Consider the following 121949-nt stretch of genomic DNA (forward strand, 5'->3'; position numbering starts at 1 on the left):
CCATAGCCCCCTGCCCCCCCCCCCCCATTGGGCCCTTCCGACCCAATGGGCCCCGGATGCAGTCGCACTGCCCGCGCACTCGAAAGCCACGCCAACTGAACTCAGATTTCACGTGGCCAGCTCACGGCCAACGTCAGTGGCTATTGGCATCTAAGACGGGTGCTCGCTAACAGCATTTGAATGAAAGACCTTCAAAGTATATACGCGGGATCTCTGTCTTGTGTGTGTGTGTACAATGTGTCCGTAGAGTTCACGAGGTATATTAATGTTGAGACATGGGAGGGAGGGAGGGAGACAGCTGCCATCCGCATCCTCACAAACATTGTGCACAGGTGTTGTCTGCGTGTATGTGCTTCGTGTGAGTTCGATTCCCGCTCGTGGCCAACACCAGTGACGATTATCTGAACCGGTCCTGGGTTTGCGTTTGGTCAACTCAGGCACAAATGAGTATTTGGCGCGGTGCATAAACATCGCCATTGGGGAGACAAAGGCGGTCGGGCGGAATTCCGGCCACCCAGCCCCTCGTGTGCCATGCCGGCTTTCATCGGTGCTGCTGGACAACAGCACTTGCCCCAACAGTCCCTTAAGGCTATACGGGGGGGGGGGGGGCTTTGTCTTTGTGCATCTGTCGCTTTCAACCCACGCACATCGGGTCCGCTGACGACGCGAGTTCCAGACCCACGCTCTGGTTGTGACTTCAAAGAAGATGCGTCTCGAATGCCCAAATGCGCCGTGGTCGAATGCCCAAATGCCCCGTGCCCCGGTGCCCCACAATGCCCCACAGTCTGTCAAACATCGACCCCCCCCGCCCCCCAGCGCCCCCTGTCACCCGGGCCCTGCCCATCAATCCTAGCCGCGCTCAATAATTCACGAGGCTCTCTCTCTCCCAATCAGCGCCCGGTCATTAGCAGATTACACAGGGCGAGTGCTTCCCACAAACCATCACTCCGCGTGACACCATCGCCAACACTCAGCGTGACATCACGGCACCATCACTCTCCACGTGACGTCACGAGCGCCATCACTTTGTGCCACCCCAACACCACTCGCGATAGTAGCAGCACCATCACCAATCACAACCATCGCAACCAACACCACCACTCACTGCATCACCAACGCTAATCACAACCATCGCTTTCGCCACAAACACCACCAACAACACCACCACTCACAGCATCACCACCACCAATCACAACCATCGCAACCAACACCACCACTCACTGCATCATCAACGCTAATCACAACCATCACTTTCGCCACCACCAACACCACCACCAACACCACCACTCACACAAACTCACACCAACTACAGCTGTCATCCTAATTCATTCGTGATGCTTTTTTGGGATCAGATCGTACAACGTGTGTCGTACACCCTCCTCCACCCGACCCAGTCGATTAAATAAAGTTCACACGCGATGAACAAAGCCACCGATGTATTGCGGCTTCAGCAGCACCCCCGGCACATCGGAGAGCGACCCACACGCATTTCACGGCGACGTGCCGACGCTCCGTCGGTATCAGCAACCAGCAGCAGCATCAATCAGGGAGTTGCCAGAATCGTGAACACGTGTCGGGTGGAGGAGGATGCACGACGCATATTCTACATTCGCATTCTGATCAAAGTTGAACTTCTTTAGCAACCGTGCTAATCGGAGGTGCGGTAGAAGAGGAGGTGAATCATAGCGGTCGGCACAATCCGACGTGTTCAAGTAAACGATCGTCATTCGCCACTATGACGTCACCACCGCGCTCGTGCCAGGCTAGGTGCACCTTGAGGCCACACCACCGGAGGAAACCCCGCGACTCGTCACTTGCTGGCGATGCCGCTGGGTCTGCGGGCCGCTAATTAAGTTAATGGGCTGGCGGAGTGAATTGGAGGCCGCGCGCGTCTCCGCGCCGTAAATTAGGCCCTGCCTTATGCACGCGGGGATTTATTCTCGCTCTCTCCTCGCCCGGAGCACCTCACCCCCTGCGTGCTCGCACGCTGCACACACAGAGACAAAGATGCCCCCGATAGCCTTGACAGACTGTTGGGGAAAGCGCTGTCAGCAACGAGCACCTATGAAGGCCGGAACGGCACACGAAGGGGGGGGGGGGGGGTGGTCAGCACCACGCCCGACCGCATTTGTTTTACCAGTGACGGTGTTTACACATCGCACCAGTTACTTATTTGAGGCTGAGTCGACCTAAGGGATGCCCAGGATCGATACAGATAATCGTCACCGGCGTTGGTCGTGAGCTGGAATCGAACCCGGGTCGTAGCACAGCGCGCTAACCACTGCACTTACCGCTACCCACACACAAACATACAGACACTCATACAAATACTCCGCTCATCCTATACACACAGCTTGACACGCATGGCATTGGCCAGACATCCCAATGGAGAGGGACCCTCAAGCCTCAAGACCCATTGGAGGCTTCCCCGGTTGAATAAAGGACAACCTCACCACCACCATCATCATTATGAATACTTTGCCTCGGTAATGAATGATGGCAAGTCTTATTTAATCTTGCAGCGTGGCTCTGTACAATTACGCGGCTTCCTAGCCGTGCGCGCCACGGCCATTACGAGCCGGCTGCTATTAAACGACAGCGGCGCGTAATGAGCGTGGTGTGGACGCCTCTGTGCTGCTGCTGCTGCTGCGTTGAGCGGTGGTCTCGTCAGAGTAACGGAGGGCCCGTGCCAATAGCATCTGGCAAACCTAGCAGAGTGTCATCTTCTTGGTTCTTTCGGTAAAGTCACGTAGAAGGGAAATAATAAAATAATAAAAAAAGCATAATCAAATAATTCTCACGATGTTTCGGCCACAACGCAAGCAGCCGTCCTCAGGTGAAGACCAGGTATGTCTCCCCGACAGACCTGGTCTTCTATTTTATTATTTTATTATTTCCCTTCTACGTGACATTACCGAAAGAACCAAGAAGATGAATCCCTGCAGTCACGAAAGCTTTAAATCGAAATCTAGCAGAGTGTTTTTTAAACAACCCTTGATCTCTGCCGATGAGACCCAGAAAATCGAAACTTGGTCCAAAGCTGATCAGCTGATGAACGTCGCTTGTTTAATTCATGTTTGGGGATAGCATTAACTTATGTTAGGATGATTAAACTCGACGCAGCAGCCGAACCACTCATCCAACTCCTCGCCTCACTCCGTCGCAGGCTGCCAATCCAGAACCGAACTGCACCAACCTGCTCGACCTCACCGCTCCCACTCGCACAACATCCTGGGCTATGGCCGGTGGGGTTGGTGGATCACACAGAGATCAGAGTATGACAGTACGCAATCGCTCCACTTGCCTGCCTAAATAATAATAATATTGATTGCCATTGTGATCATTATCGTGAGCCATGATCAACACACTGCGGCTTCCTGCGATGTAACGATCCATCCGGCACTTGCACGCGAGCTGATTCCATCGTTCCGTCTCCGCGATGGACTTGACTCTCTTTTTTTTTTTACCAATCAGAGGAAACAAGAAGATGTTCGGTGTAGTCTGCACTTTGCTTCGTTCATCATTTCGTTTTTTTTTATGCTTTGCTTTATGTGCCCCCACCCCCTTTTTAAATTAAAGATTTCACAAAAGACTTCACGCTCTGCTCTCCTCCTTCTTACCCCTTCCCTCTCTCTCTACCCCCTCTCTCTACCCCCTCTCTCTCTCTACCCCCTCTCTCCCTACTCCATGTCTATGTTCCCCCTGCTGTCGGGCGTTTGCCCTCCCTCCCTGCCCCCCTCCCTGCCTCTCCCTCCCTGCCTCTCCCTGCCATGGTCGCCACTCCGTCGTTAGTCTCGACCACGGCGATCGTCCCGTCTCGCTACGAGACGATGGGCTAAGGTCGAAAATGGATGAATAAATCAAGGTCCATTATTAACCACTCGGCAGCCTACACGCACCGCCCCCACCCCCTCTGACCCCCCCTCCCCCCGCCCCTTCCTGCAATTCTTGATCGGCTCCAGTTGCACGTGAAAAGAAAAAAACCGCCCCCCCCCCCACCCCCCCCCACTCCAGGATCCAGCGTCAAACGGCACGAGTCAAAATATTGACGAGCGCGGCACAGAGGAGGAGGAGGTCCGTAGACTCTGCATGTCCCTCCCCTCCCTTCCTCCCTCCTGCTCCCATCCCCGCCTCCCCCTCCCTTCTGTCCCCCCTAGAGACCGGCGCAGTCTGCCCCTCCTGTCTTCTGAAGAAGAAGGAGGCAACACGGCGTGCCCCTCTCCCCCCCACCCGCGTCCCCCTCGCTCCCCATGCCCCCTAAAGCCATTAGCGATGCCCCCTCTGTTCCCTACCCCCTCCCCCACTCCTCTGCCCCCCCCCCTCCCCAGTGCCCAGCCCCTCAGCAGACGCGTGCATCGGAGATGAGAATCATTGAGTGACGCGGCCACAGATGCAGCAGCAGCAACACACACACACGCATCATCATCAGCAGCAGCAACACACACACGCATCATCATCAGCAGCAGCAACAAATACACACACACACGCATTATCATCATGATCAGCAGCAGCAGCAACAACACACACACACATCATCATCATCAGCAGCAGCAGCAACAACACACACGCATCAGCATCAGCAGCAACAACACACACGCATCATCATCATCAGCAGCAACAACACACACACACGCATCATCTTCATTATCAGCAGCAGCAACACACACACGCATCATCATCATTGTCATCAGCAGCAGCAACAACACACACACGCATCATCATTATCAGCAGCAACAACACACACAAGCATCATCATCATCAGCAGCAACAACACACACAAGCATCATCATCATCAGCAGCAACAACACACACACACGCATCATCATCAGCAGCAGCAACAACACACACACACGCATCATCATCATCATCATCAGCAACAACACACACACACGCATCATCATCATCAGCAGCAACAACACACACACACGCATCATCATCATCAGCAGCAACACACACACGCATCATCATCATCGTTATCAGCAGCAGCAGCAACACACACACGCAACATCATCATCATCAGCAACACACACACGCATCATCATCATCATCATCGTTATCAGCAGCAGCAAGCAGCATGGCGCAGTGGTAACAACTCGTGCCACACAGCAAGAAGGGCCTGGGTTTGATGCCCGACTCGGGCGTCTCCCTGCGTGGAGTCTGTATGGTTCCCTCCCAGCCTTCCTCCCCATGAGTTTCCTCCGGGTTCTCCGGTTTCACGCGATAGTTTAGAACATTGTTTTTTTTAAAACTGGTATTGGCCAAAAAACATCCCATTGTTGAGAAATTGCCTGCAAATGTACTCAGCTGGGATCACGCACAGCATCAACATCGGCCCCCTGCCGCGAGCACGTGGCAGCACCCTCCTGAAGAAGAGTCTTGAGACTGAGTGTGACCTTCCTGGGTAAACAAACGGAATAGTAATAAACTATTTTAACTAGGAATAAAAAATAGTCAACAGCCACCATCATCATCGTTCACGACATTGTCAAACTCACCATCATCATCATTCACAACCACTACCATCATCATCGTTCACAACATCACCATCATAATCCCCACCATCATCACCATCATCATTAACAATCACTATCACCAGCACCATCATCATCGTTCACAACATCACCATCATAATCCTTGCCATCATCATCGTTCACGACATTGTCAAACTCACCATCATCACCATCATTAATAACAACCACTACCACCATCATCATCGTTCACAACATCAACATCATACTCCTCACCATCATCACCATCATCATTAACAACCACTACAACCAGCACCATCATCATCGTCTTCACCAAAACAACCACCTCGACCAGCACCTTCATTGACATCGACCTCACTCGCCTGCGCCGTTCTGAGGTCTTCTCTTTGTAGGTGCCACGGGACAACCACATTGGCAGTGGTGCACAAACATAAATAACGTTTCGGGCAATGACCCTTATTCATTGAGCATTAACTTCTGTGCCATGACTGGTAGCGTCACCTATTGTTGATTGCGTTTACTCTTTAGGCCACGGTGCTATTGACGAATGTATTGAGTTATTTATTTATGAGTACGCAGGCAAGCAGGTTGACAGGTGGGCGGGCAGGCAGCTGTCGCGTATTGCCAGATGAGACCCCATTGAGGCGCTCCCACCACCACTAATCGGCCAATTAACTAACGACCGCTTCAAATAATCGTCACTGATGTTTGGCCCTGAGCGGAAATCAAACTCGGGTCGCCGGGTTCGCAGCGCGTCAAGCGCTGCACCACCGCTCTCCACAAAGACAAAGACCCCCTGCATAGCCTTAACAAACTGTTTAGGCAAGTGCTGTTAGCGAGTATCACCTATGAAGGCCGGCACGGTACGCAAGGCCAACACCACGCTCGACCGCTTTTGTCTCCCCAGTGACGATGTTTATACACCGCACCAGGTACTTGTTTGAGGCTGAGTCGACCTAGGAGATAATATAATCGAAACTGGTGTTACCCGTGTGCGGGAATGTCAACTCGGGTGGCCAGGCTCGTAGAGCAGCGCGCTAACCGCAGCACCACCGCTCCCCACCACACAGACCAATACACACAACAAACACTGACACATTGAATGACTGCGTTCCTCTCTAAGCCTTTGAGCGCCCTCAATCCCTCGCTATTGATCAGGGCCAAATCCCGCCCGCAGCTGTCTCTATTCCTGGGAGCTGAGTTCGACACCGGGGTCACGGTGGGGCCCCCGAGGGTCAAACGCCGCCGCGGGGAAAGGGATTTAGTCCGCACGAGCGGCGAATCCCCGCAGCTTATAGGGTCAGAGTTGGGATGGGGTTAGGGTCAGGGTTATGGCCAAGTTGCTGCCACCTCTGTTGATCTCACTTGTGGCACCACGTGTGGATCTACAGTTGATAGAACGTGAGTCATTGTGGCTCCCACTAGTTTTAGGCTTAGAGCTATAGGGCTACAGTTCTTATAGGATCAGGGATAGGGTCAAGTGGCCAGTTCTGTGTTGGTCGCACACGTGGTCCCAAGCGTGGTTCAACGTGGTCCACAGTTGATCCAGCGCGCGTGCTCAGTGTGGGAGGTCCGAGCAGGTAGCCGGTCCCCCAGTTCGTGTGGAGGTGGTCACCTGTGCAGTGAGATCATTGGCGATTCGTGGCTCCAGGTGGAACACGCTGAGATTTTTTTTGTAATCGCTCCATCTCCGCGGGCGGTCGCCCTTTCTTGTGCGCGTTCCCTCCCGTGGTGATTCTCAACCCTTCCCCCGCCCCCCTCCCCCCTCCCCCCTCCCCCCACGCCGTCGTCCGGCACAGCGAGGTGTCCTGCCCACGCTCCACTTACCTGGGTGAAGCTCATCGGGCTCGGGTCACCGGGTTCATCGCGCAGTGAGCTAACCACTGTGCCGCCGCTCCGCCGCTGTTCCGTCATAGGGCAGTGATGGTGATGAAACAAACTCAACACGGTTCGTCAATATGACTGTGGCCTTCAAAGGGGAAAACAAATGCATATAATAGATGACGTTTCTGGCGATTGTCCTTCTTGATAGAACACAATGGGTGGGCCATATAATAGGTGACGTTTCAGGGAATGGCTCTTTTTGATAGCGCAATGAAGGCCATTGCCTGAAACGCCACCAAATATATATTTGTTTCCTTTTAAGGCCACAGAGTTGTTGACGAATGCGCTGAGTCGGTGTTGTTCGACGTTATTGTGCACCACTGCCAACGCAACAACAACAGCAACAGCAGAACCGAATCGTGTGACGGTGACGAAGGTGGTGCGTGTGGGATCCCAGTTCACAATCCGCCGGTGCCGGAGCGTGGTGATGGTGCCCTCTGGTGTCCTATCTTGGGATCTCCGCGTATCCTTGGTCTTCCCAGCGCTGATGTGAACACGCAGAATTTTTTTCAACTAGATCGTACGCATGTACGTTGAACTTCTTTCGCACCGTACGTAGCCGACCGTGCTAATCGGAGGTGCGGGGGAGGGACAACACACTAAACACTAAAATCTGTTTTAAAGAAAAGAGTTTTCAATCGAGATGATTTAAAGGTGCATCGCTCCAAGTCGCTTCCTGATATCGGAAGGAAGAGCGTTCCAGACGGCCGCAGAAACGCATCTGAAAGCGCGCGGTCGGCCTAGCGGAGAGGCCTAGGACTGGTTGAGATCTCACGCGCTGCTGATGTCCACCGTGGATGGGACTCGAACCCAGGTGGATGGGGTCATAGCGGAGCGCGTGCCACAGACACACAACCGCCTCGCGTTGTCAACAGCGGCGAAGAGATCGTAACCCCTCGCGACTGTGTGGATTGTCACGATTAAGGGGCGCGATTCGATTCAAGAATTAAGTATTTATTTTACACATTGTGGTGAATTTAGTGGCCTCTAGTGGCTGATGGGGTCACTTGATCTTACTGCGTTCAACTCGTAGGCTTTCGCGACCAACGAAACAGGTGGACTTCTCCACAAATCTGGCTGTCGCCTGATGAAGCCAGTTATAATTACTGGCGAAACGTCGTACTCGGATTGTAAATCTTGTGGCTTGGCTCTCCAACACAACCGGTTAGTGCTGTACTCGTGACGAATTGGCCACGTTCTGTTTAGGTGACAACCCTTACTAGTTGGCTGTGTCGGGTGGTGGCGGACTTAACGACGCATTTATATATTAATGCGATCTAACCCAAAAAACCTCTATTATGGATTCAACATACATTTAGAAAAATATAGATAACTAGCTTTACTACCCGGCTTCGCCCGGGACTTGGATTATTGTCTTGAATTCATTTCATATTACCTCATATTTCACTGGAAAACCCTGACCAAAAAATTGATGCTTGCAAGAAGGGAAAAATTCGAATCAGATCAAATTAACAAAATGGGATGTTTTTCACTGAAAGAAATTAAACCTTAACCCACTTATACGCAAGGTCGATGTAGGCAACTCGGTAAGGGAATGACGTGGCGAGCTGAAAATAGTCGCGTACCCTTAGAAATCCTAGACAGCGTCAGCTGTGCAAATTTCATGACGTCAGAGCTCAGCGTTCGAGAGTTTCTGCTGCTTCACACAAACAGATGAATCTTCTGCTTAAAATTGAAGAGCGAGCTGAAAACAGTCGCGTTGACTTAGGAAATCGAGACGGCTACGCCGCGCATTCGTGCGGGATACACGGGCTACGCGGAGGGTTTGGGGGGGGGGGGGTGCGTGACGTCAGCAGGCACACTGCGTGACGCTTCCGCATGTGGGTGACATCACAGATGTGACGTCACCTCTCACTTGCCGTGCAAAATATATGCAATATTGCGCCCCCCCCCCCCCCCCCAAAAAAGTACAAAAGTCTATTTTTATACTTTTTTCATTGTGTACAGTCTGGAAGCTACCCACATGCAAATTTCAAGTTTGTTGCATGTCGGGAAGTATGCTAAACATTTCGAACAGACACACATATTCACAAATTTCCCTTTTATGTATATAGATTATTATTATTACTTGCGAGTCAGCATCGGTCACGTGGCTCGGAAGTTAAACAGTGGTTGTACGATTGTTCTCCGCCATATGAATGTGGAGTTTCCACCACCGGCTCTGCAGGGCTGCGAGCAGGAGATGATCTGAGCCGGAAGTCGCTTCGACTTTCTGCATCGTGCCCATCGCTACAGCACACCACTCGGAACAGAACCACACGGACACGAACAGGAGTTTCATTTGTCCGCACTGACGTCCTTTAGCTCAAGGAGACAGAACAGAGACGCGACCGCGACATCTGCCTCAGGGAGAGACGCCGCGCCCAGCACCGCCACCGCGGCCCCGCGTCTCCCCGCTAACCACGGGGTCCAACACTTGCCCACACTTCGGAGGGCATGGGACCTGTGCTCGGGTTCGAACCGATCACCCCGCAGGTGTCGCTCGTCTGGGTTCCGTGCGGCCGCACGCGAATGTCCCGCAACACGCCACGCCGGACGGTCACCGACATCACCGTCGTCGTCATCATCACCACCGTCAGCCAAGGTCTATCCACTGCTGCATGAAGGCCTCTCCAAGTCACCCGCCATCCTCCACGGTCACCGCGAGGCAACGATTCCGCTCGGCGCACGCAACGCGCGAGCCGAGTTCATCGCCACCGCTCCGTCTCCGCTTTGGACGTGCCCTCTTGGGTCGCTGTCCCTCCCCTGGACTTGCACCGAGTGGCTCGTCTCGCCCACCGGCCACCGAGTCATCGAAGCCACGACGTGTGCTGCCCCAGCCCTGACCGGCACGTGATAGCAAACAGAATGTTCGACTCAGCACTCAAAGAGTCCTCGACATTTCTCGTGCAGGAGGAGGAGGGGGTTCTGCCCAAGGTGTAGTGGACGATTCATCAGCGAGTGTTCATTCGCGAGTCGTGGGCAGGCGCTCGGAAAATAAAAAAATCTTCCACACGAAAGAAAGAGGCCGCTCAGAGTTCCGCAACTGCAAGCCTTCGAGCAACCTACTTGCTGTACCGTCTCCCCCGTGCAGGCACCACCGCATCGGCCCGATACGTGCGGGCGAGTCTCCGTCTCTGCGAGATCCACCAACCCCCCCGCTCCACCCCCATTTTTGCCGAATTACGCCACCACCCCGTTTCGGCGGCGGAACCGATCGTCCTTCGAAGTAATCATACAACTCGTGGTCGAGCAGTCGTGGCCACGTCTCGTGGCTGTCTCGGTGACGACGGGGACGACAATGACGACGGTGACGATGATGACGATGAGGATGATGATGACGACGATGATGACGACGATGAGGATGCGGTGGCTTCAGTAACCGCCCAACCACTCGCCCGCCACCACGGCCGAGCGCGCGAACCACCGCCACCCTCGCCCATCCCCTCCGTGGTCAACCGCCGAGGCGCGGACGACTCATGGGAGAGAGAGAGAGGGCAGAGGAGAGAGAGGGGAGAGTTTCGTCGATCGGTCGATTGCGTTGGCTTCGCCGCTTCCCACCGACGCCAGCGGAGAGAATGTTCACGCGGCTCCCCGCGTGCACGCCACGGTTGTTGCGCGGTGGTGGTGTCGCTGTTGTTGTTGGTGTCGTTGTTGTTGTTGGTGTCGTTGTTGTTCTGTGAGTTGAGGAAGGCAGCTGGTGCTGAACGGAGAGCGTCGCACTCTCCTCCCCCAATTCTCCCCCTCCTTCGAATTGTTCTGCCCCTCTTCCTTATCATCCTCCCTCTTCGTCTTCCTCCTCCTCACTGCGTGAGGGATGGACGGGATGAGGAGGCAGCCCACGGCACCGATAAACAGCGGCAACTTAAAACTGCCCCTGCAAATTCACGGCAGCAAAATCCGACAGGTGGCAAGGGAGTTACACGCGTGCGTCGCAGGGTTACTGTCGCGCGCTGTGCCCTCGCCTGTTTGCCAGGGGCGTCCGTTCAGCACAACCGCGTCTCAAGGTGCCTCGTCTCACCATAGTGAAGGCGGGGGGGGGCTCACGGAGGCGCCCACTGACTCTGCCGACAGCTTAGAGAAGAGGCGAAGAGTCAGGTCTGGAGCCTCGTCGTGAACATTGTCGACCAATTTGCTTGGCTCGTTCTGGCTCTGATTTATCGGCCGATACCACACAGTGATTATTCTTTCTCGTGGAGGGGGGGGAGAGATGGAGGGGGTGGGTTGGGGGGGGGCACGGAGTGGGTTTGGGGATATAATCCCAGAATACACGGGGGGGGGGGGGGGGGGTGGGGAGAGACAGCAGAGCATGAGCGACCTCTACCGCAGAGCGAGCGAGAGAATCAAACGGCCGTCACCTCCAGCTGTTGAGTGTGATGACGCTGCGACGCCGCCGCCGCCGAGGAGGAGGAGGTGATGGAGGAGGTGAGGCGAGGCTCCTTGTCAAGGGCGGCCGTCTGTGGGTGCGCGTGGACGGGCAGCAGGTCGTAGTGGCCGGGTATGTGGCTGTTCTTGGGGAGGTCGTACAAGCCGTGCTCCATCTGCTGCTGCTGCTGCTGCTGCTGACGCCGTAGCAACTGAGCGTGGCGGTGGTGCTGCTGCTGCTGGTGGTGTTGGTGGTGGTGGCGGCGGTGGTGCAGCTGTGCCGGCGCGCTTGTGCCGCCCGCACCGCCGCCGCCGCCGTGCACCACGCTCACCGTGGGTTCTGCGGAGGAGAGACGCAGCGACGGCGCGGTTCGCATGATGGGGGGGGGGGGGGGCTGTGCAGTTGCACCGCCTGTACACTCGATAGCTACGTTGCCACTGCCCTTCTCATCCACAACTCTCCTCTCTTCTACGCACTCCCCAACATGCATCTCTCTCCAGCGAGCACTCCCCACTCTTATTTATTACAATAAACACAATTATTTATTTTATTATTCAGCAAAGCAACGGTGATTAATGAGGCCGAAACACTTGGAGAATCCCCACGCGTGAAATGGGGCAACCCTCTGTGGCGATGAGTATCGTTGCTGTACTGCCTTCTCCTGGCCAGCCAGGGCATGGCACCTCCTCTACGCCCACCCACGGCAAGGGGTCTTCATCGCCCGTCCGGGTGGTGATCCACCAACCCTCGCCGCTGCTGCCTCCTGCACAGTGGGCGGATTGCAGGCAGCCACGTGCAGCAGCGTAGCCACCGCAGCCGCCGCGGCTCGGCCCCTGCTGTCTCCCCGCCACCCGCACACTCATCACACCCGCGCAGTGCTTGCCGCAAATGAGCCACAATGCCTTGCTGATCTCGTCAAGGGGCACGAAACATCATCACGTGGACTCTCGCCACCCTCGCAGCAGCAGCAGCAGCGGCTTTTAGCTGCTCAGCCATCGAACAAAAACGGCGGTCACCGCTTCTACGGCCGTCTGGAACGCTCTTCCTTCCGACATACGAATGCCACTGGAGCTGTGCACTTTCAAATCATCATCTAGACGTAACACTCATTTCTCTAGCACCGATGTTTGTGTTCAGTTTGTTGTCCTTCCCCCGCACCTTAGATTAGCACGGGTTGGCGACGTACGGCGCGAAATAAGTTCAACACACCTCCTGTCCACACACACACACATACCACAAAAGATCCCCGGTATAGCCTTAACAGACTGTAGGGGCAAGTGCTGTTAGCGAGCACCTATGAAGGCCGCAACGGTACACGAGGGGGTGGGTGGCCAGCACCACGCCCGACCGCCTTTGTCTCCCCAGTGGCGATGTGTACACACCGTACCAGGTACTCATTTAAGGCTGAGTCGACCTAAGGGAGGCCCAGAACCGGTTCAGATAATTGTCACTGGTATTGGCCGTGAACGGGAATCGAGCCCGGGTCGTTGGGTTCACAGCGCAGCGTAGCGCTGACCGCTGCACCACCGCTCACCCCTCACCCATCTCGTAGACGTTCCTGGTGCTGCCGGTGGCGGCGTGGCCGGCGAGGCCGTGCGCCGGCGAGCAGACGATCTCCGCGTACGTCGACTCCCGCGGCCCCCCCGGCCCTCCCGGCCCCCCCGGCGCCTTCATCTCCACGTAGCCGGCCGCCTCGGAGCCCCGGGGGGGCGACACGGGCCCCCCCCCAGCCGGCGGGGGGGGCGACCTCGCGGGCGCGGGAGAAGCGGGGAGCGCGGGGGTCTCCCGGATCGTGGCGTAGGGGCTCTCGCTGCCCACCGAGCCAGAGCTGCCCCTGCTGCCCTTGCTGTACTCTGCACAGATGCATTCGAGGAGGCACGGGTTGAGAGAGACAGTGCCGCTGGGTGAATGTACGAGCTGGTGCCCGGCGCGACGCGCGCCGTTTTGTAACATTTTTAAATTTGCAGCACTTTGGCCAATCCAACGCTGGGATGAAGGTCGCCCCGTGTCACGATGGTCACGCGGCTTGACCATACTTCGCCACGCCGGTCAACGCAGGAACGGGTCACATATCAGTTGCCACTGATGTCAGCCGCGGCCGCCGATGGAAATCTCCAACTGAGGTCGGCGCGTTCGTAGCGCCGTGCGCCAACCACTGCGCCACCACTCCGCCCATGGTCGATTTCCACAACAGGCGGGAGGCGCACGGGACCTGTGCCGCAGGGCCACGAGCGATGGCGACGTGGGGAGGCATTCATCCAGCAGTGGATAGAGCACGGCTACTGCTGCTAATGATAACCATAACCGAACGTTAACTGCAGACTAATATAACGAACGAGATGAGTCAAACAGGACACAATTGTGCCACACGGTACAAACGGAACCAACACTATATGTCTTCTTGGTTCTTTCGGTAAAGTCACGTAGAAGGGAAATAATAAAATAATAAACCATAAAAAAATACAATTCTCACGACGTTTCGGCCACAACGCAAGCAGCCGTCCTCAGGTGAAGAACAGGTCTGTCGGAAAGACAGCGTCTGATTCAGACGCTGTCTTTCCGACAGACCTGTGAAGTTGGCGAGGTCATGGCTGCTTGACTTTACCGAAAGAACCAAGAAGATGAATCCCTGCAGTCACGAAAGCTTTAAATCTAAATTCAACACTATATGTTTATAATAATGTATCGATTCTTATGTTCATGTGATACGAAGAAGGGCCATTTCCCGAAACGTCGCAGATATATGAATCGTAATGCCACACGGTCTTTTTGACGAATGTGTTGAGTTGTTGTTGTCAATGTATTTGCTACCTGTGCTCGTGTACCACTTCCAGCATGACAGCAGCAGCAGCACGGAGCATGCCCGCCTCGCATGAGGAGCCGTGCCTCGCCAACTTCGCCTGTGCTCAGGCGAAGTTGGCGGTGTACAGAACGAGGTAAAAGATGCTGGAAGGTAACATTGACGGCTGCTCTGTGCTTCCAGTGTTCAGGGGCCTGCTTAAGGCGCGGCCCTGGCTGGAGCACGCATACCACACACATGTCGGTGATGTGCACGTCTTCTTCGAACGCTGGGGAGCCGGAAAAGCCCCTCTCTGTACCAGTGTGGACGGCACCCTCGTGTTCACCTTCTGAAGCGCTCGCTCGTCACCGTGGCGTGCGCGATGACCACCACCACCACATGACTTTTATTTCGTGTTGTGCGCGCTGCATTTAGCGCCACAGCGCGTGGATTCGTAGCGTTTGTTTTCATTTGTTTGCTGGTGACTTTGTGTATTTCATATCGGAATCGCCTCCAGTGCTGTTGCTGCTGCGGCAATAAAAGTTGTTTAAAAAGTCAAAACGTCTCTCTCGCTGTGCCCGGGTTTAAACCCGCGGCTTGCGAGTGAAGGGCGGCAATGCAGTTGTGGAGGGGGTGGGGGTGAGAAGGGAGGGGAGGGGGGTAGCCGCGTACCTTTGTGCGACTTGCAGGTGTTATAGGCTCTCTCCACGCCACTGGCGCCTGCGGAGGCACGGGACAGGCGGTCGGCCACTGAACCCAGGGACACACAGCGCTTCTCCTCGCCTGCTCCAATTTGGAACTCCCTCCCATCATCATATTCAGCCATAATCAACCCACTGCTGGAAGAAGGCCTGACCCCCCCCCCACCCCTCCCAAAGCTGTCGCCGTCTCTCACGATCCTCTCACGTACCCAGCTGGTAGGGGTTGGTGGATCTCTTCCAGAGCACGGGCAGAGTGGCACTGCCCTCCGCGCAGCGCGCTGCCAGCTTCTCCCGCTCCAGGTTCTTCATCGCGGGGACGCGGGCATTGTTGGGCTGGTACACAAAGACAAAGATCCCCCCTTGTGGCCTCAAACTGTCAGGGCAAGTGCTGTTGGCGAGTCGTACTTATGAAGGCCACAACGGCGCCCGAGGGCGTGGGTGGCCAACACCACGCCCAGCCGCGGCGTTTAACACACATTGCACCAGGCACTCATTTGAGGCCGAGTCGACCTAGAGGAGACCCAGGACCCGGTAAAAAAACCCCATCTCCCACTTGTATTGGCCGTGAGCGGGAATCGAACTCGGGTGACCGGGGTGGCAGTGCAGTGCTCGCCGCACCCTGCCTGTGCAGCGCAGCTCCAAGTTGTTGTTGGCGATGCCCTGCGCACTGTGGCCCTGGCTCAGGGTCTGGTAGCCTGGGTTCACGTACAGGCTGTGGCAGCCGCACTGCACCGGGTGTTCTGTCTCAGCACAAACAACAACAAACAACAACAAACAACAACAAACAGCAACAACAACACGGGTTATTCACGGGTGCAGGCGCACTCATATCGGCCAACCACTCTCTATGCGCCGTGCAGAGTTCGGGCGCCACTCAACATTCAAGTGTTTTATTAATGATCATTGTCACACGTCTCCCGGCTATATTCAGTTGCCCGTTAAACTGAAGGTCCCGTCGGTTTTTAAAATAATCCCTTGGAATTTACCGGGTGCTCAAAGGAGTTGAGACATACGTTACGGTGAATGCACGTAGAGTCGTGGTCGTGGAGGCATAGACGTTAAGAAGAAGAGGAGGGAGGGGTTGGTTCATGAGTTAGTAGGCGAGTGAGGAGGTGAGTGGGTGGTTAGGTGAGTAGGTGAGTGAGTGGGTGAGTGAGTGAGTAGGTGAGTAGGTGAGGAGTAGAGCGCCACTCACCTCCGATTAAAACAGTTGGTTACGTACGGTGCGAAAAAAAGTCACATAAACATAAAGTCGTAGAAGATGCAGAGACGCAGAGAGAGAGAGAAGAGGAGGGGTGGATATTGAGCCCCCAGAGAGGATAATGAGATCGAGGGGAGGGTGTCTTCCCAATAAACTGAGACTTCCCTTAACCGTGTGCATATTGAGTGGCACCCAAGTGAAGGTCCAAATCCAGAAACGTCGCCTATTATGTACTTATTTTCTGTTATTGACGAATGCGTTGAGTTTTGTTTGTTATTTTGTTATCTGTGCCTGTTGCACCGCTGCCAACGCAACGACAACAGAATCACGTCGTCCGGATATTAAAAACTCTACCACGAGAGGGAGCTCTCCGGCTTGGCGTGAACGCGACAGCGTCCGCGGCAAAAAAAATAAAATCGATTTCACCACTCGGGCGCGTGCGGTTAGAGGAGTCACCGTGCATCGGTTGACATTGATCGTCCCAGCTCACGGTACGTGCCATCGAACTGCGTGTGTTAGCCACAAACGTGCTCATTAGCACGTACGTACGTGCGTTTGTGCATGCGCGTAAAGATCCACCCATGAATGCACTGCCTGTGCGCGCCTGTATCTCTCCCTCTCTCCCTGTGTCCGCGCATGCACGTGTCTCTCCGCGCGTTCACGTGTCTCTCCGCGCGTGCACGTGTCTCTCCGCGCGTGCACGTGTCTCGGCGCGCGTGCACGTGCCTCGGCGCGCGTGCACGTGCCTCGGCGCGCGTGCACGTGCCTCGGCGCGCGTGCACATGTCTCGGCGCGCGTGCACGTGTCTCTGCGTATCTCCCTGCGCGTGCACATTTCGTGTATTCTTTCCTCTCTCGCTGCGCGTGCACGCATTCGTATCTCTGCCCACATATATCTGTCTGTATCTCTGTGCGCGCGCGCATGCACGTGCGTGTGTGCGTCTCTCTCGTTCTCTGCGCGCGCGTGTACGTGCGTGTGTGCGTCTCTCTCGTTCTCTGCGCGCGTGTGCACGTGCCTGCGTGCGCGCACTCCGACGCCACGGACCGCGCCGCGCCGGCGCTGAACGAGGCCGCGGCCGCCGCCGCCCCGGCTCCCGGTTCGCGCCGCCCACCGCGGGCGAGGCCGCGCAGCCGCCGCCGCCTCCGCCGGTAGAACACCGCGAGCAGCAGCAGCGCCAGTAGCAGCAAGAGCAGCAGCAGAAGCACCAACACCACCCCGACCACCGCGCCCAGCGACTCCCCGCCCGCTGCCTCCTCGGGCGGCCCGCCCGCCCCGGCCGATGGGGCCAAGGCCGGGGAGGGCGGAAGTCCCACGGGCACGAGAGGAACGAGGGCACCAAATCCCTCCACTCCCATCCCCATTCCCCCTGAAGCGCACCACCCCCAAGGGGAGTCGAGGAGAGACACACACACGCGCGCACGTGGAGAGAGAGAAGACAATGATTAAAGTGATTACAATCAGTCAAAGTCGAGGTTAAGTGTTGCATGAACATTATCACTGGTGCTTAGCCAATGGTGGGAATTCCACATTCCTATGGCGGGGACCAGTCTCTCCGCACGACGACCATTGTTGGGTGCCCAGGAAGTAATGATGATGATCATTTCATTGACACTGGTGGGGTGATGATGATGATGATGATCATGATGGTAATTTTGATAATGGTGATGATTGTTAATCACCTCATGGCCACTTGGTCATTATGATGATGATAATGAAGGCGATGATTGTGATTACGACGATGAATGCTGGTGGCTATGGTGATTGTGATGATGAAAATGCTGCTGCTGGTGGTGATGATGATGTTAGAGACTGGCTGGGTAACCTCACCCTGACCGGGACTTAAACTGGGACGTTCCCACTTGTGGGGTGAGCTCTGGGCTCACTGCCACGCACGTGGACACGAAACGCTCCGAAGCGGTCGCTGCTCGTCGTCTCATTGTGTGCAATTATCTTTTTGTTTTACATCGTGGAGCAAATGTATCGTGCTTTATTGGGCAGGGTGCAATTCGTGCCAATATAGTTTGCACATTAATTTAACTCGCATGTTTCCTTTTTTTGTTAAACCGCTCATCAAACTAAATGAGCCTGGTGAGCAGTGCAGCGTGGTGTGGTTGTGCTGTTGTGTGTGTGCGGTGTGTGCGTGTTGGTGTGGTTGTCTTTGTGTGGTGTGTTTGTGCGTGCGGTTGCGTGTGTGTCGGTACGACTGTGTGTGCCACGTGGCTTTGTGTGCACGGACACGCTTGTGGGTGTCGGTGCCGTTGTGCTGGTTGGCGTGGCAGTGCGTGCTCGCGAACGCCACTTGCCCCGACAGTCTGATGAGGCTACACGGGGGATCTTTGTCTGTGTTTCTGTGTGTGCGCGTGTCCACACGTGTCCACGCGTTTGGTATCGTAGCGTGAAGCAATGCCATCAATTAGCAATGCTGCGCTCCCATTGGTCCGCGCAGGAATGCAAGGCCATTTACTGTGCAGGCGAAATGCGTTCAAAAAGGCCCATTAGTGGTCGCATTTCTCTTAATTAAAGAGGCGCACTCGCCCCGACCGTTAATAAACCACCAGGATGGATGCAGACAGACGATCAGCACATTAACTCGTGGATTTTACGACGATAATGAGCCAAGAATGTCAGTGCGTCCCGCGCGTGATGTCACTCCACGTGGGCCAGCCCCCCTCATTAATATTCATGGTCAGGTGACGTCCCGATTTAAAGCTTTCGTAACTGCAGGGATTCATATTCTTTGGGTCTCCGTAACGCTATTGAGACAGAAGTAAAAAGGACGTCATGATGAACCATGGATTATAACCTTTAAATGAAATAGGTCTGTGTCACCGCGCCCTTACAAATTGCACACGAATTGATGCAATGAATATCACGTCGCGGTCTGCTTTTCGCTTGCAAGTTTCAGATTGACTGAAATGCACTCGTCCTTTGACGGGCAAAAGGCGAGTGCCTTCACTAATGTTCCAAACGCCGGTGACTCGTTGAATCCCAGTGAGCTCATGATCCGACAGCGCCTGCCACTCCAACCTCCCCTACCAACACTAATGCAAGACTGCCCCTCTCTCTCTGTGAAGAGCAGTATTTCCTGACGATGGCCAGTGGGCCGAATCGTTAATATATAAAAAAAAAACATTATCACTGCCAATTTTAATATATATAACAACTCTGTTGTTGGTTCTAATTAACCTGCAACCTCGTGTATATGTCTATAGATGTATGTGTGTAACTGTGTGTGTATGAGTGTTGCGAGGAGCGGTGGTGCAGCGGTTAGCGCATGCGCTACAAACTAGGCGACCTGAGTTTGAGTCCCGCACATGGCTCAACACCAATGACGATTATCTGAACCGGTTCCGGGCCTTTCTTCGGTTGACTTAGCCTCCAATGAGTACTTGATGCGGTGTGTAAACATCGCCACTAGGGAGACAAAGGCGGCCGGGCGTGGTCCTGTCCACTCACCCCCTTCGCGTACCGTGCCGCCCTTCGTAGGTTGCTGCTCGCTAACAGCACTTGCCCCAAAATCCTGCTCAGGCTATACGGGGGATCTTTGTCTTTGTATGTGCGTGTCCGTCTTTGTAAGTATATATGGGTTTGTATGTGTGAGTGGGGTGTCTGTATGGGTTTGTCGTGTGTATTTGCGCGTGTGTCTTTGTATGTGTAAGTACGTATTGTATGTTTGTATGCATGTGTGTGTGTAGCTGTGTATCTTACTGCTGACACAGCCCTGCACCGGGTGGCACATCTGATATGAGAAGCAATCACAGCGGAACTGGCACTGAGGACCATAGTGGCTGGGCTGACACGCTGATGTCAGGGAGGGAGCACGTGGTGTGTGAGTGAGTGTGTGAGAGGGTGAGTGAGTGAGTGAGAGGGTGAGTGAGTGGGTGAGTGAGTGTGTGTTTGAGAGGGTGAGTGAGTGGGTGAGAGGGTGTGTGAGAGGGTGAGTGAGAGGGTGAGTGAGTGTGTGAGAGTGTGAGTGAGTGTATGAAAGGGCGAGTGTGTGAGGGGGTGAATTTGCGAGAGGGTGAGTGAGTGGGTGAGTGGATGAGTCCATCAGAAAACACAATAACAAAAACACAAACACGCACACAAATTATGCTAAAATAATGAAAATGCAAATTCAACTAATTAGGGTGGCGAGATGTGCATGGACGCTTACATATTTACAGTTCACAGGCAAAAATAATATTAACAGCAAAAACATCAACAAAATCAACATTTCCAGGCTTCGAAAAAAAAAACGAGCAAAAATTAGACCGTGTCATTTTACACGCGCTACTGAAATAAGCTCGCAGATGGCGACTAAAGCGGGTAAATAAAGCAGAAATCACGACGGGACTGGCACAGGGAGACAACGAGACGGGGTCCATTCAGCACCGCGCGTGGCAATGTCCGCACAACAACAACAACACACTTCGTCTCACTCCACTCCCCTCCCCGCACTCTCCTGCCTCTCCCCTCTCGTCTCACTCTACTCCCCTCCACGCACTCTCCTGCCTCTCCCCTCTCGTCTCACTTCACTCCCCTCCACGCACTCTCCTGCCTCTCCCCTCTCGTCTCACTCTACTCCCCTCCACGACTCTCCTGCCCCCCCCCCTCGTCTCACTCTACTCCCCTCCACGCACTCTCCTGCCTCTCCCCTCTCGTCTCACTCTACTCCCCTCCACGCACTCTCCTGCCTCTCCCCTCTCGTCTCACTCCACTCCCCTCCACGCACGCTCTTACCTCTCTCCCTTGCCGTCTCATCCACCATTCACTTTTCACAAAGATGCGTTTTAAGTGCTTAACATTTAGACCGTATGTTATCCTGCCTTACATGGCAGGTGCCCACGTGAATTCCCATAACTCGTGTGCGTGAACCTCTGGAGAAGAAAACAAGTGAATGTGTCGATTGAGTCTCAACACATTTGTCGGTGTTGCAAATTCTCTCCGCTCCCGGCACATCACGTGAGCTTCTCCAGTTATGTAAGTGTTTGCATGAAAGTACTTTCACGTGTGCAAGGGGGGGGGGGGGCGTCTGGGGTGCCGATTGACACGCGCACGGCGAACGAACCGCTGATACGCGTGTAAAATCTACAGCCTGTGCAGAATCCACACGGTGAGCATCACACGCAGTCAAAGCGCGAACATAAATGCGCAAACACACGAATAATTAAGTGGCGTTCACCGAGCCGTTCACGGAGGATGTCCTCTCGAGCCGTGACGGGTTTGCAGACGCTGTTCGAGCGAGTTTTAATTGGGGATGTGACGAGTTGAGAGTTGTGCCGCGTGCGTTCCTGTGTCTGGGAGGTCGCCCTGCGTCTGCGTCTGTGCGGGTCTCCACTCGGTGGGGGGGGGGGGCAGTTACGGCTTTGGGGCCAGAGAGAGCGGAGTGGTCTTTGTTGTTGTGGTTGTTGAGGTTGTTGAGGTTGGCGTGAAACGATGTTTGTTGAGATAAGCTAAGGGAAGGGACCATGAACGAGATTTTTATTATTATTTAATTGTTTTAAATTAAAATTGCTATTTTACATTGCATATATGTCGCGTGTATCGTAATCGTGATTCTTAAATGTTATATAAGCACACAACTATGTCTATCTGTGATGAACGCTGCACTCTCCGTCATTATCATGCAGGGGGCGCTGCAAACCTACGCGCCCCCTGCATGAACGACGGAGGCGCAGGGACAGACGTTCGATCACGTTGGAATCGATCTGCAGACGGCGGTCTTCTCGCACGGCCAGCTTTGTGTCGCCTGATCTCGACCCCGCAATCCCAAACAGGTGAAAGTCCGCATCGAACCGAACCCCCAGCAAGGCCATCTACTTAACGACGAGAGAAAATTCACACGAAATGTCCTTTTAAATTAAGTCTTCCAGATGTAAAATGATATAGGCTTTTAATGAAGAAAACAAATTATCTAATTCAAAACATAATACAATTCAAAGATGTTTCCTTTTAAAACTTGAAAACGGAGCATCAGGTGCTTGCGTTCGCGTGCAATTTTTTTAAACAACTCTAGTTCTTAAATCTGTTCGTGTTCGTTGTAATGTTCGATGAGTAACAGTGAGTCTGTGCTGGGTGAAAAGCAGTGGAGCTCGGTTTTGCCCAATCTCGGCCCAGCTGGCTCCACCAACTTAATCAATAAAACAAATGGGTAGTTTGAATGTTTACATCGTGCAAGTCACTCAAGATGCACAGCAGAGCCAACCTGATACCAGATCCACGTGCCATCCGCGGGTCTCATATCGTCACTAATTGGTTGGGGAGGTGTGGGGTGACCTATCATCATTCCACTGCTTGTGTTTCCTTCTGTTCGCGATGTAAACGTGGCCCTGAACGCAATGAGCAGTGCAGAGCAGAGCGCGCGCGTTACCGGAGTCACAACTCATCCCCGTCCAGCCGCTGGCGCAGTAGCAGGCCCCGCTCACGGGGTCGCACGTGCTGTTGTTGGTGCAGCCACACGCCAGCTGGCATCGCAGGCCGTACGAGCCCTGGGGACACGCTGTGTGCACACAATGCACACGCAAATGCAAAGATACCCTCTCCCACATTCCGTGTAGCCTTGAGCATACTGTTGGGGCAAGTGATGTTAGCGAGCACCGGTTGAAGACTCGCACCGCACAACGAGGTAGTGGGGTCGTTAGAACCATGCCTTGCCGCCTTCGTTTCCGCACTGCCGATACTTTTTTTGACACAGCGCAGCTTGGCGTTCAGTTAAGGCAGAGTCGACCTAGGGGGGGCCCGGATACGGTGTTCTGATATTATTCGTCGCTGACGTTAACCATAGCGAGGAATCGAACCCGATCGCGGGTTCGTAGCGTGCCGCGTTAACCACTACCCACCGCTCCCCCGTACACACACAGCCGCACAAGGCCGAACACAGGACTCGTACAGACACCGTGGCTGACCGCCCCCCCCCCCGCCCCACGGTCCTGCGACAAATACGCGTCTCGCTCGTACGCCTCGCTCCTCCGTCTCGCTCCTCCGTCTCGCTCCTACGTCTCGCTCCTCCGTCTCGCTCCTCCGTCTCGCTCCTACGTCTCGCTCCTACGTCTCGCTCCTCCGTCTCGCTCCTCCGTCTCGCTCCTCCGTCTCGCTCCTCCGTCTCGCTCCTCCGTCTCGCTCCTCCGTCTCGCTCCTACGTCTCGCTCCTACGTCTCGCTCCTCCGTCTCGCTCCTCCGTCTCGCTCCTACGTCTCGCTCCTTCGTCTCGCTCCTCCGTCTCGCTCCTACGCCTCGCTCCTACGTCTCGCTCCTTCGTCTCGCTACTACGTCTCGCTCCTACGTCTCGCTCCTCCGTCTCGCTCATACGCCTCGCTCCAACGTCTCGCTCCTACGTCTCGCTCCTCCGTCTCGCTCCTACGTCTCGCTCCTCCGTCTCGCTCCTACGTCTCGCTCCTCCGTCTCGCTCTTGCGTCTCGCTCCTCCGTCTCGCTCCTCCGTCTCGCTCCTCCGTCTCGTTCCTCCGTCTCGCTCCTCCGTCTCGCTACTACGTCTCGCTCCTCCGTCTCGCTCTTGCGTCTCGCTCCTCCGTCTCGCTCCTACGTCTCGCTCCTGCGTCTCGCTCCTCCGTCTCGCTCCTCCGTCTCGCTACTATGTCTCGCTCCTCCGTCTCGCTACTACGTCTCGCTACTAAGCACGGGCGTCCTCATCCGCACGCTCTTTCGGCCGCCATTCCGTCACGGGTCTTCCTCGTAGGGGCGCGTCCTGCCCAAGACCACCGACGCCGCATCGCGGTCAACACCGACGCGTCGCCTGATTTGTTGTCGTTTCCTGATCCGTGTGCTCCTATTTATGTTTCTCAGAATAATTCAAAGCACGCGTCTCTACACGCTTCTCTGGGCACTTTTCAGCCTTTGTTCAATTTCCTTTGTGAGTGTCCCGCGTTTCTGATCCATGCGTCAGAGCAGAGCTGACAGTTTGCATTGATCGCAAACTTCTTCGGGCATATCAGCACGCCGCTTTTCGTTATCAAGTTTTAGTCGTTTGTAGATTTTTTTCTCTTTTCAAAACTTCTCCGTCTCGCTCTCGTTTGCCACGATTTCATCAGCGCCACACACATTCTGCAGACACTGCCCGCGGCCAATATTTTCTCAAGTAGTTTTCTTAGTTTTACGCAAGTAAACATCCCTACGTCGGGTCAACGTCTGCGTGTGGTTGGAACCGTTGAGCAAACTTTTCCCAACCAACGCTCCACGTTTTCCGGGTAAGACATTCAGTTGGAACATCTCGTTTGCTATGATGTCCAGGGTGTCAAGTCACACAACACACAGTCAGCAAAAAGCTGCGTCACTGCAACAGTTCATTTTGTTGAGCAACATTATTTCAAGCGATTTCATTGCCCTTATATTTTATATGGAGCCCGCAGACTTTTGGGACAAGTGCTGTTAGCGAGCTCCTATTAAGGTTACGACAGAGTGGTGAGGTCAGGACCATGCACGGGCAATGTTTGTCGAGCTTCTTTCGCACCGTACGTAGCCAACCGTACTCATCAGAGGTGCGGATGAAAGCTCCCCAACGCAGATATTTTCCTTACCGCACCGGCTACTCATTTATGGCCGAGTCGACCTAGGAGAATGGCTCTTAACCTGGAGGTGCACGCATCCCCTGGGAGTGCGAGATGCCCTTTCTAGTGGAGGAGGGGGTGCGATACATGGCCAGATCATTTAGAAGGTAAATAATCGAAACACCAATCAAGCACGGCCACTTTGTTTCCTCAAACCGATGTTTTGTATTCACGTGATAAGTTGTTGTGTTAAGACTGAGAACCAAAGCGGTGCAAGGCTGCAACGAAAGGCGAAGCAGCACTGACCTAGAGGAACCCCACAACCGGTTCACATCCACCGCTCGCCACTGACGTTCGGCCGCCGATGCCGAATCCCGGCGACGTGCTCGCCACGCCGCTCGACCCCGACACGCGGCGCCCCCCCCTGCCCCCCCCACTGCCCCCCTGCCCCCCCCCCCCCCGCTGCCCTCCCTGCCCCCCGCCGGCCTCAACAGGCGCCCGCGGACCGGCGCCACCTACCGAGTTGGCAGCGCGCGCCCGTGAAGCCCGCGGGGCACGAGCAGCGCCCCGTCGCGGACTCGCAGTCGGCGCCGTTCTCGCACGCGCAGCGCTCCGCGCAGCCAGCGCCGAAGAGGTCGACCGGGCAGCCTGGGCAGCGGGGGCAGTGGGAAGGGTGGGGGCGAGGATGATCCTTCTACGTATGTATGCACGTTGAATTTCTTTCGCACCGTACGTAGCCAACTGTGCTGATCGGTGGGCCACTCTGATAGATGACGATGATGATCGCGATGTGTGTGCAGGGCGGGCAGCGGTGCCCTGCATTGTGCACCGCGCGGCGAACCCCGCGAACCGAATTCAATTCGCGGGCGCGACTCGCGTCAGTGACGCGGGCCGTGATATTTGAACCGTTCCCGGGGTCTCCTTTAGGTCAACCTCTGCGGGAGGTTGGACAGGGTGAAATCGTTACACCTTTAATGAACAGCGGCGCGTCCGTGTCATGCAATGCGCTGTGAACCCCATGTCCCGAGTTCGATTCCAACTCACAAACAACACCTGGGGTGATGTCTAAACCCATCAGCACTCGGGCAGACAAAGGCGGCCGGGTGTGGTGTACGGTCACACCACCCCTTTGTGTGTACCGTGCCGGCATTCATATAAGTTGCTACAGTACTCGCCAACAGCACTTGCCCGAAGCAGTCTGTGAGGCTATACGGGAGATATTTATCTATGTGTGTACGTGTGTGTGTACGTGTGTGTGTGTACGTGTGTGTACGTGTGTGTGTGTACGTGTGTGTACGTGTGTGTGTCTATGTGTGTGTGTACGTGTGTGTGTACGTGCGTGTACGTGTGCGTGTGTACGTGTGTGTGTGTACGTGTGTGTGCGTGTGTGTGCGTGTGTGCGTGTGTGTGCGTGTGTGTGTGTGTACGTGTGTGTGTGTACGTGTGTGTGCGTGTGTGTGCGTGTGTGCGTGTGTGTGTGTGTACGTGTGTACGTGTGTCTGAGCGCGCGGTCCGTACGCCGCGTGCAGTGCGCTCCCATCCACCCGGCTGAGCACGTGCAGCCCCCGTCGCGCGCGCTGCACCCCGCGCCGTTGTGGCAGCTGCACGTGTGCAGGCAGTTGGCCCCCCACAGGCCCGGCGGGCAGGCTGCACGCACACAAAGACAAAGGGCCCCCGTATAGCATTAACAGGCTGTTGGGGCAAGTCCTATGAAGGCTGGCACGGCCGCGCGAGGGTAAACGTTGCAGTTAGAACCACGCCCCGCCGCCTTTGTCTCCCCCAGCGCTGACGTTTACCACACAACGCCAGGTCGTCGTTTAAGGTCGAGTCAACCTCGAGGATGTTTAAATATTCGCCCCCTGGTATTGGTCGTGAGCGGAAATCGGACTCGGGTTTGTCGTGCAGTGCGCTGACCACTGCACTACCGCTCCCACAACAGGCCGCACGGATACACGCACACACACACACGCATGTGCATGGGGGTGGAGCGGTGGGACAGCGGTTAGCGCGCACTGCACTAGGCACCCAGCGTCGCGTGACCGCTGCGTGGCGACAGGACGCCTCCTCCTCCTCACCCTGCGAGCAGTCCCTGCCGAGCCACCCCGGCGTGCAGTGACACGTGCCGTCCACGTGGCTGCAGGAGCTGTTGTTGGCACACGCACACACCTCCCGACACCCGCGCCCGTACCTGCCTGGGGGGCACGCTGGGGGGTCGAGAGGGGCGGGGGGGTTAATCCAGGGGTAGGCAACACGCGGCTCTTTGAAGACCTTGAAATATTTAGGTTTTGTTTGACCGAATTCGAATGATAAATGGCTTTCATCTTCTTGGTTCTTTCGGTAAAGTCACGTAGAAGGGAAATAATAAAATAATAAAAATAAATGGCTTTCTTTGTTATTTTGGGTTGGTGGCCCCTGGGTTAATAAAACGATTAAGCTCAACAAAATCAGGCCCTAAAAGGATGAAATATATAATGGGCAACGTTTCAGGAAATGGACCTTTTGCATAGCAGTCTAAATGTATTTGTTTAACCGGCTGAGAAGGCGAGCGACCAGGGCGTCGTTAGTAGGATTTCACGAGCAATATGATGATTCTAAATGAGGGAAGTCTCGTTTGCAAGCGTGACCTGGGTTACCAACATGGTGAAGGATGCTATCGTAATAACATTAATAATGTGTCGTTTTATTCGTATTTAACGGCGTCGTTCATGCAAATTGCATCTTAAAATGCTGCAGAACATGCAACGCGCACAGCTTTTGCACAGAGGCTCGGGGAAAAGCAGAGCCACGATGCGGAAGCCGCCAGAACCGGCGCCAACGATTGCCAAAGCTCTGTGGTCCTTTATTTGGATGTTTAGCCAATTCCATTCACGAGTGGTTTACGCAAGTGGCAGGCTATCGGGAGGACCCCGAGACAACCCACGAGGCTCAAAGCCGAGGGCGGGTTAACCTCTTTCCTTACCGAGAGCCTGTGCGATGGAAACACAAACACGATGATCTATTCGGTTAATGGACGAGTAATCGACGAGTTTGTGCGTTGGGCGCACCCTGGTCGCAGAGCTGCCCCGTGAACCCGGGCAGGCAGCGGCACTCCCCCCGTCACGTGGTGGCACGGCCCGTTGCCGTGTAGACACTGGGGGCACGCCTGGGCACAGCCGAGGCCGAAGGTGCCTGGAGGGCACACTGTGGGGGGGGGGGGGGTCCGGGGTAGGCACGATGATGAGGATGATGATCAGTCATTACAATGATGATTATGATCGTGATGATAAGATGGTCATGATTCGGAACGACAGTCAATAATTGATGATCGTTATTTGCTGTCCTTCCCATCGTACCTCCCGGTTAGCGCGGTTGGCGAAGTACGGTGCGAAATAAGTTCAACGTGCCTACATAGTGATGAATGTGATAATCAAAATAGGCTTAATACATATTTGTAAATCACAGGTATACCTACTTGCCCTCTCGTCTGATTACATGGCATTACCTACCGAGTCTCATGCCTACCTGCCTGACTACCTGGGTACCTAACTACGGTGGGGGCGGGGTGGTGCGAGGGGCGGGGGCAGGGGGGAGGAGTGGCTCATCCAGCAGTGGAGTGGCCAAATATATCTAAATATGCGTGGCTGTGTTATAAGAGCTGCTCTGAGTGGGGATTGTTTTGGACTGCAAGACGAGGGCAACGTCATTCCACGTGGCCCCGTGTAGTAATGTCCCGTAATCCATCACAGACTTCACTTGATATTAATGCAGTGCGGGCCGATTGCTCATGTAATGATAATAGCATTTACGCGAGCTTTAGTGGAAAACAAAACAACATTAATCCTATGCAGGTTATTAAAATCCATCTCGCCCGTGTGCGTACGGCACGCACTCGATGCCGCGGTGCATGCGCGCGTGCGCGTCTGTGACGAGGGGCTGCGGACGTGTGCGTTCCATATATCCGGTGATGACATTTGATGATATGTTAATGATCAACAACGGCAACGATAACAATTCACAGCCCCCTTGTCAACCCAATGATGGATGAACGCCTTCTTCCAACGCTATATCACTTACGGGGGGGAAGGGGGGTTGTTTGACCATACTTCACCACGCTGGTCAGTACGGGTTGGCGAAGGGCTCGCCACTGATGATGATAGTCGTGGTTCGGGAATCGAACTCAGATGACCGGGTTCGTGGCTTGATGCGTTAACTAACTATCGAACTATTTTTATTTCACCAGGTAAGGCCCACGGAGCTTTGAAGCTCTTTTTCAGAAGCGACCTTGCCACAAATGATCGCTCAACCAAGTGGCTTATCAACGTGGACATTTATTGCAGCTAAATTCTATCAACGCGGGTTTTGAGTATTGCAGCGTTAACCGCTGCACAACCGCTCCCCATTTTTTTAAATCATAAAACGTAAATTTATAATTTCAGATATTAATGATGAATTAAAATGTCTCATTTTAAAACATAATGAACGCAAAGTGTTACCATTTTGTGTGTGCAACTTGTTTAAGTTGAAATATGAAATATTTTAAAGATATGTGCGTCTGATTCAAACTCCAATACAGTAATTTCAAAGTCCATGTAATTTATAAAAATGCAATTTACGATACGAGGTTATGTTTAAGCGTATTGGTCTGCCGAGTGAATTAACGCAGCGTGTCTAATTTTCAACAAATATAATTAAACCAAAAATGCATTTGCTGAGTCGGCGAAGGATGCGGAACACATCGATAACGCAATCTCACACTTAACAGCGGAGAAATTAATTCATTGAGAGGCAGCGGCCACAACCGCATCAACCGCCCTCCGTGGTGAGCGACGCGGGGTGCTATGCGGGTTTGGTGTTACTGACGTGGCGCGTGGAGTGGCATGGGGTCGCGTCGTATGACGTTGCATGGGCGCCGTGGTCTGGCGGCGTGCGTGGCGTCGTGTCGCCGTGCAGTGTCGTGGTGTGCCGTGGTGTGTCGTGGTGTGTCGTGGTGTGTCGTGGTGTGTCGTGGTGTGCCGTGGTGTGTCGTGGTGTGCCGTGGTGTGTCGTGCTGTGCCGTGCTGTGCCGTGCTGTGTCGTGGTGTGCCGTGGTGTGTCGTGGTGTGCCGTGCTGTGCCGTGCTGTGCCGTGGTGTGCCGAGCTGTGCCGTGGTGTGTCGTGGTGTGCCGTGCAGTGACGTGTTGTGCCGTGCTGTGACGCGGCGCAGCGTTTTCTCGGCCACCTCTCTGGCAGGTCGTGCCCCTGTATCCCGCCGCACACTCGCACGCGCCGTCCGCGGGGCGGCAGGAGGCGCCGTTGTGGCATCCGCACGTGCGCGAGCAGTTGGGCCCCCAGCGGCCCGGGGCGCAGGCGCTGTCACAGCGCACTCCTACCGGAGGGCAAGGGCGCACACCGCACACACAAAGCAAAGATGCCCCATATAGCGTCAACAGACTGCTGAGACAAGTGCTGTTAGCGAGCACCTGTCTCCCGAGTGGCGTCGTTTAAACACCGCACCGGGTGCTCATTTGACGCTGAGTCGACCTAGAGAAGGCCCAGGACCGGTTCAGACATTTGTCACCGATGTTGGTCGTGAGCGGGAATCGAACTCGGTTCGCCGGGTTCGTAGCGCGGCGCGTTAGCTGCTACACCACAGCACAGAGACACACACACACAGCGCATCAACAAAACAAGAAAGACATGCCCCGTTTTGCCGCATTGAATTATGCAACGCGCAGAGCACCAAGCCGCCAGTTAAGAGGTTGACCTTTCCAGATGCTCAACTCCCAGCGACAGAGCCAAATCCAAAAAAGCCAGACTACCTCCACCACAGAGCTCAACGCGGGTAAATCGCATTGACCAGCGTGGTGAAGTATGGTCACACGAGCACTCATGCTTGACACGGCGTCGGTTAAGAAGATCTCGATTACTAAAAAAACTGTTATATCATTCAAATACTAACAATACTAATCTCATCATAAGCAGCCTTGATCTGTTATTGTTTAAACACACGGACAACAAAATCTGCCCTTTTGCAGGAGTGCCCGATGGAATGTTGCAGAACTGTGAGAGATGGCGACAGCTTGGAGATTAATGTTATCCAGCAGTGGATAATACACGGCTGATCCTGATTATGACGATTTAGATCCACCAGGCCTCCGTGCGAAACCAGCGGTAATAATAATAATGATGACAACCCAACGCCAACAAGTGGGGCGCCTTGCTCATGGCGGGCTGAGAAAATACGAGCGTGGGTTGAATCAATCCGCCGCCTCCTCCCTCCCCTCCTCCACCACCCCCCAGAGCTCTCCTCCTCTTCTTCCTCCTCCTCCTCCTCCAACTGCCGTCACCCCCCCCCCATCTCTCTGGGGGCTCCACTACCCCCTGACCGCGACAAAAAATTCCGACTTAACAATCCAACTCTTCCTGTAACCTGGCAACTTTACACCGCGACCGCGGGCTGGTCAGTCAGCCATCATCACCCGTGGGCATGGAGAGGCGATTAGTATTCTGAGATTCAAGCGCCTCCAGGTTTTAAGAGTGCACAGAGGGAGGAACTTTCATTTTGTGCGTGCGCGTTTGTAGGAGGATGAACACAGCCGATTAAAAAAAAAACTCATCGCAGTCTGTGCCGAGTGCATCTCCCAACAGTTATTTTCTGGTTGTGCCGTGGGCTGGTTCGCGGCCACGATGTACCGACGTTTCTGGCGCTGCGAGCTTCTACGGGAACTGAAGTCAAGCGGCATCTTCGCAATGCACGACAAATGACACCGTGAAGCGTCGTCGTGGAGAATGGTAATGACAAAATAACTGTCGCTCACCCCACCCACCCCTATCGGTCTGTCCATGCACACACAAAGCATTCAAAGGATATTTTCTGTACGGTTTTGTGTTGAACGAGGAACCATTTACCTTCAGGACGGGAAATCGCCCATAAACGTCGGGCAGTTCAACAGAATTGATTTAAGCAAGCCTGGCCCTGCTGATGAAAGATACTGAAGATTGGAAACGGTCTCAGAGTTGTGCTTATATTGAGCCGCTGCTGCTGATGAGATTGCTCTCCAAGACGGTCCCCACGACGCGGATGAACACGTGGTACAACACGAGAACGCACATCCCGTGTAGGTACAGGGCATGGGACACTCTAACTTTGATCTTGATGCTTGATTCATGAAAAAAAACCCAACATTTAAAAGTTATCTTCGCGCATGCCATTATAGCGCTGTAATGATGATGTAGTCATCATCATCCTCCGTGGTCACTCCACTGCTGGATGAAGGCCTCCCCTAGCGGTCGCCAAACCGCACGGTCACGAGTTGCACTGAACGCAGTGGTAACCCTCGGCACTGAACAATTGCTTCTGCGGTTGTCAGGACTTACGTGAGATTGTTCGAGTCGTGTATGTGCCTGTTACGAGTCGTATCTCCTCGTGAACGCGGCGTGGAACACGAGTAAAGAGAGCATGGGGTGCATGGGGGGCATGGGGGGCATGGCTATTTTCCTCCAGGGAGTTGTCGACCTCGCTCTCTCCGGCGGAGCGACGGGGTTTGGTGAGGAGCGACGCGGGCTGACGGGGTCGGCGTGTGACAGGGGGAGATAATTAGAGACGCGGCGAGACGCGTGTCGCTTCTGCTGCCACTTGGACGAGAGGAACAAAAAATAAAAAATAAAACGCGGGCGGCGGAGCGAGACAGAGTGGACGCCGAAGCAGAGGGGGGGGGGGGGGGGGGGGGCGACGCGGCGGGTCGTGGGTGGACGGACGGACGGCGATGCAGGTGGGAGAGACGGAGGAGGGATGGGACAAAGAGATTTAACATGAGGATGGACGTAGCTCTGGGCAGAAGAGCAGACGGCTCGATAGATGGATGGACAGGTGGACGAAAAGATAAGTGGACAAATGGACAGAGATGAAGGCTGGACAGAGCGTAAGGGCGGACAGATGAGACAAATGAGTGAAAGTATAAATGGACGAGTGTAACGGTAGATGGGTACGTGGAGTGACAGACAGAGGATAGGGTGAACGGACGGACGAAAAAGAGAAAGAGAGGGGGAGAGAGAGGGAGAGCACATGAAGCAAAACAATGAAAAAAAACCCCGAAATGATGAACGAAGCAAAGTGCCGACTAAACCGGGCATCTTCTTGTTTCCTCTGATCGTAAAAAAAAGAACGGACGGACATGCGGACGGCACGAACCGGTCCATCCGTTGTGGCAGAGGCAGCGCCCCGTGACGCGGTCGCACTGCTCCGCGTGGCCGCAGTCGCAGAGCTCTCGGCAGCCGCGTCCGAACGAGCCGGGCTGCTCGCAGCAAACCCACACACACACAAAAAGAGACAAAGATCCCCCGTATAGCCTCAACTTGACTGCTGGGGGCAAGTGCTTTGATGAAGGCCGGCACGGCACACGAGGGGGTGGGTGGCCAACACCGCACCTTGCGGCCCCAGTGCTGATGTTTACGCATTTCAGGCTGAGTCGACCTAGGGTAGGCATAGGACCGGTTCAGATAATCGTCACTGGTGTTGATCACCGGGTTCGTAGCGCAGAGCGCTAACCGATACACTATCGCTCCCCAAAGACAAAGATCCCCCGTTTAGCCTCAACAAACTGTTGGGGCAAGTGTTGTTAGCCGCTAATCTATCCCCCGCCTCCACGCACATATTACATATCACCCTTATACATTAACATATATACACACTCCCTCTCTAACACACGTGCATGCGCTCTCTCTCTCACTCTCTCCACCTCTCTCTCGCCCTCACCTGACACGCGAGCTCGCACGCCTCCCCCCTCCACCCTGGGGGGCACGCGCAGTCCCCGGACGCGGGGTCGCAGCCCGCGGGGGGGCGGCAGCGGCACGAGCGGTTACAGTCGAGGCCCCAGCTGCCCTGGGCGCACGGCAGCGAGCAGTCGGGGCCGTGCCATCCTGAGCACCACCAACAGCGGGGAAGACTCCAATCACACGGACGTCCGGTGCTCACGACTCGGGCTGCCCGAGCCTTGACCCGGACAGTCACGGGGAGTGGCATCTTTGTGTTCGCGGGTGGCAGGAATTGATCTGTACCGACCTCCGTGATGAACGGGATCGCAGAACACTGCACGGTTTTGATAGCCTCGTCTAAAGTGGACAAGGCGGCTATCCTACCCCCCACGGGAGTAGGATAGCCAATTAGCACGGTTGGCTACGTACGGTGCGAAAGAAGTTCAACGTACAGTGACATACACGGCCCGGCTGTCCATGATTACGGGAAGTTGGAAGCGTACTCTTTGGGTTTTTCGGTAAAGTCACGTAGGTAAAAAATCAATAAAATAAAATAAATGAAAACAACTAAATTAAATCACGACGTTTAGGAGGCAACACAAGCTTCCTTCATCAGGTGTAAAAAAGGGCACAGCAAAATAACAAAATAACAGAGCTACAGTTATTTTGCTGTGCCCTTTTTTATGAAGGAAGCTTGTGTTGCCTCCGAAACGTCGTGATTTAATTTAGTTGTTTTCATTTATTTTATTTTATTGATTGTTTTACCTCCGTGACTTTACCGAAAAAACCGAAGAGAATGAATCCTTGCAGTCACGAAATCTTCAAATCTAGAATTAAGTGGGAAGCGGTTGGGCAGTGGTTAGCGCACTGCGCTACAAACCCGGCGACCCAAGTTCCATTCCCACTCACGATCAATAACAGTGGCATAATTATTGAACTGCTCCCGCATCTCCCATAGATCTACTCAGCCTAAAATGACGACCGGGTGCCATGTGAAAACATCATCGCTGTGAAGTCAAAAGCGGCAGGTTCCCCCAGGTGCTGCTCGCTAACAGCACCTGGCCCAGCAATCCGTGAAGGCCATACGGGGGGTCTTTGTCTTTGCTTTGTATCGACAGCGGTTCCGAGTGCGCCTGCACTGAATCGCAACGCTGCTGAGATTGTGCGCTCCCATAAGGCCATGGGGCCGATGGGGTTGTGTAAAAAAAAGTACTTTTGTCGAGGTAGCGGCTCGCGGGGGAGATGCATTGTCTGCTTATCCGTGTTGATATCTCCCAAAGTTCACCGAATTCGTCGCTAATTAAAGTCGAAACTTTGAACCCGGTACTTTTTTTTATTCCCACAACCGATGTGTCCGCCTCCGTCTGGACCGTCCCCCACCCTAACCCAACCCCGCGTCGCTTTCAAAACTCAAACTAAAAAACACTTTTCATGATAACAACAACAACGATAATGACGCGACAAGAACGCTTTCATGGACCTTAATTAAATCTACACACACGCGCACGGCGATAACATCGGCAAAGAGCATGTGTCCAACACCTCTCTCCGTGCCAAATCAACGACCCTTCGCACTTCACGATTCGTCAGCGGGCCTCGCCACTTCACCGTTTCGACAAAACACAAAAATCGCCGCAGCTGGAAGTCGTCTCACGCCGCACAATTAGGCGAATTCCGCGCCGCGCGAGAAACGTAAACAAAGAAGCGTGGTGCTTTTGTTTGCGTTCTCCATCTCACAAAGGGGACTTCTGCATTACAAAAACAGAGAACAGGCTGCTCCATCGGACCGGCCTTACACGGGGAGGTGAGCATGCGTCTGTGTGTCTGTGCGGGGAGCACCTGGGTCTGTCCCGTGACCTCCTGCCAGCGGGCGTTCGACGTTTCACGTGGCCTCAACGTGCACATAGCCTGGCACAAGTGCCGTGGTGACGTCACCACCACTTAGTGGCGAAAGGCGGTTGTTGTTGTTGCGGGGAGCGGTGGCGCAGCGGTTAACGCGCTGCGCTACGGACACGGCCACCCGAGTTCAATTTTCGCCCATGTCCATCACCAGTGACAATTTATCTCAACCGGTCGTGGGCTTCCCCTAGATATACTCAGCCTCAAATTAGTGCCTGATGCAGTGTGTAAACATCAACACTGGCTCTGCCCCCCCCCCAATCGTGTCCCGTGCTGGCTTTCATAGGGTGCTCGCGAAACGCACTTGCACCCCAACATTCTGTTCAGCCTACACAGGGGAGCTTGGCCGATGTCACGCGAGAACGTCTACACCGGGGCAGACAAAGGGCGGTCCGGATCACGCGCCTGTGGTGGAGGCGGCCACTCCAAGCACCCCCATCCATCACCCGTGCCGCCCGTGCCGGCCTCCATGCCGCCGCGCGCTCGCTCGCTGCCTCGCAACGCGTTTTGAGCGCTGAGCGCGCGGTGTCTTCCAGGCTACACGGGAAGGAGAGAGATCTTGGGAAAATGTGCGTTGCGAGCTTAGGGTGGTTTTGTGTTTTTTTTTTTTAATAAGGAACGAGACGTTACAGTTCATTGTCGAACCGTTTGCTTATACATCGCTGTTATTATTAGTATTACTACTACTCCTACTACTACTTGAGGAGGTGAGGTCAGGACACGGAGCAAAGGACTTAAAGATGTGGAACCAATTAAGGTGGGACTCTTTCTCGCACTCGGTCAAACCGGCCGGGGGTAAAGGCGGCTGCTGAGCGGGGCGTTTCATTAGAGGAGGAGGAGGCGAGATAAAGAAAACGCGGAACAGAAAGCCAGCCCGGTGGCGGAGGGAGAGGAGAGGGGGGGAGGGGAAATAATGACGGCGCTATTTATTTATTTATTTACGCATTTAATTCACCTGCCCGGTGACCGTGGGCCGGCACGGCGGAATCAGCGTGCGAGACGGGTGGCGACAGGTCGCGTGCGCTCTCGATAATAAACTGGGGGCCCGGGTCATTACCCCGCGTCGCTCCGCGCCAGCGCCGACCTCGGCGTTATTAAACGGGCGACCTTTTAGCGGCGACGGGAAATCATAATAATAATGTATTAGGCTGGCATTACAGGTAGCGCGCGTGGCTTGTGTACTTGTGTCAGCTCGCGGAGGGGTTTGTTTGTCCGCGTTGGGGACGCAATTACACGCAGCAACAACAATAACAACAACAAAACTCGAGGTAGCGAGTTCGTGGTTTCAGTCCGGTCACCAATGACTTACTTAGAGACCCATACACTCAATCAGAAGCCTACCTACATTCTCACACAGAGACCCATACACTCATACAGAAGCCTACCTACATACTCACACAAAGACCCACAGACTCATATACAGATCTACATACCCACACAGAGACCCACAGACTGGTATAGAAGCCTACATACTCACATAGAGACCCATAAACTCCTATACAGATCTACATACGTACAGAGAGACCCACAGACTCATATAGACTGAATTGTGAATGCTGTAACTTAGTTCATGGTCTCAGCCTGGTTACTCATTGCGCAAAAATCACTTTGAGTTTGATTCTGCTCTGAAGTCGTCTGAATTCCAGCTCTGGGAATGTAAACGTCGAGATTGACTGTCACGTGCGCTTCTGTGACAGCACGAGTGGCAAAGTGCTGCCCCCCACTGTGTGGATCAGAGGGCACTTGAAGGATCTCAGAGGGAGCTCCGTGATATCCGCTTCCGCGGGCCCTTCTCGACGAGAGAGTTCCACACGGACGCCGATATCGCGCTCGCGATGCAATTGGGGGGGAAATATTTTCTTTGAAAATGTAGGTGACTTCAGAGGTATAGTCAGTGCATCGTTCCTCGACGCAACGTGTTGCTCGATAATTACGATGACAACGGCGATGATGACGAAGACAATGATGATGATGGTGATGACGAGAATGGCAACGATGGCAGCGAAGATGAACATCTTGATGTCACGGGATGGGAATTTCTCGTCTTATGACATCGGTAATGTGGATGTGACAGCACGATCTGAGCGAAGTGCTGCTGTGATGTGTATACATGTGTTTAACAAGTTAAATCCTCTTGCAAAACTTGCGATGGGAAATTGTTAAAGTCGAGTGGCAGATAGGAGGAAGGAGAGGCGACGCGTATCTGGGGGTAAAGAAGCAGACTCAATGTAATCATCTGTCACTGCAACCCGTGTAGACACTGCTGTAAAACTGTTAGCGTTTTAATAATGAGGGGAGCGGGGCTGGTCGTGGTGGTGGAGGGTGGTGGTGGTGGGGGTGGTGGTGGTGGTGGTGGGGGTGGTGGTGGTGGGGGTGGTGGTGGTGGTGGGGGTGGTGGTGGTGGTGTGGGTGGTGGTGGTGTGGGTGGTGGTGGTGGGGGTGGTGGTGGTGGTGGGGGTGGTGGTGGTGTGGGTGGCAGTGGTGGTGTTGGTGGTAGTGGTGGTGTGGGTGGTAGTGGTGGTGTGGGTGGTGGTGTGGGTGGTGTGGATGGTGGTAGTGGGGGTGGTGGTGGGGGTGGTGGGGGGGTGGCGGTGGAGGCGGTGGTGGGGGCGGTGGTGGTAATGGTGGTGGGGGTGGTGGTGGTGTGGGTGGTGGTGGGGGTGGTGGTGGGGGTGGTGGTGTTTATTCGATTTAACGAACAACGTCATCGGATTAAATGGAGAACTTTGCTCGGTGAAGAGCGATTCAGGGGAAATGAAACAAACTGGGGGCTATTTGGGTTCCCTTTCTAAATCGTGATTTTTTTCATTCGCTCCATTCTAAAATCACTCCCTGGTTGTTGTTTTGTTTGTGCGTGTGTCTGATTGTTTGTGTGTGTGTCTGATTATTTGTGTGTGTGTCTGATAAAGGCTCGCATATTCAGCTTCAGCTGCCTCTAATCACTCATCATCATGTGGATGAATCCTAACGCGTTCGGATGCTGCCAAATTGGGTTATTGTGGCTGAGCCGCGAGTCCCGTTCTGCCGCGAATGATTACGAACAGCGACCGAATGTGGGAGCAAGAAGTGCGAAATGGATGAGGGATGATTGGGAAGGGGCAGAGAAGCTGGGAGGTGGAGTGGGGATTACATGGGCGAGGAGGGGAACCGGGGGGTGGTGAGTGGGGAGCGGAAAAGATTGAATAGGTCCGGATTGGGAGAGAAGTTGACCTGATGGTCGAGTTTCAGGGCAGGTGGGATTAGAGGGGAATGGATGAGGGGACAATGGGAGGAGAGAGGAATAGAAAGGAGTGGAGCGGTGAGCAGGGAGGGGAGGAGATGGCGAGGTAACGGGAGAGAGAGTCCAGGAGAAGAGGGGAGACGAGGGGAGGGAAGACGGTGGCGAGCAGCAGTAAGAGCACGGCACAGGAGAGGGTGCAAGATGATGGAGGAGGTGGGATGGGAGGAGAGGGGAGAGCACGCAGAGAAATGAGAGGTCACTGAGACGGGGGAGAGGGGACGCGAGGAAGGAAGGCGAGGGAGTGGGGAGTTGGGGGAGGGGGTGGGTGTGTGGGGGGGGGGGAGGGGGGGTGGGGGGAGAGGGGAGGGGCTGCCCGTACCCGCCAGGCACGAGCAGCTCCCGTCCAGGGGGCTGCAGCTGGCGCCGTTGAGGCAGGCGCAGGGGGCCGAGCAGTTCGTGCCGAACGTGCCGAGTGGACACGGCGTGGAGCAGTCGGGGCCCTGCCCACACACGGGGAGGGGGGGGGGGCGAGTGAGACCCCCACCATAAACACGACCAGAAACAACAACAACAGCAAACACCGCCACGAAATCCACGACCAAGGTCACCCAAGGCACCATCACCACTGACTAACAACGACCAGGATAACCACCATCGACAAGCATTGTTATCACAATGCCTACAGCGATAACCATTACAAGCACCGACACAGCAACCACTCAGACCAACAAGAACAACCTCCATCACCACCACGATCACGCCAACCAACATTAACCACCATCAGAACCACGACTATCGCCACCACCACCGCAATGACAACCATCATGCACCATCACCACCACCACGCTAACCTACTCAACAATTTGGTGATCTCCCCCCCCCCCCCCACGAGAGAAACTCACGGCGAGCCCCGGCGGGCAGGAGCAGGCGCCGGTCTCGTGGTGGCAGCGCGCGGCCACGTGGCACGCGCACGGCTGCGCGCAGCCCTCGCCGAAGAGCGGCGCGGCGCAGGCGGCGTCGCAGCGCGCGCCCCTCCAGCCACGCAGGCACGCGCACTCGCCCGACACGGGGTGGCAACTGGGGGGGGGGGGGGGGCAGGGGGAATCAGCATCGTCATTATCGTCACCGTTGTCATCAAAGTCGTCATCGTCGTCAAGGTCGTCATCAAAGTCAACATCGTCGTCGTCAACGTCGTCGTCATCATCGTTATAGTCATCATTAATGTCATCATCATCGTCATCATCATCGTCAACATTGTCATCATCGTTATAGTCATCATCAGTGTCGTCATCGTCATCATTATCGTCGTCACCGTCGTCATCATCATAGTCATGATCATCATCATCAGTGTCATCATCATCGTCATCATCAGTGTCATCGTCATCATCGTCATCACCGTCGTCATCATCATCATCATCAGTGTCATCATCATCAGTGTCATCATCATAGTTATCATCATCAGTGTCATCATCATCAGTGTCATCATCATAGTCATCATCATCAGTGTCATCATCAGTGTCATCATCATAGTCATCATCGTCGTCACCGTCGTCATTATCGTCATAGTCATCATCATCGTCAGGAGTGGTAGATCTTGACCATCATTATTGTGATCATCACTGTCAAGCGAAGTCAACATCAGTTTGTGTAACCAGGGTCGCCCTGGTGGCGAGATGTTAACTACATCGCCTGGCATACAGGAGGTCGTGGGTTCGATCCCGACCGTGACGCCTTGTTGTATATTTGGAATTTCCATGATCTCGTGGATATTTCTGCTGGTCCTCTGCTTTTCCTTCCATATTTTGAATCAACGTGCGTTTAGAGTATTTGTCTGCAATACATGTCCTCGTGATAAGCCATTTCATTGGGCTATCATTGGGAGTCAGGTCGCTTCTGCAAAATATATACAGATATAGCTCAGTGGGCATTACCTGGTAAAAAATAAAAAACATAGTTTAATCGTTTTAGTTTATAGATAACTCAAGAGAAGAGGATAGAATATAATTTGCAAGCGTGACCTGGGTCACTTTTGTGACGAAATTAAATACAATATCACATGCAAAACAGCTGCATTGCACGAGGATTTGGAAATATTGCACAAACATAAATCAACGTGAAGTCACAGCGAAATATTAAATTCCCTGCAGCGCGAATTGGCTCGGGGCAGATTAACCTCCAGATTGAACACAGCACAAATTACGGAACTAAAGCGACAGAAACATTAAACATTCAGCAGATATCGGGGGCGACTACTGTACTAATATTAACTAACAGGGATATGAGTGAAGTGCAATTACAAGTGAAGCTATCATCAATCAGTGTCATGATCTTATATGACCTCATTATCATTGCCATCGCCATGACCATAATCGTTCACGCCATCGCCATCATCGCCGTCATCATCATCATCATAACCATTGTTATCATAATCAACGTGATTGTCAGAATTGATATCATCATCATTGCCATCATGGTTATCATCATCACTATCATCATTGTCATGAATGTCATCGTCTTCAACATCACCCGAGTCATTATCATCGTTGTAGTCTTGATCACCATCGCATCATGAGCATCAAACGTTGCTTTGTTTGTGACGAATTCATAAAACCTGGATAAAACATCCCCACACCGCGGCGTACCCCTCAACCACCGCTGTTCACGGCGGTGGTGGTGGAAATGATGGCAGTGATGGTGGTGGTGATGCTGGTAATGGTAGATGGGAGTGTAGGGTGGTGGTAATTCTGGTGAGATTGATAGTCGTGGTGATTGTCGGTGAGGGTGTGCCGTGCCGGCTTTCATGGGTGCTCGCTCACAGCACTTGCCCCAACAGCCTGGTAAGGCTACACGGGGTATCTTTGTACTTTGGTGGTGGGGTGATAGTGGTCCTGGTTGTGGCGCTAATGACGGTGATGGTTCTGTTGGTGGCCATGGCGGCGAATGTGGTCGTCAGTGGTGATGGTGGCGATGCTAATGATGATTGCGTTCACCACGGCGATGGTCGTGGCGATGGCGGTGATGGCAACCGATGGGCTAGGACTGCGCGGAGGCACAGAGAGGATAATGTGGATGTAGCGCCGGATTACGGGGGATCAGTAGCAATGGTGGAGGGGGGGGGGGAGTAGTTTGAGAGGAAATAGTGTAGAGATGATGGGCGACCCTGGCTGGGAGAGGAAGGATCGACAGGGGTTAGGCCACCGTGAGAAGATAATGAGAGGGAGAAGCCACTCTGACAACTGCACATGTCACGCGACCTTCGCCATATCCCCGCAAAGCCGCCCCCCGCGATGTGCGAGGGAGGTGGGGGAGCAAATACGGATCCAATTTTATTAAAAAACATCCGTGCGATGTTCTCCCTTGACAAACTCGCTAAATGGCAAGAGAAGACAAATCACCGTTCAAGGACTCCCCAGTGTCCAATTGAACAATTGGTAGCGTTGGACCACCTTTTATTATAATTGTGCGTGGAAATTCCACGTTCGTGTGACGTGGACGGTCCATCCGTAGGCCATCACGAAGAGGGGCTGTTAAGCTGGTCTGTCACACAGTCGTGCTGCTGACTCACCGGGCTGATGATGACAAGGACGATCACGATGATTAAGATAATTGAACTTACCCGATTATAAAGACATACTGGCTAATATATATACCTACCCAACTCATTCCTATGCTGCTCCCGTTGTCTGGAACTCCCTTCCCCCAGCCATCGGTGCTGTGGAGGCCCTGCCCCGTGTCAAGTCCAGTCTGCCTAGGACAGACCGCCTCCCTCTTTAGAGTCACTAGATGACTAGAGTCACAATTACACGCGATATACATCCACATTGTAGATGCTCTTGTGCCTAACCACCCTCGTACCGCCTACCTATACAGCGCCTACTCGGCAATGAAACACGGCGATGAATTGTGCTGATGACGGTGGTTGGCGCTATGCACTCTGGAGCCGGCAACCCGAGTTCGATTCCCGGCCACGGCTGTCATCAGTGGCGAGTGATATCTGAAATGCTTCTAGCACCCCCAAACATTCACCAACCCGCACTGACCAGCCTGGGGAAGTATGGTCACACCATTCACCCACGACCGACACGGCGTGCGGATGCCTTCATCCAGCAGTGGATTCACAAAGCACTATCAAGGGTTTTAATGATGACGGCGATGATGGCGGTGATGGCGGTGATCGTGGTGGTAAGAAATGACGAGGACGTGAATTCCTGAGCCTCCACAATCTCAAGGATGATACATTCCGGCGAAGAAAAATTGTAATTAACAAACCGCCCATCTCATTTCCACCCAAGCGTGAAAATCGGCATCGTCCCCCATCACCCCCGCCCCCTCTCCAACACGCACATCCGCCCCCTCTTTGTCTCTCCTCCCCCTCCCCGTACATCCACCGCCACCCCCAACTTCGTGCACGCACGGGCTCATGTCTCTCACCCTCTCAACCTTCTGCCCCTCCCCTCCCGCACCCCCCACAACCGACTTTGCCCTTGCCCCCCCCCCCCATCCCCATCCCACACTCCCAGGATGGCGGCTCCCATCGCTATCTCTCATTACGCAGCAAAAAATATCAAATCCCACCAATTAATGTGCTAATAGCGAGGCTTATCCACCGGTCTCACTCTCCCCCCCCCCTCGGCTACCCCCCCCCCCCCCCGTCAAAGCGTTGAGCCGGGGGAGGGTGAGAAGGGGGTGGGGGAGTGTCAGGTGATGAGTCATTCACATTCACGCGCCGCTTCATTCCTTCATCCTTCTTCTCCATCCATCAATTTGTTTCGCTAATTTATTCATCTGCGAACTTCGATCCTTCATGCCTTCATTCGTCCGCTAATGAACGAATGAATGCGTTCATCATTCGTAAGGCGCCTTTCCGGCTGGCGTTGGCCGAGGCGGTGCAAGGGACGTTGCCACGACAGGTTCCACCTCGTGGAGACGGAGCAAAGAGATCGGTTCGCGAGTGAGAAGATGGAACGTCGCAGCGCTGCACCGTGACGGATGAGGTTGCGTCATCCAGCGGTGGGTAGATCACAGCTGAAGACCACGATTCACAATTTACAGACCTTTGTTAATCCCCTGCTGGATGAAGCCCGCCTCCACCACACCGGGATGTTTGACCATACTTCACCACTCTGGTCAGTGCGGGTTGGTGGGGACGCTGCGGGATAGGGGGGCAGGCTGGGTTCAGATATCTCGCGCCACTGATGCGAGCCGTGACCCGAATGAAGTTCATTCGCTCCAGCAGGCAAGAGACCCGGATGAGTCTCCGCAGCAGGATGGACTTGGGACGGCGGTCTGCTGCTAATGCAGGTCACGGGGTTCATGGCGCAGTGCGCTAACCACTGCGCCACCACTCCCCCCCCCACCCAATATGCTGTAATACGAATGTAAAATTATAGTCCCACTCAGGAATCCCGTCTGTAGACGTGGGAACATTTGTAAAATATTCATTAACCTGGCGCTCTTTTACAAAACGCGACTTTGATCGAAACCTTTATGGATGTTTCCTTCTGCTCAATGGCAGGATAACCTCCTCCCCCCCCCCGCCGCCGCCACTCCGCCACGTGACGGAGCCTAATTAATCCGCTGGCCACGGTGAAATGCCCAGCATCTGCACGGCCACGCGGCGACTCGTTCTTATTTAATATTCAGCAGCGCGTCGAGAATTACCTGCCGCCACCGCCTCCAGCCTCGCGAGCCGAGGGGGAGATGAGTAGGAGAAACAAACCCCAAAGCTGACCGTGAGAAAATCACCCAACAATTTGCACAGCTCACGACAGCTGCGGTGGCTTGGGTCGTGTTTCCAAACGTGAGCCTCAACTCAAAAATTGCTCTAACCCCACACAGTCTAAAGATTCGAAACCATAGTTCTGACACTAACCTTGGAGGTTTCCACCCTACCTCCAGCCCTCACACGAACCCCTACACCCCACCTCCAGCCCTAACACGAACCCCTAAACCCCACCTCCAACCCTCACACGAACCCCTACCTCTAGTGGTAGTCTAGTGGTGAGCGCACTGCACGCTGCCCAGCGACCCGAATCCCGATTCCCTCTCAACAACCACCATCAGTGACGAATATCCCAAAGCGGTCAGCCTTAAATGAGTACCTGCTGCGGTGTGTAAACATCTGCATTGGGGAGACAAAGGCGAACGGGCGTGAGTGGTAGTGGCCGTATTATCGTCCCCTCCCGCCCTCCCCCCGTGCCGGTTTTTCAAAGGTTCTTCGCTATGTGCACTTGCCCCGACTGCCGGCGTAAGCTACACGGGCATCTGTATTCGTGCGTGCGTAATGTGGGAGGCAGGGAGGGGGGGGGTGAAGTTAGAATATTTTTTTTTCTTCCCAGCGCCACGAGCAAAGTAAATTAAACCCACATCAACTTTACAGCCACGAGCTTTTACGAGGAATTACAGCTGCTAACGGTGACAGCAGTGAGACACACGCACACACACTCACTCACTCTCACACACACACACGACAAAGAGGAGGGGGAGACGGGAAGAGGAATCGAAGATGTATTATACTTATGCCAGACGGCAGGAAATTCCGCTAACGGGACGTTTCGAAATTCCACAAACATTAATTTCTTCCCCTTTTCTGGTGCCGGGGGCGGGGAAGGGAGCTCTGGAAAATGAAGTTGTCATATTTCACATGAGAAGCCATTCCGTGTCAATTACATTGATAAATATTCACACGCAGCCAGCCCTGCTCGGAGCAGGGCACGGCGCCCCACTCGTCACCATCAGCCATGATCAATCCGCTGCTGGATGGAGGCCTCCATGAACCGCTGCCACGTCCTGCGGTCCAGCGGCGCAGCGAGGCACGGACTAGCACCTGGCCCCCATGCACACAAGCCGATGATGAAGATGATGATGATGCCGATGATGCTGATCAAGATTGCGTTGTAATCGCTGAATATTTCCTCCCTAAGCCACCGCCGCATCTCGCGATCCTGCGACGCAACAATCCACCTCGCACCTGCACGCGAACACGCGTCCATTGCTCCGTCTACAGATGCGGACTCGGTTAACTCAGCGACTGCCGCTCCGTTAGTATTCTGTCGACTCCGTGGGTGGGGGGGGGGTGTGGGCAGGCGGGCTGGGGGCGGGGTGGTTTATGTTGGGCGGGCAGCGCAACGCCTCACACCTCTATCATCTCCGTGCGGGACCAGATGTTTTATTCATTAAGAGCGAAAACTATCGTGACCTATCTGTGCGGCGACGCTCATCCCCAGCCGGAATACTGTCCGCATGAATGTGCGAATCCATATTCCACGCGCCGAGTTCGCCCACGACATTACATTTTCAGCGCAGAGACTCGGTGCGCGTGCGTGCGCGTGCGTGCGTGCGTGCGCGTGCGTGCGTGTGCGTGCGCGTGCGTGCGCGTGCGTGCGTGTGCGTGCGTGCGCGCATCGGCGTTCGTGTGAATGATGATTGGCAACCCGAGTTCATTTGCACATTCACGGCCAATAATGGCGGCGAATATTTGGACCGATCCTGGGCCTACCATAGGTCGACTCCGACCTTGCAATTGAGTAATCCCGCTGCGGAGTGTAAACGTCAGCACGAGGGAGACAAAGGCGGCCGGTGGTTATGCTGGTCACCCACCCGCTCGTGCACCGTGCCGGATTCCATAGGTGCTCGCCAGCAGCACTTGCCCCAACTGCCTGTTAAGGTTATACGGGCAATATTTGTCTTTGTGCACGTGTGCTGTGCTCGTGCATGCTTGTGCGCGTACGTGTGTGTGTGTGCCCACGTGTGTATGCAATATTAAATTGATGGGTTTTTTTTTTTTGAACACATTAACCCGGAATTATTTGGAACCTCCGCCGCTCTTAACACAGTGTATTATGGTAATAATGCTAAGAGCGCGGCCAGGAAGATTTAGCGCCTCGCAGCCAAGGCCCTTAAAGCACCCGGGTTCTGCCCGCGCACACGCACGCACGCGTGCGTTTCCTGGCGAGCTAATAATCTCTCTGGCTGAAAATAATCATCGCACGACGACTATTACATTTTCGTTTGAAGATATGCCTCGAGTTTCCTGGCTGGCTGCTTGCTGGGCTCCTGTCAACCTTTTTGTTCGCTGGCTGCGGGCCGTGACTACCGAGCCTCAACGGAATTTTCCGTGTAACAAATAAACAATGAATTGTTCCGAAGACGTAATACTAATAACAATATATACAGCGGCATCGGAGAGGTGGGATAACGAACACAAAAAGACTGACCAATTTGTGCTCCTATCAAGGCAACTCTTCCGCCATACACTTATTTAAGCATTATAAAAATATAAACATGATAATCTAATTTTATAAGTACCCCTCGGTAGAGGGGTCCTCCTAGGGCTCCCCCCAAACGTGGTGGTGGAGGCCTTGCTGCCAGCAGTGTCTTGAGCGAGCAACTGCAGGCCTGCGCCTTTATCTTTGCTTCTGCAATTAAATAACAATAACAGTGATGATGATGATCGTGTAAAGCTATTATTCAAAGCAAGACTCGAGGCAATCACAGTCACACGCACATTGTGTGAATGAGTCAAATACCCCCGGCGGGGACAAACCCCCCCCCCCCCGCGTCCTCCCCCAACCCACAGAACAGAGGGGGTAGCGGGAGGTGAACGAGGAAGAGGGGGGGGGAGAGTCGGGATAAAGGGGGTACGGGAGGGCAAGTGATAGTCCCAGTTTGTATCCCTGGAGCGCGTGACCTGATTAAGAGCCATTGCTGTGGGGCAGTGGGGGGGGGGGGGAATGACGCGCGGCGTCACGCGGGGACAATCGCGTGGCCATTCAATCATCGCGCTCGAGTCTATCCCTACTCCTAACGCTAATCCACTCATCCACAACTCGAACAATGCGCCGCTCAATTCGGCTGAGAGCTCGCTCACTTCTGCCGGGACTCAGCAAAAGGGTGGGAGGGGACGCGGTGTGGTCACGAGGTGGCCAGAGACAGCGAGTGGCTCTGTTGTGGTAGTGGTGATGCTGGTGTTGACAGTGGTGGTGGTGGTTGTGGTGTTGGTGGTGGTGGATTATTTCGCGATGAGGATGAGTTGAGATCCGAGTGTTTTACCAGAAATTTTCAGTGCAACACAATGTCCTGATATGGGCGATGGGAATAGAATTACACGATTCACTCCCTGCTAGTGAATACGCAGGTGAGTAGATAGATGAGTGCACCGGTGAGTCCATGCGTGAGTGACTAATGTAACGTTGGCGAGGTGTTAACTACTAATATACAGGAGGCGTGGGTTCGATCCCCGACCCTGACGCCTGTATATGTGGAGTTTGCGTGTCTCTCCCTCCCCGTAGTCGTGTGGATTTTTCTCCGGGTCCTCCGGTTTTTCCCTCCACATTTAAAATCAACATCCCGCGTTTAGAGTATTTGGCTGCTATACATTTCCACGTGACAAGCCACTTCGTTGAGCAATCATGTTGTGGCCAGGTCGCTTCTGAAAAAAAGCTACATAACTCAATGGTCCTTACCTGGTAAAATATTTTTTTTAAAATTGTTTAGTTTAGTAACTGCACAGGTGGATGCATAAGCGAGTGCACAGGTGTACCCGCCCCACCTTCCCCCACGTCCCCTACCCCCATGCCCCCACCACTCACCTGGCTGTGTGGTCGGGGTCGCAGGGACACGGCTGCTCGCAGTTGGGGCCGTAGAGCCCTGGGGGGCAGAGGCGGTGCTCACAGCGGGCCCCGCCGAAGCCCGACTCGCAGAGACACGCGCCGCTCACGTGGAAGCAGCGTGCGCCGTTGTCGCAGTCGCACGGCAAGGCACAGTCCTGGCCATGCCTGCCCAGGGGGCACGCGTCCTGGCACCTTGGTGGTGGTGTGGGGGGGCAAGGCGGGAGAGTGGGGAGGGGGGCGTAGGCATCATAATCATCATCATCATCATCGCTTTCATGGAACGATCTCCCAGACTCACAGAATATGCAGTCAGGTCACTGTTGCAAATTAGACCTCTAATCCTGGCCCCTTGAGCTCTGTGTACACGAGACAAAACGTTGAAACAATCAAGCACGACGTTTGCTTCAGCCGGAGCTGTCCGGGGCTGAGAAGAGGAGCGAGCAGCTGTCTCCCTTGCTGGGATTGTCCCCAGGATAGGTGAGGTTTCAAATATCTGCCATCATCTTCAATCATCAACCGTGATCAATCCACTGCTGGAGGATGGCCTCACCAAAACCGTCGCCATCTCTCGCGGTCATGCGGGGGACTTCCCCTCCCCCTCCCCCACCCGGTGCGTCCCCTCCTCCAACTCGCGACGTCCATCTCGACCGGGAGCCACCAACCCCTCCTCCTCCTCCCAGCGAAGGCGACAAGTGACACCGTGGTCGAGACGACGGAGTTCGCGCGAACTCCGCTGAATGTCCGAGTGTTGGGAATTTAAACAAACTGACGATCGTCAGTGGCTGGACGTGACTCGAATCCCTCGCCTCCCTTGCCCTCCATCCCCCCGCCAATGCCACCACCCCCACACCCCCCACACACGCGCACCACTCCCCCCCCCGCCCCCTTCCCAACGCCTCCCAAATTAAAAGGCAAAAAACACGAACGTGAAATGACTGCTACTGTTGCAGATGCGGATTAGAAGAACGGTATTTATTCCGATCATTATCCTAAATTGTTTTTTTTTAAATACACAAAGAAGGGTGTGAAAATGACTCACTAATATCGAAAGTGCAATTAAAAATGTACGCATTTTATTTTATAGATATAAATAAATGCAGACCCCCCCCCCCCCCCCATGCTCAATCAGCATACCATGTGGAGCAGCAATAAGTTCCAAATTCCGGTCGAGAATTTGACTCATCAACATCATTTAAATGGGGAACCACGTAACTCAGTCGACCTCGGGGGTCCTCCCCCAGGTCGACTCAGGACCAGTTCAAATATTTGCCACCGTTATTGGTCGTGAGCGAAGAATCGAACGCGGGTGGACGGGTTCGCAGCGCAGTGCGTCTAACCGCTGCGCCACCACTCCCCACACATTAACACACGCAAAGACAAAATCAAAGATCCCCAGTATATCCTCAACAGACTTTTTCTTTGGCTAAGTGCTGTTAGCGATCATATTTAACAGCCGGCAGGACACACGAGGAGGTGGGTGGCCGGCACTACAAAAGACAAAGATCCCCCGTATAGCATTAACACACTGTTGGGGCAAGTGCTGTTAGAGAGCAGCGCCTATGAGGGCCGAAATGGCACACGAGTGGGTGGGTGGCCAGCACCACGCGCAACCGCCTTTGTCTCCCCAGTGGCGATGTTTACTGCACACCGCACCAGGTATTCACTTGAGGCTAGACAAGCACACGCTCGCACATTGTCTACGCACTCACGTGATCTCTGAACGCAATTAATAAGCGAGTGCGCATGTGCGCTCTGCTCACGCGGCGAGCAGAGGAAGGTCAATGTGGCCTGAATACCAAACAACACCACGAGGTCCGCCACACGTGCGAGCAGTGAGGCTCACGCGCGCGTGCACGCACAACGACACAGATCACCCACATAGCCTTCACAGACTGTTGGGGCAAGGGCTGCTGGCGAGCCCCGGATAAGGCCGGCACGGCACACGAGGGGGTGGATTTAGAAGGAGGGGTGGGGGGGTCAGCACAACGCTCGGCCCCGCATTTTGTCTCCCCATTGCGAATGAACTCGAGTCGCCGGGTTTGTAGCGCAGTGCGCTCACCACTGCACCACCGCTCCAAATATTTACAGATACACACACGCACGCCGCTCATACACACACGCACACGCACGCCGATCACACACACACGCACGCTGCTCACACACACACACGCACGCTGCTCATACACACACGCACACCGCTCATACACACACGCACACCGCTCATACACACACGCACACTTACGCTGCTCATACACACACAGCCAACATCTGGGTGCCCCGACCTGATGGGCGGTCGACTTTGCACGAAAGCGACTGTTCGATTTCAACGAAAGGCGCCCTCCAACACCCCCCCCGCCCCCCCACGTGTAATTAAATCGCCCACCCCCATCTCGTCACTTGCGCGTCTCTGTCTCAGACAAAATGCCAAGTAAAACATAAAACATTCTCTCACGCCACCTGAAGAGCAAATTAATTAATGGCATCTGCCCTTCGCTCGTCACGTGGTGCGGCAGTGAGGGCATCACGGCACGACGGGCCTCGTGTGGTTGATGAAAGGACGCAAATTGACCTCAAACGCACAGGCACACACAGCTACACTCATACCCCTACACACACACACACCTACTCACACGTGGAGCACACACGAGACAAACAATACCGTCCTATCGCCTTCAACAGACTTTTGGGGAAAGTGCTGTTTGCGAGCACCTATGAAGACCGGCTCTATGTAGACATCACGCCAGGTACCCATTTGAGGCTGAGTCGACCTAGAGGATCGCCTAGGACTGGTTCAGATAATCGCCACCGGTTTCGCGCGTGAGCGGGAATCGAACTTTGTTCGGCGGATCCGTGGCCCAGCGCGCTAACCGCTGTGCCACCGCTCCCCGTACTCACACGCGCTCGGTGACGCGCGCGCACGGCCTCGAGAGAGCGTGGCGAGAGATGGCGGGGGGGGGGGCTGTGGGGGGAGCGGGGGGAGGATCTGGGTGGGGGGTGGCTTAGAGGGGAGGGAGAAGGGAGGGTGGCCTTGCCAGATACAGCAGATGGTGGTGGTGGTGCTGCTGGTGGGGTGGTTGTGGTCGTGGTCGTGTTTGTTGTTGTGATGCGGTGGAGGAGCGGGGTTCGCGCTCGATGCTCCGAACCCGGCGACCTGAGTTCAATTGCTGGTCATGCACAGCACAGAGCAATCGCCACTCGATCAGCGAGGAAGTTATTTACGAACGTACGCGGACCTTTGTACGAGTACCGTACTCTGTGCAATGCGAAAAAGAAAACATCAACGGGGAGACAAAGGCGGTCGGGCGTGTTTCTGGCCCCACCACCCCTCCAGCACTTCCCACAACAGCCTGGTTGGACGCCGCACCGGGGCTGTCTTTGTGCGCGTGCGAGTGAGTACCTTGAGCTGGTGTACCCTGGCGGGCACGTGCACTTCCCCGTCACGTGGTCGCACTGCGCGCCGTTGTGACAGCGGCACCGCTCGGCGCAGCTGTCCCCGAAGCGGCCCGGGGGACACGGAACGGCGCACGCGGCCCCCTGGAGGGGGCGGGGGGCACGGGGGGGGGGGTCACCGGGGAGAAAAGGGGGATTGTAGTGACCGAAAGGGAATCAGGAAATCGGAAAGAGATCGGGGGGCTATGAGATTCGGAGTCAAGGTGATCAGATAAGGAGATCAGGAAACTAGGATTCAACATTCCCTTTGGGATCAGAAGATGAAGAGACGATGGGACCCGGATAGACCAGGAGAAAACGAGGAGATCGAATCAGGAGATCAGAAGATAAGGAGACCAGATCAGGAGGCCAGACCATGAGGTGATCGGAAGACCGAACTATCGGGGTGGCCAGTAGAGACGATATTCGGGAGATCAGAAGCTGTGTGAAGAAGACCGTGAGATAAGCGAATGAGAACAGGTAGGTCAGGAGATCAGAGACCGTGTCCGCCTCCTCGACTCGCTTTGCTCCCCTTGACAACAACTTGGAAGTGACACCAATCAATACAAAAATATTTTTACAAAAAAATCTGATTTGATGAAAAAAAATTAACTTTAAACAAGATAACCGAAATTTTTGTCTGATCGGCTGAAAAGTGAGAGAGAGAGACGCATCCTGGTGAAGGGCAAGAGGAGAGAGACAGTGAGGAGGAGGAGGAGGAGGCGGCGGGAGGAGATATACATTTAGAGAGGGGTCGAGAGTTGAGAGAGGAGCGAACGAGAGAAAGGAGAGGCAAAAACGAGAGACGCAGGGGGGAGAGAGGGGGGGGGAGATATACAAGTGGAGAGAGGAAGAGATGCGAAGAGGTGGAAATCGAGGGCAGGAGAGAGATGAAGAGTCGACGCAGGAGCGAGACGGAGAGAGAGCGGAGAGGAAAAAGAAGGAGACACGCAGAGAGACGAGGAGAGACACAACGGAGAGAGAATGAGATGGATGGATGGAGAGTTGAGAGGAAATAAAATGGGAGAGACGGAGAGAGAAGGAGATCGAGAGACGCGACACGGAGATCACAATGCAGGGTCGCTCACGCGCACGCGATCCATCACGGCCTCTCAATCAATCACGCGCGCGCATCCTCTCGCTCCTCTCCCGCGCCGCGTCAACAGTTTATGAGTTTTATTTTCTAGAGGCCTCACCATAAGAGGGTGGGGGGTGGCACATTTCTCTGCATTAAACGCAACTGTCCCCTTTATTTGAAAGAGTAAACGTTTTTGCTTGACTCTTTCCCGAGGCGGGGAAGGATATTTTCATCATTCTCCCCAGCGGAGCATGGCTGAGGGTACAGAGGGAGAGAGAGACAGGGGAGAAGGCGCTTGTACCGAAATGAGATCGTGGCCGCTGTGTGGGGGGGGGGGGGGCAGCAGACGCCACGTGCGGATGCAGCTGCTGGCTGCGTTTGCTGCGACTCATGATCGGATGCTACCTTCATCCAGAAGTGGATTGAACAGGACCGCATCTGCTGCGGCTGATGATGATGATGATGGTGATCGGCAAAGAGTTGCATGGAATTGCTCACCAGAGTGATACAACTGGGTTCCCGACCGTAACTCTAAAATGTATAGTTGTTATCATTAACAGGCACTCAAGCTCATGTATGTACGTTGAACTTCTTTCACACCGTACGTAGCTAGCCGCGCTAGACGGAGGACACCAAACTGAACACAAAATGCGGTTCTGAAGAAATTCGTTTTCAAAAGAAGCCACGGGACACACGCCCCTGCACGTGTAGCTACAAGAGAAGAGCTGGTTCTAGTGTTGGGGTTAGATCTTTTTCGCCAGTGAATTCTGCTCCACACGTGTCATTGACAAAACCACGAGTGTCTATGACGACTGCCTTGTTGATGCAAATTCGACACGCGGATGGAGTCGAGGTGACACGCGAGGTGTAGAGATGATGGTGATGTCTGGTGGAGGTGTGCAAATGGTGGTGATGATGTCTGCTAGACATATACACATGATATCGAGATGATCGATGATGATATATGGTGGAGCTGTAGATATCATGGTCCAATGATGGTGTGGAGATGATGACTTCTGGTGGTACTGTAGAAATGATGATGATGTTTGGTGGACGTACAGAGCTGACACAGAGATGGCGATGGATGGTGATGACGAGATCTGATGGAGATGATTTGTAAGTCTGGTGGATTGTAGAGCTGACGGCGCGGGTGGATGTATCCGGTGGAGGTCTCGCGGTGATGGCGATGTTGAGTGAAGGTATCACGATTACCCTCATGTCCAGTGAGTATCTAGAGTGAGTGGTGATATCTGGTAGACGTATCGAGTTCGTCATGATGACGACGATGATGATGGCACCTGCTGGTGCCGTGTGAGTGATGGGTGGCTATGATGATGGTGTCTGCTGGTGCCGTATGAGTGATCGGTGGCGATGATGATGGTGCCTGCTGGTGCCGTATGGATGATGGGTGGCGATGATGATGTTGCTGCTGCTGTTGCTGTCCCGTGGAGGATGTGAACGAGCCACGGGGGCGTCCTCACCGTCCACCCCGGCGCACAGACGCACGGTCCCGCCGCGCCATGAGGGCACGAGCCTCCGTTTTGGCAGGGGCACCGCGCCTCCTCCACGCAGACGCCCCCTGTGCATCGCTCGTCGCAGCTGCACGCGCCACGGGCCAGCCACGGGGAGGTGGGGGGGGCAGAGAGAGTTGAGGGAGAGGTGGGGGGGGGGGATGGAACATGATGTGAGGAATGGGGAAGTGAGGTTTTAATTCTAGATTTGAAGCTTTCGTGACTGCAAGTATTCATATTCTTAGGTTTTTTCGGTAAAGTCACGTAGGTAAAAAAAATCAAAATTAATAAAATTAAATAAAAATAAAATAAAAATCACGACGTTTCGGAGGCAACACAAGCTTCCGTCTTCAGGTGGAACCGTCACAGCACGCTTGCTGTAATTATTTTATTTTTATTTTACTTTTATTAATTTAGATTTTTTACCTACGTGACTTTACCGAAAAAACCTAAGAATAAAAAAGTGAGGTTTTATTTTCGCGTATGATGCCAGCAACTTGGTTCAAGGTGTCGATGCCAATGTCGAGGTCATGCTGCTGCTGCGGACCTCGACGAGAGGGCTTCAGCAGAGAGAGAGAGAGAGTTCGTGTCCTTTTGATTTTCCTCCTCCCTTGAAAGTTCACAGACTACTACAGTAGGTTTACTCTACGGTCCATGGGAGTCTCATTTGCAAGAGTGACCTTGGGCATTCGTCTGTCAGTAGGTGGGCGATCATTGCTGCTGCTGCTGCTGCTGTGTGTGAGTATCATCCCATTTGAGTAATTTGCGGGTAATTTTGGAATGTTATAGGGGTCGGTGTACCCACACTTTACCCCACCAAGCACGACCCTGCCCATGGACGAACTGTGGTGGGGTAGTAGCGGGGAGAGGGTGGAGGGCAGAAATTGAATAAACTTGCCCACTGTTTCAACTGCCGCGCCGGGAAATCGAACCGGCGACCAGATGATGATGGTGGCCGTTATTTACGTCTCCACGTGGAAGGCATTTAACCAATCACGCTCGCCTCGGGGCGCCGCGCTATCGCCTGCGGGTGGCAGGCAGGGCGGTCCATAGGGGGGATGCAGGGCCCTGGGCAATTCACACCGGAAGTATAACATCTGACGTACCGTCCAAACGCCCCCCCCCCCCCTGAGCGCGGGGCCCGGGGCAATCTCCCCGATTCGTCGTACCCTAGGGACGGCTCTGGTGGCGGAGTGGCGCTTTCCCTGAATCCTTCAAAGCCACCCCGCTCCAATTTGATATCGGATCAACGCCCACCCATCCGCCTCATGCTCGCGGGGGGTCTCCCATCCGCTCCCAAGAGATGGGAAACGCCGCGAGGCTTAAAGCGACCCCCACCCCACGTCCCGTCGCGAGCTATGGACGGTGAAAGCAAGGAGCTGACAGCAGCGAGAGAGGCAGAGAGAGGCAGAGAGAAGGGTCGCGTGACGGCCCAGCCGCCATTCCTGCCGTCACGGCATCCATATCGACATAGACCTGACCCAGCGATTCCAAAACTCCGGTCCTAAACAAGCATGTCTACGTTATGAGCCAATTCCAACTAAGACTGAGATTTCAGTGTGCGCGCGCGCGTTCACGTTTTCCGCGTGACGCAGACAGCGTCAATTGCATTGCGCGTCACGCGGGCTGTGTTTACCAATCATGGGGCGCGTGGAGCGTGGAAAGCGTTAATTCGTTCTAGAATGGGAAGGGAATTGGTAAACGATGAGAGGCGCAGCGTGATGGTGGGTGGCGAGGACTGTGGTTTGCGAAACCGTGACCCAACTTGGATAATTGCAGCTCTGAGATGAACAGAGAAGCAGATAAGCAAACGACGCGTTACTCCACGTGGTCAATATATCAAGGTACGTCTTACACATTTCATCAGCCGCACGGCCTTCTGGGAGTGCACCATTTCAGCAGAATTCATTCAAAAGCAACGAGCGAAACCCTGGACCGGTTTCGGCATGCAGTGTCTCATCAGCAAAGTGAGGTGTAATTGAACCAACGACCTGCCGATCTGCATCTGGCTGTCGCCTGATGAAGCTAGTTGTAATTACTGGCGAAACGTCGTACTCAGATTGTAAATGGTGTGGCTTGGCTCTCCAACACACCGGTGTGCTGTCCTAATGACGAATTGGCCACGTTCTGTTTACGTGACAACCCTTACTAGTTGGCTGTGTCGGGTGGTGGCGGGTTTTAACGACACATTTATATATTTACGCGATCTAACCCAAAAAACCTCTGTTATGGAGGAATTAAGCAGGTGATCGTGCGAAGAGCGACAGTTCTCTCTTACGGCAGGGCGTGCGGGAATGTGATGGCATCATAACGTGGTCCCACGGATGGCATCTCAGATGGCATCATCAAGACGGCATCACAAAGTGGCCACTCAGATGGCTTCTCAAAAGAATGACAACGACGATGGTAAACCATAGCCGTTCTTCATCCACCGATGGGATGATGAACATGATGGCACAATTGGGAAGAGCAACCGTGCGAAGAAGAGACGGCAAACATAAAAATAAACGAACGAACGATTGATTCATGTTCCACCGTCGAGTCAATTGTAAGCGACGATTCCTCACAGCGGCGCGGTGAACCCAGGCTGGCACACGCATTGGCCCGTGGCAGGGTGGCACGTGGCCTCGTTGTGACAGCGGCACGGCACGAGGCAGCCCGGTCCGTACGTCCCGGGGGGGCACGGCTCCCCGCACTGGGCTCCCCGGAAGCCGGGGGCGCAGTCGCAGACCCCCGTCAAGGGGTTACACCGAGCCCCGTTCAGACACTGACAGCGGTGGGTGCAGTGGGGACCCCAGCGGTCGCTGGGGCAGCCTGGGGGGGGAGGGGGGGGGGGAAAGCAGGGCGTGATCCGGCTCACGGCCAACACCAGCGACGATTATCTGAACCGGTCCTGGGCCTCCCCTAGGTCGACTCAGCCTCAAATGAGTCGTCGATACGGTTGCGTGAACATCGCCACTGGGGAGACAAAGGCGGCCCGGGCGTGGTGACGGCCACCCACCCCCTCGTGTGCCGTGCTGGCCTTCATAGGTGCTGCTCGCTAACAGCACTTGCCCTAACAGTCTGCTGAGGCTATACGGGGGATCTTTATCTTTGTCTCTATGCATGCACGTACCGTATGTCCAAAAACTAAGTGGGGATGGGTGGAGGGAGGGAAGAAGGGGGGGGGGAGATGGTTCTGTGGAATGGGGGTCAAGGTGAGTTTGCGACGGCGGGGGGGGGGGGCAGGAGGTGGGGGAACGAGGGAGAGGGGGGGGCGGTTCTTTGAAATGGGGGTCGAAAGGGGGGTCAAGGTGGGTGGCGGTGGCGTTGGAGAAGGAGAGGTGGGTGGGGGGCTGTGAATAAGAGGGGGGGGGGGTGATGGGGGGGGGAATCAGGGACACGGGGCGGCGAGCTCATCACGTGCCCGTCACGTGGCGGTTAATCCGCACGGGGGACACCGGCTCAGTCTGCGGGGTCATGAGGTCAAATCTCAGTCGGGGATGAACTCAGTCCATCATAATCATCATCATTCTTCATCACCCAACATGATTCCCATCATCATCGTCATCGTCGCCATCAACATATTACCCTTTGTCACCATAATCAACATCATCATCACCGTCTCTGCCATCATCGTCGTCATCCACAACGTTATCAGGATCACTATCAACACCATCACCACCGTCAAACAATCAGTGATGCTTTCCTGAATGAATAACCTCGCAATATAATGTGAAGTTAATTATTAATGATCGTATTAATGCATTAATATTAAATTGCCGAGACATGTCAATGCCGATCAGGATCAAGGCGGCATTGTGGCCAAAGCCGTTGATGCTTCCACCACGACAACAAACACCACCACCACTCCACCACCACCACCACTCCACCACCACAGACACCACCACCAGACACCACCACCACTCCACCACCACCAGACACCACCACCACTCCACCACCACCAGACACCACCACCACTCCACCATACGAGACACCACCACAACTCCACCACCACCAGACACCAACATCAGACACGACCACCACTCCACCACCACCAGACACCACCACCACTCCACCACCACCAGACACCACCACCACTCCACCACCACCAGACACCACCACCACTCCACCACCACCAGACACCACCACCACTCCACCACCACCAGACACCACCACCACTCCACCATACGAGACACCACCACAACTCCACCACCACCAGACACCAACATCAGACACGATCACCACTCCACCACCACCAGACACCACCACCAGACACCACCACCACTCCACCACCAGACACCACCACCACTCCACCACCACCAGACACCACCACCACCCCCACTCCACCATACGAGAAACCACCACAACTCCACCACCACCAGACACCACCACCACCACTCCACCACCTCCAGACACCACCACCACTCCACCACCACAACTCGCTGCTACCACCACCACTACACCACCACACACCACCACCACACCCTCGCTGCTGCTGCGTTCTTCCCTCCCCCAGGCTCCGTGAGCAGCGGCTGCAAATGAACGACCTCCAAGGTCCTCTTGTAAACTAACCCAGAGACTCGTGTGTGTGTGTGTGCGTTCTGGATACAATAGAGCATGCGGTGGCGCTAATAAGAGCGACAAGTGAGCACTCGCGTGGTCCCTGCATGCCAGGCTAGGTACATGCATGATGACGTCGGCGGCAAGAAGACCCTGAGCAATCGGCGGAGCAACCAAATCGCTCTCGAAATCATCGCGCGCGCAACTCACTCGCCTGCAAATGCTTTGGCCACATCGGAGCGAACAAAGTGGAAATGCAATGCTGCATTCATAATTGTGACGGCCAATCACAGCTGCGCAAACGGGCAAGCACGTGGCGATGGAGGCCGCCGCTACAAATCGTCGAGCAGATCAATTATTGAAAGTCGAGTCGGTTGTCTCTGACCGTGAGCAGCAACCGATTGCGCAACTCCTCGCAACTGGTTGCAAGAAACGTCCACGTATACGCGATCCAGGTGCAGACAGCCAATGCGTGCAACCGGATCGCTGGAGTATGGACCCGGCTTCATGGCGGGCGTCTGCGGGTTTCAGTTCGTTGTGCAGTCCAAGCCCTGAGCAAAAATGGAGGCTCACTTAAGAGCATGGTTTTACATCTCGTTGTGCTTGTTGTTATTCTGGTTAATGGCGATGTGCCAATATAGTTTATCCACTGGGATCCAGCGAGAGGGCTCTTCCGTCTCGAGGCATTCTCAGCATCGCATCGCTTTGTAGCGACAGCCCACTGAGCCTATAAATTACCCGGGCACTATTATTTATTTTACATCTTCCTTTGACAGCCGCTTTAGGTGGGATCAACGTTGGGAGGGAGGAGAGGGGGTGGGTAAAGAGGGGGTTGGAGGGAGTGAAAGGGGTTGGGAGGAGGGGAGGATAGATGGGGGGCGTGGGGGAGATCTCTGGCGGACGATATTCAGGGACGAGCCCTCTATTCTCTCAGAGACCCCTCTCTCTCCTCCCTTCCTCCCCCTGCTCCCAGCTAATGCGTCGGTGTCTCTGCGTCGGTGTCTCTGCATCGGTGTCTCTGCGGAGGGGAGAGATGGTGAACCGCCCTGGCGAATCCGTACAGCCGAGTTCGACTCGCGGCCATGGCTAACACCGTGCGCGGCGGAGTGGTTTCAAACCCCGGGTCCTTTGCCTCCCCCCCTAGGTCGACTCAGCCTTAACGTGATTACAGTACTGGGGAGACAAAGGCGGGCGTGTGTGCGTGCAAGTTGAGCACGCACCGCTGGAGCAGTCGCCCCCTCCCCAGCCGGGCTCGCACAGGCACGAGTCCGGCGCCACGCATGTCCCGTGCACGCACTCGCCTCGGCACAGCGCTGCGGGGGGGCGGGGGGTACAGGGGGAGTCAGTGGGAGGGTGGACGCGGGGGAGGAGGGTGGGTGGAGTGTATGTGGCAAGGCGTGAAGGTGTGTGTCCGAGTGTGTGGCAGTTGTGTAGAGTGAGGTGTGTGTGTGTGAAGGTGTAGTAAGTGCAAGTAAGTGATCTTGTTTGTTTGGGGGGTTGCCATGTTGGTGATGTGGTGTGTGCGGGGGGGGGGCAGAACGCACAACGCGGTTCATCACGCGAAAAGGCAACATAACAACAACAACCATCGTTTGTCTCGTGCCTACACACAACGCGTACACGCAGCGCATGCACGAGGTTTCTGGATCGTTCATTACAAAAATTTTAACAGTCGTAATGTTTTTGCAAACTAAATATCCACGTTTCTTTTTCCATCCATGCCAGGTAGGTAACGTTCCATGGACATGGTCCAGGCTCAAGGACGACCCGGCAAGCCCACAGCATCGGTCAAGGAGCCATCCTACTGCCACGACTAAGCGCGTGCCGCTGTCTTCAGCCCTGCTGGCAGGCGGCAGGTCGGCAGGGTAGGCGTGGCAGGTAGGATTGTGAGGGTCTAGGTATGGTGGGTGGGTAGTAAGTGGCATTTGCCCAGATTGTGCTCTAGGCATCATGTCACGAGACGGCTAATCTTTTCGGGAATATCACCGTGAGTAGTCCCGTACGTCTCAGCATTTGACATATATCGTTGTATAATATTGAAGACCATCACGATGCTTATTATGACAATGGTTATCAGGATGATGATGATGGCTTTGATGACAATGATCAGGATTATGAAGATGATGAAGACGATGATGGCAATGATTACCGTGACGATGACTGATAACACTGGTCTGCAGCCAAAATGCTTCCGAAATAAATGTCGTCCAACTTTACTCATTCTGGGTCACTGAATGATTGGCTATAGTTTTCAAGATATGTTACGGGGTCAGTATATCCGACCCAGTAACATATCTACGACCCTTGACTTGGGAATGGCGGAGGATAAGTGAGTTATAAAGGGAAGGGATCTCAATTTAAACTAGAAATGACCAAAATACATTTTTGACTGGATCTATGAATAAATCTAGGACTGGTTTGGACAGCACTTGCTTTTTGAGCAAAACAATGAATGATAGAATCTGAACCTGGTATTGCGTCATACATGATATGATTTGCATCATGCTATTCCAAGAAGACATGGATGATGCAATCATAAAGAGGCTTACATCCTTCTGTTGAACAAATGGCCCTATATATCAGCTCTAGAAACCATACAGCGTCGTGCTCTCTTATTCGTCAGTGTTTGATTTTGCCAAAGTGATCAGAAATGCCTTGTACTTGTCTGAACAAAGCAGTTAACTTTTGCTATGTTTGTAGTGAAGTGACTTTTGCATCACAAACGCGCAGTATAACCACTTTGGTTAAGCAAGCCTATCACCTTTATTTCGGCTGCAGAATTGGAGATCAGGACAAGATGTGGGCCCCACACATATGCTGCAACACTTGTGCAACAAATCTTCGCCAGTGGTTGAACAGGAAAAGGAAATCGATGCCTTTGCAGTGCCAATGATTTGGAGAGAGCCAACAGATCATATTAGCAATTGTTACTTCTGCATGGCGCCTCCAGTTGGGAGAGGTGTGTCAAAGAATAAACAGTGGACTGTGCATTATCCAAACATCCATCAGCTATTCGCCCAGTACCACAGTGAGAAGGACTGCCGGTTCCTGATGCACCAGAATCATTCTCACTTGAGTCAGACGAGGAAGAGGATGAAACTTCTGGTCCTGAACCATCAAGGTCACATGACCCAAATTTTGTCCCATCTTTCTCCTCTGAACCACACCTCATAACACAAGGTGACCTGAAAGACCTTGTCAGGGATTTGGAACTACCCAAGAGTAAGGCAGAGCTGTTGGGCTCCAGACTGCAGCAGTGGCATCTCCGAGCAGGTGATGTGAGGGTTTCCATGTTCCGTGACCGTCAAAAGGATATTGTCCCATTCTTCTTCATGGAAGGTGATCTTGTAGCCTGCAACAACATCGATGGTATGATGGCAGCCCTCAACATCGTTCATGATCCAGATGAGTGTAAACTGTTCATTGATTCATCGAAGATGAGTCTTAAAGCTGATTGCTGCATAATAGCAATGTTTTGCCATCAATTAAATTTGGTCATGCAGTCCATATGAAGGAAACCTATGGTAACATTAAACATCTTTTGAGGTGCATAAACTATGACCAACATCAATGACAGCTTTGTGGCGACTTGAAGGTTGTTGCTCTCTTGCTTGTTTTGCAGACTGGATACAAAAAGTACTGCTGCTGTTTTCTCTTGGAATGGGATAATCGTGCGAGAGATTCCCACTACATCAAGATAGATTGTCCACTCCGACAGTCATTGGAGCCTGGGAGGAAAAGTGTTCAGCATCCACCACTTGTTGAATCAAGGAAGATTTTGTTACCACCCTTACACATCAAGCTGGGTCTGATGAAGAACTTTGTCAAAGCCATGGACAAACACAAGCAGCTTTCAAGTACCTCCGTGGAAATGTTCCAAGGTTAAGTGAAGCTAAGAATAAGGATGGTGTCTTTGTTGGTCCTCAGATTCGGGAACTTCTTCGAGATGATGCATTTGTAGTGACATTAGGGATGTCACTGTATGGTGCCGGCCCGGGAGGGCCTTGGTGTGCGATGTTCTGACGTCGCGGACAGCACCGTGTGGGTTGCTGTGTGATGCCGGCTCTAGCATAGAACGGCGTGCGATGCACCGTCATCGCGTACACCCCATAGGTGGGCGGAGTACCATCCCTAGCGGGGCTTCGTGAGTGCTGGGATAGCGCGGGCACCACGCGTGGCGTGTAGTGCGAGCTCCCACAAGCGTGAGTGGGAGAGTGTCAGCCCAGGGGCAGGGTTGCCCCGGGCCATGGCACTCTGGTTGACCCCTTAGACACGTGATCTGGAGTGTCCACAGAGAGGGCCCCAGGTGGGGGGGCTAGGAGGTGATCACGTGTCCGCGGAGAGCTCTCGAGGGGGATCGAGAGGGGCTTAGAACGCTCGAGAAGGTGGGCGAGGCTGAGGGCAGAGTGGCCCCGACCCTGGAGGATATAAGGTGGGTCCCTGAGAGGGACCGGGGTCGCTGCATTCTACAAGCTGGAAGCTCCACGTCCTACAAGCTGGAAGCTCCACGTCCTACAAGCTGGAAGCTCCACGTCCTACAAGCTGGAAGCTCCACGTCCTACAAGCTGGAAGCTCTACGTCCTACAAGCTGGAAGCTCCACGTCCTACAAGCTGGAAGCTCCACGTCCTACAAGCTGGAAGCTCCACGTCCTACAAGCTGGAAGCTCCACGTCCTACAAGCTGGAAGCTCCACATCTACAAGCTGGAAGCTCTACGTCCTACAAGCTGGAAGCTCTACGTCCTACAAGCTGGAAGCTCCACATCTACAAGCTGGAAGCTCTACGTCCTACAAGCTGGAAGCTCCACGCCTACAAGCTGGAAGCTCTACGTCCTACAAGCTGGAAGCTCCACATCTACAAGCTGGAAGCTCTACGTCCTACAAGCTGGAAGCTCCACATCTACAAGCTGGAAGCTCTACGTCCTACAAGCTGGAAGCTCCACGTCCTACAAGCTGGAAGCTCTACGTCCTACAAGCTGGAAGCTCTACGTCCTACAAGCTGGAAGCTCCACATCTACAAGCTGGAAGCTCTACGTCCTACAAGCTGGAAGCTCCACATCTACAAGCTGGAAGCTCTACGTCCTACAAGCTGGAAGCTCCACATCTACAAGCTGGAAGCTCTACGTCCTACAAGCTGGAAGCTCCACGTCCTACAAGCTGGAAGCTCCACGTCCTACAAGCTGGAAGCTCTACGTCCTACAAGCTGGAAGCTCCGCGTCCTACACGCTGGAAGCTCCACGTCCTACAAGCTGGAAGCTCCACGTCCTACAAGCTGGAAGCTCCACGTCCTACAAGCTGGAAGCTCTACGTCCTACAAGCTGGAAGCTCCGCGTCCTACAAGCTGGAAGCTCCACGTCCTACAAGCTGGAAGCTCCACGTCCTACAAGCTGGAAGCTCCACGTCCTACAAGCTGGAAGCTCTACGTCCTACAAGCTGGAAGCTCTACGTCCCACGAGGCATCAACACGTGGCCGGGGACCCGAGTGATGGTCCGACCCTTCGTAGCTGTAACTCCTACGTATAGTGTAGTTAGCTGGGTGGTCACTACCCCAGGCTGTATCTGGTAAAGGGGCAGTTACCCCTTTGTATGCACGTGTTACAATACATGTGTTGCCTCTGAAGAATAACGTCTGCGACACAGTTGGACTCACTACACATTTGACAGTACACTGTGTGGCAAGGAAAGACTTCCAGCTGGTGACAAAACATTTTCTAGGAAACAACAAGGCAGACAACTACAGGGAGTTGGTGGAAAACCTCAAGGCAAACAAAAGCCTTGGTTGCAACATGTCACTAAAGATACATTTTTTTGCACTCTCATCTAGATTTTTTCCCACAGAACTGCGGTGCAGTGAGCGAAGAGCATAGCGAGTGATTTCACCAGGACATTGCAACAATGGGAAAACGCTATCAGGGCAAATGGAGCCCATCAATGCTTGCAGACTATTGCTGGACAGTGACAAGAGATGCTCCATTTAATGAACACAAGAGACAAGCCAAGAAGCGCAAAGTAGACACTGAATATGGACTAAACTATTTACTGAAAAAAACATAATAGTTTTTTGCCTTTTGCTTCATAATACATTTTACTTATATAACCTTTTTGATGATTTTAAAGTGTTACATGAACAGGACAGGTAACATGTTATCGTGTAAAGCAACCATAAACACATGAAAAACCTAGGTTTACAATTTATGAGTAAAACTATCTACACAATATACATAGACGTAAAATGTAAGAAATTCAATATCTTTGGAACAGTAACCAATCGGTTGTTTTAATTGTCATATTTGAATTCAGCACATCGCAATCCATAGTAAACAGGACATTTCATCTCTGAAGCAGACGACGTCTAAACAAATTGTAGACCAGTGTGATTAAGTCGAGGATAATTACGACAAATGATCACTTGCAATCGCTTTTGACATTATTATCTGTTTACATATTGGTATGATAGTCACCCTACGTTTGTTTGATGTCTCCGTAACTCGCAATTGTGCTACGATCCGTCTAAAAAAGAATCTGCCCCGAGTCGATGCACGCTGCAGGGAATTTAAGATGCATCTTAAATCTAACGTTGATTTATGTTCTATTTCTCATGTCGACGGGCTTGTTTCGCGTGTGAGTGCTGATTTGTCACGTGCCTCATTGCTGTCCCTTATTTTATTGGGTTTTCTTTTGCTTTGTGCCACATTGGTGACCCGGGTCACTGGTGCACAAACGAGAACCGGCCTCGCTCTCCTGAGTTCTCGCGTCGTTGCGCGAAATCGACTTGAACCTTGAACTCCGCGTGTCAGAGAACGACTGCGGCAGAGATTCTTCTCAGAAATGTCCCCGTCCCCCCAACGAAATAAAAATTCAAACAACCTTCATGATTGACACAGTAGGGGGCGCACTTACCCACACACTGCTATGAGATTGGCACATGACAGTCAGTCTGACATTTGCTAGGTACAAATGCAATATGAATACGATGGTTCCCAGCCCGATGGTTAACTGGGCTGGTACCATTAACTTGCAACTCTTGAGAGCCACATTAAAATCGTGGACCACGGAGAAAACGCGCCACGCATACGAGGAGGTTAACGTTCTACACATTTGCACAGACGGGTTCACGAACCCACTCTGCTGCGCCGCCTTCTCCCCAATTGTACTCCACGTGGCATTCGCAGGCAGCCTTCACATGAGTGCGGCTCAACAACCTCAACACCTGCTGAGCTTCTGAGCGAGATCGGACGCGGGGTCGGTGTCTCAGCACGCGAACGAGCGGTCACGCGGCACCCGACTCAAACCCCGGCGACGAGGACTCAAACTCGGGAGTGTTTGGCTCTGCGGTTGTGGCAACGTAAGGGCAGCTTCACCCCCCTGCTCCCTCACTCCCTCGCCCTCCTAGCACCATCACCAGCAGCCAAAACCCACGCTGATCCCTTCCTCAGTCGCGTCTCTCAATATTAACTCTCTCCACACAGCCTCATTAATATTGTAATTACAGCGGTCATTACCACGCGGGGAGCTGCCACGGGCTGCTGACCTTGCGAGAGACTCTGTGCGTGGTCACTAGGGGAGGGGAGGGGGGCACTCACGTGCCGAAATGCTCCGCATTCACTCGCACCTCGGCGGATTCAGCAAAATCGCGATTCACGCAGTCACGGGTTCCACACCGCTCGCGATGCGTGGTGCGTCGCGGAGGCCCGCGGGCATATGTCCTGTGACGATGATCGTGGTGCTCATTTGAGACTGAGTCGACCTAGGGGAGGCCCAGCTATTCGTCAGCGGTGTTGGGTGGCCGTGAGCGGGAATTAAATTCGGGTCGCGGGGTTCGTAGCGCAGCGCGCCAATCACAACGCCGCCGTTCCGCACACAACAACAACAACAACCGCCATTCGCCACAAAGTAGCGGTGACGTCACCACGACGCTTGTGCCAGGCCAAGTGCACATTGAGGCCACGTGAAGTGTCGAACGCCCGCTGGCAGGAGGTCACGGGGCAGACCCAGGTGCCGCACACACACACCCTGACACACACACACCCTAACACACCCTGACACACACACACCCTGACACACACATGCTCACTAACACACCCTGACACACACACACAAACCTTGACACACACACCCCTGACACACACCCTAACACACCCTGACACACACACCCTAACACACCCTGACACACACACACAACACACCCTGACACACACACACACCCTGACACACACATACCCTAACACACCCTGACACACACACACCCTGACACACACACACGCACCCTGACACACCCTGACACATACACACCCTAACACACCCTGACACACACACATGCACCCTAACACACCCTGACACACACACACACACCCTAACACGCGCGCCGTCGTGTGACACCTCGAGGCAAATGAGCCCCGCGCCTTCTGAAACGCTTCCCGAGATGAACCCTCACGAGTGCAGCAGCAGCGGCAGTAGCAGCGGCAGCAGCAACATCAGCAGCAGCAGCGGCATCAGCAGCAGCAACATCAGCAGCAACATCAGCAGCGGCAGCAGCAGCAACATCAGCAGCAGCGGCGGCAGCAGCAGCAACATCGGCGGCAGCAGCAGCAGCGGCGGCGGCGGCAGCCTCGACTCGCGACAGAAACCACAGCACCCCCCCCCCCCACGATTCTGCCAAACTGCCCCCCCCCCTACTCTACCCCCCCCCCCCCTACTCTACCCCCCCCCCCCCGCCACCACCGACTCCACACCCCCCCTCCGCTCCAAACAAAAGCAACCTTCTGCTTCAGCTGGCACCATCACACAAATAAACAACACCCCCTACCCCAATATCACACCCCATCACCGCCGCCGCTCTGCTTGTTTCCCTGGCAACAGACAATACTTGGTGTCTCGGGATGACCCGAGGTTCTGGGCTGAGCAGTGAACCACCGGGGGGCTCGCAACCTGCACCCGGGAACAATGGGAGACGAAGCAGCCAGAGCAGCGGCGGCGGCGGCAGCGGCGACATTGCTGGGAGACAAAGGCGGCGCACGTGGGATGCGTGGAGATGAGGAGGAGGAGGGGGGGGGGTCACGTTTGCCGCGATGTTGGTCATTGATCCCTCTGCTATGATGGAGGAGGGTCATGACCCAAAATGTCATCAAAAGTTACGATATTGTTCATTTGCGGTCATAAATGGTCGTGTGTTAACTGTGCGCGTGGAGCGTTGATCATGGTGTGTGCGTGTGTGTGTGCGCGCGTGTGTGTGTGTGCTTTTGATGCTGACACCGCTGATCACGCTCCGGATATGAATACGACTGATGCTGATGAGGTGCTGATGATGCGCATGATCACGATGTCGATGGCATTGCATGCGAGAGTATTATTGATATGAACATAATGATCAAAGTGACACTCGAATCGCTCACATTACAAAGGCTCGTGCTAACGAGTTGCTGACGGTTTGAACAATCACTGCGATCCATGATGACAATGAGGGTGCCTGGTTTTTTTTCCCCCCGGAGACAAGAATATTCCAAGTTGACTCCGTCGTGAGCATCAGCGCGCCGATTGCATTTGAGTGGTATTGTTCCCATCGGCGGCACGGTGAGTCACTCGCATACCCAGCAAGCAAACGCAGTCGCCAGAGAGAAGGAGAGAGAGAGAGAGAAGGAGAGAGCCCGTCCGAGAGTAATTGAGCAAAATGTGCAAATACATCACCCCCCACGGCGGCCACTTAGCCCGCATCAACTATCAAGACGTCCTGTTAGCGAGCACCTGTTCGGTGCGCCCCAATGCACAAGTGGCTCGTGTGTGACTGTGTGTGTGACTCTGTGTGAGAGTGTGTGTGACTGTGTGTGTGACTGTGTGTGTGTGACTGTGTGTGTGACTGTGTGTGTGACTGTGTGTGACTGTGTGTGTGTGTATGACTGTGACTGTGTGTGCCTGTGAGTGTGTGTGACTGTGTGTGGCTATGTGACTGTGTGTGGCTGTGTGACTGTGTGTGACTGTGTGTGAGTGTGTGTGACTGTGTTGTGTCTGTGTGTGAGTGTGTGTGTGACTGTGTGTTGTGACTGTGTGAGTGACTGTGTGTTGTGACTGTGTGTGACTGTGTGTGACTGTGTGGGGGAGCGGTGGCACAGCGGGTTCGTGCACGACGCTACGAACCCAGCCACCCGAGTTCGATTCCCGCTCACGGCCAATACCAGTGACAGTAACCTGAAGCGGTCCTGGGCCTCTTTTAGGTCGACTCGGCCTCAAATTAATACTTGGTGCCAAGTGTAATCATCGCGACTAGGGAGACAAAGGCGGCCGTGCGTGGTGCTGGTCACCCACCCCCTAGTTTGCCGTGCCGACTTTCATAGGTGCTCGCTAACAGCACTTGCCCCAACAGCAGCCAGCTATGGCTGCACGGGGGGAGCTTTGTCTTTTGTGCGAGTGTGCTGTTTGTGTTGTTGTTGTTGTTTGTGTTGTTGTTGCGTGTCCCTGCTGAGCCTTACGGACGCATCCGTCGGCGCTCTCGTCGTGTCCGGGGCAGCACTGCGCGCGCCTGCGGTACATGGTGCGCACTCCGCGGCGGTAGGCGGTGCGGTAGCTGACCCTGACGCAGCAAACGCACGAACGCACACACACACACGTACACACACGTACACACACACGTACACACACACACGTACACACACACACGTACACACACACACACACACGTGTACACACACACAAGTACACACACGTACACACACACATGTACACACACACACGTACACACACACACACGTACACACACACACATGTACACACAGACACGTACACACGTACACACACACATGTACACACACACACGTACACACACACACACATGTACACACACACGTACACACACACACATGTACACACACACGTACACACACACACACATGTACACACACGTACACACAGACACGTACACACACACACGCACACACACACACGTACACACACACACGTACACACACACATGAACACACAGACACATACACACACTCGTACACACACGAACACACAGACACATACACACACACACGTACACACAGACACGTACACACACACACACGTACACACACACACAGACACACACACAAATTCAAGGATCACTTAAGTTGTCATACAATGTTTGTCCGAGTGCTCTTAATGCAGCCCCTATTTTAATTTCAGCCCACACACGGTGGGGGGGGGGGAGTAGCAAGCAAAGTGCTGGTGTGTAAAATCCACGCCAGCCACTCGATCTAGAGGCACTGCCACCACTGCTGCTGAAACGTGGTTACGCAACACAATACACCAGAGGTGGGACAAAGTCATTGTTATGCAAGTCCAAGTCGAGTCGCAAGTCATCAAATTCATGACTCGAGTCTGACTCGAGTCCAAGTCACATGACTCGAGTCCACATCTCATAGGTGGGACAAAGTCATTGTTATGCAAGTCCAAGTCGAGTCGCAAGTCATCAAATTCATGACTCGAGTCTGACTCGAGTCCAAGTCACATGACTCGAGTCCACACCTCTGCAATACACACATCGACAGTGCAGCCCACATCGTGTTAGAACACACACACATGCGAATGAACACACACACATATGCGAATGAACACACACACAAAAACTACAGCTCACGGCAGAACTCTCCGCGACTCACAACCACGCCCGACCGCCTTTGTCTCCCTATTGACGATGTTTACACACCGCATCAGCTACTAATTTGAGGCTGAGTCGACCTAGGAGAGGCCCGGGACCTGTTCAGATAATCGTCACTGGTGCTGGTGGCCTTGAACGGGAATCGAAATCGGCTCGCCGAGTTCGTAGCGCAGCGTAGCGCCAACCGCTGCGCCACCGCTCCCCACACACGCGGGCTCACACGCACAGAGACACACGTGGGCTCACGCCGCGAGCCACGGGCGCGCAGAGCATGGGCAGCAGGAGCTGTGATGGGCGCGATTGGCGAGTGTCACGGCGTGGCTGCCCCCCCACCCACTGTGTGACTCTCACTGCACACGAACGCGCGCGTGAACACAGGCAGGAGGGCACGCAGCAACACGGAGGTGTGTCTGCGAAGGCACGGACAAAGGAAGACCTTTACGCGGACACACACACAAAGACAAAGATCCCCCGTGTAGGCTTAACAGATTGTTGGAGGCAAGTGCTGTTAGCGAGCACCTATGAAGACCGCAACGGCACACGAGGAGGTGGGTGGACAGCACCACGCCAGGCCGCCTTTGTCTTCCCTGTGGCGAGGTTTTACACACCGCACCAGGTACTCATTTAAGGCTGAGTCGACCTAGGGGAGGTCGCTCAGAACCCGCGCGCAGCCGCTCAGAACAGAGGGGCGATCCTCTGAGCAGATGACCCCCGCACACGACACGGATCAGCCCCCCCGGCCGCCCCTCTTCGCTGCAATTCCCAAGCGAGCTCGGACCGCGTGGATGAGCGCAGGAAACATCCCGAGGAGAGGCAGAACCCCCCCCCCCCACTCAAGCGTGGAGCTATCGCCGCTCCAAAGTCCACACACAGCGGTCAGAACCCCCTCCACTCACTCGGTGTGTCCTGCCAATCATCTGACTAGGGTCTCGCAGCCCGCGGGGGCTTGTGAGTTTGAGCACAGACGATGGTGTCACCAACATGAACATCACCATCAACGTTATGCAACCCAGACCACAAACCCATTGAGACTAAACGTTTTTTAGGCGATATCTGTGGAGACAAATACGGTAAAGGGGCATTATTTATTCTATTCTTGGCATTCTCTACAATGATGCGTTATGATTATTCTGCGTCACGTGCTGTTTAGTCGTGCGTCGAACGAGGAGCCACACCGAACAGAGAGGGCCCTTGCCTACGAACATCTGGGCAATTCACCAGCATTGACTCAAGCAAAGCCCGACTCTGCTGCTGATGAGGTCTGAATGTCGAACCGGCGCCGAGTTTGCTCTTATGAAACCAATGCTGCTGATACAGATGCCCTCCCGACGGATGCGATGTCCTATGTGGAGTGACGAATGCGGGCAGGAGGAGTTATTTTACTCACTAACATCTACGCAGCGACGCTCAACGATTGTTCCGCGTTGCGTGCGTTTGGTTTCAAAGGGGACCTGACATTCACTGGGTACATTCACAACGACTCATTCGTCCCGGAAAGCCACCGGGATAAAACCCACGCGCGCGAGGGGACAATCCTCTATCCCCGTCGAGATGGAAAGAAAAAGGCGACGCGTCAACTTGCTGTGCCTACTTCTCCTGGCGAGCCCAGGGTTTGATGGCGCCTCTTCGGCAGTCTCACAACATCCGTGTGTGATCGACAAACCCTCGTTTCTGCCTCCATAGCAGTGGATTGAGTGCGGGCAAGCCGCGTATCATCGCATGCACAATGGACCCGGAATCATCCACCTCGTAATAAAACCAAACATCCCCACGACTAATAATACATAGACGAGAAAATTAAACGCGAAACTACAATTCCAATTATATAAAATTATCGCGGCGGCACTGGGTGTAATTTAAAAGCATTTACGTTTCACGGGGATCAAACAAAGTCGTCGAAACGTTCCCTCTCATACCAAGCCAGGAGACTCAATTCCTATAGGCTTTTCGTTCATTGCAGGAATTTGAATGTGGAGTTAATAAAGCGGAGCCTCTACTCGCCAAAGCCTCAAATTCAAACGCCGGACGAGCGGATCTCTCCATCGTCGTCATCATCATCATCGCTGCGTTCAGCCAGGGTCGATCCATTGCTGGATGAAGGCCTCCCTCCCCAAGCCGCCACCACAAGTCATGATCCCTGCGATGCAACAACAATCGATCCGCCCAGCACGTGCACACAATCGAATTTCATCGCTCCATCTCCACCATGGACGATTTTTTCTCGGACGACGATAATAGTACATGGGTAAAAAGTATTGTTGATCAAAGTTAATTGATCATTATAATGTATATAATAACGTAGCACATTAATGGGCAGTCGCCTGGTTGGGGAATAACAAAATAATATAAAATCTCTACGAGATCCTTTTGACTATCTCAATATCCGCATTCTTGTCGGAAAGTGGAAAGCCTGTATATATATATATATTTTAACGAATATTACATAATTAAGATGACGATTATGTACATCCCTGGGTGGTCCGCCAACCCCCTTTACTACAAAGGCGTGGGCTCGTTATGGCTCGCGAAGCGTGGTTTAACAGCGGCGGCTGTAAATATAATGAATGTGGTGGCGCTCCGCGCTCGGGAGAGGCGCTAATTTGGCCCCGCAATTGCGCGATAATCAATGCCCATTGTGAACACTCGCGGAGGCGGCACGAGACACGGCATCGACTCCTCCAGCATCGACGACTCTTCCCACCACCACCCCCACCACCACCCAATCGCCCGTGTTGTTCCATCGATTGTGAATGTGTGGAGCGTGCTTGCGGGCGTGTGACGGACAGAGGTGTGTGTGTGTGTGTGTTGGAGTGTTTTATTTTGTTTGTGTGTGAGATAGAGAAAGGGGAGCGATGGCGTGTAGTGGTTCTGTCACTGCGCTACGAACCCGGCGACCCGAGTTCAATGCAGGCTCGCGACCAACAACAATCGCGAGTATTTTAACTCGTCCAGGGCCTCCATTAGGTCGACTCAGCCTTAAACGAATACCTGGTACGGTGTGTGAAACATACGCATTGGGGAGACGAAGACTACCCAACCCCCTGGTGTGCCGTGCGGGCCTTCATAGGTGCACGCTCACAGCACTTGCCCCAACAATCTGTTCGAGGCTATATATGGGGGAGATATAGATATTGATGCATAGGCTGTATTTTATATGCGGGGGGGGGGCACACCGACGTTAAATGGGGCAGGAGCTAGCCCCCCAGCCCCCACCCCCCACGGGGTCACGTGGGCGCACACACCTGTGTCTCGTGCACTTGAACCAGTTGAGGATGTCTGTGCAGCGCGTGTAGTACACCTGGTCGTAGGGGTGTGCGTACGACTCCTGCACAGTCAGGGCGTAGCTGCAACAACAACAACAAACAACATCCACAACAACAATAATTTGAGCAATAGCACGAACATTGGCGTCATTATCTTCAAACACAATAACATCATCATCATCATCATCAACTGATCCATCATTACCCTTGACAGTATCAACAACAACGACAGCCACCACCAACGTCAGCTACAGCGAGAGAGTGGGGAGAGAGAGCGAGAGAGTGAACGTGCGAGGGAGAGTTGTGGAGAGAGCGGGAGAGAGAGAGAGAGGCAGCCCCCCCCCCCCCCCGTGATCCGAGCCCAGGAATCGAGGGGGCCTCTGCTGGTGACGCGAGGAGCTCCGGGCGGCGAGGAGGGGAACAAAAGAGGAGAAGCGATTTCGCCCTCCCATAAATTTTAGCGCAATTAATTAGCCGTGGCTTCTTCTCTGGCGGCGAGTTCGTCAATCGGTCTCGTCAATTACCGAGGCACTTGCCCCACAACCCACCCCCCCACACACAGCGCTGATTGCCCCTCCCCCACATCCACCACCGTCCATTCACCACACGCCCCCGCACTCCCCCTTATTTCGACAACCACGTGCTCTCGCCCACTGACGTCACCCTCCAGTCAACCCCCCCCCCACCCCCCAAAGACAAAGTTCCCCCGTATAGCCTGAGCATTCTGTAGGGGCAAGTGCTGTTAGCGAGTAGCACCCATGAAGGCCGGCACGGCACAAGAGGGGGTTGGTGGTGAGCATCACGCTCGGCCGCCGTTGTCTCCCGAGTGGTTATGTTTACACACCGCACTGGGTGCTCATTTGAGGCTGAGTCGACCTAGGGGAGCTCCAGGACCGGCTGACATAATCGTCACTGGTATTGACCGTGAGCGAGAATCGAACTCGGGTCGCCGGGCTCGTAGCGCAGCGTAGCGCTAACCGCTGCACCACCGCTCTCCATTTATCTCACATCGCCTACCTCTTATTCCCCCATTAATACCTCTTCATATCATCATCCTCCTCCTACACCACACCAGCCTCTTCCTCCTCCTAACCACCCCCCCCCATTCGAACCTCTCCGATCGGCGAGGTGGGTTCAGCGGTGGAAGTTATCGGCTCGCAGCAATCGGGAGGCTGCGAGTTCAGATCCTGGTCGGAGGGGGTTCACTCAGTCCATCATCCCTCTGGGGGCCGAACAGATGAGAAGCATTCTGCGAGAGAGCCAACTTTGCTGGCTCGCGGCTGCACTCGAAGAAGACGGCATTCTCGATGCTCATTAGAGCAGGAGATTGCCTGGACGTCGTGCTTCCCTCTACCGCCCTCATCTTTACACCACCACCTCTCTCCTCTTTACACCACCACCTCTCTCCTCTCTCCTCTTCCCTCATCCTGCTTCTCCGGCTCCTTTCACCGCCACTCTCCCCTCTCTTCATCCCTCCTCCTCCTCCCCTTCTCCGGCTCGTTACACCGCTAACCCTCATCCGCCCCCACCTCATCCTCCTTACACCACCGCCACCCTCCCCTCTCCCTGCTCCTTACACCTACTCTGTCTCATCCTCCTCCTCCGCGTCTCTGACATGAGTGTTCTCGAGAGGACGCGATGTGATTCTCGGCAGGGAGATCGCGGTCACGACTGTCGATACTTTTCATTTATTTACTGCCTGCCGGTCGCGCCCTTCGCTCGCTGCCAATCAGCTTGGAGGGTTTTGTGTTTCGTGACTTTTGATCGATGCACGTTGGGGGAGGCGTTCGTCCAGCAGTGGATTTCCCCAAAGGTGCTGTCTGTGCATCTGCATGCAGCCGCGTGTACGCCCAATATTATCACTGCCAGACTTCAGCTTTTCTCGCCCCCTCTTGAACATTCGCTAACATTTGCATAATTCACCCATGACCGGCCCCAATTCATTAGACACGACGGCGCATATGCGCATTAGAATATTTAGAGCGCGTGTGAACCCATTTACAAACATTTTATCCAACACCGCCCTCGTGTTCTCACGGCACTGGAAGTTAGTTTGCACGTTTCGCGATTACATCCCCTTAACAAAACAAAATCAGCGGTGGGACTTAGACATTTCTCTCGGAGCTGTTTCACGCAACTTGGCTGCTTGCAGCTGAAGCCAAGAAGCTGGTAATTTCTTTCTACATTACAAACAGTCGGCGCACTGGCAAAACGAGCATTGGCTCCGGTATTTTTGGTGGAGCAATTTAAGCGTGAACGTTTGCACGTTGAACTTCGTTTGCACCGCACGTAGCCAACCGCGCGAGTCGGGAGGTTCGCGGGGTAATGTCTTCGAGTGGCGTTCGGGACTATCGACTGAGTGAGTGGCAGCCAGGGAACCCGGGAAGTTGCGCGCGTGGCCGGACGTGCATCGCGGAGATGGAGTGTTGAATTCGCGGGATCGTGAGAGATGGTGACGGTTTATAGGGAGGCCTTCGTCCAGCGGTGAATAGATCGTGGCTGCTGACAGCGATGACTTGCGGGTTTTCCCACCAACACAACTCACCAGAGCCAAGGCGTTTTGCACCACGCCTTTGGTGGAACAATGCACACCCATTTGTCTTCCCACCAACAAATTGTTGGAAGCTGTCTTGGGTGGGGGGAACCACAACCCCCCACACCGCCCCCCCTCTATATATTATCAACAGAAATAACTCGCTGTAAACCATCATTACTGTCCACACGAGGATGTGACACAAGATTAAACATTGCAGCACCGCAGAGAAGTTCACATTGCATGTGGCGCGATACCCTTTCCGGAGAGCCCATTCCATCCGAATAGATGTTTATGTTTTGCTGCAGCTGGCATTATTACTAAACATTACTTTTTTAATAATTCACATTTTGCAAACCTGCTCCACTCTCCCACCGCCTCGCTCTTCCCCGTATCCCCAGGACCCTCCCCGCCGGTTTCCCCCTTCCCGCTCCCTCCCTACACCCCAACCAGCCTCTTTGAGGAGGTAAACAGTGAAGCATAAATAAAGTCAAGTGAATAAAAGACTGCGGACGGAGGGACCAGACTTCAAATGAGAATTTTAGGCTCCGGCAATAAAATCTGGCCCCGTGAACACGGGGTGAGATGAAAAGTCACTGCTCACACTCAGCCAGCACCCCACCCCTCAACCCCGAGCGAGCGTCACCTCGAGCCCCGTGCGGGGATCTCGGTCTATTACCATAATTTGCTCAAACAACAGCGGTGTTGGCGATAGAGCGACACTCTCCCTCCCCTCTCTCTCTCTGCCGTCTCGCCGCTGCAGCCTCTCCGTGGACCGAGGGGGCCGGCGTCCAAACAAGGCAAGCTGAGCACTACGGTCAAGCAAGGGAGCCTCCGCGCCGACGCCGCTTTTGTGGTTTACAACGAATTGAATGACCTCGAATTGTGGTCGTATGCTGACGCGTCACTCCGCACCCCCCTCCCGTTAGCAGCTCCGTTTTTTGTAAATCCTCTGACATTTCTCTGGCAGAAATGACGGACGAGGCTAACGCCGGAGTGGCGGCCAAAGGATGGAACGCGCTCGAGTTCGCCGTGGTCCAATGGGCAGGCTGGACGACCAGGCCTGCTGGCGTGCGGGAGCTACAGTGATTGTTCAATCGCCGGACCGCAGAGATATGGTGACGACTTAAGGGGCAAGGACTTTCATCCAGCAGTGGAGAGATCATTGCGTATGATGACAATGATGGTGATAGTTATTGAAGTAATACAAGAGTAATGCTATTCGTTGGCTGTGGTTCAGAAAAAAAAATCGAATAAATAAACGGAGGACGGCGGGGGGGCAGAATCCTTGGAGGATTTGGCAGTCGGTGCGGGTGATCCTGAAGTTGATCTAGGGTTGAAGAAGGATTCCGTAAAGGATTGGGTCACAGGCAGAGGAGAGGATCAGGCGCTTCAGCCTGGACTTGAACATGGACTGGACTTAGGGACAGGAGTCTGTGAACGCAGCAGCCACAGCGGTGTCAGATCTACGTGTCGATCTGACAGCCGACTCTACCCACGAGTCTCTATACTCGTGATCGGGAGGATCCTGCCACGTTGGGATGTTTGTCGGATTCCATTCTCGAGCGTTTTTCTTTTTGCCTTCATCTGGGAGGGAAGTGAATAACCCGGAGAAAATCCCACGGCCCATACGCGGGTTCGGCTGATCAATGCTCAAAGCTCCGCACAGATAGATTCAAGAATCAAGCTTCGATACGGACTCCCATCATCTGGCCACATCGCAGCCCCAGCCTATAACACCTAGCATTCTCAGGTAGCCCCCCCCCCCCCCGATCCAAGCACCAGCATGCAAAGATCCGCACGGACGGGTTCACGAACCCACTCGCCGTCAACGGCCGCCATCCCTCCCCAGGCCACTCGCGGGCCCGCGAGAACGAGTGCGAGGGGCGCACTGATCTCGTAGCCCGTCCACCGACCCGCGCCTCCGCGACCCGCCGGAATCTTCTGTCCGCCCACGAAGTCGAGCGACGCCGGGGCCCCCGGGCACGCGGTCGTAAACTCGCCGCGATTCATTCGGTGAAAGCGACGCCGCCCGCGAGAAGGGGCCGTTAAGAACGGAATTAATTCCCCATAAACTAATTAAGCCATCAATGTGCAAATGCGGCGCGTGGGCTGCGTGCGTGTGTGCACTACACACATACTGCGTGTGTGTACTACACACATACTGCGTGTGTGTGCTACACACATACTGCGTGCGTGTAGTGCACACACGCACGCCAGGCCCTGGCTCGCCAAGTGGACTAATCGCCATCGGTTTCCCATCCGTACGGGGCCTGAGTGTGCGGCTTGTCCCCAATGCAAGCCGCACTGCTCCGGTTTTCCTGCCACGTGTGTAGCAGTGCTAATAAACACTCACCACGGATCTGCCGTGTAAAATAGTGGGGCAGCTGGCTAAACGGGTCCATCATCCGTGTAACAAATCAAATGAACTCATGAATTGGCTGAACACACGTCTTAACTAAAACGTCTTAACGCAGTAGGAGGACCCGTCTAAAAGGAGCCCTACGACTCGGTGTGGCTCTCCTGGATACATAAATAAAGGTTCGTGAATTTCGAACGGTGTGGTGGGGGGGGGGGAAGTGGGGGGGAGGAAGTGGGGGGGGGGGGAGGTGGGGGGGGGGGGAGGTGGGGGGGGAGGTGGGGGGGAGAGGTGGTGGGGGGGAAGTGGGGGAGGAAGTGGGGGGAGCGTGACCATGGTCAGAACCCCACCACCCCCGCTCGCCCTCGCTCGTGGTCTAACCGCAGCTTCGGTGAGCCGCAGTGATCGGAGTGTGTCCGGGTGTTTTGAAAAAAAAAAAACTGTCGTTATCATCATTACCATCAATCGCAGCCAATCATCAACATCTATATATGTTAGTTACAATCATCATCACCATCGTCGCTTTACAGAAACGGGTGGGAAACTGGGGAGAGAAAGAGACGCAGGCAGAGGAGAAGAGGTGGCTTCTTGAGCCTGGATATTGATCAGGGCCAGGGGGTCGGCAGCACGGTGGGCTGGAGGGGGTGGAGCTCCAGACACTGAGCGGGCAGCAGAGGGGGGTGAGCGGCGTGAGTGGCAGCCGGGCCAAGGAAACAGCAGATGCGGGAAATGTCGCGCAGGCGGAGGAGGTGTGGAGTCCTGCAGAGCTGAGATGCGTGGGGAGAAAACGAAGTCTTAAGAGGGCTCACTGAGAAAAGGTCTTACCAACTTTTCACAAAGCGCACTGCACTCCGCGATTAATTCATCAATTTAGCAAAAAAATATCCAGTCGCGATTGATATTCCTGTTAAACCTGGACCGGACATTTTACCCACACCACCAACCGAGACCCCCCCCACCCACCCCCTGCGCCCCGCCCCCACTTCCCGCGCGTTCTGACCTCTCCCAGTGGCTGCACACGTTGGGGTCTTCAGGATCCAGGCTCCACGTGGTTCGCGCGAGGCTCACGATGCCGAGCAGCAGCAGCGGCAGCAGCGGCGGTGGCGGCTGCAGGAAGCGGAGACGCGGCATGGCGAGCTGGCAACGAGACAGAGAGAGACAGAGAGAGACAGAGAGTGAGACAGAGAGTGAGCTCGAGTTGCAGGGTCACGTCGCGTAATTAGGAGAGCCGGGGTAGAGTCGTATTTGAGTGACCTCACAACGCTCTGGGGTCAATGCGCGACCTTACGGGGTTACCCACACATGTTACCTGGCGATATTCGTTACCATGCAGGGACATTCACGACACGCTGTCTAACGCGACCTTCCGCGAACGTACATGACCTTCGAGGAAGAGTCATGATCTTGCAGAAACGTACAAAGATCCCCCGTATAGCCTGAAAGAGACGGTTGGAGCAAGTGCTGTTAGCAAGCACCTCTGAAGGTCGGCACGGCACACGACGGGGTGGGTGGCTAAAACCTCGCCAGGCCGCTTTTGTCTTCCCAGTGGTGAGAACCCCTTCTCCCCGCTCTCCCCATCCCCCTCTCTAAACAGCGAGGGGGGATCTCGTGCTTACCTTGAATTTGGTTGTCATAACTGACCCAGAGCGTGTTGGTGACCACCACATGAACAACCACCCTACCACCCCTCCCCCACTGTGGTGACCACCACATGAACACCCACTCTACCCCCCCCCCCCTGTGGTGACCACCACATGAACACCCACTCTACCCCGCCCCCTGTGGTGACCACCACATGAACACCCACTCTACCCCCCCCCCTGTAGTGACCACCACATGAACACCCACTCTACCCCCCCCTGTGGTGACCTCCACATGAACACCCACTCTACCCCCCCTGGTGACCTCCACATGAACACCCACTCTACCCCCCCCCTGTAGTGACCACCACATGAACACCCACTCTACCCCCCCCTGTGGTGACCACCACATGAACACCCACTCTACCCCCCCCCTGTAGTGACCACCACATGAACAACCACTCTACCCCGCCCCTGTAGTGACCACCACATGAACACCCACTCTACCCCCCCCCCTGTGGTGACCACCACATGAACAACCACTCTACCCCCCCCCCCTGTGGTGACCACCACATGAACACCCATTCTACCCCCCCCCTTGGTAACCACCACGTGAACAACCACTCTACCCCCCCCTGTGGTGACCACCACATGAACAACCACTCTACCCCCCCCCGTGGTGACCACCACATGAACACCCATTTCTACCCCCCCCCCTTGGTAACCACCACGTGAACAACCACTCTACCCCCCCCTGTGGTGACCACCACATGAACAACCACTCTACCCCCCCCCGTGGTGACCACCACATGAACACCCACTCTACCCCGCCCCCTGTGGTGACCACCACATGAACAACCACTCTACCCCTCCCCTGTAGTGACCACCACATGAACAACCACTCTACCCCGCCCCCTGTGGTGACCACCACATGAACAACCACTCTACCCCTACCCTGTAGTGACCACCACATGAACAACCACTCTACCCCCCCCCTGTGGTGACCACCACATGAACAACCACTCTACCCCCCCCCGTGGTGACCACCACATGAACAACCACTCTACCCCCCCCCTGTGGTGACCACCACATGAACAACCACTCTACCCCCCCCCCCCCCGTGGTGACCACCACATGAACAACCACTCTACCCCCTCCCCCGTGGTGACCACCACATGAACACCCACTCTACCCCCCCCCTGTGGTGACCACCACATGAACAACCACTCTACCCCCCCCCCCGTGGTGACCACCACATGAACAACCACTCTACCCCCCCCTGTGGTGACCACCACATGAACACCCACTCTACCCCGCCCTGTGGTGACCACCACATGAACAACCACTCTACCCCCCCCCCCTGTAGTGACCACCACATGAACACCCACTCTACCCCCCCCTGTGGTGACCACCACATGAACAACCACTCTACCCCCCCCCCCCCGTGGTGACCACCACATGAACAACCACTCTACCCCCCCCCCCCCCGTGGTGACCACCACATGAACAACCACTCTACCCCCCCCCCCGTGGTGACCACCACATGAACAACCACTCTACCCCCTCCCCCGTGGTGACCACCACATGAACACCCACTCTACCCCCCCCCCTGTGGTGACCACCACATGAACAACCACTCTACCCCCCCCCCCGTGGTGACCACCACATGAACAACCACTCTACCCCCCCCCCCTGTAGTGACCACCACATGAACACCCACTCTACCCCCCCCTGTGGTGACCACCACATGAACAACCACTCTACCCCCCCCCCCTGTAGTGACCACCACATGAACACCCACTCTACCCCCCCCCCGTGGTGACCACCACATGAACACCCACTCTACCCCGCCCCCTGTGGTGACCACCACATGAACAACCACTCTACCCCTCCCCTGTAGTGACCACCACATGAACAACCACTCTACCCCGCCCCCTGTGGTGACCACCACATGAACAACCACTCTACCCCTCCCCTGTAGTGACCACCACATGAACAACCACTCTACCCCCCCCCTGTGGTGACCACCACATGAACAACCACTCTACCCCCCCCCGTGGTGACCACCACATGAACAACCACTCTACCCCCCCCCTGTGGTGACCACCACATGAACAACCACTCTACCCCCCCCCCCCCCGTGGTGACCACCACATGAACAACCACTCTACCCCCTCCCCCGTGGTGACCACCACATGAACACCCACTCTACCCCCCCCCCCTGTGGTGACCACCACATGAACAACCACTCTACCCCCCCCCCCGTGGTGACCACCACATGAACAACCACTCTACCCCCCCCCCTGTAGTGACCACCACATGAACACCCACTCTACCCCCCCCTGTGGTGACCACCACATGAACACCCACTCTACCCCGCCCTGTGGTGACCACCACATGAACAACCACTCTACCCCCCCCCCCTGTAGTGACCACCACATGAACACCCACTCTACCCCCCCCTGTGGTGACCACCACATGAACAACCACTCTACCCCCCCCCCCCCCGTGGTGACCACCACATGAACAACCACTCTACCCCCCCCCCCCCCGTGGTGACCACCACATGAACAACCACTCTACCCCCCCCCCGTGGTGACCACCACATGAACAACCACTCTACCCCCTCCCCCGTGGTGACCACCACATGAACACCCACTCTACCCCCCCCCCCTGTGGTGACCACCACATGAACAACCACTCTACCCCCCCCCCCCGTGGTGACCACCACATGAACAACCACTCTACCCCCCCCCCCTGTAGTGACCACCACATGAACACCCACTCTACCCCCCCCTGTGGTGACCACCACATGAACAACCACTCTACCCCCCCCCTGTAGTGACCACCACATGAACACCCACTCTACCCCCCCCTGTGGTGACCACCACATGAACACCCACTCTACCCCGCCCTGTGGTGACCACCACATGAACAACCACTCTACCCCCCCCCCTGTAGTGACCACCACATGAACACCCACTCTACCCCCCCCCTGTGGTGACCACCACATGAACAACCACTCTACCCCCCCCCCCGTGGTGACCACCACATGAACAACCACTCTACCCCCCCCCCGTGGTGACCACCACATGAACAACCACTCTACCCCCCCCCCCCCGTGGTGACCACCACATGAACAACCACTCTACCCCTTCCCCCGTGGTGACCACCACATGAACACCCACTCTACCCCCCCCCTGTGGTGACCACCACATGAACAACCACTCTACCCCCCCCCCGTGGTGACCACCACATGAACAACCACTCTACCCCCCCCCCCCTGTAGTGACCACCACATGAACACCCACTCTACCCCCCCCTGTGGTGACCACCACATGAACACCCACTCTACCCCCCCCCTGTGGTGACCACCACATGAACACCCACTCTACCCCCCCCTGTGGTGACCACCACATGAACACCCACTCTACCCCCCCCCTGTGGTGACCACCACATGAACACCCACTCTACCCCCCCCCCTGTGAGCAGCATCCCTCCCTACAGCCCCCTCTATCCTCACCTGCCAAATTCAACAATAAACCAATTGAATAATTAATCCCACATCTTCCCCTTTCTCCCCAATGCTCATGACTTAATTCCCCACCTTACCTGCACCCTCCCCCACATCCTCCCTCCCTTGTGTGTGCGTATGTTAAACCTCTTTCACACTGCACGTAGCCAACCGTGCCAAACGCAGGTCCCTTCTAACCTCCGAACCCACCATCTGCTCCCCCAAATAATTGCGTCTCGTCTCCTAGCTCGTCGGTGCCCCCCTCCTGCCCCCCTCCCTCTCCCGTCGCGGCTAATGACCCCTGCGCGAGTTATCTCTCCACTCGAGTCGGATAAGCGCCCGCCGCGCGTCGCACCCGTCACACTGAAGGCGAATTAAACGGCGTGGCTGTGTGAAGCTGCCAGAGAATGATGAGGAGATGGTCAATGAACGCACACAGACCCCCCCCACCCCGCTCCCACACCAGCCTCGCCACAACCCATGGGCGAATATGGACCCTTGGGGCAATGCTCGTCTTGCACAATGATGGCAGCAGCAGCAACAATGTGTTCTTCGGGAACTCCGTGCCAATGTCGAGGTCTGCTGCTGCTCGCCAGAGGGCTTCAGTGCGAGAGAGAGAGAGTTCGTGTAATGTTGCTGTTCCGTTGAAATAGCGCAGACTACAGCGGCCCGTACTTTGTGTTGCATGGCCACCCTCCCCCGACTGTGGCTTGTCTGGTGTCTGTATGCGCATCTGCGAGTCTCTCTCGAGCTCTACGTTGTCTCTATGGGGTTACGATATGCTCCATAGTTTGGGTTTCAGGACCACAAGCTCACCAACCGTGGGTTGTCTTTAATCTCCCATTCATGAAGTTGGAGCAATTACTCAAGCATAGTGAAACGAAGACCCCCTTGCATAGCCTGAGAAGACTTTTGGGGAAAGTGCTGCTAGCGAGCAGCACTTATGAGGACCTGCACCGCACACAAGAGCGTTGATGGTCAGCACCACGCCCGGCCGTTTTTGTCTTCCGAGTGGCGATGGTCACACATCGCACCAGGCACTCATTTGAGGCTGCGTTGACCTAGGGGAGGTCCCGAGAACCGGTTCAGATAATCGTCACTGGTGTTGGCCGTGAGCGCGGATCAAACGCTGGTCCGCTGCGCTCCCCGACACACACACACGCACGCAATCACTCACACGACCTCATGAATACAATCCCTTGAATGACATTATATAACCATGTGTAACAAAACAATATTATTATTTTATTCCTGGGTAGTAAGTCTTATTTCTTCATTGCTTATGCCCTAAAAGTACAGAAAGTGGTTATTATTCCCCACAAACTTTGCTTTTGTGACCAGGACAGTGATATTTTGAAATTGACCTATTTTCAAAGATAAAACGTAGTGTGCATTTGTGTCATTCCTTCTGGTCACAAAAGCAAAGTTTGTGGGGAATAATAGCCATTTTCTCTACTTTTAAGGCATAAGCAATTAGAAAATAACACTTACTACCCAGGAACAAAAATCGTGTTACATCGTGAATTATTATTAAGTATTATAATTGACGATCGACAATCTTTCATCCAGCAGTGGATTGACCACGAGTGACGATGATGGTGGAGATGAGCAACACTCCACCCCGTCCCCTCCGACCCCCCCCATTATTGGCTGGGGGGGAGGGGTCCGGGGGAGTTAAGTGGAGGTGGGGGGCAGGGTGGGGGGCAGGGTGGGGTGGTGGAGGGGAGGGGGCGGGGGAGGTTCGGCCTTCTTTCGAACAGCAAAGATTCAACATTTCAAGGCTAATTGCGTTGCTCAAGTCAGAGAGAGAGAGACGTCCAAATGAGTGGTCTCAAATCTCACAACAGCGGCGCAATTAGATCATTATGTTGTGTACGTAGACGCGCGCGCGCACATATACACATGAAATAAAGATTTCTGATTCTGAATTAGAGGGGTGCGTGCGTTCTTACACCACACAAACATCGCGTAATCACCACACACACTCAATTATAGAGCGAGTGTGTGTGTGCGTGCTTAAACACACACACACACGCTCATATTTAATTATCGCGTGTGTAAATTTAAACAATCACACGCACACACATTTATATACGCACACGTAAATATATAGTGCATTAGCTTACACACATTCAACACACGTATGTAACCTATTATCTGGATTATAAGACACTGCATAGAGTAAGACGCTCCTCCTAAACGTGTGTACGGTTGTCGATAAGTTATGAAAATGTTGTTTTATATACAGCAATAAAAAACAAAGATCCCCGTATAGCTTTACCAGACTGTTGGGGCAAGTGCTGTTAGAGAGCACCTATGAAGATCGATACGGCACACGAGGGGGTGGGTGGCCAGCACCACGCCCGGCCGCCTTTGTCTCCCCCAGTGGCGATGTTTTATGCACCGCAACAGGTACTAATTTGAGGCTGAGTCGACCTAGGGGAGGCCAAGGACCGGTTCAGATAACCGTCACTGATGTTGGCCGCGAGCGGGAATCGAACTCGTGTCGCCAGGTTCGTAGTGAAGCGCTCTAACCGCGACACTACTGCTCACCATTTATATCCAGCACACACACACACCCCAGAGTAATAGACACATCACAATCTTCGCTTTGACATGCCGGGGGAGAGAGTGCCTCTCATATGCAGAGAATGCGGTAATAAGCATACGCACAATTCTGTAGGGTATACACACAGTAATGCTTAACATGCATGCACATACAATGCTTAAATGCACAGACTCACACGTCAATAACTACGTGTGCGGAGAGCGGTGGCTTAGTGGTTAGCGCACTGCGTTACGAACCAACAGAAGTAGCGAAACATTTTAAACCGCTTCTGGGTCTCCCTTACGTCGACTCAGCCTTAAATGAGTATGTGGTGTGGGTGTGTAAACATGAGCACTAGGGAGACAAAGGCGGCCGGGCGTGGTGTTGACAATCACAGTACATTGTGCGCCGTGCCGGCCTTCATTGGGTGGCTCGCTAACAGCACTTGCCCCAACAGAGTATTAAAGGCTATACGGGAGATATTTGTCTTTGTACTTAAAACACCGCTGATCAGCTTTGGGATTGGTGAAGAGGGGAAGCCCGGAAATGACTCGCCACTGGTGTTAGCCGTGGCCGAAAACGAAGTCAAGTTGCCAGGGTTCATTGCGCAGTGCGCTAACTGCTGCACCACCGCTCCACCACACATGACCTTTACACACACACAGAGACGTGTGTGTCCTTTACTTATACGCGCGTGAGAGCCTATTATGGCAAGAGGCTCGCGTGCAGGGATGAGGCTGGACGCGCACGTGTTGTGAGTTGTGGTGGTTGTTGTTGTTGTTGTTGGGGTGATGCTGCGTGTGTGTGTGTGAGTTGTTGTGGTAATAGTGGCGGTGGTGACTTTTCCCGGATGCCCGCAGTTATCTTTGGGCAGCAGAAACCCGGGGCGTCTGGAGGCGGATATTGAGTGAGGGACGGTGGGGGCTAGAGGAGGGGGGGGGTGTAGGGAGAACAGAGGGGGGGATCGCTCAGAGCAAAATCCGCCATGATAAAATCGCGATGTGAGCCGCATGCCGAGGACGCGAGGGGGAGAGACTCGGACGGCGAGAGTGAGAGTCAGGGAGAGATAAGGAGAGCGGGAGAGAGGCGCAGACGAATGAAGAGAGGGGGGAGTGGGCGGGTGGGTGGGCGGAGAGCCGCTGGCTTCTGTGCGGAAGATCGCGTGGGGGAGGGGGGGTCAAAGGAAGAAGAGAAAGGTGGTGGGGGTGGTGAAGGGGAGGGAGGGTGATAGAGTGACGGGCGAGATGGTGGAAGAAGCGAGAGGCAGCTGTTGGTGACGCGGGGAGAGATGAAAGGGGGAGAGCGGTGAGTGAGGGGAGATGAACGCAGCGAGATAGTTGGCAATGCAGGAGAGAGATAAGCGAGTGCACGGGGGAGAGTGGTGAGTGCGTGATGACCCGGGTGAGCGAAGCGAGATGGTGGCAGAGAAAACGATCGGTGGTAGTGATTGGGAGAGAGGTGATGGACTTGGCAGAGGCGGAGAGAGAGAGAGAGTTAACGAAGTGAGTAGGAGAGGCGAGCGTGGTGGAGAGGAGGGTAGATGTAGAGAGAGAGAGAGAAAGTTGGACTCGCACTGCGCGGGTAACCCCCGCGGAGAGGAACGGCCACGGCTGCGAGAGGGTGCCGCGTGCCTCTGATGCCCACGATCCCTCGGGGGGCATCACCTGACCACGATAGACATCAACCACGATGCCGTCACCCATCACCACCGTCACCACCGTCACCACCACCACCTACCCAGCATTCCCAGCCTCTCACATAGAACACCACCACCACCAGCAGCAATACCTCGACACCCATCACCAACGTGACAACGCCAACAAAGTCACACAGCGAACATCACCATCACCGCACCAACACCATCGCTCTCCGAATCAAAAACATCGCCAACAGCATCATCGCCGCCGCCACAATCACCTCCGCTCAAACGCTTGGTCCAAAGCTCCACATTTTCCAGGACCTTCCTGAACAATGTCAGAGGCTTCTCTGACAGAATGCGTGCAACACATCACGTGACCGGCACGCTCACCACATCCAGTAGACATTTCGCTGTGGCAGGCCGTGCCTGCGAGCCATCACGTGCCCCCCCCCTATCTCCAGTTCTATACCAGTGACCCGGAAAGCATTTAGAGAGAAATTAAATCCGCGAGGCAAAAGCAGATCGTGTTTATTTCTAATAGAAAAAAAAACTAAATAGTTAATGTGTGTGTGTTTAAGCCTTCTTCATTGACAGTTTAAACCCACCCACCGTTGCCCCCACCACCCCACCCGCCCGTGCTGGCCATCTCGCACCCAAACTCCCACTTCTCCTCCGTAGTGGAGACGCGCCGAGGAGACGGCGGAGACTAACGGCGCTTCTCCCGTCACCACGGAGGACCGGGTCAGATTAACCCCGACGTGGCGGAACACGCGGGCTGACACCGCGTGAATTATGCACGGCGCTCGTTCAATATTTCAGGCGTTGCCTCGGGGCGCGACGACGACTTCTGCGAATGTCGGAGCGGAGACGTTCGCGACCTCGACTCGGCTATCGCCACCCTCGCCCGCTTGCTCACTACCCCGCTCGCTCGCTCGCTCGCTTCGTCGCTTTGTCACGCAGTCACTTGCTCGCTCACTCACTCACTCGCTCGCCCGCCCCGCTCGCGATTTCGCTCGATTGTTCACTCACTCGCCGACTCACTCCGTCACTCACTCACTCATTCGCTCACTCATTCTCTCGTTCGCTCGCTCACTCATTCGCTCGTTCGCTCGCTCACGGCGCTCGCCTCAATACCCGTGAGCCGCACGCGCAAAGTTCATCTCGCAAAGTGAAATCAGCAGACTGCACAGAATTCCCGTGAGGATCCACGCGGTCCTGGCGGCGCTGAGGGTGCGGGTGTTGAATGTTTCTCCCCACGGCCTATCAGCCTGATTTTGTGGGCGAAATTGTGACCGCGTCACCATCATCGTTACCATCATCATCGCCAAGAAGGGAACGAATGAAATAGCCAAGGTGATAACGATGATGATGTAGATCAGTGGTTCGTCTTCTTCTCCACCTGGGGTGCACGCACGCACTGGGGGTGCGAGATGCCCTTTCTGGCGGTGCGAGGCAATGTCAGATTTGTTTAAGAAAGTAAATAATCGAAAGACAAATTAAGCACGGGCTCGTAAGTACAACTACTTTGTTTAATGAAACCGATGTATTTTTTAACATCATATGTCGTTACGATTTAGAACCAAAGGGGATGCAAGGCTGTCGTCAAGGTTAAGAACCACTGATGAAGATGATGATCTTTCGATTATGATGTTGTGTTTTAAAGTTGATTATTGAGTATGTAAATATCTGATGACGACGACGACAATGATGACGATGAAGTGTTTCAATAGGAACATAAATCGCAATCATCACTCCCTAGCGGGGACACGTGGCAGGACCCTCATGAGACTCATTGAGCCATTCCTTGGTCAACAGACAACATAAATACAGACTAAAATAATTAATGAAGTGTCCTGTTTCGATTATGCTGATGTCGTGCTGTGCTATGATGTCGTTGTGTTTTGATGATGGTGATGTTTCGATGATGATGATGACGACGATGAAGTGTTGTGTTTAAAACAACAACAACATCAACAACATCAACAACATCAGCACGTAGAACAATAACACCACTGTCCTTTACCCAGGAAAGACTCGGTCTCAAGACGATGTGTTCACGAGGCTCATACTTCAGATGTTTACCTCTTTACCGATCACTGTTCACCATGAATATCAATCTTGTAACACCAACATTAATTATAATGCCATTTCATCTTCCATGTCAATGTCGCCGTTACATTGCAGGAGGGTGATAGATATCAGCGGCTTGCGGAGGGCTTTATCAGAAGCGGAGAGATCACGGCGCATGATGATCATGATGATGTTACTGATCCACTAAATCTCAATTCGCATCTTCAGGAGGGTCCTGCATCGGTAGGCGAGGTCAATGCACTATTAATACTATGGTCATTGTTTGTCATCATATTACTGTTTCAACAACAACAACAACAGTATTGATTGCACCGTAATTCATTCAGGAAAGCATCACTCGCTCTCGAGAAGGAATATCGTGGCTGTCATGCATTGGGGATGTTTGGCTATTACCCATCACTGGACGTCACGTTCTGAATAATAACGATGATTACCACCACCACCACCACTACCACCACCACTACCACCACCACTACCACCACCACCACCACTACCACCACTACCACCACCACCAACAACAACAACAGCAGCAGCCGCCACTCGCCACTCAGTGGCGGCGACATCACCACGGCGCTCGTGCCAGGCCAGGTGCATGTTGAGGCCACGTGAAGTGACGAAGGGCTCGCTGACAGGAGGTCACGGGACAGATCCAGCTGCCATGGGTTGACTGACTGAGATGACTGGCAGATGCGCCACCTATGCCCCCTGCTGTGCCCCCTGCTGTGCCACCACAACCACCACTGCAACCACCACTGCAACCACCACTGCAACCACTGCAACCTCACGCTAACGCGCAAGTATTATCACACGCAAAGACAAAGACCCCTGAATAGCCTTAACTGACTGTCGGGCAAGTGCTGTTAGCGAGCACCTATGAAGGCCGGCACGGCACACGACGGGGGTGGGTGGCCAGCACCACGCTCGGCCGCCTTTGCCTCCACAGTGGCGATGTTTACACACCGCGCCAGGTACTCAGTTGAGACTGAGTCGACCTAGGGGATGCCCAGGACCAGTTCGGATAATCATTACTGGTGTTGGCCGTGAGCGGGAATCGAACTTGGGTCGCCGGGTTCGTAGCACAGCGCGCTAGCCGCTACACCCCCCCCCCCACACACACATCCACACCTGTTGTTGTTGCTGTTGTTGTGGAATCAAGTGAAGAATCCCTGTGGACCCCCTGTGGCTCTCACTCCGTGAGCTGTGGAGGGGGGGGGCAAGGGAGGAGGTCTCCAGTCATCGACGCGGCGTCTCAACTGCTTTTGTCTGTGATGCTGGCGCGGAGCTCCGCAGGACAAATTGAAACATTTTCTCGGAAAATGATGCGGTGGAGTTCTTGTGCAGAGACCCCCCGCCCCCCCTCCCCCCCCCCCGTTCGTTTTGTTTGTTGTGTTGAGTTTCGTTGTTTTTTTTTCTAAATATTTCCCATCGTGTTGTTTCACAAAGCGTGCGTTTCACTCCGTAAACGGATGGGGATAATCGCATTACAGCTGTCGTGTTTGATGCGTTCCAGCAACGCGCGCCTAACCTCTGGCGCCGTACCGTAAAGCGTTGCAAATCAACCGCCATCCAATATACCAGCAGCAGCAGCGGCAGCAGCAGCAGCGCACACGTGTGGTGCGTTCTCCGTGACCGTGCCGGTCCCTCACAGAACACGTGCGCGTGTGTGCGTGCGCGTGTGTGCTTGTGCGTGCGTGTGTGCGTGCGCGTGTGTGCTTGTGCGTGCGTGTGTGTTTGTGCGTGCGCCTGTGTGTGTGCAAAAGAGTACCTGGTGCGGTGTGTAAACATCGCCACTGGGGAGACAAAGGCCGGCGGGCGTGGTGTTGGCCACACACCACCTCGTTTGCCGTGCCAGCCTTCACAGGTGCTGCTCGTTAACAGCACTTTCTCCAACAGTCTGGTAAGGCTACACGGGGGGTCTTTGTCTTTGTGTGTGCAAACGCCGTATTCATTATATAAACGCTCATATGTGTGTCTACGCGTTTGTTGTAGTGGGGAGCGGTGGTGTAGTGGTTAGCGCGCTGTGCTACGAACCCGGCGAACCGAGTTCGATTGCCACGCACACACGCACACGCGCGCACACACACACGCACACACGTACACACACGCACACACACACACACACACGCGCACACACACACACGCGCACACACACGCACACACACACACGCGCACACACACACGCACACACGTACACACACACGCACACAAACGCACACACACACGCGCGCGCACACACACGCACGCGCGCACACACACACACACGCACACACGCACACACACACGCGCGCACACACACACGCACGCGCGCACACACACACACCCACACACGTACACACACACGCGCGCACACACGCACACACGCGCACGCACGCACACACACACGCACACGCGCACACACCCACACACACCCACACGCACACACACGCACACACCCACACGCACACACGCACACACACACGCACACACACGCACACACACGCGCACACACGCACACACACAACAACAACCGCCATTCGCCACTAAGTGGCGGTGAAGTCACCACGACGCTTGTGCCAGGCCATGTGCACCTTGAGGCCACGTGAAGTGTCGAACGCCCGCTGGCAAGAGGTCACGGGGCAGACCCAGGTGCCACGGGTCGACTGACCGAGATGACCGAGATGACTGGCTGATGCACCACCTGTGCCCCCTACTGTACCAACTTGCTGTGCTTTTGCCACCCGGCGCTCCGCTCGTTGTTGTGAGCGTCGCTCCTCCGCCCTCCGTTGTTGTTGGAGGGCGACTGCCTCCAACTGCCCAGTAGCGTCCTTCACGAGCCTCCTCCACAGAGGCCGATCTTGACACCGCTGGTACCAGTCATCGGCAAATCCACTCAGCTCCACATCCTCCTGTACCACATCACTCCATCTCTTCTCTAGCCCGTGCCGCGTCCGTTTAGCACCCTCGATCCGGCCGAACAAAAGCTGTTTAGGCATGCGGTGGCTGGGCATGCGGGCTACATGACCCAGCCAACGCAGCCTTGCCTGCCGGAGGTGCTCACTGATGGGACTTTGCCCAGATCTTTCAAGGACTTGTGAGCTCCTCACACAATCCAGCCTGGTTAAACCCAGGATGGATCGTAGGCAGGCCAGCCTAAATGTTTCCAACCGGCGAAGATGCTCCACTAGGAGGGTCCACGTTTCGCAAGCGTAGAGAAGGGAGGGAATGACCGTGGCCGAAAAGACCTGAAGCTTCGTGCGGAGCGACAGACCAGGTAGCTTCCACACAGCGTTACGCAACCGATGAAAAGATATTGCCGCTCGACTGATTCGGAGTGAGACCTCTGCTGATAAACTGGAGCCGGTCATAAGCACACTGCCCAGGTATGGGAAACTCTCCACTCTCTCCACAACTGCCCCATCACCAATTGGGAGTTGTGGGGGTGGAGTGTCCGATGGTACAAAATACCCAGGCAGGTGCTTAGTTTTGGTGGGGCTGATGGTAAGGCCCCACCTCTTAGTGGCACGCTCCAGTCTCAGCAGCAGTGTCTCCAACTCCTCTTCTGAATGAGCAGCTATTACCAAATCATCGGCATACATAACGTGGTTGACCAATAGGGAGCCATCCCTTGATCGCACCCGGGCGTCGATCAGCCTCCCATTATATCTGTACCAAATGGAAATTCCCCCGGTACAGCTATTGAAGGCTTCACGAACTACGCAGTCGAAATAGATGTTAAATAATGTGGGAGCCAGAGGACATCCCTGTCGCACCCCAAGGTGTACAGGGAAAGGCTCCGACTCCCGGCCACGTAGTTTTACCCGAGCCCGCTCACCATCATGAAGGTCCTTAATGATCGTGAGCATAGGGTCAGGGACTCCGAAAGCACGAAGAACAACCCAGAGCCCAGTCCTACTGATGGTATCATAGGCCTTGACCAGGTCAATAAAGCAGAGATGTAGGTCTTTTTGGAATTCCCTACACCTCTGCTGTAGCAGACAGACAGAAAATATGGCATCTGTGCAGGACCGCCCTTTCCTGAAACCGCATTGGGGCTCCGCAAGCCTCTCCTCAGCGTGCCTAGCAAGGCGATGTTGAATAATCCTTGCCAGGACCTTACCCGGCACACTGAGGAGTGAGATGCCCCTGTAGTTGTTACAGTCAGTACGGTCCCCCTTCTTAAAGAGGGGGACCACCAGGGCATCCTTCCAGTCCTGCGGAACCCGTCCAGTGGTCCAGACTGTTGTTATGATGTCATGTAGGGCAGTCTGTGCACAAACGCCACCCTCCCTCAGCATTTCACTTGGGAGATCATCTCTGCCCGGTGCCTTCCCTGGTCTCAGACTCCGGATCGCCCTCAGTACTTCCTCAACATCTGGCACCTCAGCCAGCCACTCACAGGGGGTGACCTCTTCCAATATTTGAGGCACCGCAGCCTCAGCAGGGTTATCCCCACTTTGTGCCATGATGTTTTCCTGGCTGAGAGATTTTCCCTCCCCCAGGACCTCACAGAAATGCTCAGCAAATCTGCAAACCTGTTCCTGGGGGTCGGAGATTGGATCACCGTTTTTTCCTCTAATGATGGTAATAGGTGTGGCGCTGCAGGTTACTTTTTTGATGGAGTTAAATAGTGATTTGTGATCGCGGGCCACTGAGGTAGACTCCATCTCCTCAGCAACCCGCGACCACCACCCATCCTTACAGCGCCTCACGGCTCTCCGAACCTCCGAGCGAAGGCTGCGGTAAACCTCCTCATTCTCTGACGTGGGATGCTGTAGGCGATGAGAGTGGGCCTGTCGCTTTTTCTCAATTAACCTGAACACCTCCTCCGTCAGCCAGGGTTTCTGGGGAGGTCTGGACCGCGTACCCAAAGCAGCCATTGCAGCTGCATGAGTCACAGTCTTAAACCTCGCCCATTTACCCTCGACATCAGGTGGAGTGGGGGACGATGCCAACCCCAGCTACAAGCAATGATGAAATTCTCGCTTGCAACTTTCATCAGCTAACTTAGACCAGGCCACTTTTGGTTGGAATGGGATCCTGGGTGTACACCCACCACCGGAGTGGAAGAATGGCAGGCGCATCTTACAGATGACTAGTCGATGGTCAGAGGTCAGATCAGCTCCACGGTAGGTCCTGGTGTCAAGGACATGGGCTCGCATCCGCTGGTCCGTCACTATGTAGTCCAGCAGATGTTCTTGCTTGGACCCGGCATGTATCCATGATGTTGTGTGGATGCGCCGATGCCGGAAGAGCGTGTTGGTAATTACAAGCCCATGGGCTGCACAAAAATCTAGCAGCCTCCTACCGTTATTATTGAGCTGATCTGGCCCATGCCTTCCAATCACTCCAGACCAGGTGCCAGCATCATGACCAACTCGGGCATTGAAGTCACCCAACAAGATGACTCTGTCCCGAGTGGCCACTTTAGCCAGTACCTGTGACAAGAGGTCATAGAAAGCGTCTGACTCATCGGCTTTGCCTGCATCCCTCCACGGATGTTCGTCTTCGGCACACACACGCGCACACACGCACACACACACGCGCGCACACACACGCACACACGCACACACGCGCACACACACACACGCGCACACACACGCGCACACACACACACGCACACACACACGCACACACGCACACGCACGTGTTTCCAAACACTAGCAGACCACGGTATTGGTCCAGAGCCGCTCGGGGTGCAGAGCTCAGCGCAGCGTCGAGTGGCTCCTCGTCTGCCCCCCCCCCTCTCTCGATCCATCCTCCTCACGTGCAGCCCTCAGCCCTCACGCATCATCACTGCGCGTATATTATTGATACTCGTGCTACTATTATTATTATTATTATTGCACGTCTCATTCCCGGCTGTATTAATGCCGCATGTATTAATGCCGCATGTATTATATCCCTGCGTGCATAATTCCTGTGCCTATCGTTGTTGCACGCGTTATTTCACGCAGCCTGGCTCACCACCGCGTGTGCATGCACGTGTCATTGTTGCATGCAATTGAGGTGCACGTATGTTTGCTACGTGCATGATTGCTGAGTTGCAGCACCGCTGCATGTATTTTTGCACATGTTATTGTTGTTAGTATTATTTTACTTTACTTACCAATCACTGCGTGACATGCATGCATGCATTATTACCGTACGTACACGTTCTGCATGTATTATCGTTGCGTGTATTCTTGCTGTATGTATTATTTTACGTCGCCATACTCATCAGAGCGTGCATGTACTATTGCATTTATTCATGCTCCATGTAATAGCACTGCATGTACTGTTATTATCTGGCTTAGAACACGAAGCCTCTCTCGTTCTTGCTGGCACCTATTGTTATCACATTAATTCACATGTAACATTAATCGCTACTCTCCTTTGAGTAGGAAATCACTTACTCTATAACTTTACTCTGATCAGTAACAGTGGCGGTCCTAGGGAAATACTATCCCCCGCCCCCGCACTTGTCATAGAAATGTGGAATTTCCACAACTGACTAAAATCCGCCAATGAACAGGATCCAAACTAGTATGACTTTAAACTGACTCTTAACCACCGCAGCCATTCGTTAGTTGCATCGGCAGTTGGCGACAGAATCAGCAAAGTCATCAGCATCATCAGCAGTAGTAGCATCAGCAAAGTAATCAGCATCATCAGCAGTAGTAGCATCAGCAAAGTAATCAGAATCATCAGCAGCAGTAGCATCAGCAAAGTAATCAGCATCATCAGCAGTAGTAGCATCAGCAAAGTAATCAGCATCAGCAGTAGTAGTATCAGCAAAGTAATCAGCATCATCAGCAGTAGTAGCATCAGCAAAGTCATCGGCGGCATCAGCAGTAGTAGCATCAGCAAAGTCATCAGCATCACCAGCAGTAGTAGCATCAGCAAAGTAATCAGCATCATCAGCAGTAGTAGCATCAGCAAAGTCATCGGTGGCATTAGCTGCATCGCAAAGCCGAGTGCAATTCTTTATATCGTTATTAACTGAGACAAAGGAGCGGTGGTGCAGTGGTTAGCGCACCGCGCTATAAAACCTGGTTACCTGAGTTCGATTCCTAACCATAATCGACGAAGCCTTAAATGAGGACTTGCTGTGCTGTGTAAGCATCAGCATTGGGGAGACAAAGGCGGTCGGGCGAGATATACGAATCGATCCCGTACAACCCCCCAATTACTTTTAACTAATCCACCCTGACCAGCGTGGTGAACTATGATTAAGAAATCCCGACAAACAGTACAGTGTGACAAATAACTGTAAATTATCATAATCATCATCAGCCATGCTCAATCTACTGCTGGATGCAGGCATCACGATCCCGCGATGCAACAATCCACTCACATCCTACGCACGCGCCGGTCCCATCGCTCCATCTCCCCGGCCGGACGTTCCCGGGAACGCGTTCCACTACTTTGGCTGCCGTTCCGTCATTAGTCTCAACCATCGTCCATCGCGCCTCCCCAGGCCCGCGCGCTCTCTCTGCCCGCCACTTGGAATGATGCCACTGACCTGCCAATGCACTCCGTCAATTACAAACACGACTCAAGGGTCTAGGCGCAGCCCTGCACTTGCCCGCTCACCCCACTGCCGCGGGAATTGCCTCCATCCGAAGCGTCTCTGGAGAAAGCCGATTTGGCGGCGGTATTTGGCCAATTTATTCCACGCTGGCCGATACGCCTTGCAAGACGCCTCTGAATTACACACCATACAATAGATATACAAGCATATTAGTTGTATACATTTCTTGAGACAATGCAACTCGCGATGTTTCTCTGGCATCAGTGTCTGCGCGCGGCTGGCTCGTGAGGAATTTGATGTTGTGTGTGTGCGTGTTGTGTGTGTGTGTTGTGTGTGTGTTGTGTGTGTGTTGTGTGTGTTGTGTGTGTGTTGTGTGTGTGTTGTGTGTGTTGTGTGTGTGTTGTGTGTGTTGTGTGTGTGTTGTGTGTGTGTTGTGTGTGTGTTGTGTGTGTTGTGTGTGTGTTGTGTGTTGTGTGTGTGTGTGTTGTGTGTGTGTGTTGTGTGTGTTGTGTGTGTTGTGTGTGTTGTGTGTGTTGTGTGTGTTGTGTGTGTGTTGTGTGTTGTGTTGTGTGTGTGTGTTGTGTGTGTGTTGTGTGTGTGTTGTGTGTTGTGTGTGTGTTGTGTGTGTGTTGTGTGTGTGTGTGTTGTGTGTGTGTTGTGTGTGTGTTGTGCGCGCGTTGCTTCTGTGTTTGTTTGTGTTTTTTGCGCACACGCCAGCATCATTTCCATTTGCGGTCCGAGCAAGGTCACGGTGGAGGTAGCAAGGGGGTGGTTGGGGGGGGGGACTAATCACTCACAATTAATTCCGTCTGCTCGTCCCACGTCCCCCCCCCCCTGGGCCCTCGCTTCTCACGAGCGGTGCCGGGCTCGGACCCGAGGCCTCCACTGCCCGTGACACTCGTGACAAACACGCGCCGTCCCAGCCAGAGTCTCCGAGACTCGATCATCTCATTAATGATCTGCCACGGAGACCGCACTCATTCCGCTGAGTTTAGGGATTCTCTCTGGCATGGAGGGGGAGAGGGGCAAAGGGCCGAGAGGGCTAGGGGCTGGGAAGCGGGGTGGGGGGGTAAGAGGGTGGGGGCAGATAGATGAGGTGGGGTGGTGGAGGGTAGGGAGGCAAGGAGGAACGATATTGAATGCACAGTCTACACTAAACACGGCTCAAGTGCCGGCAGATTGATGAATTGGAGCCGCTACTGCTTAGCTTTGCATATGGGGGTGAGGGGGGGGGGTGAGGGGGTGTGTTGTGTGTGTGGAGCGGCCTCAATAGGTGCTCGCTAACAGCACCGAACATACACGGGGGTCTCCGTCATGCGCGTGTCGCGTGAATCCAAGGCGGAGGTGACCGCGTGTAGTTTGTGTGCGCTGCTCGTCAGCGTCTGTTGAGGCCCGCGCGGTACACGAGGAGGTTTTCAGTTTCAGTTTCATGTATTCGTTAGAGCCCTGTGAGCCATTCGGCTCTTGAATCGGGTGCAACCGCAACAAACAAAAAGATGAACAAGAAACATCTTAAAGTGACTACGCGCAAACAGAAAAATCCAGGAAAAAACAGCAAAGTCTTCCAGAAAATTCATGATTTGAAGGAAAAGCACCGCATATCAATGCTGTGTGCAAACATCCCAGTGAGATGCAAGGAGGTGGTGTGGCCACATGCCACATGGCGCCGCGTTTTGTCTGAAGACGGCCACACCAGGTACACATATCAGACCGAGTCGACTTAGGAGAGGCCCAAGATCAGTTCTGAGATCACTCCCCGCTGATGTTAGCCGTGCCATGGAATCGAACTCAGGTTTGCATGGTTCGTAGCGCAGTGCAGCGACACGTGTTCTAATCTCCTATCTACACATCTAGACGGTGTGTCCCGGGAATGGATCTGCCCAACATCCTGATGGTCCTTAATGATCGTGAAAAGAGGGTCAGGGACCTTGAAGGGATGAAGAATAACCCAAATTCCCGGCCGCTAGATCGTATCGTAGGCCTTGATCAGGTCACTAAGCCAAAGATGTAGGTCCTGTGGAGATTCCCTACACTTCTGTTACAGCAGACAGAGAATATTGTGGAGCCCCAACCACATTGGGGCTCCGCAAGCCTCTCGTCAGCGCGCTCCCTGGCGAGGGGAAATACTGAATAATCCTTTGCCAGGATCTTTCCCGGCCTCACACCGAGGAGGGAGATGCCCCCGTTCATTGTCACAATCAGTGCGTAGCCACTTCTCTAAAAGGGAGACGCACCGGGCCCATCCTTCCACACTTGGGGAACCCGTCCTGTGGTCCAGGCGGTTGCAACGATGTTATTTAAAGGCAGCCTGCACTCGATCGCCACCCTCACTCACTCACTCACCAACTCACTTGAGAGATCATCCCTCCCCGACGTCACAATACACAGAGTGTTCCACGTAGACTTACACGAAGCAATCGCATCCACACACTGCATCTCCGATTAGCACGCATAGCTACGTACGGTGCAAACGAAATTCAACGTACAAACACGTGTACACAGCGAGGTCGGACGGACACGGTTCGATTTGACACAAGCCACGAGGATTCACCCTTTCACCGAATTCTCCGGGAATTCGCCCGATATCGTCACATCTCGGGAGCAGAGCTTTGGAAAGGGGTATCATCCAGCAGTTTATTGACGACAAGGCTGTATGTGTGTATACATACAAGATATAGATTTAGCTGTAATGTTGTTCGTGTTGGTGGTGGTTTGTCGGGGGAGAGAGGTTGGGCGGGTTGGAGGGAAAGGGTGGGTCGCCCTTACCACGTCTGCAAACACAAGAACTCTGCTCACGTCTTCCTGGATGAATGTCCCGACAGGACAGAGCGATCAACCATCCACGTAGGACCCCCCCACCCCGCCCGTCAACCCCCAAGCTCCGCCCCGCCCCCCTCCACCCCCCCCACACTCAAAGGAGGCCCACGGGCCTCCCTGGAAATTGGTAGAAACAGCGAGGAGAAAATAAACCGCAGGCTGAATTCTTGCTTTCGCTCTCTTGCCTCGTCGTCTCCCCCCCCCCTCGTGCTTCGCAGCCTCACGGGTCGCGGGCAGATTTCAATCACGGCCGCGACGCGTGCGGTCCTCCCCTCCGCAGCGGGGGGCGGGAGGCGAAGGCTGCTGCTCTGTCCATGGTTGCCCGTTCCATTTGCATCTCTGTGTGTGGGTATATGTGTGTATGTGTGTGTATGTGTGTATGTGTGTGTGGAGGAGGCTCGTGAAGGACGCTACTGGGCAGTTTGAGGCAGTCGCCCTCCAACAACAACGGAGGGCGGAGGAGCGACGCTCACAACAACGAGCGGAGCGCCGGGTGGCTAAAGCACAGCAGGTTGGCACAGTAGGGGGCACAGGTGGTGCATCAGCCAGTCATCTCGGTTATCTCGGTCAGTCGACCCGTGGCACATGGGTCTGCCCCGTGACCTCCTGCCAGCGGGCGTTCGACACTTCACGTGGCCTCAAGGTGCACATTGCCTGGCACAAGCGTCGTGGTGATGTCATCGCCACTTAGTGGCGAATGGCGGTTGTTGTTGTTGTATGTGTGTGTGTATGTGTGTGTATAACAACTACAGGGGCATCTCACTCCTCAGTGTGCCGGGGAAGGTCCTGGCAAGGATTATTCAACATCGCCTTGCTAGGCACGATGAGGAGAGGCTTGCGGAGCCCCAATGCGGTTTCAGGAAAGGGCGGTCCTGCACAGATGCCATATTGTTCATAATCAACGATTTTTGGGTTTAGATCGCGTTATTTATAAATGTGTCGTAACCCTCCACCACCCGACACGGCCAATCAGTAAAAAAAGTGTCACGTTGACAAAAGACAAATAGTTCACTGCTTTAGCCCACCGGTGTGTTGAAGCGTGAAACCACAACATTTACGTTTCGCTGGTAATTGCATCCATCCAGCATCATCGGGCGAATTGCCCGATGATGCTGGATGCAATTACCAGCGAAACGTCGTACTCAAATTGTAAATGTTGTGGTTTCACGCTTCAACACACCGGTGGGCTAAAGCAGTGAACTATTTGTCTTTTGTCAACGTGACACTTTTTTTACTGATTGGCCGTGTCGGGTGGTGGAGGGTTACGACACATTTATAAATAACGCGATCTAAACCCAAAAATCGTTGATTATGAACAATATTGGTCGCGAAAGCCTACGTGTTAAACTGAGATGCCATATTTTCTGTCCGTCTGCAACAGCAGAGGTGTAGGGAATTCCAACAAGACCTACATCTCTGCTTTATTGACCTGGTCAAGGCCTATGTTACCATCAGTAGGCCTGGGCTCTGGGTTGTTCCTCGTGCTTTCGGAGTCCCTGACCCTCTGCTAACAATCGGGTAAAACTACGTGGCCGGGAGTCAGAGCCTTTCCCTGTACACCTTGGGGTGCGACAGGGATGTCCTCTGGCTCCCACATTATTTAACATCTATTTTGACCACGTAGTTCGTGAAGCCTTCAATAGCTGTACCGGGGGAATTTCCATTTGGTACAGATATAATGGGAGGCTGATCGATGCCCGGGTGCGATCAAGGGATGGCTCCCTATTGGTCAACCGTGATATGTATGCCGATGATTTGGTAATAGCTGCTCATTCAAAGGAGGAGTTGGAGACGCTGCTGCTGAGACTGGAGCGTGCCACTAAGAGGTGGGGCCTTACCATCAGCCCCACCAAAACTAAGCACCTGCCTGGGTATTTTGTACCATCGGACACTCCAAGTTCGATTTCCACTCACGACCAACACCAGTGACGATTATCTGAACCGGTCCTGGGCCTCCCCTAGGTTGACTCAGCCTAAAACGAGCACCTGGTGCGGTGTGTAAACATCGCCACTGGGGAGACAAAGGCGGCCGAGTTTAGTGCTGGCCACCCACCCCCTCGTGTGCCGTTCCAGCCTTCACCGTGTGTTGAGGCTATACGGGGGATCTTTGTCTAATGTTATATAATACATACGCTACGATGTTAAGTAAGCGATACAAAGCAGTAATTATATTAAACAAATACAATTAATTACATGGTCAATCCACTAATGGATGAAGGCCTCCCCACGCCGTGTAGGTGTGGGGGTTCACCATATTTCACCACGCTGGTCAGTGCGGGTTGTGTTGAAATGGGAGGGAGGCAGTGGGGAGTGGAGGGAGCTGACAGCACTGGGGTGTCAGCGCTGAGTTCAACTCCCGGTCGGCATCTCGCAGGGAGATTCCCCCATCGCGCGGTGTTCCCAACATTCCCAACTCCGTCTCCCGTGATGCTGGGCCACCCCGATTATTATATTAGTATTGTCTCATTATTATCTTCTTATTATCTTAGTATTGTCTAAGTATTATTTTAGTATTATTTTAGTATTATCTTAGTATTATCTTAGTATTATTTTAGTATTATCTTAGTATTATCTTAGTATTATTTTAGTATTATCTTATTATCGTCATAGTATTATATTACTATTATCTTGGTATTATTTTAGTATTATCTTAATATCGTCTTAGTATTATCTTAGTATTATCTTATTATCGTCATAGTATTATATTACTATTATCTTAGTATTATCTTAGCATTATCTTAGCATTATCTTATTATCATCTTTGTATCATCTTAGTATTATCTTTGCATTATCTTATTATCATCTTAGTATTATCTTCCCGAGACCACGTGATACCGGGGCGCGTGCAGCGCCCCGGTCTGCGGTGGCAGCGAAACGCGCGCACGCACCCTCGAGTTGTGTCTCTCGTCGCACGCTGAGACACACCAACAGACAATTTGCCTCCTTCGCATATTTGTCCACATATCTAGTTAACATATATATATATTTCTCTAACACATCCCATCAGCCGCATCCCATCTCGTGGGAGTGCATGCCATCAACGGCGTTTGCTCCACGCAAACACACTCGGAACCGGTTTCAACGACGCCGCGTTTCGCATCGGCAGTCAGCCTCGCTCGATCCCACGCTGGTAAGCTGCCAGATGCTTCTAGTCACGGGGCCTCCCTCTCTGTGGAGTCGTTGTGCGTGGTTGAGACGAATGTCACCTGCGCACGATCTGACATCCGCCACCGCCTCCAGCTGATCGTTGCTCTCAGCAAAGACAAAGACCCCCCGTATAGCCTCCACGGAATGTTGGGGCGAGTGCTGCTAGCGCGCGCCTTTGAAGGTCTCACAGCATCTACGCATCACAGTGCACGCACGACTCTCTCGCCATGTGCCTGGGTATTTCCTAAACAAGGTTGATCGCCAGAAACGTTGATATCTTTCACTCATATCGGTGAACGTGCACACCACCTCTTATCACTCAACTCATCACCAGCCACCATTTATCCACTGCTGGATGAAGGCGTCCCCTGGCCATCATCATACTCCTACACTCACACACACACATCTACTCCTACACACACACACTCATCTACCCCTACACTGACACACACACATCTACCCCTACACTGACACACACACACACCTACACCTACACTCACACACACCTACCCCTACGCTCACACACACAAACCCCTACACTCACACACACAAACCCCTACACTGACACACACACATCTACCCCTACACTCACACACACCTACCCCTACACTCACACACACCTACCCCTACGCTCACACACACAAACCCCTACACTTACACACACAAACCCCTACACTGACACACACACCCACACACATCTACCCCTACACTCACACACACATACCTCTATACACACACACAAATACCCCTACACTCACACACCCACACACACCCCTACACTCACACACAAACGTGCCGCACATACGCACTCCTTGTATGTACACACACACACTTACTCTAAATTCACACAAACCCCAGCAGACACACTCAGGCTGGCTGCATGGGAACACCTTGACCCCATCTGTGACTGCTCGCCCCTCCAAATCCCCCTCTCAATCCGCGATGAAAAGCGAATCCCAGTTGGTGCCCCTCTTCAGCCACCCACAAGGAGGCGGGGGAGGAGGGTTAGGGGGCACCCCCCCCCCCACCCCCCCCCCACCCCCCCCCTCATGACGTTAACTCGTTAGAGGCAACCGAGTGGTGCACCCGTAAAGAGAAGTTTTGTCCAAATTAAAGATCGCGCGCCTAACGAGGAGTTAATGACGCCGGCTTGGACGGGGACGTCAGCACGCGAGGCGCGATTTGTTTTTGTTTTCATTTGCCGCTCTCCTCGCCTCTCTCCCAATTATTTCCTGATCCCAGGGGGGGGCGGGGTGGGGGTGAGGAGTTGTGGAGACGATCGTCAAGCCACCAAAGGCGCCACGCGTGGTCCAGAAAAGGAGCGCTTGATGAGAGAGGAGGTGCATTGAGTCGAGTTGATGGAGCCACTTTCGAAAAATATTTTGTTTATACAAAATGTATTTCCAATCGTTCTCTCGGCATCGTGTGTGTGTGTGTGATTGTGACGTCATGACTGCATTCAGCATTACAAGAACAATAATTACCACCACAAGCGCATCCACCTCCACCACCACTCACCAATTATGCACACAACCCTCACCGCAAACACCGCTGTGACCACCACTGTCATCGCTCGCATTGCCGACATCGCGACTCAACAACAACAACAACCACCATTAACAGAAGAGCAGCTCACCAACTCTCAACACCACCATCACCAGCATCATCGTCATCATCAAAGACAAAAATTCCTCGTGCAGCCTTGACAGGTTTTTTTGGGGCAAGAGCCGTTGGCGAGTAGCACCTATGAAGGTCGGCACAATTAGCTCGCCAATTAGCTCGAGACCACCATCACCAGCACTCACCAACTCTCAACAACGCTGCCACTCACTACCACCACAACCACCACCCATCATCACCACCACCACACCAAATCAATGCTGTCATCACAGCCACCGTCACAGCCGCGAGCGTCACCACCACTACGGGCCCGCAACCGTCTCCTCTTTAACCACGCCAGCAAGGAGGCGACCGCTCATTTAAGGTCGAATCGACCTAGGGGACGCCCACACAATGCTCGAGACACCCAAATCCCACAGGTGTAAGAGTCGTGAAATCCGCATCGCAGAAATATGCGGCAGCCACACACACACACACACAGCGTGTGCGAGAGAGAGAGAGAGAGGGGGGTGGCGCGCGTGTTTATCACGGCTGCCGCAGATGTCCAAAGCAGCGGCTGCGCGCTTGAGTGGCCACGGGCACGTGCCGCGAATGGTACGCGACGCGTTCACATGATCGCGTTTAGACGATCCCGGGGGGGCGACCTCCCAATCGCGAGCTATCGCGACCCCAATTCGTGATAGCTTCGTTCACGGGGTTTTGGAGGGCGGAGGGGGGGGGGAGTTCGGGGGGAGGAAAGCAGAGGGGGGCGAGGTGGGGAGGGGCAGCTCCCATCAGTTCCCGTACGCAGCTGCTTCCCCCCCCCCCGCCTTGTGTTTTTGATTTCCACCACCTACAATCAACATCGAGTTGCTGCTCCGGGCCCTCGCTTCATTCTTCACGATCACCGCGTCACCACGAGTGCGCCCAATCTCGCCACACGCGGGACCTTGGAGCAGGCGACCCTCCTCCCCCCGTGAACACGGGGCCACGGCTACAGCGCCTCCTCGCCGGTCACACCAAGGTCATGGGGTCGTCTCAGCGGCCTCGCGTCTCCACTGCTATGCAGATCCACCAAGCCTCACCAAACTCCTCCACACTCCATCAAACTCCTCCACACTCCACCAAACTCCATCACACTTCATTATACTCCACTAAACTCCATCACACTCCACCACACTCCACCAAACTATACCACATTCCACCAAACTCCACCCTTCTGGTTTTCCTAGCTGCGAGATCGATTAGGTCTACTTGCAGAACCGGTCCCGGTGGATGCAGCAGCAATATTTCTGCGCTAAATCTCGGAAGCCAAATGAGGGCTCTGACCCTGATTACTCCTGTGATGAGAACCCCCCATGAGAATAACCAGGCGTTGTAGGCTTGGGCCGCGACCTGGCTACAAGAGGAAACATCATGTGCAGCATATTGATCATTGCATCCATCTGTGCAGAGCTTTGAAGAGGTTGCGACTCGTGCGTGTCACGGGGTTCATTCCGGAAGTGGTGACCAGAACGTTCCCAACGTAGCAGGGCCCTTCTGAAAATGAGCCTTTTAGAATTAATGAGGTTCTCATGGGTAAATAAAGGGCATTGTTAATTCATTATTATTAATACCAAATCGTTATCAGCACGCGCGACCATCCCCGTTCCAATTAATCAACTCCAACCGCCAGCACGTGTCACCTGCAATTGGACAAAATGTTATCCTCCTCCCCCATACCACCCCTCCCCTCGCCTCCCCCCCCCCTACTCCCTGCCCCTCCTCCTCCCCCTCGCCATCCTCATATTGATGCTGCGAGCTGCCACCCATTGAACTAAATTGAATGGAATTGGATGTGAGTGCAGCGGCGAACAATCCGCGCGCCGTGGTGTCCTGCAGAGACGCGAGGCAAAGCCTGATTAAGTCGTGCGGGCTTCAGCGGACACTTTTGGGGGGGGGGGGGGCAGGGAGACAAAGAAGGTGGCCGGGGGGGGGGGGGAAAGGCCCTTTAAATTTGGTGGATTTAGAGTAAAAGCGGGGGTGTTGCAGAGGGCACTGTGAAACTATGGGTGTGTAGGGGGGGGGGGGCACAGTATTAATCATGCAAGACTCCTTTTCAGAAGGGGCAATTCTCTCAAATGCAGGATTCTTTTTCATGGAATATTTTGCTAAGCAACCCAACCTACCCCCCCCCTCCTCCAAGCCCGTCCAATCGCCCCCTCCGCCTACGTGATCCACCAACCCCTGCTCCCGAAGCGCTGGGTCACTGGCGCGCTCCAGCGCACCCGTTAATTGGAGGTCACTCACACAAAGAGGGATTGCGGCTTTTGAACCATTGGCTCAGAAATGTCACTTACATCGGTACCCCCCATGGTGGCGAATGCTTCCGACGATTTCCTTGAACAATATTACCTCTAAATGACAAAACTGTACGATAGCAATGTTCCCTGTAGTAGTTCTTTATAAAACAAAAACAAATAGTGTACATGTAGTATTGGTTTTGAAAGAGAATATGGTTTCGTAATAAAGTAAAGCTCGCCATACGAAACGTCTACGGGGTATCGGAATCACACAGGAAGTGTGCGTCTATGCAAACAGAAAATAAATACACAGTTGCCTTTGTGCCCGTCGTGGATATTGGCAGCATTTACCATCCTTGATGGTACTGACTTCTCTAGGACTCGCGGCGTTGAACGGCACTGATTTAAATGTCAACCTCAGTGGAATCTCACGCAGGGTGAGTGGATGTCTACGCACGGTGGAGGAAGCGCGTACAGCTTTGCACTACAAATCCAGCCACCTGAGTTCGATTCTGGTCCGCGGGGCTCACGCCATTGGCGACGAGCGATATCCGGAACCGGTCCTGGACCTCGCTTAGGTCGACTCAGCCTTCATTGAGTAGCAAATACCGTGCGTAAACATCACCCATTACGACTAACCCGCACTGACCAGCAATGGTGAAGTATGGTCGAAATAACCCCGATGTGTAAATTAGTTATCACCAACCGTGGTCAATCCACTGCTGTATAAAGGCCTCCTCAAGCCGCCACCATCGTTCACGACCTTGCGATGGAACAATTCCACCCGGCGCATGCACTGATTCCATCGCTCCGTCTCTTTGGTGGAACGTCCTATCGGGCGCGTTCAAATTACCGTGGCTTATTCGTGAATTATTAAGTAACAACAACAAAAGACACGCGACCAACGGGCACCGCGGTGGTCCTTCTTATACTTGGAGCGAGATTCGACCCAAGAATCTCAACGGCTCTTACCTTGGAGCTGCTCGCCTCGCCTGGGTCTGCTCGCGGCTGTATCAATGGCACGAGAAGTGTGGGCGCCACGGTAGCGAGATGTTAACTACCTCGCCTGGTATACAGGAGTTCGTGGGTTCGATTCCCAACCCTGACGCCTGCTGCTGTATGTTTGCGTCTCTCCCCGTGGTCGCGTGGATTTTTCTCCGGGTCATCCGGATTCGCCCTCCACATATCGAATCAACATCACGCGTTTAGAGTATTTGGCTGCTAGAATTTCGCACCTGATAAGCCACCTTGTTGGCCAGGTCTCTTCTTAAATAGAGCTAAATAGTTCAATGGGCCTTACCTGGTAGAATGAAAAAGCATAAATTATTGTTGAGATGTGACAGCACGCGGACTCTAATCACAGGCGCAGTTTCTGTCGAGGCTTTGCCCGACCGCGTGAGTCGAGGACATCCGCGGCGCATTAATAACCATCACGAAGAGCGCTGCGCGGATTTGTAACAAAAAAAACCCATTGGTAAAGAGCTCATCGTAAACAGGCGGGAGACCAATTACACACACACGCGCGTTACACAAAAGACAAAGACCCCCCCCCCCCCACGTATAGCCTTAACAGACTTTTGGGGCAAGTGTTGTTAGCGAGTAGCGCCTATGAAGGCCCCTGGCACAGCGCATGGGGGGCATTACAGGTGGTCAACACCACGCCCGGCCGCCTTAGTCTCTCCAGTGGCGATGTTTACACAGGCCCAGGACCGGTTCAGATAATCGTCACTGGTGTGGGCCGTGAGCAGGAATCGAACACGGGTCGCCGGGTTCATAGTGCAGCGCGCTAACCGCTACACTACCGCTCCCCACTGATTCTCACACACACACAGACAGAGACGCACACACTCGTACACACACACACGAGCCCACTAACACACACTCACACGTGCACGTCGCATAAAGGAGAGCGGAGGCATTTTGAATAATGGTCATACGAAGCGATTTCTCTCGCCGCTTCACACAGCCCTGCGTGCTCATAACGAATAGGCCGATAAATAATGAAAGCCGCGCGCGATCCTGTGAGCGTACACACACACAGAGCCTCTCGCACAACAGCTACGAGATCTCCGTTTAGCCCTACTTGCAGACGGTGTGGCGAGTGCTGTAAGCGAGCACCTGTTAAGGCCAGAATTACGCATGAGAGAGGCAGTGTGGGTTGACACACAGACACACAGACAAAGATCCCCCATGTAGCCTCGAACAGACTGTTGTTAGCGAGCACGAATTAAAGGCCGAAACGGCACACACGAGATGGTGGCGTGGCCAGTAACTACGCCCGGCCACCTTTGTCTCCCCAGTGGAAATGTTGACCACACACGGCACCAGGTACTCATTTGAGGCTGAGTCAACCTAGAAGAGGCCCAGGACCGGCTCAGATAATCGTCACTGGCGTTGGCCGTGAGCGGGAGTCGAACTCTGGTCGCCGGGTTCGTAGCGCAGCGCTACCGCTCCCCATATATAGACACACACACGCTTGTACGCATAGAGCATACACACAACATGTGCTTACACAACATAACGCATACACACATGCATAGATATAAACATATACACACGTACAAATACACGGAATACATAATAAGGCAACCCGCAACTGCACACGGTACACAAACCCCCCCCACACACACATACAATCCTACGTATATACGCACGTACGTTCACACACTAACACACAACTACGCGCATAATGACATACACACACGTACTTGTACACGAGCCTCCACAACACACACACACAACGACACGCGCACGTGCCATCTCTCACAAAACACGCATGTACACACATTCACGTACATACAGGCACACCAAGACAAATATCCCCCGTATAGCTTTAACAGACTGTTGGGGCAAGTGCTGTTCGCGAGCACTTATGAAGGCCAACAAATACACACATACACAAAGATGCCCCTCAAAGCCTGCATAAGCTGTCGGGGCAAGTGCTGTGTTAGCCAGCCCACGTCGATTGACGGGCAGCCTGACACGTGGCGCGATTCCCCTCCAACTGCACGCGCGCGCCCAACGCGTCTCACGAATGAACGAACGCCTGGCACTCACCCCTCACACTCACCCACGCTCACCCCACTCACCTCACCCCCCCCCCCCAACCTTCCCTCCACCTGCCCCCTACCAACACTTTACGCTCATTCTAGATTTGAAGCTTTCGTGACTGCAAGGATTCATATTCTTAGGTTTTTTCGGTAAAGTCACGTAGGTAAAAAACATTAAAAAGTAAAATAAAATGAAATAAAAATCACGACGTTTCGGAGGCAACACAAGCTTCCGTCTTCAGGTGGTACCGTCACAGCCACGAAAGCTGTATCAAGTGGCTGTGACGGTACCACCTGAAGACGGAAGCTTGTGTTGCCTCCGAAACGTCGTGATTTTTATTTCATTTTATTTTACTTTTTAATGTTTTTTACCTACGTGACTTTACCGAAAAAACCTAAGAATATGTACTCTACGCTCACCCGCGCGTCCTCCACCCGCACGCGCGCGCGCCCGTGAATTGCGCTCACCTGGCGATGGGGGCCTCCGTCGTCTCACCTCGCCCGTTCACCTCGCCCTCTCACCTCGCCCTCTCACCTCCTCCGTGAAGTTCGGACAACGCTTCAGGAGCCGCTTCGCGGAATTGAGTTCTTTGCACGCGATGGGCTCACGGTGTACTAATTGTCTTGATGATGACGACGACGATGATGATTATTAGTGGTCTGATTGCAGTAATTAAATAGCCGCTGAGAGAGCGCCTTTGGCAGGGAGACTCGGGCAAAGCACGGAGATTCGCTGTCTCACCTTGAATCACGTTAATGAACTATCGCAGCCTGTCAATCGATTCCTCCGTCCGTCGACTTGCCTCCATATACAGCCGCGTGTCTGTCTACTGAGACACACACACACAGATCTGTCCAGCGAGCAATCTCAATGTCGACCTGTCTATCGAGCGGTCTGTCCCAGTTGTTGTTTTAGGTCTCTTCCCATACACCCCGTGTGCTTTTTTTTCTATCTACGTCGATGTATAATTTGTGGAAGTAACTGTCCATGCAATATATATCTGGCCTTGTATGTGTATATGCATCTCGATAACTGGAAAATCATCTATATAGCTTTGTGTGTGTATACATAACTATTGCTCTCTCTGTATGTCCATCTGTCTGTATATCCATCCATGTGTCTGTCTATTTGTCTATCTGCGTGTCCGGTTGTCTATCTGTGTGCCTGGTTGTCTATCTGCGTGTCTGGTTGTCTATCTGTGTGCCAGGTTGTCTATCTGTGTGCCAGGTTGTCTATCTGTGTGCCTGGTTGTCTATCTGTGTGCCTGGTTGTCTATCTGTGTGCCAGGTTGTCTATCTGTGTGTCTGGTTGTCTGTCTGGAATGCGATGGACACCCACGCTGAGAAGAGGAACCCTCATCATCAAACTGCACTTGGCGCTGCGCTCCTTCCGATGGCGCCGCGAGTGTAGGAACAGGCGGCGTGGAGAGAGCGGGGAGAGAGCGTGGGAGAGGAAATCAGAGCGATCGGGATAGCGAAAGAGAGACTGAGAGAGCGACAGAGGAAGAATTATGAAGAGCAAGAGAGCGGGGGGCTAGAGAAGAGGGAGATGGAGAGAGCGGCAGGGAGAGACTGAGAGACGGAGAGAGAGTGCCGGGACGTGTTGCCACGGAGGTTGGGAGAGGGGTCGAGAATTGAGAGGGACCTGGGGGGAGGGGAGGGGAGAAGGAGACGAGGGGAGGGGGTGAGGGAGGCGGCGGAGGTGGGGGCGGAGATGTGAGCGCGAGGGTTAAGTGTGGGGACCTGGGAAGGGATCTGGGAGAAAGGAGGAGGAGCGGTGGGTGAATGAAGTGGGGGGTAGGGGTGGAGGGGGGATGAAGCGGATCAGGTCCACTGCCGCCCGTTGCTCGCTCGGATTCGCGTCACTGCCTCACGTCCAATCGACGGGGACGGGGAGCGTTGTGGGGGGCGGTGGGTGGGGGGCAGATGTAGGAAGGGGGATAGCTTCGGGGGGGGGGGGGGAGCAGGGAGGGGGAGGGGTGGCTGTGGGCTTGAGCGGCTCCCTGCTCCGTCGCTCGTTCACCAAACCCACGTAACCCCGCGAATTTCAAGGGAAGTTCATCCCGCCCTCCCCCCCACACACACACAGCCAGTCCCTCTTGCACATTCCTTCTCGAACCCTAACCTCGACCGCAATCTCTAACTCTGCCATGGCAATGTGGAATTTCCACCACTGGTTCAGTGGCGCCGATATAGACGAACGGCAGCAGCAGGGAGACGCTTCATCCGTTGTTGATAAATCAATAATGGATTGACGACAAAGATAATACATGACAGCGGATGCCAGCACAGCGATGGATTCTTGAATATATCTGTGCGGAGCAAGCCACAAACCCTGACGACGGTAACTGGCCAAACATCCCGATGTAGCAGGACCCTCCTGAAAATAAGCCTCCTTCTCTCCTGCTGCTCTTCATCTAGCTCCATCTGCAGTCGTAGTACCGAAGTTCGACTCCCATAACAGGCAAGGACGGCACATGTGCCCCTGGGACCCCGTGTCGCTCAAGATGAGCAGCGAGCACTGAATCTGCGCGGCAGGGATGCCCCCGTGTGATCAATTCACATAAATAGACCCAACTCCACGCACTTTCCTACCTCTCCCCTCTCATCTCAGTCTACTCCCCACCACGCACTCTCCTACCTCTCCCCTCTCATCTCACTTTACTCCCCTCCACGCACTCTCCTACCTCTCCCCTCTCATCTCACTCTACTCCCCTCCACGCACTCTCCTGCCTCTCCCCTCTCATCTCACTCTACTCCCCTCCACGCACTCTCCTACCTCTCCCCTCTCATCTCACTCTACTCCCCTCCACGCACTCTCCTACCTCTCCCCTCTCATCTCACTCTCCTCCCCTCCGCGCACTCTCCTACCTCTCCCCTCTCGTCTCACTCTACTCTCCTCTAAGCACTCTCCTGCCTCTCTCCTCTCTTCTCATTCTACTCCCCTCCACGCACTCTCCTACCTCTCCCCTCTCATCTCACTCTACTCCCCTCCACGCACTCTCCTACCTCTCCCCACTCATCTCACTCTACTCCCCTCCACGCACTCTCCTACCTCTCCCCTCTCGTCTCACTCTACTCCCCTCCACGCACTCTCCTACCTCTCCCCTCTCATCTCACTCTACTCCCCTCCACGCACTCTCCTACTTCTCCCCTCTCATCTCACTCTACTCCCCTCCACGCACTCTCCTACCTCTCCCCTCTCATCTCACTCTACTCCCCTCCACACACTCCTCTACCTCTCCCCTCTCGTCTCACTCTACTCCCCTCCACGCACTCTCCTACCTCTCCCCTCTCATCTCACTCTACTCCCCTCCACGCACTCTCCTACCTCTCCCCACTCATCTCACTCTACTCCCCTCCACGCACTCTCCTACCTCTCCCCTCTCGTCTCACTCTACTCCCCTCCACGCACTCTCCTACCTCTCCCCTCTCATCTCACTCTACTCCCCTCCACGCACTCTCCTACTTCTCCCCTCTCATCTCACTCTACTCCCCTCCACGCACTCTCCTACCTCTCCCCTCTCATCTCACTCTACTCCCCTCCACACACTCCTCTACCTCTCCCCTCTCGTCTCACTCTACTCCCCTCCACGCACTCTCCTACCTCTCCCCTCTCATCTCACTCTACTCCCCTCCACGCACTCTCCTACCTCTCCCCTCTCGTCTCACTCTACTCTCCTCCAAGCACTCTCCTGCTTCTCTCCTCTCTTCTCATTCTACTCTCCTCCACGCACTCTCCTACCTCTCCCCTCTCATCTCACTCTACTCCCCTCCACGCACTCTCCTACCTCTCCCCTCTCATCTCACTCTACTCCCCTCCACGCACTCCCCTACCTCTCCCCTCTCGTCTCACTCTACTCCCCTCCACGCACTCTCCTACCTCTCCCCTCTCATCTCACTCCACTCCCCTCCACGCACTCTCCTACCTCTCCCCTCTCATCTCACTCCACTCCCCTCCACGCACTATCCTACCTCTCGTCTCACTCTACTTTCCTCCACGCACTCTCCTCCCTCTCCCATCTCATCACCTCCCTCCCACCCCCCATCAGCGCCCCCATCGCCTCCCCCATCACCGCCCCCATCGCCTCCCCCATCACCGCCCACATCACCGCCCACATCACCTCTCACATCACCCCATCAGATTAAGCTTCACTCCCACCGAGCGAATCATCGCCGCCTTCCATTCATCTCCAAACCTTTTACGTAAAAAAAAATATATTTTAGATTGCTTATCCTGGAACAGCTATGAATCATCATCATCATCATCACAATTTGTATTCCTATTTTGTATTTTAAAAAATCCCTCGTTTATTAAATTAAAAAGCTTTCAGGCCGCAGAACGGCACACGACACCTACTTTGTTCCCATCTCATCTGCATACAAGTTCGTGACGACGTCGCAGTATCATCTTTGGAGAACTCGTCAGAATTAAAGGCGCTGGTTACACTGTGTAACAACACATTTTTTCGGGGTAGGAAGTGTTATTTCGTAATTGCTTATGTCTCAAAAGTGCAGAAAATTGCTATTATTCATCATTAGACCTCCTTTGTCAATACCAAAATATAATAATAGAGTTTTCCCCCTTTTTGGCAACAAAACTGAAACCTTTTTACAAGGAATCATGTCGAGGCTCAAAAGAAAGTTGTCTCTGATGTGGACCAATCCGTTTCAAGAACAATGCATATATTATCAGTGTGTTTTTTGTATGCATTTTGACCACAAGTATTGTGGTTAATGCACACATGATTCCTTGTAAAAAGGTTTCAGTTTTGTTGCCAGAAAAAAGGAGGAAACCCCTATTATTATGGCTATTATTCCCCACAAACTTTGCTTTTGTGACCAGGACAGTGATATTTAGAAATGTACCTATTTTCAATGAGAAAACGGGCGAATTTGTGTCTTTTCGTTCACATAAAGTCAGAAAAAAACATATTAATCAAAATTACCATGTATTTATACTAAAGTCATACAAAAATGACAACAAAAGATTTAGACACCAAGGCGCACTACCACAGGCGGGACTGGCCACAGCGGACCGAGTTCTCTGTGGGGAGGAACAACGTCAAGTGGGAGCCACTGGTGGACCCCCGGAAGGTGCTGATGCCACCACTGCACATCAAATTGGGCCTTATGAAACAATTTTTCAGCGCTGTAGATAAGGAGTCGGCAGCCTTCAAGTACCTTCAGGACTTCTTCCCGAAGCTGTCTGAGGCAAAGGTCAAAGCCGGTGGCTTCGTCGGACTACAGATAAAGAAGATCCTGGAGTGCAATGAATTCCCCAAGAAGCTCACTAGTAAGGAGAAAGCGGCTTGGAACAGCTTTGTCGCAGTGGTTCGTGGCTTCCTGGGCAATCACAAGGTCGAAAACGATGTGGAGCTGGTTGAGACTCTGGTGAAGAACTACGGCACAATGGGCTGTAGGATGTCCCTCAAAGTCCACATCCTTGATGCTCATCTTGATAAATTCAAGGAGAACATGGGAGCGTACTCGGAAGAACAGGGTGAGCGCTTCCACCAGGATATACTGGACTTTGAAAGCCGTTACCAAGGATAGTATAACGAGAACATGATGGGAGACTACATTTGGGGGCTGATTCGTGAAATAAATTTACAGTATATTCGTAAATCTTGAAAAACAACTCACTTTTAAATCTTTTCTAGTCATTTTTGTATTACTTTAGTATAAATGCATGTTCATTTTGATTCATATGTTTTTTTTTCTGACTTTATGTGATGGAAAAGACGCACATTCGCCCATTTTCTCATTGAAAATAGGTCAATTTCTAAATATCATTGTCCGGGTCACAAAAGCAAAGTTTGTGGGGAAGAATAGCCATTTTCTAGGCATAAGCAATTACGAAATAACACTTACTACCCAGGAACAAAAATTGTGTTTTGTAGTGTTATTAAATTCACGAAACAACCACCGCACGGCTGCTGCTGCCTGTTGTAAGTGAGGAGCTGTCAGCGAAACGTTTGAAACGAATCGCACAACGTGGACTGATGTCGATCGAGAAATTTGCTCTCGCACATACGACAAAGACAAAGATGCCCCGCATAGCCTGAACAGACTGTTGGGGCAAGTGCTGTTAGCGAGTAGCAACGTTGAAGGCCGACACAGCGCACGGGAGGGTAGGTGGCCAACACCACGCCCGGCCGCCTTTGTCTCCCGAGTGGCGATTTTTACACAATGCACCCGATAACCATTTTAGGCTGAGTCGACCTAGGGGAGTCCCAGGGCCGGTTCAAATAATTGTCACTGATATTGGCCGTGAGCGGAAATCGAACTCGGGTCGCCAGGTTCGTAGTGCAACGCGCTAACCGTGACGCTACCGCTCCCCATACATGTGTAGTGACACAGCGCTGACTGTTGTATAGCAGCTGCAACTGCAGGTGGCCACTTAGCGCACACGCCGTTGAGCATCTACACGGTGTGTGTGTGCCGGCAGGGCGGAGGAACTGGGGCAAGAGTCACGGTAGACTTCGTGGGGAGGCTCCTGGAACCCTCTGGTGGGTTCGAGAAGGGAGGCGTGGCTAGGGCGGAGCCAAACGGCGCCGAGGGGAATAAAAGCGGCGGAGAGCGGGGAGCACTGGGCTGTCGGTTCTGGGAGTGGACTCGTCTCGTCGGCGTCGCTGCCGCCTTCGTTGCTGCCGCCTTCGCCCGATCATTGCGCGGCCGGACAGTGGTTGGGTGTCTTGGTCGACGCCGTCGGTGCAACGTGGACAAAGTCGTACGGCAGCGTGGTCGTGGGAAAGAAAGAGTGGGGGGGGGGGGCCTGAGTTGGTGGCGTGAACACAACAATGAAAGGGGAGGACGGTTCCTCCAGCGACTACCTCGTCTCCCACTGAGTGTGTGCGCGACGCACGCCACCTGCACACACACACACAAGCCTCGAGGAGAAGGAAGAAGAGACCTACGACACTACACATACATACAGACACAAACATACACACCTTACCCCCATATAGTTTTTTAACAGACTGTTGGGGCAAGTGGTGTTAGGGAGCTCCTATTAAGGCTCACATCAAGCACGAGGGGATGGGTGGCCAGCACCACGCATGGCCGCCTTCGTCTCCCCAGCATTGATGTTTACACACCGCACCAGCTGCTCATTGGACGCTGACAAGGCAAGACGAAGATCCCCCTCGTAGCCTTAACAAAGACAAAGATCCCCCATATAGCCTTAACAGACTGTAGGGGCAAGTGCTGTTAGTGAGCACCTATGAAGGCCGGAACGGCACACGAGGGGGTGGGTGGCCAGCACCACGCCCGACCGCCTTTGCCTTAACAGACACACACGCACACACGCGGTCAATGCCGCATTAAGATAATTAAACATCGGCCGCAGAGGCTGTATGCATGTGGTAACAACCCACGTGGGACAGAGATCGCTGACTCACGTTAAGATGTGTACGTATGCTACAGTATTTTGAACTTATTTCGCACCACTCGTGGCCAACCGTGCTAATCGGATGTGCGTGAGAACAACACACTACACACACACAGAGACGGCGTGCTTGTTGTGCCAGTCCGCTCCACGGCTGAAGCGGTAATAATACATCGACACGTCTGTTCGTCACGTGACAACTTTATCAATTGGCTGCGTCGGGTGGATGATGGTGTACGACACACACACAACCTGAATAATGAATCGGAATATTTGGTCGTGAAAACCCACCACTTGTCAAGCAAAACCACGTGATTTAGATTCATTGGCGTGCAGTCATTGGTGACAGTGGTGGAACCATGATCAACTCGTCACACCTGAGCACCCGATTTCATCTCTAAGCGGCTTCAAACCAGGATTCCAACTCAGGTTCTCAGCAGTGCTGACCCAACGCTTCTGACCCCCGCACGACCCGGCCACCCCCTGTGTATCTCGGTCCTCTGTCTCTGTTTTGCATTTCCCCCAATCCGATCCCCGAATGTGCGCTCGCTCTCTCCGTTCACAGCGCGAGACGGAGAATCCAGTCGTGGATCTGTCGCGTAAGCAGCGCAAACATTCGCGTTCAGGATCGACCCGCGGAAGGAGATATCACAGAACAACTGTTGATATCCCTCCCAGTGACACCTGGTCCACAATGTGAAGAAACATAACTTTGCCACCCACTTCTGCCAGCGTCGTATGACAGCTAAAAAAAAACTACTTTTAAGAGCTGGAATTTAGCCACATTGAGGCAACCCAGATGCATGTATAGTGACGTATATTGAGCCACTACGGCGTTTAGCGCCAGCTACTGAGAGAAGGGTGCAACTGTGCGTGTTAGAGCCTCTCTCTGACACCAGAGCACGTATGGCATAGAAGGGGGCCCTAGGGGGCATGGTTCTGGTGACAGTCTGAGAGAGGGCAGTTGAGGACGTGACAGTCTTTTGGCGTCATCTGGTCCAACCCATGTGAGACTAGGCTCTAAGGAAAGCTGTCTCGGGTGTGGACCAATCAACTTCAAGGACAGTGCACATTATCAGAGTTATGTTCTTTTGTTTGTATTATGACTGCAGGTATTGCGGTCTATTCATACATGACTCCTTGTAAAAAGGTGTCAGTTTTGTTGCCAGATAGAAGGGTAAAGAACCAATTATCATATTTTTACTGGCAAATGAGGTTCCCATAGTCTGGGTGAACCCGAGAGGGCACGTGACCAAGACTGGATAATGAGGGGGGTCAGAAGGTGGCGAGAGGGACACGTGGTGTATAGCCCAGAACCTTCTAGTAGGATCTAGAAGGGGGCGTGGCCGAGGGCGGAGCCAGGCCACGCTCAGGGGCATAAAAGGGAGGTCCCAATAGCCGATCGAGGCTGTCTGTTGGAATGGACCCCGTCGGTGCTACGTCTCTTCGATCCTCGGTCTTTACGCTCGGCATCGTGGGTCAGGCAGTGTGTTAATGACTGACCCGGTTATGTAGTTACCCCGTTGTGGTCTAGTTAACCAGTATACGTTAATGTAGTTACCTTGCTGGGGTGTGAGAATCAACGTGTTGCCTCCAAGATCAAGTGTGTGCAGTCATTAGTGACCATCTGCCTGGATTTGTAGCCAGCAACTTTGCTGTGTCAGCTCAGCGTCTCTAACCTCTGTGCCACCTGGACACTTCTTCTGTGTATCGGTTCCTTTATTAAGAGTTTTGTTTTTTAACACTTTGAGACCCCTGGAGAAAGAGAACCCCCCCCCCCCCCCTTACAGAGAAGCGCTATCTGCGCCACGTGCATGAGACGAAGCCAATGCAGGTGGCAGAGAGCAGCGCCTCCTGCCGTGGTAGCGAACGGCCCGCGGAAGCGGCTATCACCCAACTACTTCCCAGAATCCTTCGAGTGACTTCTCGCCCAACACCATAATAAGGTGATACCTGAGCCATCCGGCCAAGAGCCACGTCTACGTCTCCAAGTTTTTGTTTGACTGGAGACGCCAGCTAAAGGGAAGGGGAGGGGGGTCAAAGGGGACGCAATTAGGGAAAGGCTCTCGATGCGTTTATCGGAGTCCCGGAGGCAATTACGGCACCCGCGCGCCGCTCGCTCGCTTAATTTATGTTTACTAATTAGAGGGTAAAACAAGTCGCTAGTGTGAGCGGACAAATTAATTACGTGTTACTCACCCCCCCCCTGTCGCCCCACCCCCCAAATGAGCAATAGGTGACGCCGCTTTAACGAAGTGTAACAGTTTAAGCGGATGAGAACAAACATCGCCAACATTGACGACGAGGCTGATGGCATCGGTGCGCGACCACGAACCCGACTGATGATCGTGCCAAGCGCGACACTCGTGAAGAGCGGCGAGCCAAACGTGACAGCGTCGTTCGTGAGAGAGTGGCGTGACCAGCTCCACGCGCGGCCGCCTTTGTCTCCCAAGTGACAATGGTTACTCACCGCACCGGGTGCTCAATTGAGGCTGAGTGGACCTCGGAGAGGTCCAGGATCGGTTCAGATAATCGTCACCCGTGTTCGTGACCGTGAGATGAAGGCCCCGGCCGTTATGTTCGTAGCGCTACACAGCCCCACGCACCGCCGATGTTTACACATCGCACCAGTTGCTCCTTTGAGGCTGAGTCGACTTAGGGAAGGACAAGGACCGGTTCAGGTAATCGTCACTGATGTTGGCCGTGAGCGGGATTCGAACTCTGTTCGTGGCGCAGCGCACTAACCGCTACACTACCGCTCCCCATATGGTCTCACACACACACACAGAGTCGCAGACACACACAATCACGCGCGGTCACGCCATCGCGCGCTATCTCTGAGCGCGTCTTAATGACTCGGCCTAGACGCGGTTGCGTGGCCGCCCGGGGCAAAGGCATCGCAAAGCTCGCGCACCCACGGACCCATCGCCGACACGCGGGGACGATCGAGCTCCGGATTGCCTCGTCGCCGCGTGTGTGCGCGCGCGTGGCGGTCAGCTCGTGCGGCAGCGACAACGTGATGGTTCGCGCACGGCGCAACGAACCCGGCGAACCGAGTTCGATTCCCGCTCAAAGCCAACGTGGGTGACGATTGTCTGAATCGGTTCGGGGCCTGGCCTAGGTTGACTCGGCCTCAAATGAGTACCTGATGCGATGTGTCAGCATCGGCACTGGGGAGACGAAAACCATTCCACCCCCTCGCGTGCCGGGTGCTCGCTCACAACACTTGCCCCACCAGTCTGTTGAAGGCTACACGGGGGATCGTTGTCGTTGTGCTGCAGAGTAAACCCTGGGAGCGCATCTTATTCTCGCAGAGAACCTCATTTGTAAACCATCAGCGTTCGTTAAGTGCGCGGGGTGCGCTCACGTTATCCGGGCTCTTGTGGGCTGCCTGCAGTAAGAGTTGGCGAGAAAATAAATAAATGCACGCTCGGATATTAATAAATTACCCCGCCCCCCCCCCCCCCCCGATTGAACCACGACCCCCCCCCCACACACCCCCACACACCTCCACACCCCCCCCCCACACACAACAACTGCCATTCGCTATACTCCCCCCCCCACACACACCCCCCCCACACACACCCCACACACACCCCCACACACAACAACCGCCATTCGCCACACCTCCCCCCCCACACACACCCCACATGGACCGCGGAGTCGCTGTGCTTGGGGACCTGGATCCGCATTTCGAACTCTCCCCTTACCCCCTCCCTCTACCCCCTACCCCCCCCTCCTAGCCCTCCCCCTAACCCGGGGTCAGGACCCTTGCAGCCCAAACCTCTCCCTGGCGAGATGACCCGATGCCACGTTTCTGAATAATTCACTTGCGAGTTTTACTACAATTACCGCTGTGTCTCTCCGTGATGCACACGGGGGAGCGGACGCGCGCGCGCGTGTGTGTGTGCACCTGTTGTCGAAGTGTCATGTGTGCTGATATGTATACGGGGAGCGGTGGCGCAGTGGTTAGCACACTGCGATCAAGAACCCGGCGACCTGAATCCGATTCCTCTCACGACCTATTACAATGGCGCATATTTTAACAGGTTCTCGGCTTCCCCTGAGTCTACTTAGCCGTAAACGAGTACCAGGTGCGGTGTCTAAAAAT

General features: G+C 53.9%; 1 protein-coding gene across 1 annotated transcript; it reads right to left on the minus strand.

Moving 5' to 3' along the window:
- Positions 1 to 9669: 9669 nt before the first annotated feature.
- On the minus strand, positions 9670 to 97889 carry MEGF11 (multiple EGF like domains 11). The gene is given in 29 exon segments (XM_078854947.1): positions 9670 to 11179; positions 11732 to 12078; positions 13281 to 13592; positions 15191 to 15238; positions 15429 to 15552; positions 15838 to 15959; positions 17436 to 17786; positions 20129 to 20221; positions 22773 to 22901; positions 25425 to 25553; positions 26424 to 26552; positions 26981 to 27109; positions 27950 to 27998; positions 28000 to 28085; positions 30103 to 30249; positions 33055 to 33157; positions 33619 to 33782; positions 39116 to 39236; positions 39639 to 39813; positions 48327 to 48539; positions 51745 to 51881; positions 54336 to 54453; positions 56933 to 57179; positions 60128 to 60220; positions 69369 to 69469; positions 73780 to 73881; positions 79693 to 79829; positions 91190 to 91262; positions 97377 to 97889. Coding segments are annotated over 29 exon segments (4014 nt in total). The 5' UTR covers positions 97409 to 97889; the 3' UTR covers positions 9670 to 11176.
- Between the last annotated feature and the right edge of the window lie 24060 nt (positions 97890 to 121949).

This window comes from Lampetra fluviatilis, chromosome 3 (assembly GCF_964198595.1).
Source record: "Lampetra fluviatilis chromosome 3, kcLamFluv1.1, whole genome shotgun sequence".
Classification (NCBI taxonomy): domain Eukaryota; kingdom Metazoa; phylum Chordata; class Hyperoartia; order Petromyzontiformes; family Petromyzontidae; genus Lampetra; species Lampetra fluviatilis.